The sequence below is a fragment of the Lepeophtheirus salmonis genome, chromosome 6 (genome assembly GCF_016086655.4).
Source record: "Lepeophtheirus salmonis chromosome 6, UVic_Lsal_1.4, whole genome shotgun sequence".
Classification (NCBI taxonomy): domain Eukaryota; kingdom Metazoa; phylum Arthropoda; class Copepoda; order Siphonostomatoida; family Caligidae; genus Lepeophtheirus; species Lepeophtheirus salmonis.
The window spans coordinates 39,729,642-39,866,085 of NC_052136.2; the positions used below are offsets into that span (position 1 = coordinate 39,729,642).

General features: G+C 30.8%; 10 protein-coding genes across 23 annotated transcripts; 6 read left to right on the forward strand and 4 right to left on the reverse strand.

Moving 5' to 3' along the window:
- Window positions 1-22,972: 22,972 nt before the first annotated feature.
- On the forward strand, window positions 22,973-23,598 carry LOC121120032 (histone-lysine N-methyltransferase SETMAR-like). The gene is made up of 2 exons (XM_040714882.1): window positions 22,973-23,251; window positions 23,350-23,598. Exons 1-2 carry the CDS (start codon window positions 22,973-22,975, stop codon window positions 23,596-23,598), a joined length of 528 nt encoding a protein of 175 aa, XP_040570816.1.
- Window positions 23,599-29,656: 6,058 nt separating this feature from the next.
- Window positions 29,657-34,207, forward strand: LOC121119462 (uncharacterized). Of its 4 annotated transcripts, none has more exons than XM_040714123.2 (5): window positions 29,657-29,921; window positions 29,980-30,839; window positions 30,891-31,241; window positions 31,302-31,605; window positions 33,018-34,207. In XM_040714123.2, the coding sequence occupies exons 1-5, from the start codon at window positions 29,772-29,774 to the stop codon at window positions 33,051-33,053; spliced, it is 1,701 nt and encodes a 566-aa protein (XP_040570057.1). In that variant the 5' UTR covers window positions 29,657-29,771; the 3' UTR covers window positions 33,054-34,207. The 4 variants fall into 4 exon arrangements, with proteins under 4 accessions (XP_040570057.1, XP_071745521.1, XP_040570055.1 ...); XM_071889420.1 differs by having other exon boundaries at window positions 31,113-31,241; XM_040714121.2 differs by lacking the exon at window positions 33,018-34,207 and having other exon boundaries at window positions 31,302-32,354.
- Window positions 33,543-34,207, forward strand: LOC121119470 (histone H2A). The gene has a single exon (XM_040714138.2). The coding sequence runs from the start codon at window positions 33,607-33,609 to the stop codon at window positions 33,979-33,981; it is 375 nt and encodes a 124-aa protein (XP_040570072.1). The 5' UTR covers window positions 33,543-33,606; the 3' UTR covers window positions 33,982-34,207.
- LOC121119465 (metaxin-2) lies at window positions 34,203-38,386 on the reverse strand. The gene is made up of 6 exons (XM_040714131.2): window positions 37,447-38,386; window positions 37,210-37,377; window positions 37,043-37,119; window positions 35,124-35,216; window positions 34,548-34,789; window positions 34,203-34,483 (listed from the first exon to the last, which is right to left on the reverse strand). Exons 1-6 carry the CDS (start codon window positions 37,505-37,507, stop codon window positions 34,336-34,338), a joined length of 789 nt encoding a protein of 262 aa, XP_040570065.1. The 5' UTR covers window positions 37,508-38,386; the 3' UTR covers window positions 34,203-34,335.
- LOC121119463 (serine protease 46) lies at window positions 35,380-37,219 on the forward strand. Its single transcript, XM_040714125.1, has 4 exons — window positions 35,380-35,518; window positions 35,580-35,961; window positions 36,023-36,277; window positions 36,340-37,219. The coding sequence occupies exons 1-4, from the start codon at window positions 35,495-35,497 to the stop codon at window positions 37,017-37,019; spliced, it is 1,341 nt and encodes a 446-aa protein (XP_040570059.1). The 5' UTR covers window positions 35,380-35,494; the 3' UTR covers window positions 37,020-37,219.
- A 978-nt stretch (window positions 38,387-39,364) lies between the features above and the next one.
- On the forward strand, window positions 39,365-41,688 carry Sem1 (Suppressor of exocyst mutations 1). Of its 2 annotated transcripts, XM_040714136.2 has the most exons (4): window positions 39,365-39,506; window positions 39,578-39,674; window positions 40,664-40,995; window positions 41,400-41,688. In XM_040714136.2, exons 1-3 carry the CDS (start codon window positions 39,419-39,421, stop codon window positions 40,893-40,895), a joined length of 417 nt encoding a protein of 138 aa, XP_040570070.1. In that variant the 5' UTR covers window positions 39,365-39,418; the 3' UTR covers window positions 40,896-40,995; window positions 41,400-41,688. The 2 variants fall into 2 exon arrangements, with proteins under 2 accessions (XP_040570070.1, XP_040570071.1); XM_040714137.2 differs by lacking the exon at window positions 40,664-40,995.
- p24-1 (transmembrane emp24 domain-containing protein) lies at window positions 39,729-45,259 on the reverse strand. Its single transcript, XM_040714133.2, has 4 exons — window positions 44,829-45,259; window positions 43,716-43,961; window positions 42,245-42,328; window positions 39,729-42,184 (listed from the first exon to the last, which is right to left on the reverse strand). Exons 1-4 carry the CDS (start codon window positions 44,988-44,990, stop codon window positions 42,035-42,037), a joined length of 642 nt encoding a protein of 213 aa, XP_040570067.1. The 5' UTR covers window positions 44,991-45,259; the 3' UTR covers window positions 39,729-42,034.
- A 1,069-nt stretch (window positions 45,260-46,328) lies between these two features.
- LOC121119468 (isochorismatase domain-containing protein 2) lies at window positions 46,329-47,290 on the forward strand. Its single transcript, XM_040714134.2, has one exon. The coding sequence runs from the start codon at window positions 46,463-46,465 to the stop codon at window positions 47,054-47,056; it is 594 nt and encodes a 197-aa protein (XP_040570068.1). The 5' UTR covers window positions 46,329-46,462; the 3' UTR covers window positions 47,057-47,290.
- On the reverse strand, window positions 47,191-50,105 carry LOC121119464 (transmembrane channel-like protein 5). Of its 6 annotated transcripts, none has more exons than XR_011780791.1 (12): window positions 49,944-50,105; window positions 49,636-49,897; window positions 49,276-49,372; window positions 49,059-49,204; window positions 48,979-48,996; window positions 48,782-48,920; window positions 48,558-48,719; window positions 48,155-48,486; window positions 47,943-48,096; window positions 47,757-47,899; window positions 47,564-47,698; window positions 47,191-47,498 (listed from the first exon to the last, which is right to left on the reverse strand). XR_011780791.1 is itself a non-coding variant. In XM_040714126.2 (12 exons), the coding sequence occupies exons 4-12, from the start codon at window positions 49,181-49,183 to the stop codon at window positions 47,372-47,374; spliced, it is 1,323 nt and encodes a 440-aa protein (XP_040570060.1). In that variant the 5' UTR covers window positions 49,184-49,204; window positions 49,276-49,372; window positions 49,636-49,897; window positions 49,944-50,105; the 3' UTR covers window positions 47,191-47,371. The 6 variants fall into 6 exon arrangements, 5 of the variants coding, with proteins under 5 accessions (XP_040570060.1, XP_040570063.1, XP_040570062.1 ...); XM_040714126.2 differs by having other exon boundaries at window positions 47,757-47,887; XM_040714129.2 differs by having other exon boundaries at window positions 47,757-47,887; window positions 49,059-49,191; window positions 49,864-49,897; window positions 49,944-50,074.
- Window positions 50,106-52,484: 2,379 nt separating this feature from the next.
- Window positions 52,485-115,390, reverse strand: LOC121119908 (uncharacterized). 5 transcript variants are annotated; one of them, XM_040714729.2, is made up of 8 exons: window positions 115,199-115,367; window positions 115,105-115,135; window positions 77,376-77,830; window positions 63,875-64,322; window positions 55,311-56,035; window positions 55,040-55,235; window positions 54,701-54,849; window positions 52,485-54,639 (listed from the first exon to the last, which is right to left on the reverse strand). In XM_040714729.2, the coding sequence occupies exons 3-8, from the start codon at window positions 77,683-77,685 to the stop codon at window positions 54,491-54,493; spliced, it is 1,977 nt and encodes a 658-aa protein (XP_040570663.1). In that variant the 5' UTR covers window positions 77,686-77,830; window positions 115,105-115,135; window positions 115,199-115,367; the 3' UTR covers window positions 52,485-54,490. The 5 variants fall into 5 exon arrangements, with proteins under 5 accessions (XP_040570663.1, XP_040570662.1, XP_040570664.1 ...); XM_040714728.2 differs by having other exon boundaries at window positions 115,105-115,390; XM_040714730.2 differs by lacking the exons at window positions 115,105-115,135; window positions 115,199-115,367 and adding an exon at window positions 102,054-102,286.
- Between the last annotated feature and the right edge of the window lie 21,054 nt (window positions 115,391-136,444).

Here is a 136,444-nt window from a genome sequence, read left to right on the forward strand (position 1 = left end):
TTGGATTTGATTTGTTGAGTGACTTGTCCAATGTCTCCAAATATATTTCATTAGAATCTTCTTCAAAATGGTCCCCTATCTTAAATCATTTCGTTTTCCTTGGAGCTTGCTCAAATCCTTCTCCAGGTATGAGAACTTTGGAAGGAATATCATTTTCTTTTTAAAAGTAGTCCCAGCAATTCACCTTTTAAATCCCTTTTATAAGTATTCTCACACATTCTAGGGTATTTTCCTAAGGGGTCTTTGACAAGCACTTTCCCATTTTTTCCTCCTTGAAGGATCCTTTGGGAAAAGATGATAAATTATGTTGTTCAGAGAATCACAAATGGCAACCTGCACAACTGACAGTTTCATTGCACACGAATACATTATACTTTTTCGGAATGGCGAATAGGTATTATTATCGTAAATAAGATATAATATCATACTCCAAGGATACTAAACTTATCTCTCTTGGCCACAGCAGCGTAGTCCCAGTTCTTAATTTTGGCCTTTTGTGAATTTGTATTTGGTACCCTTTCTATTCACTATGACGTCAAAAATGCTCTCTTGCCCAGCAGTCGGTACGATACATCAAATGGAAGATTCTTGCCAGTCCGATTACATGATAGTCTAACCTTGTATTTCTATTAACCTTGGTTCTTAGTACGTGACATTCAAGGAGAAGCGGGATTAAATTTTCGACCACGAATCTCTGGATTTCTCAGTGAATAGCCTATGGATTTTAATAGTTGAGGAATTTATGGAAGAGACACTCCATACACAGGATAAGAGCCCCTTTTCAAATTCATGTTTTGACTTTTTTCAGACTCTGTAACATTATTTGATTATTTGAATCAACGACTTTATATATTATAATTGCACATCAATTGCAGATTAAATCAATCATACCCACATATTATGTAGTTATAATAAATGTATACTTAGATACAATCATATTATACATACATATATAAAACAGAGTCTCATAAAAGCAGTGAAGGGCTAGGGTAATAATGCTAAAAAGACAATAAGAGCCACCATTTTCATTTAAATGTAGTATACAGAAAAACAAAACCATAGTACACAAAATACTCCAATGGCAGCGGCAGTAGCAACACAACAATAATAATAAAATACTTTTTTATTATTTATGAGCAAACTTCTTTTTCATTATAAATAAACTTGGCTCTTACTCTCGTATAGCATATAACTATATATACATACATATTATATATTGTAGAACATTGTTTTATTCCTATTATATATTTTCCTCCCACTTTTTTTAGGAGTTAAAAGAAGACTAAGTAAGTAAGTAAAAATAGAAACAAAAGCAATAATATGTAGCATGTTCTAATAGCGTAGTTAGAAGGATATTACATCTTAGGGATGGGCTTAAGATTTTTGAATTCGTTTGTATTGGAACCGGGTAATTGAACTTTGGGCTAGGAAGAACTGTGCATTTTAATACCTACAAAGTAATTTGTGGCATTAAAACCTTAGTATACATAGAATAATCAGGAATTTGAAAATGGCCAAAATTCCGCCAATTTATTGATGTATTAGTAGGGTTGTAAATCCTAGGCATTTTTAGAGTGGATTTTTTTTTTTTTTTTTTGTCGTTGGGACGGAAAGGCACTGCTGAGGAACTCCTCAGCAGTGATCAACATAATTTTGGGCTTGCTAAAAATAGAAATTGAAAATCAAAATGGTAATCCTGACAATCTGAAGTATATTTTGGAGAGTGCAGCTCAACAGTCTTTAATTTTCTTTAGATCAGCTACAAGGAGCTGTGACGAGTGTGAGGGTTAGACGGAAACATACAAGGACGGAGTAAAAAATTCACCGATTTCGTTCCTCAATTCTACTCTGAGTACAACAAGGACTTAGACTTATAGCTCCGCAACATATCCTCTGGGTTACACACAAATGTTTAATCAGGTTTTGAATATAGTTGAATGTAGTCGAAAAATTATGGATAATAAATAATTACTTTATAAAAAAAGATATTGAATTTAATTATGAAAATATCTTATTACTATCTACTACAGTAATCCTACAGTCTGATTGCCACGCATTATTTAAAAAAGGAAGTTATGTTGTCGCAATCTGTATAAGACTAGTTTTTAAATGGATGTTCCGAGTATGAGCCCACAAGAATGATGATTACCCGGACCCATCCCTACACACATAGCAATCTCCTTAAATATCTTATTACTAGTATTGAGTCGATCCTTATTTATTCGGTACAGTCCTGTCTCGGTACTTAGGACTGTCAAACCTTGTGACCGGTCCATGGGATATTTCATAAAAATATCCCATGGTTTATTAAGTCAATAATATATATGATATATATCTATATTAAGAGAAATGCACATATATAGCGAGAAAAAAAATACATTTTTTCAATGTAATACGACATTTATATTATTTTGACATATAGATATAATTTATTCTATTATAAAACAGAATAATTAAAATTATCTTCTTTAAGGACTGACTAGAAGAACGGGACTGGACCCCAGTCCTTGGTCCTAAATAAGCATGGAGCAACTAGGACTGGAACAGTACGCTAAACCCACAGTTCAGTACGAACCGTGGTACATCCTTCACTGAACATTTGAAGAATCATTATTTTTTGAATTTTTGATATTTGAGTGGGGGTTACTGCCTCTCCAGCCCATCCCTTGCAGACCCCTAAGATATGATTATTAGTAGCAGTGCAGCAGGAAGCCTCTATTTCTTGTCACGTGTTGCCAATATTCTATTTCAAAAAAGAAAGAAATAAAAACTATAAAGAAAAGAAAATAATACCCGCATATTTAATTTCACGATTTGTCATTAATGACTCAGGATTTTCAATTTTCTTTTGATCCATCATGACGAATTCACCGTGAGATAGAATAAAGAAATGTTCACACGAGAGAGCATGTGTCACCGTGAAAAAGAACAAACTCCTTTTTTCCCTTTATTCTGTTAGAAAGCTGATACTAATCCTGTTATCTTCGGTGTTAATCGCATTTTTTTTTTTGTAGATTTTTTTATTATTATTTTAGTAGTCGCATCATGATGATGAGTTTCCATCTCTACATAAATGCACATAGCAGTCAAGGAAGGGACCCTTGGTCTGAGAGAAACCCTGATTATGATCCACCATTCCATAAACCACTATTTACCAACTTTTGCATCCCCACCGAGCTCAGTGTCGTAGGAGATGATAGTTTTGTATGGGGACAACTAATTTTGGCCGATTATTTGGCACTCTGATTTTAATTTTAATTCTTTAGAAAAGCCCGATAATCAAATTATATTTTTTAGAAGAGTAAAATGGGAGAAACGTAAAAGAAAATTATATATAGAGCTCAAAGAAAAGAGAAATAATATGATTTATCCCCCAAAAAAAACCTGCGCTGTATCCAAAAGTCATGGATCTATTGATCCACCATCGTATACTGTTAATAACAGGGGTGGCGTTCACTAGATTCAAGACCCAATGCTAACCGGTTTGTTTGGTGCTCAAATCCCTAATCCATTGGGGATAAGGATAATAATTGTGGCCAGAGTCGGTTTTAGAGTGTTTTTATTTGTTGAGATATCTTTGGAAATTAAATTTTGCATCTAATGTTTCTAGAAAATAAAATGCAGGACCTTTTATAAATAAATATAATATATATATTTATTTATAAACCCCTTTTTATAGAACTTTTTTTTTTTCAATCATGTACCGGGCCAATTTCTATGAAAAATATTTAAATGTATGCTGGATTATTTCCAGGTGTTGTCATAATAAACCATTGCTATGGCTTTGGTTATTCTTTAGTTTGATGCGGACAGTATTTTTTATATGACATAATGTTGTTGTTGTTTTTTTTTTAATATGCACAACCAAAAAGTTTATTTATTATTTATGTAATCTGTCGTAGAGCCATTGACAATGCACTGTGGGGCCCTGATTGGCAACCACTATTTTAAACCAATGGCAATACATCTTGTTGCTATTTCTAGTGATGTAGTTTTATAAGGATGTTAAGAGCTTTAAAAGATTTAATTTTAATTCCATGGATTACACTAACGCAACAATATTTTATTGTCAGCTATCGATGGTCTTTTTTTTTCTTCCCCATCTACCTTTAATCCATATTCTCAGGGTTAATTGATTGAATTTGAATTAGCTTTTGTTTAGCTGTGAGCAATTCTTGTTTTTTTCTATTAAAATAAATCCGTAATATAATTTTTGTGTTTTACCGACCCCAATTTTCGTAACAAAAGTAGTGTTATCATAACAATAATACTATAGTTCAATTAATGGACCAATGATAGGCACTTTGATAATAATCCGTAATTAAACAATATCAATTATCTTATTGATATTTTTTACCTAAATCACAAAATATACATTTAAAAAAAGACATGATTTAATTCATGAGATATCTCTATTAAAGAGTGCTCAAGACTACCTTATCTAATACCAAGAAATTGCCCAGAGAAGAAATATTTATCATAATTTTTGTTTCAAGAAAAAAGAATATATTGTTCTTAAAAATCAAATTCATATCCGTTGGGTCTTAAATTATACATACTAAATCAATGTAATCAATTATCTCTCAACTTTCTTCAATAGACAAAATTAATCAAATCCATTTTTAATTTATGGTATATGCAAATAATTTAATTTAAATTTTTGACTTGTGATTCATGATAATATTTTAAACCAGTTCAAAGAATAGAAATTATTACAATATTAAGAGTAGGTAACTTTAGCACAAAAAATTAGATTTTTAAGCTTAAAATGACTGTGACAACTAATTCTCTACTTCCATAACTATTATTCTAATTTTTAAACATACCACGTAAAGTCACGACAATTTGACGTCACTTTGTAAATAAACAATAAGATCTAAATATTTTCTAAACAAGTGCTATTGATCAAAAATTTATGTGCTAACATGGAACTTTAATTAATCACCTTAAAAGTATTCTGAACGTTAATTGGTCGAACTTAAATTAATTTTTGTCAAAATATTATTAAATGAAAAATAGCTCCACAATTGGGGAGAGGGGGGGGGAGAATGGACTAACTATTAAATTATTTTATTCCTTTTTTCTTACTTTTTTCATAAATAAAGGTTGAAAGATTAAAATTAATGAGTCTAAGTAATATATTAATTCACTATTTAAATATAATAACTTCACCTGAATCAGATTTATAATGGTCCACAAAAAAAAAGCATTAAAGCGGATACCGATAAGTTTAATAACCCGCTAATGACCTATCTTTGTATACTGTAGGAGGACCTACAAAGCTTATAACAGACTGGGGCCTATAATTAGGCTAAGGGTTGGGTCACATGTAGCCTCTGTCCCTCTCCAACTATATTACAAAGAGCCCTTCCGTCATAAAAATAGTTATGTTAAAAAAAAAAGACTGAAAGGAACAAATAGTGGGGTTTAGCTTTTAACCGACCATTAGAGATCCAATACTTTTTAATATGAATGCTGAATGGACCCTTCTTAGAGGGGCATAGTACATTTGTTAATATTCATCTTGCAACGCTGACGATGAGTCCATGCCCGTCCATATTTTATTCATGACTAATTATCCGTGAATATGTATAGTCCCTCATCTGTTGATGTCTTATGTGTACATATATATTCATGGGTAAAACTAATGGCGAAAGTCTGCCTTAGTACTATGAACAATATATATGGTTTATCTATTACGTGGATATGTATAATATATTTATAAATGCGTGTTAGCCCCCTCTCTGAATGATATTTCGTAGACTGTGACCAATGTAATTTATAAGTTACGGAAGGGAAACAGAATCATTGTTTTGTATGTGAGAAATACAAGGCTAGATATGTATGTAATTTGAGCGATTCGTGTAACTATATATATCATATACATATCGGTAATTAAAAACAGAATAAGACAGTCAATAATGTATAAAAACAATAATCATATTACATAATTATATACAATTTATTTTGTAGATAGCTGTCAATTTTTCAGCTTCGGATACCTCTCAAACTCAATTTCCCAGGAAAGGAATAGCTTACTAGTAAATTGATTCACAATAGGAAGTCTGCCAGTGCATTTCATACAGACCACTAAAATGATTTAACCCTCCGTTAGTGAACATCTTTTTTGACGTAGTTAATGAACTTGGATTAAACTTTAACCCAAATATCAAGCTAATTTTAATTACTGATACACAGTCGAGATAGACCCAAAATATTGCTAATTAGTCATAACAACATTAGATTGGGACATTAAAAAGATATAAGTTGTGATTATTATAGTTGAAATATTATAATTTCATTTTCGATAAAAACTTCATAAAATATTAATTACTTTTAACGAACTTTTGGTACTAAAAATATACTCATTAACTTTGATGAGATTGAGTGTTATATATGAGATAACAGCTGAAATTATATTTGTACCAACAAGTTTATCTTAAATCAAAAAGGGAAATAGGTAAAGCAAGTGAACAAATTATTCAAAATTCACCAAACCTTGATTAAAAATTGTAAAAATTGCGAATAATTCCAGGAAAATAGATTTTGCCAACACAAAAAGAGCATATTAATGGTGCTTTTAGCATTAAAATCTATTTTAAACAGATTTAAAGCAATTTTATTAAATTCAGAGTGTAGACAATCTCAGTTCACTAACGAATAATATGACAAAATAATAAATTGAGAAAAACATTCATTAATAGCTTGAAATTATGGATTTAATGTTACTATAATTAGGTTATATTGGTTTTTTTATAGCAAGACTGACATCCAATAATCTTGGGAGAGGGTGAATCAATTGCTACTTCATTACCTTATTTTAATGAAACCTATCAATACCCTTTTTTGTTTTTTATTAACTTGATTAATTTTAGAGAGATTAAATGCATAACATATATATAAGCATTTTAATTTATAACTAAGCCTTAGAAAAAAAGTCAACTGCTTGAAATAATTATGATATTCGAGACTTATAATTATTATTAAAATACCTTGAGTAAAATTTATCTAGAGGATCGAATTTGTAGAAATTAATTAAAAAGAGAACTAAATTTTAAAATTAATTAAAAAATATTAAAAAAACAAAAACAATAAATTAAATGGATTAATTTTGAAATTTTCTAAAATTGACGTAGGAACTTTAAATTTTCATCCAAACAAGATGAATGCAATCTAATTAGATCTCAAGCATAACTCCATAAAGTTAAAGTAATATTAGAAGTTTTGATGAAAAGGATGAATATCTTGCTGCAGCTCCAATCATTATTTCTCCAAGATTTTTTACTTTGATGGGTTCTGCAATAGTTTATTATGCAGCGGGTCTTAATAATCGATTTCTAGCATGACAGCTTTTCGAAGGGAACTCAACTAAAAATAAAGGGGTGACAAACTTATCTGTGATCCTGAGAACGTTCTGTGGGATAAACTCTTTTACAATTTTGAGAGCCCGAAAGCTCACAAAATCGTGAATTGTGGAATCAAACATTTTACTTCAATCCTAACAGGGAACGTAAAAATAAATGGAGCCTGAAGAAATTTGAAATTGGGCTGTAATTTTTTTGCCAAGCTTTATTTTAAAGATTGTTACCATGTTTTTGTTTGTCTATTCACAGGGCTAGCTTCTGCTTCCCATTAGCATCACTTCATATAAACAGTGAATTAAATGTAAGCTAAAGCTACCCTGTGTATTCTATATGTAAATAAAATACTCTGGTAAATAAATCAAATGTATATATACTATATGTACAGCTATAAATTGAGTACTCGTATAACAAATTACATGAAACATTTTCATTCAAATCCATTTATGTGTAGGTATACTCGTACATATTTATGCTCTATATAAATATTTTCTTATACCATTCATAACAAACAATATATTATGTTATACTCCCACCACATGAAAAATGTATTGAAAATCTATTTTCATTTATGTCTGCACACTACATAAACAATGTAATATAATATAATATTCAGTAAATCAAATATTTATGGAAAAAACATGATTCACAAAGTGTTATTTTCTTGATTGTGTCTCAAATAAAAAGCCTTCACTTGGAACATTTTACAAAAGAATCTCTGTATAATACGATATCTATTAGAGTGAAAAGTTTGAACTTTTAAGGAAGTTACTTGTGGGAAAAAATGTCGGTCCTTCAGATAAACAAATAAAATTGGAGGTCCTTTTGAAAAAATAAATAATAGGTCGATTTTTTCGTGGAGTAACGGGTAAGTAGAACTATGCTTTATGGGCTCTTTCCTATTGTCTGATTCGTTTTTTGTGGATTATTTGGTGTAGGATTTCATAGTTATACTATACCTCTTTGACCAATATTCCACCAAAAATTCACCTAAAAAATCAACGACAAACGATACCCGGAATTGGGAAGGGTCCATAGAGGAATGAGGCATAGCTCTCCTTGGTACTTTCCTTCACCGAAATTGACCTTAAACTTTTTTAGAAAAAGGACTTTCTAGAAATAAAGAAAAATATTTATTACAAAAACCATCGTTAATAAAAAAATTAATTTAGACATAGTCTCTTAAAAGGACCACAAAAGGGCTTTTTTTTTTTTTTTTGGTTTGCTCTTGAGTTTAGACGGATATATTGGTCAAGACTAAGGTCTAAGACCATAGACTTAAATTTAATCAGTTTGACTCTATAGATCATTTTTTCCGGCATTATTCTATAGACCAATGTTCTCCTGACCCCATTTATGGAAGTTGTACACAAATGAAAGCCTTCTAAACTTCAAATGACGTTATTCAGGCCCTTGCCTTTGTGGTATAACACAGCCTTTCCTTTGAAAATTAACAGAAAAAGGTCCAAAATTAGTTGGTAGTCAGCCAATTTTGCCTAACTATAGAATTATTATTCAACAGTTGTCAAGAATTTTCACAGCTTAAAAGGGGCTCCTTCTAATTCAACCAATCAACGTTCAAAACACTGATGTGAGGAAAAAAGTAGAAACATTAACATCCTTTCTAACACAAAACACTGTTTATTTTTTGTGTTAGAAAGGAAATACCGTGCATTTTTATGATGTGCATCATTTGGAAACACACATGACGTCATCAATCATACATCTATAAAATTGGACCCATTTTAAATGATACTGATACGGAACAATTTTGTCTGTGACTCCTCCAAACCGATTTATAACACCGATCTAGGATTTTCAGGCCAGAACTCAACATTATTAATTGTATTGCTTATTACATTGCACACATTTTGAAGTAGTATATGTATAAAGGTTGAAACGTACGATATTTTATATGTAATGGGTGCATGTTTTGGCGTGGTAAATGCCATCTAAAATTTGTATTTATACTGTCAATTAAGGTATCTAGTTTCGTTCAAAAATTCTATTTAAATATGTCAATATCTATAATCCAACTATCAAATCCAATCCATGATGAAACAATTTAGTCTTGTTTAGAAATGAGTTAAATGCAAAATCTACCCTGATATATATATATATTGATTGTTAAAAATTATAGAGATGCACAAATTATTCTTAATAAAAGTATATTCTAAAAGATTTACATTTTTTTTTAAAGCCTGATATGAGGTAATCTACGTCTATAATAGCGCCATCTAACTATATTGCATGAATGAAATATATAGTCATAAATACATCATCTATTTTTTATCAATAATTGAAATGAGATATTTACACTTGTGCGAGGAATTGGAATCAAATGACATTAACATATAATTTAAAGGGAAGGGGTTTCAATACATATCCGGGCGTGGGTATAGATATAATTAATAACAAGTGTTTATCTATGTACACCTTTCAACAAGGATCGTTTTTTCAATGGGACAAACACGTATGATATATACTGAATTAGAGTACTTTCATTTATATAAATTTTGAAATACATTAAGAGGACATGGATTCTTAATACATTATTGGGAGTGGACGGTAGAGCCGAATTTTTCAAAATAAATATTCCCTTCCCCTCCCTTGAGGACGTAAGATTCTTTCAAAGAGGACAGCAAGCCAGAAGGCGTTATTGTAAGGCAACAAAAGGTGAAGAAGTGTACCTAAGCTATAACTAGAGATTGGATTTTTTGTTAGAGCACAAAAAGAGAGCGGGAGTAAGACTATATATAGTAAAGCTTTGTTAATATATGCTGCCCAAGGTATGATTTTGGGGGGAGAAAATGAATTACTCCTATAAAAAGGTGAGCATTCTACATTTAAAATAGCATTATTACAGAGAAAATATTATAATTAGATTTAAATACATCTATATTTATTTCGAACAAAAAATATAAAAGAGCACACGCATCAACTTTTTCCCTTATTTAATCTGTAAACTTAGTTGTTTCTATACAAATATCCGTTCTTTAGCTATGGAACACATTACCTCTGCTAAGGAAGTTAAACGGAGTTTCTGTTTGTTTGTTTGTAACTAGTATTACTGAAAAAGGGACAGATTGATTATGGCGAAACTTTGTAGGAAGAGTATATATGTTAACAATGAGACCCAATTAAAGTTTGAGATGGTGAGGTCAAGGCATCACAAAACGTCATTTATTTTTAAAGCAGGATTATAGATATAGTTACTAATCGATATTGGTAAAATTTTCAGAGATAAAGGTCACACAAAATGTTAAAATCGCATAATCGACCACTACTTTTGAATTAATTGAGATGCATAACTCAAATTAAATTTTTAAAGGTCAAGGTCACAGACATCTAACCAAGATATATTATTCAAATTATCAATTGAAATTAGTGTCGTTTGTTGTTAATTTTTAGAGCAAAGGGTTTGAAGGTTTGTGCCTTACTGAGTGTTCACTCTAGGTTTTACTTCCTATACGAATCAAGTCTGAAAATATACGGAAATACTACCAGAAATGGGGGTTTCCACTCTCCAATACTTAGTAGAAACCATAATACATCATTCTTATTCGGAGTCAAAATTACATAACATTAAATAGTAATGGATCCTGTATATTGAGAAGAACCGAAAACCCGGTTCCAATTCTAGAAATATATAATTGAAAATAAAAGTAGAATGACTAAACCCCTTAGTTTAGAACTGTAGTGTTGATCCTAATTACCCAATATGGACCTAAAATGGTAAAAACTGCATCGACTCAGCTTTCAAGGCGAGTCCTGAATCATAAAAGACAATCTCAATTCTGGTCTTAGCCAATTTATTGATCTTTGACACGAATCAATTTGAAAAGGGAGTTTAAAAATAGAACCGAGAATAATTATACAATCTATAATAATAATTTAAAAAAATATTATTTTCTAGGTTCTAGCACCGAGAATCGAAAAATCAACAGTAATCAGTTCCGGTACAGAGAACCTAAAAATTATATAAATTGTCCAAAAAAAATTCTCAAAAAGATCTGAAACCACGTGAATCTAAAATTAGGACCCAAATCCATAATTAACATAAAATATTTATAGTTTTTTTCAAATTCACAATGAAGATGTCTAGCTGAAAAATGTTTTCTTTTTATATCCATGTTATTGTGACACCCCTAACTAAATGAACATTAGAATCAAGAGTATATAATCCGAGGGAAGATCTATTGTATTTCTGATAATTAATTATGAATACATACATACATATTATACGGACCTATAAACTATATCAAATTACATAAAATTTAATGCTTTAACAAAGAAACTCTAATTCCGTCAACAAGCCAAGGTCAAGGAGCAACCTTCTTTCAAAATATTTGTCCAAGCATTTAAAGACTTTTGTTCCGTTTGACAAGCCCATAAAAACCAATTGATCCTAATTATTTTTCATATAATTTGATTAAAGCTGCTTAAAAGAAGAAGTGCATGATTGCAAACAAGTTTAATAGCTTTTCACATCCAGCAATTTTCAGAGGAGAGGAGGGGCAGCTGACTAATATGCATCAGGGGTTGGCTTATTGGAAAACGCGATAGGTGGTGGGAGCAAGGACGTAATTAGGAATTACTCCGACATTGATACTCAATTCTTCTCTCCATTCAATATTACACTTATAACTTCGTAATAAATCATTCTCTTCGTCTTTCACGCAGTAGTGATAACTTTATATCTAGATGGTCTCCTTTTAATAATAAAAGAATAACGATAACATCTTTGAAAAATAATCAACATTGTTATGGCTGCAACGAAAAAAAATATCTTTCTCACCTAAGTTCATATTTTTTACAACTAAAGTTATAAGTGTAAGTTCCTGTTGAGCTAAGAATCAGTAGAATTATTGAGGATCGACATCAGAGTGATTCTTATCTATATCCTTGCTAGATAAATAAAGGGATTTTTAAATATTTCCTTTCTCTCATAACAACTTGTAAGTAGTGATGGGACGATTAATCGGAATTGGGAATCGGAGAATTGGGTCTTTTGTCTGGAATCAGGATTGGCATAGGGAAAATAACGTATAATTTCCTATTCTTAGATATTATTATTTATTACTGGTATTTAACTATTTATTACTTTTCCAGCTTATGAAAAAAAAAATAGCCCCCCCAAAAAAAAAAAAGGAATTTTGGTATTTTACTAGAAAGTTTAATATTTGAATTATTTTTATTAGGTTTATTATTTGAATTATTTTTATAAGGTTTATTATTTGAATTTTCCGAAAAATTTAATTTTTTATACATAATTATGTATTTTAGTAATGTTTCTCAAAGAAATTTAATATTCAAAATTTATCTACAAAAAATTTAATTATTGAATTTTTTCTAAAATTTAAATTTTAAAATATTTTCCAATAAATTTTATCTTTTGTGAACAACTGTGGATTTTATGAATTATTTTCCTAAAAAAACCTCATTTTATGTGAATAGTCATGGGGTTTTTGAAATGTTTTTCCAAAAAAAAAAAAATTTTTGTAAATAATAATGGGGTTCTGAAAATTTTTTGAATTTAAAATTGTTTTTTGAAATTTTTTCCATAAAATGTAATTGTTCTAATTTTTATTTTTATTAACTTATAATTTCTGGATTTATTTTCAAAAAAATTATAAAAACCAAAAAATATATATATAATTCTGTGGACGACCCTGATAGGAAAATAGTATTTCTTAACTATTATTATTTAAAATATTAAAGAATCAGGATTATTATTATTTTTTTTTTTTTTTTTTGAGATCGTCCCCAGTAATCTAATGAAACGTCATGACATTTTATAAAAGTGTGATCATCAGATTAAAATGACAAAACTGTATTAAAAAATATTAAATCCTTGAGATCCTTGAGATGTTCTCCCAATACGAATCCCGTGTGGCCATTATTGTGTACCTCCGTGGGAGTTTACACCCAAGAAGATTATTTTGTTTAAGAAGCTGTACACATCAACTGTTTATGATATTGCCAAGATTATCAATGAGTTTGATGGGTTGTTCTACGTCCTTCTGATTGTTTCCAGTGAAAGTGTAGTCTTGAACCAGCACTTCTTTTCAAAGAGCAAAAACATCACCAAGGACGTCTACTTAGATGTCTGGAGGGACGTGTGGAACCCCTAAATGGACAAAGTACTGCCATCTTAACAAAATTATTGCTCAGACTATTTGAAGATATTTTGGGAAAATGATATTTGCCTTCCTAGCTCGTCAGATCTGAACCCCTTGTACTACTATGTGTGCGGCATCTTAGAAAGAGTCCAATAAACTTGGACTTAACACTGCTGACTCGTTGCGGTTTCCATTCTCGAAGCAGTGGCCGACATGGACAAGGAGCTCATCATCAAGGCTGGTACCAGTTTGGAGACTATGGTTGAAGAACAGAGGTTGTTGGTTTGAGTGATGTACTTCACTATGGAACCAGTCATGTAGTAAGAGCAAAATATTTGTTAATTGGTGAATTAATTTTGGGAAATAAATCATAATAGACCTACATTATCCATTAATCTGACGTTGTGTTAACTCTTCCTATCAATATATGTAGAGCAGTTGAAGAAATATCATTTGTTAACTATTCTGAACCAATAAACATAAATAACGAAATAAAAAATATATACATATATTTATTAGTATCATTAAATTCAACTCACATGAGAGTCTAAATATACGTATTTATATATCGACACTTTAATATTTATATATTTTCCTCACGGAAGATATGTATTAATAACTGTCAATCCAAGCTTCCACCAATGTTTGCTTATTTAATTAGGAATCATTTAATATTCAAAACGGAAGGAAATATTGGTAGGTACAGCATGAGATTAATTAATGTTTTGGTCCATGTTTTAAGGCTATTCTTGTATCCAAGAAGAACTGGCTTGTACAAACCTTAGGACAATAGGACAATGTTGAATAGAGTCTTCATTCACTCTCAGCCTATAACTAAGGATGCAATATTGTAAGGAGAAAACGAGTGTGAGGAGAAGGTGGGAGCGAGATATATGGTATTCCTGAATTAATAACCCTGTTAATATCAGCTGCATCTCATATCATTTGCTTTAAAAAGGAGAATCTTCTACATTTAAAATAGCATTAGTGCAGTGAAAATAATATATTTATATTTAAATTCATTTATATATATATATTATGCAATTTTAAATCAATTTACATCAAAGATAGGCAAGAACTGTCCTTTTAGAGGGATATGTACACAAACATACGAATTATTAAAAAAGGAAAAGAAAAAAGAATAAAGAGGAAACGCCTCAACTGTTTTTATTTTTCTAAACGGCATTCTATCGCAGGTGTTATAAGGTTAAGATTAGGACTTAAATGCGTTTGGATTGAAGTTACCAATTGTCCCATTTTGTACTGTAAAAAGTCCGTTTTTTATATACAATATAAATTCATAAAAAAAGTAACGTTAAAAACAAAAATAGACCAAAATTATTTTGTTATTATTAATTTATACACTACCCATAATATCCTATAAATATGTGATCCTTAAATTTATTAATTTCAAATTATTAGTAATTAAAGCCAACATTTAAGGGCGGTTCACTGATGGGCAGAAATAAGTATATGCCCATTTCTAATACAATGCAATGGTTAACAACTAATCTCAATCTGAATTTAGAATGAAAAAGTATCCTGAAGATTCCATAATTCCTATATAAAAATAGCAATGGATTCTGACTTTCTGTGGAGCACTGTTTGTACCTTTTCTCAGAGTCTAGAGCTCATCTCATTCATTAAACTGCCGTGCAAGGACCTCATGTCGTCCTTTTTCATTTACTAAAACCATCTAAAAATTAAAAAGGCAAAACACGAAAGTATTTCTAAAGAAAAGACACATCCTGGTTATTATGGATATGCAATGGACGAATCACATCAACTCCAGAGGTAACATTCTTCTTTGTTGAGTTAAAATGTGATTATTCTTCTCTATTCTTCCAAGTGGAATAGAATTCTAAATGTGGATATTTTATATACATTATTTGAATTCGTATTTTTAAGTTGTTGTTTCAATATAACTATGTATTGGAAGTTTTTTATTAGAATGGATTTGAATTTTATCTTCACTTATTACCAGAACAATATAAAAAACATTCATCAGGTTCAAATCTCACTCCTTCTTATGCAGTATCTCCATTTTTAGTGTCTCAAATATACACTAAAATCGATAGAGTACACAAAAGAAAAGAAAAAAAACTTATTTGCGTTCATCAGTGAACCAACCTTTACGTCTTTTTTTTTTTTTTTAATTCAAACATGGATTGAATATATCCTTAATTGAACTAAATATTTGAATGGAAAATAACAATAAAGAGGATTTCATATTGTATCCCTTTCAAAGGAGACTCAATTTTTTACCTAAGCATTAGTGATGTATAACGGGATCTCATGTGTTCATCCTATGTTCTTGTAATTTAGTGACAGGATTGGGCGTTACTAGCCTTCATCATTTTCGGGAAGGAGGTTTAGAAATAGAAACAAAGAATGAAGGCAGAAGAAAGGATACAGAGAGAGGGATGTGAAAATATACAGAGGGAGAAGAGAATAGAAAAGGAGATAGTTATAGAAAGAGAAAAGAAAAGGAGGTTTTGTTTCAGTCAAAAAAAGGCTCTGAATGAGCTTGGAGACCCAAAAAATATCATACGAACATGCTTGGCAATTTTATACTTCTACTTCCTAAATTTCAGACTGATCTGTTCGGCCATTTTGGTTTATATGGGTGATATGATGAAAAATTGGATGAGAGCTGGTGACGTCACTGGTGATAGGCCATTATACAGTTATGATAGTCTGCTGTATTTTTTAGCCCACTCGTTTTTCGGAATTAATCATCTGAAGAATTAATTTTCTTTTCCTTAGCTGTTGTCATTATTATTTAACTCCTGAATAATTAACCATGTTTGAACCATTGAACCTAGAAGGCTGAAATTTAACATCGGTCTCTCTTTTGAGCTGGGACAGGCTAAGACGGGGGTGTCGATTTTTGGGAAATTATATAAGGGGGCCTTATGTTATACCCAAAAACTGCTAAGTGATTGCGGTTTTGAAAACAACTATGAGGATTACTACGTTTTCTAAATTTATTCAAAATCAAAAAAGGTATGGGCTAAAAAATAAATCAGTGAAAATTGCGATTTCGTTTATTTCAGGTGAAAAAAAATATACTTCCAATGGAATTTGGGATTAGTAAATGGAATAAAGTTTGTAGAAATTTGTCTGGAGATTCATTTGCATATAAGTTTGCCAAATAAAAATTGATGTTTAACTGAAATATATGTCTTTTTCTGAATATTTTTTCTCTTTTTTTTATTTTTTCATTAAACGTCAATTTTCAGTTTTATAAAAAAAAAAATGACGCAAGACGATGCTTTTTGCGCATAAAAATGCCGAGGCAACATTTACATTGGAGTATTTTCAATTTTTGAAACATTTCATTACATAATTTTTGCAATGTTTGCACAAATGAACCAGTGATCGAGTGATATTTCTTCGACAACATTATTTTTCATAAATTTTTTGTTTTTTGCTAGTACAACTTTTTTTGGAAGGTTTGTGTTTCTTTTACAATTCCAATAAATCCTATTGTTTATTTCTTTGTAATTTCCTTCGCAAATTTTGATTTGAGAATTTTTTGAAGTAAATAAAAAAGTTACTTCTCATCTAAACAATTTTTTAGATGCATATATGTTGCTATGTTATTTAAAGTTTATAACGTATTATTTTTTTATATTCATAATAATACTACTAAGGTTAGAAGAAGTAATAATATGAGTCTTTTTGTAGGGGAGGGGGCGATGATGAGACTTTGACAATTACCTTACTTAACTGGATTGATATAGTCTGAAGATCCCAAGAGAAATATAATTAGAGTTATCAGGATCTTCTTCGACAGCAACGAAACATTCATATTATAATTATTAGTATATAGAAGTATTTTCTGAATATTTTTTTATTATCTCAATTAATTTGACCATTTTCGATATGATTTCCCTCTTCCTCTTTTAATTATATTCAAACCCTGATTGAACATTCGTGTATGCACCCGAAAGACGGAGAGTAACCTGCAGGATTTTTTCGTGTAAATTGTAAGTCATAGTGGGACAAAGAGTAGAATTTAGGATCGACATCGGAGTAATTCTTGCCAATACCCTTGTTTATTTCCTTCTCCTCTCTTACTTTGTCACTGTTTGCTGATTATAGCTGATCTAATGAAATATCATTACAGCCAAGCAGCTCTACTCCAAAGCATTCTTCAAATAGGCAGGGTTCACATGTTTAATTTCCGGATTTTTTATTAACATGCCCAAAATGCACACGATTGTCATCACTATCTATCCATCTTTTACATTAATATCTCTGATCTTAACCTATCCCAAGAATTTGTCATTGTGGTATTCATATTTAAGAAATAAAATATCAAAATTCTTGATTTTGGTTAATAAAACTTATTTTGTGTTGACGGACCTATTTGATTAAATGTATTTTTACATTAAACAAATATGCATAATATAATTATATCATAAAAAGTACATTTCTAATAGTACTTTTTAAGTAGTCTTAATGTCAAATATATGTATACATAATAATTGTAATTTATTTTAATGAATTTGAATTGAAATTAAAACATATGTGGATATAAGCTTTGCTCTTTTATTTTATAGGATAATAAACCTATAAATTAACAATGTATGATTAGAAAATTACGTATTTTATATACTTAAGTATATGTATACTATACATTACAACAGCTGCCTAATGTGTGAAGCAAAATGATTAACGATGACAAATAACTTTGCTAGAAAGTGTAAATAATATATATGTATAACTTGCATATTAAATATAAATCATAAAGAACACATTATTAACGTATATATACATTAAACAAAAGATATTATAGGTTAATTGGTTTTTGACTCAAAGGTTAATTATATTTTTGGAACTTTTTTTGATAGAGATATGAAAACCTATCCTTAAGGTTGGTTACCATTTCTACCTTTTACCAAGGGCCGAAAAGAAAAGCAGAATATCTACATATATTTGACCAATTATAGTTTGCAACATCATTATTTTTTTGTCCACCATAGGCATTGGGTAGACTTGAATATTACTCTATAATAAGTAGGCAGGTTACAAACATAGAGGGCGCCATAAAAAATGTCATACCCAAGGATAATATATATACAAGGTTACACCATCATGTAATGGGGATTGCTAGAATTTTCAATCTCATGTATCGTACCGACATCTGGGCAAGGCAAGCAGATTTTGTGAAAACACGGACCCACTCATAGTCTATGACGTCATTATTGCTAGAATTTTCAATTTAATGTATCGTACAGACTGCTGGGCAAGAAAAACAGATTTTGACAATACACGCAACCACTCATCTACTATGGCATCAATATTAAAAGCGGGGTGGAAGTCAAACATCAGTCGTAAACACGTTATTTACCTTGTATTTCTATCAACCTTGGGCATACCTACTTTTAGAGGTTCTTCTTGTTTTTTATAAAAAAAAATTAAGTTATACACTTTTTCTGTCGGTAATAACTCTGCGAATTATATTTTCTATTTCTTCTTTTCGGTTACTATTCTTACTAACCGATTTACAATTCTGTGTAATTTTTGTTTTGTTTTAATAGCTCTAATACATTTAAAGTTGACTTTTTAAAATTCGTCTTTTAAGAAAGGTAATTTTCATCCAATTCCTGAAATCTCCGGTAAATACGGGTATGATCCGGTAAACTTTATGACTTTGTTTATCAGATAGCAAAATTTAAAAAAAATCGATTGACTGACACAGACATTATTGAACTTGCAAAATTTTGGTCACAATGACTGATGAACAAAATATGAAATATTTAAGAGATTTCATCTATAAAAGAACCTTCAATCAAATGTGCGATGTTATACTATAAGGAAGCGTGTTCGTATGTTATATTTTTTTAATTATAATTTAAAATTGTTATGACCCTCTGTATTTTAGATATTTATCTTAAATTCTATAATATATTGTTAATTTATAATTTGAGTTATAACCTTTTGATTTAATAAAAGATTGCGTTGCAATGTCATTAGTAAAGTAAACTTAAACAGGTGTGGTTAGCTATATGATGTGGCATCTACCGATGTAAACATAAAATTAAAATGAACAAGTGACGTCATTTTTTGGGGAGTTATAAGAAGAAAATTCAATTTTCGACTTAGATAAAGTGCAATAACTCAGTTTTTATCCAACTAATAAAAGTCGTTTTAGTGTCAACGAAATTCTACTTGATATATATTGCAAGAACCTATTTAAAGTCCTTGATTCTGTTAATTTTTATTTCTTTTAACCTACTTATAATAAGCTATGTAACCTCCTTGAAGCTAGCCTTTTAGGGAAGAAATTTCAAAATCCAGAGCTAATCTCAAAAAATTATTTTTTTTTTTGGAAATTTTTTTTAAAATCCACAGCTTTTTACAAAAAAATTTTACTAAAAATTCAAAAATCAAATTTAAACTATAGCATTTTTTGAGAAAAATATGAAAAATTCATAGCTTATTACAAAAAATTAAACTTACTTTTTAGAAAAAAAAATTTTAATATTGAATTTTCTGGAAAAAAAAATAAATAATAAATGTTATATTAAAAAGCAAACTTTCCCTAATTTGGGGAGGCTACAGACCCTGGCCCTCCCCTACAGACGCCCCTGAAGAAAATTATAAAGGGTATCATAAAAAGCAAAGTCTTGTTCCTTGAAAAGATTTCACGTAGCCAATTAATCTACTCAAGCTAACATATGCGTTTCGATACTTGGTTTATTGATTTGGTTTCAGTGATCCTAATGATGATTGAGAGCGGGTGAAAAGAATAAAGATTTTTCAGGCAGGATATTACGTTATAAACAAACCTGTGAGTTTCTTCTGTAATCAATGACCACTTTACCGAAAAAAAATGAATTCATTGCAAGAATTACAATTAATGATTAAGTGATCATTCATTAATGATCGTCTCTGACTCTCTAATTCTTAAAATGTTTTTGTCATTGGACAAGAAACTTGAACTACATAAGGAGCACAAGTCCATCCAAAATCCATAACGAAAAATATTCACACAAGAATTCTAAACATCGACAACGGACAACAATATATATATATTTTGTGTGAGCAAGTTTATAATTAAGTTATGATAAATGAAAAATAATGCAAAAAAATATTAATTGACTTAAGATAAAGCATTAAACGACAATTGTGGCTTGTTTTGAGGCCTTTGTGATGTGGGTAGTGGTTGGCTAAAATTTAAAAAAATTGGGCATTTAAATCACTCATTTTGAAGTAGGTTTTTTTTTTTTGACAATATGTGAAAATATAATGTGTGGCATGAGAGTGTGATTGATTGGAAATGCGTGAATCTAACGTCAATTGCGTGAGACTTATGAGCCCTGAAATATGACGAATAAACAAATAAAAAAATAGAGGTGGATCTGGCTAGAAAATATAGGTCCTCGGGCTAAGTCGAGCTACGAGGTGTCAGGTTTCTGCCCAAAATATGAGAATCTGTACAATAAAAGTATTCCAATATATGTTCATGAGAGATTAATATATTTAAAACATCAGAATGTAATAACTAATTGATGAAGTCTTTGAAAAACAGAAATCAGATATCAAGAATAGACCTTTCTTTAGTTTCCCAAAGCATTTTCAAAAAAATTAAAAAATCATTATATCGTCCAGAAACCTTTTCTCATTACAAGATCATTCAAGTGGAATTTCAATCATGTCCTTAATAACTCTAAATGATAAAGTCAAGTATCACATGACAGAGTTGTTTGCAGGATTCTATACTTCTTCTTTTTTTTTGAGCTTTTTTCCACCTCTATTAAAAAAGGGTTATCTCCAAAAAATATAGATACGAATACTTTTTATAAATTTTATCAGCAGACTAGTTATTACTAATTACCAATAAGGTACCCGGTTTTGCAGGTAATACTTGGGTATCTTTTACATTGATGTTCTAAGAACGACTAAAACCTATCCTTACGTTATAAATACCTACTTGCGCATATTTGGCTTGAGTGTGCATGATTAAAAAAGAGTTATAAAAATGAATGAGGGGGAGTCAAGGATTAATAAAATAGTGATCATTGATTCGTTTTATATACTATAAACTATTTTATTATTTTCATTTTCATTTTATTTTCATCAATTATGATCAAAGATTTAGATAAAGTTTTTTTTTTTTTTTTTTTTTCTTCTCATTTTGTAGGGCTCTTTGCCTCACATACTTAATCTTAGTCTTATTAAAAATGATTGAAAATTAATTTGTACCCATATATAACAAATATTAAGGATTAAATCTTTTATTTTTTAACTTTGGTTTAAAAAATAAGGGATTATACGATTTATTTCTTCATTTCATTGGACTTTCACAAAGTGGATTGAAAACAGTATGGATATGATATCGATACTGTTTTATAAATCATTCATAGAATTGTTTTATAGGATTTTACATAACTTTATACTTATATGTCAATAAAGATTTCATATCAGGTTGTGGGGTGGCAGGAATAGTCCTAATTTTATGGAGGGGGTTATAAGCACTTTCCTTAGCCCCTGTAATTGATTATATAATTAAATAAGGCTCCGTAGAAAGCAAAATTCATCAAAAATACGCCTTTTATACAAAAAAAAATCCTGATAAATGTATTTCACAGAGTTCCTGACTTACACCATTTGTTCACTTTATTTTGTTGTCAGCTGTCGATGTTTCTATTATTTCCCCCTGATTAGTATTCTAAACATTGCAACAGCGCTACTTTGTTAAGAATAAGGGAAATACTTTATAAAAAGATTTAAAAATTGATTATGACTTTCGATGCAGTTTTGAAATTGGAGACAGCGACAGCAGATAATTGAAATTCCAATATTGCAACCTTTTAAGGTTAGAGGGACCTAAACTTTATCGAGATATTCGGACAACTAGCACTTTGGAGGATCATGAAAGTAAAAAGAAAGTCTCATTATGTGAAGGAGGTTGTGAGTTTGTCTCTTATGAAATATTCTGGGGGATGGTAACTCATAGTCGATCTATAGACTAAGAGATGAGTCTGGAGGAAATCACATCTCATTAGGTACAAAACTATAACTTTTTCTTCTATCTACCCTGAACCATTACAGTATAATGATTAGAAGATTAACGTAATATGTATCATGCAGAGCAATATATATATATATGCATCAAATCCATCACATCCGTGAAATTACAATAAACACACAAAAATATAAATATACAGTACAAACTCCAACGATTGTCTAATCCTACGTGGAAACTCATTGGAGCAATTGTGATCAATTGAGTCGAGATCCCTCTTCTCCAACTCCAATATTAGTACATCGGCCAATAAGTCCCAAGTCTAACTACCAGATGGTGCCACTAAAAAAAATTTGAAAGTACAAAAATTTTAAAGGTTACTGTCAAAATTTCATGACGGTTGGTTTATTATTGATCGAGATACAGTAGTTTAAGTGACGCTACTTTTGTGATTCTAAAAAAAGATGAATTCAAATTAATTTTGTGTGTTGATTTATCATTGCTTTTTGATGGGAAGAAACACCGTTCAAGCCCAAGCTTGGCTTGAAAAATGTTATCTGGACTCTGTCACATCGAAAACAACCATCAAACGATGGTTTGCTGATTTTAAAGATGGCCGTATGGACACCATTGATGCTGAACGCCCTGGTCGGCCAAATGATGCAGTTAGTCCAAAAAATCAAACATCGGCTGGAAAGGTCATGGCCTCTGTATTTTGGGATTCGGATGGAATTTTATTCATTGACTACTTGGAACATGGGAAAAAATCAACAGCGAATACTATATCGGTTTGTTGTATCTTATGAAGGCCGAAATTACACAGAAAAGCCCTCATTTGAAGGAGAAAAAGATGCTCTTTCACTAAGACAATCAAACGTGTCACAAGTCAATAAAAACAGCCGCAAAATTGGTCGAATTGGGCTTCAAATTGCTACTACACCCACCGTATTCTCCAGACGTGGCCCCCAGTGGCCACTGGCACTTCGCAGAACTCAAAAAGATGTTCCGTGGAAAGAGATTTGGCTCAGATGAGGAAGTGACTGAAGCATATTTCGAAGATCTCAATAAATCGTTCTACACCTGTGGTATCGAAATGCTTGAGAAACGATGGAATGATTGTATAGTTATAAAATAAAAATTATATTGATGAATAAAAATGAATTTTGAAAAAAAAATATTGTTTTCCTATCTAGGGCCGGAACTTATTGAGCAATGTGTTATTTGTTTCGCTTTGCAAAGTTATTTCCTTATTATCAAATTATCAAAGGTTCCAATAATTGAATTTCAACTATCCACTGTCATTCGATAGCTGAAATTATGAACTTTAATTTAAAAAAGAGCCTTCCCAAAAACGCTCTATATTGTTGTCAATTTAAGATAAGGCCACGACAATATTTCTAGTAAAAAACTCATTTTTGAATTGATATCATAATAAAAGTCAATAAGTATTCGTATGCCCCAGCTAGAAGAGATAGAAACAAAGCAAGAAAAGAAGAAAAAAGATAGAAAAAAAGAGAGAGAAAATGAAAAAGTACAAAAAGAAAAGATATATTATACAATTTGTTATAACATTAAGCCTCATGTCTCAAACTGTATAAATAAATTATTTAAGCTTCATGGACACAAGAGGACTCATTGCATACCCGTAGTGAGTAAGGGATTCCAAAAAACGGACATCCAAGGGAGTCCTCGGAGCAAATGCTTTTTCTTTTCTCTCTCTTTTCTTCTTCTCTGTGTTTGTTTCTATCTCTTCTAACTGGGGCATACGAATACTTATTAACTTTTATAATGAGATCAATTCCAAAATAAGTTTTTTCCTTTAAATATTGTCGTGGCCTTATCTTAAATTGACCACAATATAGAACGTTTTTGAGACCGTTCTTTTTTTAAATTAAAGTTCATAATTTTAGCCATCAAATTCAATACTTTAAGCTTTCTAAATCTATTCGTCTTGAAGCTAAGAGCCTCTGAACAAAAAGCACATATTTTCCACAATAAACAAAGATAACTCGAGTTAAAAGTATGATGCAGACATTTTAGAAATGATTTTAGAATTATTTAACAGTCAGCTTTAAAATATATTATCAAAAGTTATCCTCATCTTCAACACCAAGGGTTTAAAACAGCTTTGAACCTTAAAAATAGACAAAAATAACAAAAAAATGTATGGCCTTCTTCTGAAGGCCACTAGGCTATGAGAGAAAAAATAATGCCATATTGGAATCAAGGGATCTAATTCTATTAGATAGAGCATATGATGTTTTTGTACCATTTTTGTTGTTTGATAGTGTTGTTAGTGTGAAATATTGACATTTGGCTGTAATTTTTTTGTTTTTTTGCAGAATCAGAATCTCCATCTAAGGGTTATTTTTTTCCAATGCTAATGAATAGAAAATTATATGCACGCAGCTGAAATATATAAAGGAGTGTTCAATCAATTTAACTTCAAAAATATTTTCTGGAGGTCGAAGTATGTGCAGCCAGCTGTCATACCCAATTGATGCCAGGAGTTCTAAATTTTTTAAGGACAAATTGCATTGCTAAAGTATTAAGATATTTTGCTTTTTTGACTTTTAAACATATTTGTTTAAAACTTTACAATAAACATTGTCTTTTTGACAAAAAATTTAAATGATTAAGAACATTTTTTTAATGCACTTAGTTAATCTTGCATACGAGCCCTGGATTTTCAGTTACACCATTGGGAATATTTAATACAATGATAATAATCGTCCGATTTAATCTGTACTATCTTTCATATAGTGTCAAATATAGTTAAAAAGTGAGTTGTGATAATATATAGATGATCAGTGCATTAAGGGTTTTCATCAGGAAGATTGAAATATGAGAATCCCCTCTTGTCTTAAAATGTCATAATTGTAACTGGAGGATGAATTGATTATAAAACAGATAACCCATTTGTTTGTGCATCTCTTTTTGATTTATTATAGTGTATACTGTTTAGGTATTATCTAAAGCAATTATCTTGCCTTTCATTTAGAAATGACAATGAGTAATGAAATTGTTTTTAATTCTGTGTGATTGGGAGACAAGTTAGTTAAAGATTATAATCAGCATATAAAAATTGTACATAATTATTATCAAGTATGGAAGGTAATAGTTGAGTGTAGTTTGGGGGGGGGTGGAGAGAGGGAGGGGGGATCCCGAGAATTAGTCTCCATGCCTCCAGTACTTGAACTTTATTCAAGGGCCATTACTAGGATTTTTCTTATGGAGGGAGGTTAAATCCTTTACTTTTTGAATCAGCTTAAAAATGTTATATTGCACTTTCTACAAATTAAAATAAAATAATAATTAATAAATACTTTAAATATTAAAACTATTTACTCATCGTGAATGGATCTCTTCATTGATTCCATGCTGATATCTCATTTCCAAGGGTGGAGATCTCTCTACTCTCTTATGAGGTTTGGTAGTTTTTCTTGTATGAATTTTCATCCCATCGTCTCTCCTGGAATTTGGAATACAAATTCGAACTTCGCTTTAGATGGATGATCAAGTTAAAAGTATCTTCCTTCGATTGCCTCGATTTTCCTTTTGTCCTAACTCTTGGAGAATATAGAAGTCAACTTCTTACTCTACTAATGAGTGAAGAATTATTTGAGCATTACTAACTTTCAAATTAAAAGAAAATCTAAATCAAATTTATCTCTCTTAGAATGATTTAATTATTTAAATTTGTTGTTTTTTATATATTTTAGTTTTATGGTAATTATATCAAATTGTTGTAGTACCTGTTTGTAATTATTTTAACATAGGAATCTTATTATTTTATGTTTCACATCCAGAGTATAGGTGCCGGAAGTGGGGGAAGGGGGCAGCCGCCTCTCCAATCCAAATACTGGGGGGAACGAATTTTTACCCCCAAAAAGCCTCTCTCACACAAAAAATATATATATATAAGCTAAGATTTTTATTATAAATATTATTATTACTTTATTTATTTAGATGAGTTACATACAAAAATATATTTATATGATTAAACATTCTAGTTTAAAATTCATTCTCTAGTCCAAAGTCAAGAACCCTGAAGAATTGCTATATAAGATATTAGTTAATAAAAATTTTCAACAAAAAGTTCTTTTTATAAAATTCGACAGTAAATGAATAAACAAAATAAAGTCAGAAAATAACTAAAAATTTCATAAAAAAGAATGGGTAATAGTTACATAATATTTAAATAAAAGGATAAAACAATAATTATTCAGTAGATCCAGAATTACTTTTAAATTCATTATAATTGTGCATTAAACGACACAAGAATTTTAGGTCGTTATCCGACAATGACTGGTAGTAGTGTAATCTACCCCCAGCATAGTTCTATGAAGACTGATACGTCCTTGGAATCCTAACGGAGAAGGCAAAATATTGGGCTGTAGCTGCGATCAGAATAACTCTGATTTTTTCTACTCTGATAGGCTCCACTACTGCCAACTTCTCTGCAATCATGATTTTACAGCTTTATAAACAAATTCCATGGCTTTTGTTTTTGTTCGTGCCCTTTGAATTTTTATAGAGAGACCAAATAAAATTAAAGCCGTTATAAATTTTTCTCTAATTCCAACAATGTTCCGTGTGATAAAATCTCTCAAAATCTGGAGTGCAGGGAAACTCGCAAACACATGCATAACTAGGTTGAACATTTTACCATAGTCCTTACAGGGAGTATTAAAAAAATAGACAACCCGAGAATATTTGAAATTGTTCGCGCACCAAATTATACCAGTGTGTATACGACGGATGTATAGCTTGCAGAGGCCTAAGTCTAAAAGAAGTAGCATCAATATCAAAATGTTGGAAGGATTTTTTTTTAGATTTTATAGCCTATCAGTACAGAGCATGGATAAGCCCCAATGTTGTGTTTTGCCCACACAATTATGTTCCATGACAGTTCAATTAATTTTATCACTTCAGTCACCAGATGTATCAGTAGGAGAAGGAGTTAAACTTTCCAAAGTGGCTCTTGGACAACTACAGATCATGCGTAGGAATTCAACAATCATTAGACAACGCACAAAAACATGGCTAACAAGAACCAAAACAACCGAGCCAGTCTAGGGCCCCACGGCGCTTTCAGAAAGGTGAACCTACATTTTTAAGGGCCAAAAGGATATGTACAAGTCCGTTTGCTTTGATACATTAACTTTGGAGAGGATCTGAATTAATCTCGACTTGAAGCTCAGCTACGTGTTCTTCAGAATATTAGGGATATCACCGGTAGACATATTCCGGGCCAAAAAATAGCAGTAAAGCACATCATTTACTCGATCTCAGAGTTAAACTTTGTAGACATAGCGCTCTTTCAGTGCACTCAGACACCTCAAATCCTAACTGAGAGGGACAATGGCACAGTCTAAGTTGAATTCATTCTTCATTTTCCATATGTACAAGGATAGTGTAGACTTGATTGACAATGAAGATCTGGTCTATGAGTGACACGTAAAAACGCATTTGCTCTCACAAAGATTAATTATGATAAATATATTATAAAACTGATAATTAAGATATACAGATAGTTACATTATAATTTTCATTCAGTGCTGGTTATAAAATAGCCATATTGTTCGTATTTTGTTAGAGTAGGGATATATTATACAACAACACTTTTATTGTGTACATATTCAATGTAACAAACATTAATAACTTTTTCACGATTTCAGGTATTTATTTTATATAAACTTTGTTCGTGCACGTGTGTATGTGCCCATGTATGTGAATGCATGACTTGTAACTTGTTCTGAGATGAGAGTGTTTGGGCTTACCAAAACATATTTTAAGCCCCTTAGGTCTTTGCCCCCCCCCCTCAATCCAAAACTGCTTCAAGCTTCAAGCGCCTGATTCATTACAATATATAGATGGATATATTTCTACTCAAATAAGGAATCCCCTCTACTCTCGTATGAAGCATAGCTTGGTTGGGTTCTCTTCTCATGATAAAGTTCATCCTATCATCATCCACGTATATATCAGAAAACAAGAATCTCTTGTTGAGGATAAAGTAATTCGGATCTATTCTTTTGTCCTAATTCTTAAAGTACATGGATATATTAAATATTGAAGATCGATTTCAGCAGTGAAAGCATAACTAACATAAAAATTAGTCTATCAATTTACTCATTATTTTTTGTGTGTTATTTTTAATATATTTAAATTTAATGACAATAGATCATATGTAATATTCGTTCTGATATTACTTAATTTCTTACAGTACTAAATATTCACGTATACCACATAAGTCTCTTATTTTATTCAATTAGAGTAGTAGTGTCTGGAAGAGTTTGTATGACTTAACATTGATCAAATCAATATGTTTATTTTATCACTAGATAATAGATGTGACGTTTATCTTTTTGTAAATCATCTTGAGCAACTATATTTTGAGTTAATAGGTAAGAAAAATCTATCATATAAAGACAAAAATATCTCAGATAAACTATAAGCAACACAAAACATAATTTTGAAGAGAGTACAGGTATTTTAATATATATGTATATATTTTCAATATACAATATACACCTTCAAAATTTCAAATTCTGGATCATTTTTATTTGATTTTCTAGAGAATGTTAATATGTTGCTAAAGGAATTACATCAAAACCCTTTATTATCCAATTTAGACGGTCTAAAAAATAAAATTATCAGGTAGTAATAAAATATACATGTTAATTTTGTCAATGTCAAGTCATACCTCGAAATTTAAAATTACTAGAATAATTCCTTCGATATTATTTTTTTAAGTAAATTTAAGCCCTTCACACTCAATCATATTGTGTTCAACAGCCGCAGCTGTCTTGTTCCATAGATATTTTTTACATTGAACTAGTCGCAATACCCAGCATTGCTCGAATTTTGAGGGGTCTAAGAACAGACTTACTTTACTTTATTAATACAGAAGATAACTCCCTACAAATTTAGTTTAACTCTTCGTTTTTCATGAAAACTCTCACACGTAATTGCTTAATACGTAGAAGTTATCTCCTCAATCATGAAAAAATAATGATAACAACTTCAAGAAAGTAAAAAACATTGTTCAGTTGCCAACAACAACAACAAAGCTCGCACTCTAAAAAAAGCTTAGAATTTAAAACCAAATGTACTCCCCTTTTTATTATTATCTAAATAGACGGAACATTAGACTTTGTAATACTTTCACACAACCTTTCTTTTTGTTTATTTATTTATTTTAACGTGAAAATGGGAATGATATTTATTTCAGAATATAGTTAGACTTACTCTTTATTACCATTTATAATTATAATGAATTTGGAGAAGTAACTCAAATTCATCATGTATTCGAGAGTAGTTCGGTTATTTATTCGTAAGAGGGATGGTTTAATTCTGGCGAAAAAGTTTAATAGTTCCTTTAATCAAGTCAATCCCGTCGTTTTTATAGATGGAGTCAATGTTTATCGACCCTCCTTTTCGCAAGGCTTCGAGGTAACTTTTTCTTATCTTATTATATGAACCCCTAAGAAGATCCTTGTTTTTATTCCAGCATATTTCCAAATTTCGAGATCGCAAATCTGTTATAGAATCCCCAATGATTCTTAAAATAGTGCATGAATCAAATTCATTTATTGAGTCCATTCGAAAAGAAGGGATTCGTCCATGGAATTGGTTCGATGTATCTTTAGCAAAACGCTTGACAGTGTATGCGAAGTCTGGTATCTTCCCTTCAGATTCTCTTAATGTGATTTATGATTTAGAATCCTTGAAGAAGGAATTTAGTGAGGTTAATTCAATATTATGCTCTGACTTACGTGAGTTACTTCAGGAATTTAATTTTAGTCCTCCAACCCATTGCTTAACTAATAGAACTGTACTCATTCAGAATGAGTCCTCTAAAATGAACGTTGTGTCCAAAGCACGATCTTTTCCATTCTACAAGCGAATTGTATCTTCAAAATTTAATAATTCAATCCTCTTGATTACGGATTCTCCAAATAATGCAAATGAATTAAGGAACGTTTTGTCCAATTCTTATGAAAATGTACAGTGTAATTCGAACTTTTCTAATAATTCTATCCTCGAAAGAATTGAATTCGATCTATTAAACGCTGGCTACATTATGAAAGCGGATCAAATATCCAGTATTGTGAAACGAATCATTTCTATTAAAACGCCTATTGCATTAGACTTTTGCTTATTTGACGCTAACCATTCGCTATACCCAGAAGTTTCATTAAGAAGAAAGATTGCTTTGAAGATGTGCATACCGGGTTATCCAGAGCTTCGATTTCATTTAAACTCAACTTCCATCGAAAAAGGTGGCTTAGGTGACCTATTTGCCAAATCAGAAGTTGTCAAAATTTTTCAGAATACGGAGAGTCGTCAACCCACCGTCATGGGTTTAAGGTATGATTTGTACAAGTAACTGAACCATCTCGTCACTATTATCCCTTGTAGATTATTAAGAGAGCAGAGTAAAGCTATTCCAAAGGGGATTTTCAATATAAACTTTGCTATTCAAACTCTTAATCATGTATATTATGGAGATTATTTGGAAATACGGAACTCGGGTCCAACAAAATATTATTCTTATTGTAAATCTGTAAAAAACTTTGTAATGCCAATTGATTTCTGTAAAGGAGCCCTACCTCAAATGCTAGCATTGTACTTTTATTTTAGTGGATTGGTTATGAATCGTGAAATGATCAAGTTAATAGAAGAGCGCTCCGACATTGAATTGGAGTTTAGTGGTCAGCTGGAAATTGCATATAAAAGAAAAACTGACTTTTTTCATCGATATTGTTATAGGTATTTTTTATTTATTCTTATAGTTATTATAGTATTTATCTACAAATTCTTTATTTATAGGACTATTCACATTCAGGATCTCCGCTCTAATTCAACACCCACCTCACTTAATGAAAACATAGACGAATGCTTCAAAGAGTTAGAGACTCCGATTGAGAGCAAGCTTTTAAAGTCACCTTTTGGAGTTGTTCGATTGTGCAAAAATGCTGCTACACTCAACGAATCTCCATTTCTCAGTCAGGATCAATTAATAGTAGCTGAACAAAAATATCAACTCAAAATCTCTCCTATTGGAGAGAATGAAAACGTGCACAAGAAGTACACTAAGCGATTCATTCAGTATGGAGAGTTTCTCCCAAAATGGGTAAAATATGCAGAATCTTTTAAACAAAAAAAAGAGGTTATTCGATGAATTTGAAGTTTTAGACGACAAGTTATTTTAAAAATCTTGATTGTGTCCAGAATAATATCTGTATAATATTTTTTCTGCATTTTAGTTTCGATTCTCAGTAAACTTTTATAAAATTATTATTAGATAAGATAAGTTAGATTTACGATTCCATTTGTTTCAACTACATGGTATAAAAGATGCAAATTCTTTTTTCTTTCCTTTTTTTCATTTAATTATTCAGATGGAGTTTCATTGGTTAAGTATAAGTTAACACTATAGTGGTAAAATTATTCCATCTTACATAGGAGTCGTCTTTAAAGTCCATACTTATAGATGAAGAATATTTCCTTCTCTATGAGCCACCGAGTATCTTCGAGTTTAAGAGAAGAATTTCTCTTGAGTACGTTGCTCCATTTTATATTAAATTGTAAGGAATCTTTCGTATAATCATACAATCAATCCTTTTTGGATTAAAATTGAAACAAATAAGAATACTTTTTTTTATTAATATTAATTGTTTTACAAATTGAAGTAATTTCTAACTAAAGAAATAAATTCAAGGAAATTTTACTAGTTGTTAAAATCAAGTATCGTAAATAGATCAATCTGAAATAAGTATAATATAAAATTGCTTCTGAAGCTTCGTTCCGAAACTAGCAAATTCTCAATAGATCCACTACTATTAAAATAAAATATTCCTTAAATGTTGAAAACATACATTATATCTCGTCATTTGAATTTCTTTTCTTGAAAGTCAAAGGTATCAAGTTCAAATCAAGTCATAAGTTCTTCCTCTATGTTTATCGTCAGTTGTAGGATGTATTCCGAAAAATAAGTTAATGAAGTTACTCTTCACCAATTCCAGCGTCAGAACCAATATATTTCGTGTCGTACGAACATAATTAAGCATTGGCAAGGGGGGGTTTTAGCAAATGATTTATCTAAATTGCTAGCAAGTGGGATATATAATTCTCCATAGGAAGATTGATAAAGTAACAACACAAGGGTTAGATTAAGTGAACCCACACCAACAATACTATAGCCAATCAATCCTAATAAAGTATCTTTAACTCAGATTTCGTAATCTTAAATAAGTCGAAATAGAGGGTAGACAATTAGAGATGCTATTATGTGCTATTTCTCCCGAAAATGATTAAAATATGCATCAGTTATTGTGTTAAAAGTAGTCATATGATGAAGTAAATATGCTTAATTCAAAGAATGTATTTGACGATTTATCAATATCTCGAGCAGTTTAACAATTTGTTATACCAAAATTTCTATATTTAGGCAAAATATGAATGTAACTCATTAATTGAATTTTATGTTTTTCACATCTATTATATACAGTATAAACAGGGTGTAATTTCATATTTTATTTTCAGGAAGGACTGATCTCATCATATTCCTGGACTTTTTAATAGTAAACTAAAATTCTGGGTCTTTGCAGGACAAATAGTTGAAGATCAACTAATAATAAAAGTAAAATTGGAAGTTAAGAGAGACCAAAATAGGTTCCCTTCATTCATGATGTCCCAGTTACAATAAACGACATCATTCTTTAGAATTAATCTTGGTATCAATTAACTCTTTATCATTTAATGTCACTATCACTTTTATAAATCATAATTTAATGACTTGAGAAAAAGCCTAAGATTCCATATCCAATAACGTATTAGGCATATCGATATTTATGGTTTAGGATTCTAAACCATAATTAAAGTACCTTAATGATTCAAGAAATGTACTACAAAATATATTATAAACAGAAATTGAGTTTTTTAAGAAACATTATTTCCTTGCTTCCTATTGGTGGAAATTGAATCCACTTTATTTATACAGATGTGTGCTCCTTTTTTTGTTAACGCACACTCTCAATCCTCTTTTTTGAGTATAAATTCATTCGTAGCTCTCTTCTAGATAATCATTTATCTTTATAGTTGAGGATACACATTAAAGTTTCGAATATTAAATATGTCTGGTCGTGGTAAAGGAGGCAAAGTTAAGGGGAAGGCAAAGTCTCGTTCCAGCCGTGCTGGTCTTCAATTCCCTGTTGGTCGTATCCATCGTCTTTTGAGAAAGGGAAATTATGCTGAGCGTGTGGGCGCCGGCGCTCCCGTCTACTTGGCTGCTGTCATGGAATACCTCGCCGCTGAAGTCCTTGAACTGGCAGGCAATGCTGCCCGTGACAACAAGAAGACTCGTATCATCCCTCGTCATCTTCAATTGGCGATTCGTAATGACGAAGAGCTGAACAAATTATTGGCTGGTGTGACCATTGCTCAAGGTGGAGTCCTTCCTAACATCCAAGCTGTTCTCTTACCCAAGAAGACCGAGAAGTCTTCTTAAACTTGTAATTAATCAATTACACTGATCCAGTCCTAATGAGGCCACCTCTTATTCTCCGAGAGACATTAATTAGCTTCAATTGTCTCGATTTACTGTATTAGTACAGTATAAACTATAAACCTATCTTACATTATGTTAAATCATAAAGCTAATTGAAATTAAATTTCTATGATACAATTGCTCAATCATTGTAAAGTCACATACCAATAAAATAGTAAAAAGATAATTATTAATGTATTTTCTTAACATGACTAAAATATAAACTAAGCATCCTCAAATTGAACAAAGTATCTAGGATAATTAATAAACATCTGTGATTAAGGCATCATGAGATAAATCCTCCAGTAATGGACTCTATCCATAATAATGCCTATCAATCCTACTACATAGGTCCTCAAGGTTAGGATACTTTCTAACAATAGCAGAGAGTCCATCGCACGGTAGTTTAGTCGTAACAATAGTGAAAAGGTGTCCAAAAACGATGGCATCCAACTCAGTCGGACTGTAACATGATCAATAAATAGCAAGAAATTAGATATACGTACGTTATTACAAAATAAACGTACTTGTCTCCAAAAAAGAACAGTCCATCTCCAAGTCTGGAACTAAGAGATTTGCAGCAAGAATCCACTTCCTCATAGACGTCCTGTATGGTCTTGTTTCCATATCCATAGACTTTGAGTTTCTTAAGGACTTCTCTTCGCTTTAGCCAAGTGAGGATGGTGTTGAGAGGCCACGGATGAGCACAACCATATCTCCATTTTGTCACTTCATTGAAATTTAGTTCATCAGCCCATGTGATGAAGTTCTAGGGATAAAATGTATTGACGGAAGTAAATAAAGAAATGCTCTCTTGGGGAGAGTGCTACAAGTATATAACAATTAGTCTCTTAATGGCAATATATAAACAAGAGTAGTACAAGTCATATATACATATGTAAATCAAACCTTTTTTGTAAAATGAGTATTGTAATATATATATATATATTAAAGAATCCCATTAAAATGTTAATTGCTAAACGAATTACTTATTCATGAATGTAGCTCTCAAGGTGAAAACATTAAAAGACACCGACATCGTTTATAATAAGCAAAATGTATACCCTAGAATAATAAAAGTACTAATAAATGTCACTGCTTACTTCTGCGTTACCCAAAACATTTTCCACAAGTGTCATATACGCCTTCATATCCGCCTTTTGATCCATGTCCAAATGTTTGCACAATGAGATCCCCTAATAATATAAATTAAATGCAATTAATATATATTTTATGTCAAACCGTTTATAACACTACTTATAAATTTAATGTTACATTAGTAATACATGTTCGTCATCTAGCCCGTGTATAATTTGAAATATGATTTAAAGAAACTAAAGTTATAACTAAAAAAATATTTTTATAGTTATTATTTTTGAAAAAGTATGCAAATAAATTTGCACGTATAAAAACGAAATGTTTCATTTCGAAGAGAAAGAGTCACTGTGAAGCATTATATTACCAAAATAAAATAATGTTGAGTTTTTCCATTCCCATAGTAAGCAACACACTGAAATTGAACATGCTATAAAATTAATCATTATTTGTATACTTCATAGTTCATATTAATTTCCCTCTCCACTATAAAAACTGAGCCTGTACTCAACCCAGAAGCCAAAACAATTCAAGATAATGAAGAGGTTAGACAACAAGCTGCGAATATTTGTTCTTGTGGTCTGAAAATAATAATGAATGGAACGGATAGTTTCTTCTTAAAGTCTCCCAACTACACAAATAATCCGTGTTTATGGGAATTCCATGTCCTTCCTGGGGTCTCTGTGGAAATTAATTGTTTTATTCATGGAATAAAAGGAGTTCAAATGAGTCCTTCAAAATGCATGCCTAAAGGAGATAGCTTTTCGATAAGTGTACATGGAAAAACAGAGGCGCATTGCAATCCATTTCATCATTTTTCTAAATATTTTGAGGGTTCTCCCAAGGGTAAAGAGTTATCATTCTATAATGTAAGTTCCCCTAACACTAGGTTTTTTTTCTTCTTCAGATAAGGGATATACGATTTTCATGGATTTTAAACGTCATGAAGTCATCGAAATGGAAGGACAAAGCTTTGAATGCTCTATCAATGGAAATTTAATAAATCAAAAGAAATCAAAACTGATGAGGGGCTTAAATCGCTTTAAAGAAGATCTGAGCCAAAATAAATGTGGACAGATGAAAGTTCCACTTACACGAATGACAAATGGAGAGATAATTTCACCAGAGAAATATCCATGGATTGTTCCCCTGAGCATTGAAGGTAATCACTGAACTAGTAACTAATGTATATACAGATATAAAATATCATATTATCTTAATTAGGTGATAAATTGTGCGGAGGTACAATCCTAGGAGATCACTGGATCCTAACATCTGCCCATTGCGTTGCTAAAGCCCATTGGGCAAAAGTCTATTTTGGTGTTCGTGAGTATGGATTCTACGAAGAAACCCAAATTTCACAAGAATTTATCATTCACCCCGAATATGACTTCCCTCATCATGACCTCGCTCTCATCAAGCTCCCAAAGAGAATAGTATATACTCCTTTTGTGCAACCTGTATGTCTCCCTACAAAAGAATCATTGGATAAAAACTACAAGGGTTTTGGATGGAGTACTATATCTGATGATGAGACAGGAGCTTCAAGATATTTGAGAGGAACCATCCTTAAAGAAATTGAAGTAGAGGATTGTCGAAATAAATATAGAAATCCTCAAATAAGCCATAATATCATTTGCATACAATCCCCCAACACATGTCTCGAAGAACAAAATGAGGATTCAGAAACAGATTTTTCTGTATCCATTTTAGGGCAAATATATGAAAATAGATTTATAATATATGGAATAGCTTCTTTTTCATCCAATACTTGTAATGAGAGCTATCCAATAGGATTTACACGATTGTTCCCCCATACCAAATGGATAATGAAACAACTGAATCATCCGACTACATCCGTGCAGTTACTTCCCACATTTGACGTTTTAGATCACGGATTTTAAGAGTTTAACTATTATATTTTTACCTTGGAATTGGCGTGTGCAATGATGGGAGATATTTCCGCGATGACAAACTTTCCAGCCTTGATGAAAGGCACTTTACCTGAAGACAATTAAATGATGTATTAATGTAGTAACTAATTTATATTTTAAAGTATATTTAATATTTATGTATGATAAAATAAATTATTACCAGAAGGGGACATTTCTGCGGCATTGGACATCATTACAACTGTGTATTCCAGATCACACATTCTGAGGAAAGTTTGAACACTCAGGACGGAGGAATTGTCTGCTAAAAGAATTTGAACATCTTCGTAGGGTTGGTAAAGTCGCACCTCATTAGGCCAAGGCTCAGAAGCTAATTGCAAAAATTAGACAAAAGTCATTTAATAAGTAATAATATTATTCTGATCAATATAAAACTTACATCCAATTTCCATACGGATTGTCTCTGTATATGTCTTTTTCGAGATACGTGAAGACGACATTTTTGTATATCAACAATACCCAAAGTGAGGGGAATTTATTTTATTTATTATGAAAAAAATGTATTGTGACCAATGAGGACCAAGTAGGGTTCTCATCTGACGGTTTTTTATCTTATCATTATCTAGCAATTATCACTTTAAATCATTGAATTTTGGAGTGATCAAATGACTTTTATAACTATGTGAATCCACTTATAACAATCATTAAAAGATATTCTATACTATGATTAGTTATTTCATAGCCTATAAATTATAAATATATTGTCATTGATTTTGATCATGCTGCTAATTTTACAAGCTCCACCCATAATTTCCTTCTGGAAATATTTTATTTATTTTCCCATCATGAAAGAACGTAGAAATTTACAACGAAACCTATTAATGGTCTTGGATATCGGTAATATTTTTTTCAAATTAAAATAAAAAGTTGGGAAATAAGATAAATATAAATTTAATAGATGTAGAAATGTTAGCTTTTAATATAATACCAATTTGAACCTTATGAACACATTTCATATTTAAAAAGTCATGTTGTTTAATAATACTTAAAAGTGATAATACTAATTAGTAATGTCTATAATATTATCCAAATTTTATATCACTATGTCTTCCTCAAATCATAATTTAATAAGGCCCTTAATATTATAAATCTTTTTCACTGGCGCCCTAAATTGAAGGAGACACCATCTTGGGGTCTCATAGTTGATATTTTTTCTACATAATATGAACAAATTGACAAAAAAAAATCTTGATTAAACGCCACACTTGATGCCAATGATAAACTCTGATATTTGAATTAAATACATGTAACATGCTGAAAGTACCTATGAAAAGTCTAAATTTTGCACTTTTTTTCATCGAAAAGTATCTTATTTTTGTATTGTAATAGTCAATTTATTGTCTACACTATGGAAATAAGGTTGCATAACGATATAATAACATATATTAGAGTCTGATAGATAATAAAACTATACATGAAGTGATATATGTTTGATAGACAGTAACGTTGATGTCGTTTATTTGTTGGTCCCATTTTAACATCGAATAGTTAACTATTTTTCTTAATATTAATGAAATAAGGCTATTTATTCTTACAAAACTTGATTATTTAGGCCCCTAAAATAACCCACATCAAAATTGCTGCCGTCACAGGAAAATGTTCTCTATAGGTATATATTAATAAAGGAAAGTGTATCTGTATGTAAGTCTGAATGTCTGTATGCGTGGAAAAACAGTCACAGGATACACTGTACATAGTACTCCCTGATGTATATCATATACCTATACAGTACAAAGAAAAAAAGAGGGTATAATATAGCTCTGTATAAAATGAATTAAATCTCACAGGTGTTTACTCATATTAAAAAAAGAAAAAAATGATGTTTAGTAACGAACTAAAATTAAAAGTACTCCCTGGCTCATCAAATCATATTTCTAAAAAATCGAGCTGTTATTATCATTTTATTCTCGAGGAGAGAACATCTAAGTAATTAGTTCCTACGTGTGAGTGTGCAGTTAAAAAATGGAGAGTAAAACCGGGAATTTGATGGGGACTTATCTTCTATATTATTAAAGCAAAGTGTGTCTTTTCGTCGACGCCTAATAACACCGGGCAATTTTGAGTACTACGGCTAGTTATTATTACTTATTCATTTAATATTGTAACTAGTATTTGTTAATACAAAAAGCCTGTGAAATAAAAAAAGAGAAGGTTGAGTGATTAAAAGTATGGATTTCCGTATTGATTAAAAGCTGATGCTCTGCAGCTGTGGATTTTAAAGAAGGAAGGGAAAAAAAGACGCTGAATCACTTATTCTAACTATTCTGAGTGAATTCTTAGTTAGGAAAAAGTTAATTGTTGTTTATTTGAGGAGATAAATTCGAGATCCAACCCTTGTGCAAGAAAGAAAGATGTCAGACGATCAACTTCCCAAGACTAAAGGAGGAGATTTGGGCCTCCTTGAAGATGACGACGAATTCGAGGAATTTCCCCACGAGAGTGAGTTTTTGATATGATTTTGAGTTGCTCATAACCTATAAATAATAAAAAATACTACTTTTGTGTTACAGACTGGGATGAGAGTCAGGAAGACAAAGGGGACATCAATGTGTGGGAAGATAATTGGGACGACGATACCGTGGAGGATGACTTCTCCGTCCAATTGAGGTCCGAAATTCAATCCTAACTTTTTTACTACCTTTTTCTATTCAGTGTGCATCGTTCTTTTTTTTTTTTTTTTTGAATCAACTTCGCATTTCCCTCCCCTTTGATTGATGCAATGATGCAGTACCTTTCATTCATAATTCTACTCTTCCCGATTCAATAAAAACGTATTTTGTCCCTCATTTCCCTTTGTCATCTTTTATTTAATCCTTCCATGAACATTTGGCTTCATCATCATCATCCTTCATCACTCAGAGGAGCTCCAATTCTTTGTTCAAATGAGCCGGTCATTCTCTCTTATTTAATGAGTCTTGGAAACACCTCTTATAAAAATTGACACTTAGCATTCATATTCAAATATACTGACTTTATATATGTGGCCCGTTAATACAAAAGCAAGCTAGAATGGGATCCCTATTAGATTTGTATTCTTCGACGGTTATCGTAACTTTCTATAAACAAATATTCTAATTAAGGAACCTCAAAATACACTATAAATAACTAAAACTGATCGTGACATTAATATAATGAGAAATTGACAGATTTTACGTCTTTGAAAGACCATTTGGGGGCCAATATAAGTGTCAAATAAAGGTGAACTGTAGCTATAATTCTTGGACATTTTAATTTATCCCATAAATTTGAATACAAAGCCTATAATAAGCTTAAATATGTATAAGAATCATTGGCCCCTATGTATGCATATATGAAGTAAAAAATGAATTGAGATTTTCTTTATTTTTGTTTAATATTGTTTTTATCTTGACGCATCACATATATAAAATAGTCCTACTTATTATAAATAGGAATAAAAATTCGTATCAATGACTAAATGATTTAACCCTTTGTTGCATTGATTGTTCTATATTATAACAGCCCATACGGGTTTAAAATGTCTTTACTTGTCTCTCTCCTTTCACTCTGACTCGTTCCATAATATCATTTTTTCCTAATCATTATTTCTGTTATCTTCTCTCCTTTACTCTCAATAGTAAATACAGTCGCAAACGGACCCTCCCTCATTCCCCTCCGGTGCGTTCTCCTTCTCCTGCCTCTAAAAAGGTTTGCCGTGGTAGATCTCCTGCTAACGTAGAGGCATCTCCTGCAAAGCAAACCAATGGAAAATCTCGCAATTCGAGATCTTCATCAAGAAACAATGTACCACATACTCCGCCTCCTGCTACCCGCTCTAGTGCCAGGCTAAGGTCATCGAAGAAAAGTTAAAATAAGAGAGAGACTTAATATAAGATTTATATATATTTTCTTGAGACTGTGATGAAAGATGTTGAACTTGTGCTAAGACTTAAAAACTTATAACTACAAGGTTAGATTTACAATTCTTTCTTCTTATTTGTTGTTCTTAATTAAAAGGCTGTATTTTTTATAGACTAGGTGCATAACTATATATTTTGAGTTGAAAACTCGAAGACAACTAAGCAAAAGCACTGCTTTTATTGCTGCATTAATATATATTTTCACCCTTAAGTCATTTACTTGGCCTGGCACTTGAGTGGTGGATTATGATAGGGCTGTAAAACTTAAAACTAACTTGATCTGACTCTATGACTACAATTTTATCAAATTAACCTTGTTCAATGTATAATAATAATAGTAATCTCCCACTAATTTGCCTTTTAATTATCACTTTCTTCTCCTTCTATGTTCGTTTCATCAATTATTAATAATATCAAAATGTTCCTCTTATTAATTATATTCATTTTGTTTCAGGGCTGAGTTACAAAATAAAGATACGAAAATGGATCTTTAAAATTTCTCGCATTATTCGATCTCTGTTATCTGTATTTTTTTTTCTTTGATTTTTTTCCTTTGTATCTAATTCTTAAAAAATAGAATTTGTTTTTTTTATTATTATTTGAAATTACAGAAAAATACATTAATTTGTTCTTTTTTTTATGATTTCATATTCGCTTGTAAATGAACAGAAACTTATGTTATGTTAAATACATAATTTATTAATTGTGTGACTCAAAACAAATAAATATATTTTTTCTTCTAAGATCTGTAAACCTCCATGAAATGAGAAGTAAAAATTTGGTTTTATAAAAAGGATATCACTAACTCAACAAAACAAATGAAAGGACAAAATAACTACTTTAAATGAGAATAAGTCTTATGTTTACATATAAGTATTAAACCAACTCCAGTTAGTCCTTATAAGAAGTGAGTAAGGCCGATCATAGACTGAATCACTCAAAATCACGAAGAAAACTAAGTAGCATATAGGCCATATAATTGAAATCGTTAGGACTGTAGTAGATGTTATTACCAAGTCGGAGTATTAAAATATTTATAGTCTCTACTGCTTTTTTTTTTTAAATTGGCTCTTAAGGTTTTTTTTTTTTTTAATATCCATACATTTGTGAGGGCTTTTTCTCGCTAAAAAAAGATTTGAGAATCACAACTTGCAAAAATCCTATTAACAATATTGCTATTGATACAAATGAAGACCAAATCATAACCGATTCATTGAGGTCTTCCGCGCGTTTTCGTCCCTGATAAGAGAATATTACCAAAAATCAAATTAAAAAGATAAAGAACAAAAAAATCCTTACTTGTGTTTCACTAAGTCGATGATGCGTTTGGAAATCGTCAATAGAGTTCAAGTTTTTGTGGACTTCCTGGGTGGAAGTCTCCATCTGTAATAAAAATGGTAGTATACATAAAGTAGCCAAACATAATGGAATTTGGAAAGTATGAGTCAGGGCAAAACAAATAAGAGGCATATGTATATTGTGTTATTTTGGAAAACATAAACCACTATTTTCAAATTATAATTATTCAATTAATTTTTTTATCAAAAAAAAACCGTTATACGGAAGGTAATTAGTAGTGAGGAGACTTGGTCCGATACCGATTTTTTCCCGGTTTAGTCTTAATTAATTTTTTTAGACCGAAATTAAAATCGTAGACATGAATTTTCTGTTCTAAAAAAATCATTTTTTTATAAATAAAAAAAACTGGATTATAATGTCCATGATTTTCAGACCCAAAAGCCACTAATAGTAAATATGGCTGATGAGGAAATAAAAGGTTTAAGTATTTTCAAATACAAAAATGGAACAACGAACTTACCTCTGTTAGATACATCTTTAAAGAAAAATTATCCTCCTAATAGTATAACACATTGAATAAATAAATTTTGGAAAATATTTCCATCATCGATTGTTTTTGTAAAATAGATCGTAATGAGTTGTAACAAAATTTTGTACATTAGTATACGCGGAGTCAGGTTCTGTATTTTCAATCCGCTGTTTCAATAAAAATTAGCTCAATCATCTCAGTAGTTCAAAAAGTAATCAAAAGTTTTTATAACACTTTAAATGTCAATTTTTTACTAAACATGTGTCTCTCAATTCTCATACAACAATCAAATCCCCCCTTTTTATGCTTCTATGCCATACATTTTTTCAAAAATAGATAGGCAACTCTGAGTTTGATGTCATAACCTTTTTTTGAAAACTAAGATTGAACGTGAGGGTTGATTGAAAAGATTCATGCGCAATTTTGGAAATAAACATAAAATACATTAAATTTATATGTACTCCATAACTATATGGATCAAGTTTTTTCGTCAAATTTTCTATAGTAGTAAAATTATATAAAGTGTTGAAGGTTACAAAATTCCAAAGATGCGGGACCCGTGGGCTTAAAAAAGCATACCCACATATCACTATTTTATAAATTATGATTAGTGAATAAATTAATCATAACTTAATAGATACTCAAACATTTTATAAATACTCGACTCCAACAAATTGTATTATACTTAATAACTGATCCAATTACTACACTATCAAATTCAATAAATATTATACATCATTTTCTATTTATCCCCAGTTAACAAAATAATCCATCAAATTTACGTCGTACGTCAACATGGTAAATAAATGCAATCTAAATGTCATTTTAAAGAAATATCTGATGTACATTCATCGACGTGTAAGCTGATAACAATTGCCGAATGCAATAATTACACATAAATAAAAGTAAATATAAACGAAAAAGCAAAATAAATATGTTTACCTGAGTCATAGCAGTTAAGTGATCTCCAACTCCTGGAAGTGGCGCTTCTTCTCCAACTTGTAAATCAAAATACACCAACTTATGAGAGAAAGTAGAAAACTCATTGGAGAAACAAATGGAGTATTCCCCCGAAGTTAAAGCTGTAAACGTAAAGGATTCATACTGCTTCCTTTGATCTTGATATATAATTGCTTTTCGTGGATCTGTTATTACAATATCGACATCGTATTGTCCTCCTGTGACAACCTAAATAAATAAAAGAAAATATATTTACATAAAAAATACTCTCATAAAATAAAGAACTTTCAAATTTCAATAAAAAGTCCTAAAAATATAAATTCACTTATATGTAAGGGGTTCATCAAATTATAAATGCTATTGTTATTTATTGAAGACTCGAGTAGGTTGAAGTTAATACTGTTTTAGAATGGTTAAATAGGAATGCACCGATTGAGATTTTCGAACCCCATAGTTACCAAATTACATGACATATTTCGATGTTATTTTTACTCCGGTTAATATATAAGACTTCATCACATATGATTAAGTGCTAATTGAATAAAACCAATTTATTTAGGCTTAAATACGTCTTATTCGAGTTGACATTGAAGGTAACCTTAGTACACATAAATTCCCTTCTAAAAAAATAATAAAAATTGGTCACGGTCATTAGTCATAATATTTTTAGTGGAATTGTAGACAGCGAAAAGACGATGCATCCCTATGTTAAATGGAGGAAGACTCCGTCCAAATTGAAAATAATAGACCCCGCTGAAGACGGATATGCACTTATAGTTTATCAAAGTCCCAAATGAGTTATAATCTAATATATAATTAATTCGATAAGGGGGTTTCTTTATAGCGGGCACAATTTGTGGTCCCTTGAGATCCGGTTTAAGTGAGGTCTACTATATTTTAACTTTGAATTCAATAGTGCCTGTCTATAAGAGGAGGATTGTTCACTATAAGTAGAACTGTGATTCTTCCAGCGAGATTTCTTATTGCTCATTGGATATTTATCCCTGGGATGAATTCCCTCTCCCATAAGGAGGCAAAGAGTAGAAAACGGAGGTTGAGTCCCGGATCATAAGAGTAAATATAAGATGAATGTACCTGATACTCTAAGGTGACTTCTTTATCCTTTTCAATGACTTCGAAGAAACATTGTTTGGAGCTGTCTTGAAGTTCGAATGTGAATTCCACTCCTTGGGATTTGTGAAGAAGAGAGAAAAAGAAGAGAAAAATGGTAAAAGTTCTATAAAAGAAGTCTGTCATGCTGATCAAGAAGAGTAGAAGAGCAGGTGTGGAAATATCTTTTTTCCTGAGTCAAATTGAAGGATCCGTTTTCGAGACCGTGAACGGGAGGATGGATGGATGATGGATTTCCACGTCAACTTTAGAATATATACATATATATTACATTTAATATATATTAGCTGTTGTTTAAGGCACAAGGAGCGCGTGGAGTCCAATGATGATTCTTCTCACAGCTCACTACTTACTACATTAAAAACCAAAAAGAGCGCCTGCAAATTACCTACTACACACCTTCGGCTCTTCCAAGAAGAAGAATCACAGCAGCTGCAGATGAATCCAAAACCCTATATCCTTTGTCAATCTCAAGAACCATTCAAATCAAAGACACTCAACCTCTCATCAGAGTCTGATTAAATTAAGTTATGATTGGATGAGTCCCCCTTTATTTGTAAAGCATGATGGACACCAGAACCTACCATGAAGGATTGAAATTCTCATTGAAATGATAAATAAACGTTTCTTTTAATGCATTAATACATAAAATAAATATGTAAATTAAACTTGTAAATAATTCTTTAAACTTTTCTTATGGGATAAATTGCTTTGACTTACGAGCTTCGTTCAGGAACGAATGAGACACGTATGTCAAGGTATTACACTTATATTCTTTAGGTTCACTTTTAAATTAGGTATAATTGTAAGATTATAAAAAAATCTACAAAAAATATCCGTGAATAAGCACTGTGTACATATTTTAGGATACATAATTATATCTTATTTGTACAATTGTCATTTTATATAAATTATGATTATTCTACTAAATAATTTTAAGAGGAAGCTTTGCCTGCGCAAGTTTTGTGTCCTCAAAAAGTAGAAAACTAACATTGTAAATTACACGAATTAAAAGATCCTAATAATCCATAATCTATTTTTTTTAATGAAAAGGTTGCCGTTGACTTAAGAAAAAGTGGTTGTATTTTTATTAGCCATTGCGATTCCTCTTACTTTTTCATCTCCTTCATATTTTTCTCATCTTTTCTTGAATGTTTTGACGTCATATTATATTATTGCGTTAAATAAACTGAAGAGCAGCTTCGGAATAGGCGAAAAGAAGGGGAAATAAATAAGTAAAACACTACCACAGCATCATTACGATTTAAAACATTAATTAATTAAATTTAATTGCCATGCACTCATATCCGTACCTTAACAACCCCCCCCTATCAAGTCACCTTATTATACCGTTTGAATTAGCTTCCGCCTTTTGCTATTAGCGGTGTTCAAATTCATAGAAGCTACGAGTTAGAATAATCATTCGATCAGAATGATGAATTCTCTGGAGATGATTAGAAGTAGAGGGCAGCACCCTGAAACAGCTTGCTGTCAATCCTGTACAAGTTTCTTTTAGAAAAATTGTTACCCAGTATTTGTTAGATATTAATATTATATTCTAAATTGAATACTACATCACTTTCTGGATCCCTTACAAAATGTCTTCTCTTACACGAGTTTCCCGCATCTATCCGAAAAATGTGCTTCTACTCCTCTGTGATATGCAAGAAAAATTCCGTCCAACTATCTCCTATTTTCCACAAGTCATTGCTAATACTAAAAAGCTAATGGAAGTCGCTTCAATCCTTAAGATCCCCATGGTTGCTACGGAGCAGTATCCCAAAGGACTTGGACCAACCGTAGAGGAACTTGATCTCCATAAATTCGAAATCAAACCTCAAGAGAAGACACAATTTTCTATGCTCACACAAGACATTGTGAAATCTGTCGAGAAAAAAGAATCATTGATTCTATGTGGGATTGAGGCTCACGCCTGTATACTTCACACTGTATTTGATCTAGTCGAAATGCAAAAAGAAGTTTTCATTCCTGTAGATTGTGTGAGCTCAAGGTCGCTAGTAGAAAGGAAATTGGCTTTTAAAAGACTGGAATCATTCCCAAATGTTCATTTGACTACTGTAGAAACTCTAGTTTTGGAATTTCTTAAATCATCGGCACATCCTGATTTTAAAGCCTGTCAAAGGTTTATTAGCTTACCCTCTGAAGATTCTGATATAATAAATATATTATAAATTACATTTATTATGTCAACTGACACGTCTAGTCCTTCATTCTTTGCTCAAATTTTCATATTCAGTCTATTTCCTTACATATCCCGAAAAAAGTATACTTTAGTATTTTTTGTCTAAATCTATTTAATAAAAACTATTTGCTATACATATAATTCATAATTAATTGAAAGTTCTTGAAAATTCAATGAAGATACAAAATACGTAAATAACTGGAATATAATAGCTAAAAATTGATATTTTCTCATAAAATCCGAGTGTTTTATTTCCTTGAAATAATTTAATATAACGTAACCATCCTTAAGTTCAAAGTAAACATCACAAAGAAGCTAAAAGATTTTTCAAAATTCTTCGTTCTACTTTTTGACGATTGATATTTTCTTTTAATTTCTTTGTTTCTATGACATATGTCCTATTCAAGGATTGAGTATAATATATACTCACCCTAGGGCAAAAAATAAAATATTTTAATTATAATAATAAATTCGAAAGGAAAATGCGACAACTTACAAAAGTATGACAATTAATCCAATAATAAATGCTGGCTTAAAAATAAACGAATCTCTAAAGAAGCTGTCTTCACCCATGATTGTATATGAATATTTGTATTCCTTAAAAGGTCCACAGCCTATGGAGGGCTGAAGCCTAAAAAACAAACCATTTATGATATAGTTAATGTATATTAAATAAATGTTATAATTGCCTGATGACGACAAAGATGTAACCAATGACCGAAATCAGTGTGGAAAAGAAAGCATAAACCATAAAAACTGTTTGACTCCTTGCTGCTCTCCATGGAGTTTTGGATTTACTACAATTAAACCTTAGACTCAACTATAGTCGAGTCTATCAAAATAAGTTAAATTATCACACAAAGATGAGTACTTACTAATTTAACGTAGAATGTAAGCATTGATGAGAAGATCATGAATAATGAAATGCCAGGTACAAAGTAATATCCGATTAGAGCGATGGACTGTGAATATATCAAATGGGTAGAGTTACGAGAGGTATCAAAGTCAGGAGGAGGTATTTTGTTGAAGCTGAAAACATATTGTTTCATTCTTAAGACATGATAATTTATAAGACCCTTGAACTTACATTGAATTTAAGATACGATGTAGTAACTCCATTACAAATGTTCCCAAAAGAAGTATAAGAACATACGCAACTGCTAACTGATAAATCGCTTTTCCAACAAAGCTCTCCCAACAAGACTCTTCATTCATCGCTTTTTCCACACTTTTCACGAAAATGGTGATGAGCAATATTTTCTCCAAAATAACACTACGAATCAAACTCACATACATGGCTGTCCTTGGCAGTTCATACTGTTCTAATTTGGTTAAATACATAAAACTTAAGGGTAGAACGTAGAGTGCAACACTGATACCAAAGTTGAGTAGAATTTGCCTGAGACTACTACCAAAAGACTTTTCCAAGATCAAATGATTTTTGTGATTAAAAAAAATAAAATAAGAATGCTAAACTTAAGCAATTATACCAGTTTGTCCTCGATTATATCAATAGCGAAGTATGTCAAAGCTCCTGCGGAGATGAGTATCGATATAATAATTATATGGATGACAATTCTTTTTGCTAGTAGGTTTTTATCCAAATGCTTGTATAATCTATGACTATGAGACATTTTATTCTCAAAGGACTCCTGAGATATACAAATAATTATTGGAAAACATTGCCAAACTTACTTATAAAAAAGTATAATACTTTTAATAGAGACGCAATCTTTTCTTTACGGAGAGTAGAGTCAGAATTATTCTTAATTTCTCCATCCCATCCACATAAAACATGATTTGTAAAAAAATGGTGAGCATCAAGAGACACAACATAGTCGATAAAATTCTTTCTGTAAGATCAATTAAACATTAGAATTAAATGTACTAATAATTCAAGTAATTAAATACCTATAGAGTCTTGCCATACTAGAATAATTAAGAAGGATCACGATTAAACATAAACGAACATAAAATCTCTATCTTCTCACCTTATCGATATATACAGTACAGACACCAAATAGAGCGACATCGTGGAATAGAAATATACATAACTTGTACTAAATACACTCCCATTTGGAAACACAATTGACTCATTGTAATGGCCGTAGAACATGATCGTATCTGTCAAATATCCCTGATAATTATTTACGCACTTTTAGTAAAGTAAATGTTAAAAAAAAAAAAAGAAGAGTTAATTGAACTTACTCCTCCTATAATTCCATTTAATATACTAAAAGGCCTCGATGGTGCATTGTCATTTATAATATCATATGCCAATTGAGGTCCAAGAATAAGACCAAAACTGAAACAAGTAGATTAATAAGTGAACACATAACTTAGGGTGATGTCCGAAAAGAAGGGCATTTGGTCCAATCGGTTTTAGGATAGGAAGAGGTGTTAAGAATGGATTCATCTTGATTTTTGTAAAAAAGATACTTAGGATCTTAATAAAATAAACAAGATCGGACATTTCATGAATTTATAAAATATTCTCCAGGCAGAATATATAGAGAGCACGGATTGGTCACCCTAACATACATAATAGAATAGTACTATCAAATATACCTAAGAATAAAAATAAAGACATTGAGACAAAACAATCGGCGTAGAGACCGAAAATAGCTCCCAGTCCCTGAGCCAAATTTTGCTTCAACAATCTCAATATGTGAATCCCAAGGTTGAAAACCTTGAAGAAAGCTATCACTTGTATTTTTTTACATAATTTGTAGTTGTTTTCCATTTATCAAGAAATGCCAACGATGGTAGTCGATTATTATTAAGTTCACGTCTTACTTGAATGGATTCACAGATTTCACGAATTGGAGTCCTGATCTTGTTTATTATAGGTAAATATAGTTAATTAATTCGTTTACCCAGAATATTTGAGATAGCTCTCCATATTTATTCCAACTTCGTCCCCTTCCTTATTTATGGGGCTATAGTCTTGCTCCACCAACTCGATCTCCTCATTCATTTCGTAATGATTTAATATTGGACTATTATAAGATTTACAACACCGCTCCTTCTTCAGCTATTGCTGCTAGGATTTATGTATAAATTATATGATATTGACATATTGATAAGCAAACTGGAGCTAAGGAATAAAGGAATAAAAAAACGACATCTATGTATTTTCTTCGAGATTGTTTAAAATACACATTTGTACTATAATTATATTATAAACATAACTGAACTATGACTCATTAAACAATAATTATTTAGAAAAATATTGTTCGTTTTCTTCTGTGAAAGACAGGTAAAACTAATTAATGAGTTAGATGTGGGATGACTTACATCGCTCAAATTTAAATGAAAGAATAGTGTCATATTAATATCAACTCATATTTTATACAACTTTACACAACATACACTTCCTTGTCTTTTTTAATATGACAGCACGCTCAATGCTACATGCAAAACGCCTGCGAGATTTCATTAACATAACTACAGTGTTATTTCTTAGATCAAAAATGTAGTAATGACTACATACAGACTAACCTTGCTTTATTAATAGAGATTTAATATCTCTTAAAAAAAGAATACCTCATTGAGCGATTCACAAAGAATGTAAAATCCTTGGTATTTAGAAATAATCAGAGGTCAAAGTGCTTTTAAATCCTTACTGGATATGTTTTTGACACATGCACGTTGGAAAATGAATTGCTCATTAGCCAATCAACGGTTGGAACACTGATAAAGGGTAAAGAAGTTGAGTAATTTACAGCTGCAAACAGAACACATACATAAGAATAAGCATACTCTGGATCTCAAAGGACCAAAAAAAAATATCCTTTATTGTGCCTTTTCACGTAACACAGCATTCTAGCATTCGAAATATTCATTATCTATTAACGTATCTTGACTACAGTTCTTAAAAAATGTATATAATTATTTAAAAATCGGGTAATGAAGGGTCTTATTTAAAAGCTAATATTTTTGCATATTTTTTTTAATTGCTTTATAATATAGCTAAACCTTATTTTACAACATAGAAATAATTGTTTAAAAAAATCAATTTTGATTGATTTTTTCAGTCTAACTTTTAATATTCTTATAGAATATTTAATAAATAAGCAAAAAAAAGATTACGTGTAAAATCTCGAAATTAAATATAACTAAGTCATTTAGATACTTACATTTAATAAAAAAATACTGCGTGATCCATTGAAATCTTAATAATTCAATAATGAATGCAGGCTGAGTGATTGAAATTAATTCATATTTCGATTTATTAAAGCTCAAACAATTAGTTACAAAAAAAACACACATCAACTCTCTAGCTTACGTACAATTTGCGAAACTGACAGTTGAATGTGATCGATGAATTTCCATTCGTGAACTTCAAGCAGTTGGAGATCTATAGGACTACCGGAGAGGAAGAAGGGTTCTGTCAAAAATGCCAAACTGGACCGGGAGGAGTTAAAGAAAACAGCCCAGGCCAATCCCCTCAAGTCCCCATACAAGAGATCATGGGGTGTCACACAAGTCTGTACAGAGAGCTATCAAAAAAGTAGATGGAAATAACCTTGTGAGGGTGGAAAGGCCATTTTTGACACCAGCATTGAAAAGAACCCATTTTCTTTGTTACAATACTATTTTTTAACTCTTTTTTGACACTTTTGACCCTCCTACTACACCTTTTGGGTGCATGTCGAGGGGAAGGCCTGCAGTGTACGTTATCCAAAAACCTAGGCCTTCAAAGCCATTTTCAGCAAGCACTGGGACTCAATAACAGAGCACTACTTTTGCAGCGAGTTCCAGACTTACGCTGCCCGGAAGCTATAATTGCTGCTAAGGGCGGCTCCATTAATGATTAAGAGAGCTCAGACACACATCTATTTATTGTATGAACTATGTTGAAATTCTATCGTTAACTAATAAATTATATCTTGTTGAAGTTTAAAATTCAAAGTATTCAGATTTTAATGGACTACTCTGTATTATTTATAATTAGTCAAATAATCGACTTAATAATAAATAATTTCGGAACATTTTCAAGCAACCTACGTTGTTTATTTTTTAAATTATTACAAGTATATATTAGTAAAGTGATAAGTATTGATAAGTATTAGATAACATTTAGTAGCAACTGTATTCAAACTTAATAAATATTTTATTTTTCGAATTTTTGAATGTTTTTATTTCTTTTCATTTTCATCTATATAGTTATTTCACTTGGAAATATGCCTCTGAATCGAAATTACACTCTAAAAACATGATTTAAGAAAAAAATTTAGAGGGTCAAATCTACTGCAATTGAAAATTTTAAAGGGTAATTTCGTATTTTATGGCTTAAATAACAATAATAAATGTGGATTGTAGCCGGCAGACAAAAATGCCGCTGCATAGTGTTTTGACGTCAGTGAAAATACATCACTGTAAATAATTAGACAATTAAATAAATATAAGACAAATTGCGATAAATCAACTATATATTTTTTCTTACAAAAATAAGGTCATCATTAACAAACAAAAAGAATAATAAAAACTGCAGAAAAACATACACAAATAATTTAACGAATAAGAATAATACAAGAAAATGAACTAAATAAGGGTCAAACTAAATTAAACATCATCCAATAATAATAATAATGATTATCAAGAATTAATGAAAACATCTCTTCAAGAGAGAAAGAATGAAATACAAATGTTAATTATTCACCTACAATAAATTCGATTGAAGATAATGAATAAGTTATACGCCGCTTTATCAGTTATTACAAATTTGGGAATTATATATTATTGTAATTAAATATAGGTAGGGATGAAAATCATTTCTTTTCGTCAAAAATTTAAAAAAAAAACCCAAACATATGTACGTCAATTACAGTTATAAAAAGGTTAGAGGAGGAGTTTGAAATGGCGATGAATATTTGAATGGAAAGAGATAATAACTTAATGATCGATCGAAGTAGTAATTATTATTATTCGAAGTAATAATAGTAATTAATCTCTTAGTTGGTTGTTTATGATATATAGAATAACCAAAGGTAGAAAAAAAGAAGAATAAATCCGTTACCCGTCTAATCGATGTAATTCATAATAAAAGAAAGATAAATAATTCACAAGTCAACAAAATTTCAATTTTTTTTTTGGCCCCTGGATTGAAATTGTTTTTCCCTCGAGAAACATGGGAATTAAATTATAACCTTAAATCTATGTTATTGTGGCCTAGAGAGTTTTTGTGTTTTTTTTTTTTAAATAAATGTTTTAATACATCGATATGATTACAAATAGTATTATTTTTTGCCTTGTAGTATCTAAATCAAAGAAAAAAATACATCTACTATAGTTTGTAGGCACATCTTCCCAGATTCAAAAAATATTTTAATTATAATGTTTGCATCTTTTTCTGAATTGGAGAAAATGCCTTGCAAGTTGTCTTTTCTTTTGAAATCTAATAAATTTATCATTTTAAATCGCAATGATGAACATCCTAGTTTGTTATAAAGTGAAGAATTCCTTATAAAAAAATGATACCTTAAAAAATAAGCGTCATGTTCATTTTTTTTGGAGTTAATACTTATGAAATCCAGGACACACCATCTCAATTCAAGGGCAAAAACTTGTTGACTTGTGATAATTAATAAATATTAAACTATTTGGAGAGAAAGTTTGATAAATAAAAGGATTTTAGCCTCGCATATTTTTTTCTTTTTTTGTTGTTGTAAAACATAGAAATCCAAATACTGTAGTAGTCTGTTGCTTTCTTTCTTTTTTTTTTTTTTTTTTTTAATTTTATTTGAGTAAAGCTGATGTGAGAGTAAAATGACTAAAAAAATAAAATATACTTTTTGAATGAAGGAATGAATTATTCATAGGTGTGTACATACAAATGAATACAAAAGGAAAAATCCGTCCATTTACAAAATATATTGTTAACTCGTACATGGTAAAATGTACAATATTGAACATAATACTAATTGTATGTATATCAATGTGTGTATAGAAATACGCTATATTATATCAGTCAATTTAGGTAAAAAGAAGGAATAAGGAGTTGTTAAGTTGTATGATGAAGTTTGTACCTAAGTAGTTATGAAACACAATTACGAAACGAAAAGAAGGAAATTTAAAACACAGAAACTTAATACGTCATACATTTGTGTATGTAAAAATAAAGTTGATGGTTAAATCAAGGAGAATCGCATACATACATACATACAATTTAATTAATTGAATATCCATACATTCATTAATTATCATAGTAATAATAATAGTATTAATAATAAGTAATATGCTAATAATGCTCTATGTTATCTTCTTGAAAGGAAATTCAACATAAACTAAGCTCACAAATTTAAAATGTATATATAAAATAATAATAAAAGGTTCTTTGTTTCATAGAAATGAAAATGGATCATGATGACGATGCTCCAATATATTTGCTTGCAGACGTAGGGCTATAACCCCCCTCCCATTAAACAAGGACAAGACATTTTGGTATATTCTGACGCAGATACTCCACTAATTCAGTAGTAGCTCCTGGGCAATTATTAAGCTCCAGCTCTTGAAGATGACGTAGCTGTATCAAGTTGGATAGACCACTTGAGGATAAAAGTGGACAGCCTAAAATAAACAGAAATAGGAATATGTATATAATATAAGATTATATTTTAGACAGACTCACCAGCTAAAGACAGAATTTGTATGCTTCTCATCCCGCATATGTGCTGTAGTCCAAAATCTCTTATTTGAGTACACCATCTGAGGAAAAGAGTATGAAGGGCCAGCATGGTAGATATATAACCAATTCCAATGTCTGTGATATGGACACATCTGTGAATATACATTTTAAATATTATTTAGGATTGAGTAGTATTTTTAGTCATTAGATAATTTGTATATAATATAATTAATTTATTATAAATTGGTTTGCTTTGCTGCAAATAGACATATATATATATAGACAAGCACAAAATATCGCACGGTTGCTTTTCATAATATTAGACTTATTAATACTACAAACCTGTCCAAAGTTAATTCCTCTAAATGATTGAGATCGCAAGCGATATATTCTAAAGCAGCATCTGTAACACGAGGACACCACGATACATCCAGAGATCGTAATTTTCGTAAATTCTCTGCAATTAATTCAATGCCATCATCCGTTAATTTAGAACACCCAGACAGGGATAAGACAGTAATATTGGGTAACGTATGAACTAATGAGGGAAATAAAGAAAATGTTGCTATAGTACAGGATGACAAAATGTGAAAAATGTAATAAAAAATCCTACCAATATTTACGACACCATGATTGGTAATTTCCCAACATGATTGTAGTCTAAGAATACTAAGAGTGTTGGTTTGTTTGGGACTAAAATAGCTCAACGCAGAATCTGTAACATGATAAGCCTGAAGATTGAACTCATAGAGGGAGGGTAAAAGCTGAGTTACAGCACATATGCATTCATCAGCGACGTTGATGCAATCATTGATAGTCAAACTCACAAGTCGAGGATGTAGACTTGACCATAAGCCCTGTTCTGTTATCTCGTTACACCCGACTACTTCTAGTCGATAAAGTCCTTGCAAGAATTCAATGAGAGCCTCAAGTCCACGATCAGAAAGATTACAACATCTTAAGGTCAAACAGTGGATAAATTTAGCTCCATGAGGAAAATTCTGAATGAAGTCAAAAACATCTGCATCATTTGCATTCAAGAGTACAAAAGAGTCAAATCCTCGCGATTTGAGACTCCCAAAGTATCTCTTTTTAAGGCCATCCACTTCGTCCGGAAGTTCCTCTTCCTTATTCTCATTTTCTTCAGGATCCTTCCAATGGCGTATAGTACGATAGTGAAGAACAGGCTGAATGTCTCTCCAAAATGAGGGCTGATACATGACTTCCCTCCATCTACGGCAAACTTGAGCTAGTTTTAGTCGATCCGAAAAGCGGAAAAATCGAAGAAATCCCAAAAGGAATTTATAGTCCTGCCAGAGTTCCTCCCACATCATAAAGCTAGAAGAAATAGAAATAGTACTATTTATTTACATATTTCAAACATATAGGGACATTTATTTAATAAATTATTACAGCATTATTTTTAATTGGTCATATTCTAATCTCAATATACCTAAATCCTAAATCTATAAAGAAAGAAAAGCTACATATATTGAGACGACGTACTATGTAATAAATGTATAAAGCAACAAATTAATTTGAAAAAATCAACTATCACAAAAACAAAAACACACATCAAGATTCAACATGTTTTTATCATTTATGAACTCATAAATCATACATACATACTTTTAAGAGCCATAAATAAGAAATAATTTGATTTCGTTTAGATACACGGTTAGATATACGGCGATCAAACGATTGAATTTACCATCTACTACACATAAATTTCAATATTTATAACTTATTTAGAAAAATTATCTCAAAGTGGCAAGACAAGGATAGATGATTTAGTGTTTATATAGCTAAACATATATACTTTGTAGGCAACAAATCTTAAATAACTTTTAAAATATTAATTTTTGTAAGGAGCTCTTTTGTATTTATTATGAAGTTGTACGTCTTCCCTTTACGATAAATTATAATTTTTGTTATTGTGATTAAAAATGAGGAATTTATTGGACTTTCCAAGAGAGGGTCAATTTTTTGTGTATTTACAAGGTATTTTCTTAGATTCAGAAATATATACAGAAATAATTAAAATATTTTTAGAACCTGAAAACATGAATTTACAAACTATATTTTATATTTTTTCCTTCTATTTATATCTTTCAGGGGAAAAATGAAATCTTTATCATATAGATGTTGTGGAAAAATATTTTTCGAAAAGCACTTTGTGGACACAAAACAAAGAGTTTTGGGAAACAAAGGTCATTTGTATGTTTCTCGGGGTAATAACAATCAGGAACACAACATCAAAGGGTAAAAAAAGTTGAAATTTTGTTGACTAGTGTTATCATCCAAACATATTACAAGATAAATTTTTTTATTAGAATAAATAAACTTACATCATGCAATATTATTAATATGATTTAATATATCTGATTTAAGAATTGAATTTTATAAATTAAAAGTTTAGTTAAAATGGTCTCCTATAAAAATTATGTATTATTGAATTGCCACTGAAAAAATATTACTATATATTTGTTTTTAGTTAAATACTAAAAAAGAGAAAAAAACTATCATCACAGGTTGTAATTATAAATGTAGAAACAAAACATTTTTAATTATGAATATTGAATAATCTAGACTTTTTCAAAGTATGAAATGTTGATCAACTGTAAAAAAGAAATCGTTTCTGGTCTTCAACTTTAGTAATAATGTCATTAAAAATTGTAATCAAAGTAATAATTGTAAGCAATGAGATTTATTTTATTAAACAACCAGTCTAATGGATGATAGCCTCAGAATTCTTCAAAATATAAAGAACTTCGAACTTTAATTTGTATTTTGCGTAAAATTTTTTTATAGAAATATCAGTAATTTTGTATAACAAATGTAGAAATATCATCAAATAGTAACTTAAACCCCTTAATTGAAATAGTATTACTGCACTCAAACGTGAAGGGGGTTTTTCATTTTGACTTTTGTTTTAATCGGTAATTGATCATCCAAAAATGAAAATTCAATATTTACTTCATATATTAAAGGTTAAATATTTGATAGTTCCAGGAGTCCTAATTCTTAGGATCCCTGTAGCATGGAGCCCCCTTACTATGTGTCTATTTTAGAGATGCATTGAATACTCGCATTTTAGCTCCCGAAATATTTGCATCATTTTAGAAATATTCATTTCTACATTCTCAAATTTCAAATGATGATATTCGCACCCACATTTTAATATATTCGAACATCATAGAGGTAGCAGTTGCAAATAACAATCTTTGTTGTTTTACGAAACCTCTCATCCAAAAAGAAACAGAAAAAATGGCGCACAATCAGTTGGTAGTTAGCCAATTCTTCCCAACTATGGAAATATTATTTAAAAAATAATTGATGAGAATTGTTCATAGCTTAGCAAGAGATTATTTCAGCTCAACTAATCAACATTCAGAAGAATGAAAACAGGAAAAAAACAGAAAAATTAAAATCTTACAACAAAATACCTTGTAAATTTGAAATTTAATGATGAAGCGTATGTGTTAATATAAGTACACGACTAACATTTTTATCCACTCTCAACCTTGTTACCAACTGTTAATTAATATTTAAATAATAGTTATTAATTTTTATTTATATTAAATTGCTAATCTTATCAATGACTGAGTATGAAATGCCACGAATTCTAAACGAAGGTTCTTTACGAATATAAATTAGTATATAGTATATCCTAATCCTATGTAATACCTTTTTGAGTTCATGATAGCTAGAAACAGCTACGTTAAAGCATACAAGAGTCAATTCATGAAAATAAATGAAAACAACTGCTGATTTGTGTTAAAACAATCAACATTCAAAACATGAATAAGGAGCAAGATAAGTAGAAAATTGACAGTGGATGTTTTTTAGAGATACAATTTGAGGTGGATATTCCCTTATTTAATAAACAACATATTTTCTCTTCATACAAAAAACAAACACATTAATTCATATACGGATTATCCATATTTTAGAAATATTTTAGCCGTAGTACCCGACATTACCCGGAGTAATAAGGCGTCGGCTGAGCAACAAATTTTTCTTTAATAATATAGAAGATAGTTCTCCGAGAAACAATCAGCGTTCCTCTCCATTTTTCATGAACACACTCTCACGTAACTAATCAATACTTAAATCAATTCATATGACGTGTTACCTCCTCAAAAATAATAATAAGAGTATGAAAGGAAAAAAATATGATGGGATGACTGATGTGTACTTTAGTCTCTAGAGCGCTCACTAAAAAAATCCAACATACCAGCTCTTATACTTTATTATTATGTTAATATATGCTGAACACACATGCAATTTCTCATTAATATAACTACATAATTATTTCTTCTTTCTAAAATATTTATATGATTTACATCATCAAGGAGCACTATGTACAGTGCAGCATGTATACTCGTTTGATGTTATATGTACACGTCTGCATATCGAGGAGAAGTTATTATGCATCCACCCTACAGTCCAGACATGGCGCCAACTGACTACTACCTGTTCCTGTCTATGCCCAACCCGCTTCGAGGTACAAATTAGGCATAAATAGAGGCCTGTGAAAATTGGTTGTCCGAGTTTTTTTGCCAATAGGGACAAGGTATTCTACAAAAAGGGTATTATGAAGTTGGATTCTCCTTGGCAACAAGTTATCGAATATAACTTGCCTTAAATTAAATTATTATTGTAACAATTCTTATAAAGCATTGAAATATAGCAAAAAATACGGAATTACTTTTTTGACAAACCTAACATGTAATTAAATTAAACTGATATTATTAAATGGTTAAATGGGGGATTTCCTGGGAAAATAAATATTTCTTAGTAATCCTTTCTAGGTGCAAAGCCTTGAAAAATTCCCGAGAAAGAAACTTCAATAAGTATATTGCTCATATAAGGGAGGCTTATTCTACACCCACAACACCAAAATTGTTCTTTGGAGCTCACTGAGGCTTGATAGGGGTTGAATTAAAAATAAAAATGGGGCTGGCTACTCAAAAACGAAGGATGTTTACTAAATTTATTAAAATCCAAAAAAGTTATGGACAAAAAAATAAATCGGTGAAAATTGAACTTTTTTTTTCAGGAGCAAAAAAAAAAGGGGTTTCAATGGGATTTTGGATTCGTAGATAAAATAAAACAATTTTGCCTGGAGATTTGTTTGCATATAAATTTGAAATATAAAAATTTATGTTTTACTGAAATATCTGTCTTTTTTTGAAAATCTTTCACTTTTCTTCTCTCGTTTTTATCAAACGTCAATTTTCTTCTCTCGTTTTTATCAAAAGTCAATTTTCATTTTTTAAGAAGAAATGCCACTAAACAATACATTTTGGAAATAAAATTGTATACCTGAACGCAACACTGTAGTATTTTCAAAATCCAGAACATTTTATACTATAATATTTGCAATATTTGCATAAATGAATCTTATCTAGCTATATTTTTTCCACAACATTATTCTCTATTACTTTCTGTTTTTGCAAGTACGAAAAAAATCTTGAAGGTTTATGTTCCTCTTTATGGACTTCTCGTCTAGACAATTTTTTTCATATATATATGTTGACATGTAATTTGAAGTTTATAAAACAACTTTTTTTTAAACTCATAATGATACATTTCATATAATACTAGAGGAGGTTTACCCAGCGTTGCCTGGGACACTAAGAAATTAAAAATAATTCTGCATTTTTCTGCTTCATATAAAACAAAACATAAAGACTGTAAAATTTTAATAATGATTTGCACTGCATGTTGGTATGTATCTTTACCCACTTTATTAGCGGAGATTATAAGGCATGGGAAGAAAAAATATTCTAACTGTCATTCGCTCAACTTTCATATTATTCCCAAAATCCTTTGTCTTATTCTCTCTTCTCTAATCTATTTCAAAAAAGTGTGCAATGATACATACCAACACGCAGAGAGAATCATTCTTAGAATTTTACCGTCTTTATGTTTTGTTTTATATGAAGTAGTTGTTTGTTTGTCAAAACATTTGTTTTTAGAAAAATACTATTTTAAGACTGCCATGGCCTTTACTGTTAAATAATTGTTAACAGAACCATTTTTTAAGCCTTAAGAACCTACATGAAAATTTTCAGAGAAATCCATTCATTGGTTTGGCCCTGATTCCCAGACACACACCCTTAGACACAGACATTTAAACATAGATACAGAAACTATATTATAATGACCGCTCGTGCCGAAGGGGTCTTAACCATATAATCAGTGATGAAAATCCTATGTTAATGGGACGTTAAAAACACAACAATCGAAAATTAATTTGTTAACCCTGACAATTTGAAGAATGTTTTGGAGGAGATCAGCTTCAAAAAGGGAGGAGTTGGAGAGAGGAATAAACAAGGACATTGGCAAGAAATACTCCAATGTTGATCCCAATTCTACTCTGAGTCTAACAAGGCCTTACAACTATAAGTGTGCAAGAAATCCTCAAGGTTACGCCCCGCTCCGTCTTTTATAAGCAGACACGAATGTTCCATCAGGGGTTGAATATAATTCAATTAGTAGAAAAAGAAGTTCACTACTCAGGAATTAAATAATAATGACAACTACTAAGAAAAAAGAAACTTTCTTCTTTATATTACCAATTCCAAATAAACAGGACAGCTAAAAAAATGTCATATATATAGAATAACCCTATATATTTAACTTATATCATACTTATAACTATGTTAAGTAATTTTGGGCCTAAGCCCACAAAATGATGAAAACTAAACGTCCCTGCTTTTAATAGAGTAATATTATAGTAGAAAAATGCTACTAGTAGTAGTATGTTAAAGGTAAAATGGACATTATTATTATTATAAAAATATGCTAATTTGCTCAAAGTGTAATCTTTAAAGAAAAATCCTTTGAATAAGATTTTCTTTCTTTTTCTTTCACTCTCTTTCTCTTTCTACCTTCCTCCCTTTTATGTCTTACTATATTTTTTTGTTAAAAAACTTTTTAACGCTTGAATTGCTTACTTTAGATTAATATGTAATTACAATATATGTACTTGAGAAAAAAATGCTTTTTAATAGAATGAAAAGTACTCAAGAAATAATTTTTAGTGTTCAAAATCATAGAAAGAACTCTCATAAGTGACGTCTAAAGGTTTTATCTACCTACATATCATTACGAGTATAATATTAGGAAGGCAGATATATTCAAATGACATTCACAAACTGGCGTACATATATGTATAATGGAGATATTTTAATTATAATAAAAAATGAGTTAAGACATCTACATATATAATATCCGAATATATAAAGTCAAATTGTACTCTTAAAAATATTTAATATGAGTTTAAAAAATATAATTGTGTACATATGCATTCACATAATTAAATCTTCAAAGGAGGATAAAAAGTATGGTCTCCAAATTTGTATATACTGTAAATTACCTTCAGGGCTACAAATGAACAAAATCGGAGCTACGAGGTCTAATTTTTGTTCAAAAGTCATAATATTAGGTCATGACCCCAAAATGGCCCTTGTTGCCAACAAAAAAAAATTAATCTTGCGTACACCCCTGGCAAAATAAATCGGTTTGTACCAATTTCGTATCATTTTTTTATTAGATGGAAAAATGACAGGTTTTTTAGAAAATGAAATTTCGGTACGTTCTGAAACATTACTCCAGACCTGTTTGGAAAAAAATCACTTAAGACCAAACCGAAATAAAAAAAATCGGTCTCGGACCCAATCTCGACACTAAGTATAAAATCTATGTAAACTTTTTTTTAAACCGTTTTTGAAAGTAAAAATTGTATATTGTTATTAAATTATACATTTTTGGAAGGGAGATTGTTCGTCAATTATTTCACAATTCACATTTTTGTTGTTGATGGGGCATTCTCATCCACTGTTGACTAAAACTATCATTTTGAAAAAGCTTTTCAAATTTTTTTTTTAGATCTTTCTTAATAATACATAAAGGACAAACACACTCCATTTTTTTAGTAGGAAATTTTTATAAGGAAAGCTATTTGACAGATTGTTTATTTACCTAAAACAGTTTTTTTATTGTAAAATGCTTTATTTGAACCTTAGAATTTACCTTTTTTTTAGGCAAGAATTTTATTTCCCTCGTAAAATTGTGTAATTTACAACTTTTTACAGCATTGCAAAACCTCTAAAGATGGATCAATATGGCTCAAACTGCAGTCAGAAATACAAAATATGCAATGGTTTTTTAGATATACTCATTTTTGTAGGGGTATGTCTAATCTGACGGAAATAAAAAAAAATCTCTTCAGCATTTTCAAGTTCTACAAATGAATCAATTAGTCGAATACCTGTGGTTTTGAGAAACTGAAGTTGCTCTGCGACAAATTGTACCTTGATTTAGTCATATGATTGTGCAATATCACGCGTTCCAAAATATTGATATTTTGCTCAAAATTCCAGTTTCTGTTGCTTCGTAAAAAAAAATCCAGAAGTATTAAGTAGTTTGACTCAAATTGGGTATCATTTTCATAAAAAAGTATCGATTAAGTTTTCACGAATATCGCTCATTCCATTTTTTGGTTGAGGCCTCTTGTAATGCAAAATTTTGCATAAAATTTTAAATGCATAAACCGGAAATATTAGAGCTTGTAGGGAAAAAATAATCGCATCAGCCTAAAATATTGTACATTGTAGGTTCTATAGGTCTACAAATTTGGGATTTCAAAAATTTTGTCACGTAAAAACTGTCATTTTTGTGGAAAATTGGTCACAAATTCAAATTTCTTGGCTAAACAACACAAATATAGGATTGAAACTTAATAATTTACAGACATTTTTACCCTAGAAAAGACTTATTAAACAATTTTCAAAGTCTATTTTCTACTCTAAATATTATTTTTTTCACACTTTTGGCAGTGAAATCGGGTTCAAATCTTCAACCGTATCATATATACATATTACTTCATTGTTTATCAAAAGGCACATTTTTGGGCTATGTCCCTACAATATTTGAAAAATGTAAATTTAAAAAACCCTCTAATGTATTATTTTATATAATATTTTCTTTTTTTTCAAACTTTGCTTATTGAATCCTTCATTTAAAGTTAGTCATCCCATTTTTTGGTTGTAACTTGTACAATTTGCTTATACATACAAGTTACAACTTATAAAAATCTTAACTTGTATACAACACATGTATGCATTGAAATTTGCAAAAAAAGAGAAAAATAGTGATTATTCTTACCGTTTCATGTTTGAATAATATTTGGAATTGGTAATCCTGGAAGAAGTGGTAGAGGGTATATTGGGTATGGATGACGATGCAGTTGAATTTGAAGTTGTAGAAGAAGAAGAAAGTTGTGCCAGCGGAGGAGGGGTAGCGGTTGGTGCTGTTTTAATAACACTAAACTTATCAGAAGATAACTTATTGTTCTCCTCATTGGGTTTGGGGGAAGAAGATGAGTTCTCTCCAATCCCAGACTCCTCCTCTTTATTCATAGTCTGTCCAACCGACTCATTCGTTTTAAAGGATGATGATGTTGGTACTTTGGGTGATTTGACAGGTAAAATAGGAGAATGCGTCCGATTTCTTGAACCAAAAAATCTCATGGGCTTCTCAGGACTGGGTTTTATACCAACCTGGGATTGATTGTTACCTGCTTCAAACTTTGCTCTACCATTGGCCACTGCTCCTGTAAACAACAACAATAATAATAAAGTAGTATATTAACATATTCAGGGGAAGCCATAGGATTATATATATTTATATTTTTATTACGGGGGGCTTGGTTTTTTATAATTTTTCTAAAAAAAATCCAATAATTATATTTTATTTGTGATTTTTTTTTTTCAAAATCCAAAGAATTACTATGGAAGAAATTAATGTTTTTGAAAAAAAATTAAAGAATTATGTTTTTGGAAATGGGGAGGGGTTAAAACCCTTTCAGTGCACCCCTGCCCCTGATATTGTAGAGTTTGTATTTTTTTAATTCATAAATGTACTAATTTCATTTCCTTTCTCTAAATGTACCTATATATTCAATATTTATGCAGTTAATAACTCGTTAATAGGTCGGATAATGTAGGTATATTGTTTATATGTCTTTTCTCCTTCACTGAGTCCAAAGTATGAGAATAAAGTCAAATGAATAATTAATATTTCATTTACTATTCATATCTCTTGTTAATCAATAAGCTTACACTGTACAATGTCCCTTCATAGTACGTATTTTTAACTTATATGTACATTGTACACATGTGTAATGTTGACACTTATTTTTTTTCTCCCTTACACTTTAACATCCACCAGTTTAATGTTTGGTCTGCTTTTCTGAAATGATAATTTTTTCCATTTCTAGGAACATTTTTTTTTTAAATCGGTCAATTTTTTTTGGTAGAAATTAGAATTTTTTAATGTTCAAAATAATTCACGTTTTCTTTTTGAAGATGTACTTGGGTAGTTTGAAAATTCCGTGAGATGACACTTTCAACTCTCAGCCAGATCGGTTTATTTCTTTCTGTTTTGTATTCGTTTGAATCGAGGAATCGGCTGGAAATATTATGGTGACTGTCTTTTGCATTCTCAAGGAATAATCTTTATTGACCATCTGGAAAAGGGTAAAACTATTAGAAGTGCATATTATGCATCGTTATTGGACCGTTTGAAATAGAGCTCCAAGAAAAACGCCCACAATTATGCCACAAAAATTCATTTTCCATCACGACAGCTCTCACGTCATCAGTTTTCATCCCAAAATTAATGGAAATAAAGTTCCAACTCGAGATGCCCACAGCACTAGCAATCTCACGCGCCTTCATTCTTTTGTCATCCATCAACATACTATGGATTTTATCAATGATTTATGGAGTAGTAACCTCAACAGAATGTTCAGTGTCACTTATGTTCATATGACCGCTCCAAAAATTTTGAAACCACTTATAAGCTGTTCTAATTGAAGGTGCAGAGTCCCCATAATGTCTACATACTTAAAACTGGTATGAAATCGAGTGATCCTGAATTAGTTTCCAAGGAGATGTGGTATTTTTACTCCAATACTTATAATTGTATCGACTGGAAACATACATCAAAATATGTGAAATTGTGTAAAAAAATCATTTAAAAGCATTTTTAAAGCTAAACTACGTGGATTTTAGCTAAACCCACATTTAGGACTTTTGCATGTTTTTATAGTATTATCATTATATTCAAAGCTTTTTTTTTTTTTTGATGGTGTTACTGAAATAGTTAAAAAGTTTGAGCTATCTTTACAATGGGAGATACCAACTAGAGGTTGCATTAACAAAAATGTTGTCTGTACCATAAACTCCGATATTGCTGCAGATATTAACTTGGCAGATTGTATAATGCAGGGATGGGCAACTGGCGGCCCGCACAAATCCTTAGTACTCATTTGGTGCGGCCTGCAAATAGATCAATAGTAATTTGTAATAAAAAACCGAAAGAAAAACAACACTCTGTTGGCCGATAGAGGGCCCCATCTGCAAACAATAGGGGACCCCAGGAAGAAAAAAGTCAAGCGGCAAAAAGAGAAAACTTGACCGATAACATCACACTTTTCTGCCAGGAGAGGAAGAAGAATCACCAATTTCAAAGGGAAATCAAAAATATTTCTTATTGAAAATCATTGTCCGTCATATCCATTTATTTTAAATTTTAAATGCTTGGTCATGTGGACCTCCAATGATAGTGCATATTTTTTTTGCCCCTCTTTATCATGGAAGTTGTCCATCCCTGGTATTATGAATAAAATGGCTTTTGTCTTTTATTCCTCTATTTTTGGGATAGAAAAATTCAGTAAAACGTCCCCCCGTCCATTTTAGACTGAAATCATGTTATACAAGTACTTCCTACTTGAGAAAACGTATGTACACACCAACCTTAATTCAACGCATATCTGGAACGACGCTGCATTAAAAAATGTAGCCAAGAAGTTTTAAGGCAATCACCAATACGTTTTTTTCATCGAGCGAAAGATGGTTAAAAACAGAATACTATCCAGGACTCTCTCTCGAGGTTGCTGCCAAGTATTTTAATGACAAACAGGGAATTTGCTGCTTCTGTCAATATTCAAAAGAAACATCCTATCCTATTTTGTGGGTATATCAATTTGTATCTAAAATTTATGAGGACACAATAAAAATTATTAGTAAATTATTAAATAAACAACTGGGAAAATAAGATTTCCTCTCTAGTTCAAATAATGAGAGAGTTAATACAATTATTATTAAACACAATATATATTCTATAAATTACGGACAGTAAAAGAAAAGAACCTCGATGGAATTTTACATATTGTTAATCTTTATATGAATGTATTATAGAAAATTTAACTCTTTTTATTTTATTTTATCTTCCAATTAATGTTATTTATAAATATTTATTTTAAATATTTTTGATTCTGCTATATTTTATAATATTCCTTTTAAATTTTGTTTGTCTACATGTTTTAACGAATTAATTTTCCAGTATATTCTCTTATATTATAATAAGATTGTAAATGTTTAAATGCATGCCAATACAGGCCAATCAAAAAAATGTTTATCAAGCCTCGTTATAGTCTCTTGAGGCATTTTGCCTTTAATAAAGTAATGTTTAATCAACACACAAAATTCTTTTTCGTCCATTTCTTGAAAATCACTCCACTTCCTCGATTCAAACGAATCCCAAACAGAAATAAATGGACCAATCTGGCTCAAAGTTGGTTTGTGTGCTTCCAAGAGATGATTTTGATTAAAAATAACCTCAATAAGCGCCAATAGTGCCATATCTCGTACTTTCCATGGACTTTTCAAACAACCCTTGACTAACACCTCTATGATTAGATTTTTATTTTCTCAAAAAACCCGTAATTTTATAACTTTTTCGTTGAGGCAATAGGTTTGCAACACTGGAAGGTCATAAGTTATATATTCACTTTGTTTTTCTTCTACATTGATCGTATATTTGCAATTGTATCCATGGAGTTTTTGACGTAAAAAATTCTTAAACTACTCAAATGTTTTATTCCAAAACTAATGTATCAATGTTTAGTGATACATTTTTAATTGAACCCATATTTCGGTCAATTCTGAGGCCTTAAACCTGGATCGAATCGTTTCAAATTGTGGAGCGACTTTGTTGATCTTACTCTATGGACCCATTTCCCCTCTTACCCAGTCACACATTGGCTTGAGGAGATGATGGGAAGGCAGCAGGAGGGACAACTGCCCTCCCATTTAAGAAAAACCATACAATATTCGGGCAATCATATTTAAAAACGCTAGAAAATGAGGCTAATTTGAACATAAATCTATAAATTAAATGCGAATGTCTGTGTATGGGTATGTCGGGAATTTCCTGAAATTTTTCATGTAGGTTATAAGGCTTAAGAGATGCTTCTGGTAACCATTTTTGGCCTTCAAGGTCATGGCGGCCTTAATATAGCATTTTTCTAAAAATGTAAAATTCTAAGAATGATTCTCTCTACATGTTGGTATGTATCATTGTACACTTTTTGTAAATGAGATTATAAAGTTTGAAGAAAAAAAGAAGAGAGAATAAAAAATTGTGTAATTTTTTTTAGCAAAAAGCAGCAAGAATAATTCTTAAAATTTTACACTCTTTATTTTCTGTTTTAAATGAAGCAAAGGAATTCGGAATTAATTTTAATTCTTTAATGTCCCGAGCAACACCGGGAAACTATAGGGGAGAATGAAGATACATGTTACAAAAAAATCTTTTTTTGTAAACTGTCATAAGTTTCACATTTAAGATAATTCAACGCCCGGGCAGCATGGCATGGATAGTTACCAAAGACAAATAATTCCAAAGTATTTTTGGTGTAGTGCAATAATTAATAGCTATTTATTGGTGTTTTTGAAAATAACTAAAAGTAGGATACTTGATACACTGGGAGCAGGCATGATTCGTGGTAGGAGGAGACATGTTACAACAGGAGGAAACATGTAAAAACTGCCATTTGTTATATTCAATTATTTTACTTTTTATTACAGTTTGTCAGCATACTTAATAATAAAATTTAAAAAACCTTTTTTTTTTAAATTTTACTGTGATTGATTATAATTAAAGTATTAAATGAAATTACACAAAAAACAAAATATAATATATTTGTATTGGTAGTTTCCCCATTGAATCAACGATTAAGAGAAGTTATATAGTAAAATTTAATCCAAGTTGAAGTGATAGTTGTTGAACAAATAGGAGGAACATTACCTTTGAAAAAACATAGAACCCACAACTCATTGAGCACATCTTAGACCCATTAAATGATTATTAACAAACCAAATACAGGAAAAAATAAACCCTATACTTTTTCACTCATAGCATGATCACATTTGGAACGGTACAAGATAAAATATATTCTTAGAGGCCATAAATTACTTTTGGTATAACGATCTCATATCCAAAATTTGGACTTAAAATTATAAAAAGGATCTAGCAGAAAGTGGAGTAGGACTCATTTAATACTATAATGTTTCATTATAATCCAATTAATCACAACTTTGTCCCAACTCTAATTCCTCCTCCAAGTAGTTGAATATCATAGACGTTTGTATAGATAGTATTTTAAATTATTTCATTATTTTTTTTACCTTTCTTTATTTATATATTATATGAACAGAGTACCCATATAATTAAAAAAATAAAAATCTTATAATTACGTACAATGAAGTAAAAAGTGATATAATTATGCAAAAAGTGAAAAATTTCAAAACTTTAGAGCTGTTGAGCCCCCTATAAATATTTTTTAAATGGCTCAAACTTTGCATATTATATTTTTAGAGAAAATGAATCTTTTTGGATTCTACCATTTCCAAAATTTAAAAAATGAGTTCCACCTTACTGAGTAGCGACAAGGGAAAAGAAAGATTTTGTTAATATAAATTACAATTCTAATGGAATAAAGAAAATAAAAACTCGTCTCATTATTTTTTTTTAAATTCGTGTTACCATGTGTATTAATACAATATAACGTTGTCTAATATTATGTGTATATTAGAGTGATTACTATTTTTGAAAAAAATTAGTATGAAAGTGTCTATTATATAAATTATGAATGCAGCATGTCTAAGGATTACAAAAATAGTTTTGGTTTCACTCTAAGTCTTATCAAAACACGAGTTGGCCATTTTAAAGATTTCGGCTAATATTAGTATGAAATTGCGATAGTATAATGATTTTAGATATGCCCAAACACTATATCACTACAGGGTGCGTGGACAAAATCTGCCGCATATTAGAGACAACATTACTCCATCAGCTGATATCTGATCCGTCTGTTTTTGGTGTTAAAATTTTTCCCGGGTCATAGGCTTCAGTTATTGTTGTTAATTGCAGTTAATGATAGCATCATCATAAGTGCCCCAAAAAAGACATCATGTTCAATGAGAGAGATCGTAGGTGCGCTGCTATTCAGATTATGCTTAGTGATCACATGAAATTAAGCAATACTGACATCTTTGGCCTTCTGTCATTGCCAGTTAGAACGGTCAGAAGTCTCAGGAAGCAGCTGGAGGAGTCATCGGACCCGATGGACGTTGTTGACAGGAAGAAGGAGGAGAAGAGCACCAGGATTGTCTGGGACGTCACATTCCTCAACAAGGTCAGGGTCATAATCGACAGGGACCCCCAGCGTTCCATGAGAGCCATGGCGAAGGACCTGGGCGTGGCCGAGTGGACCGTGAGAGCTTGTGCGAAGGAGGACTTAAGGTACAAGTCCTACAGGCGTCAGACAGCCCAACTTCTGACTGAAAAGACTCAAGGGTTGCACCTGCTCAAAAGCTTCAGGCTGCTGAACATCTTGAAGACCCCAAAGTCGCCGAACATGCTCTGGTTCTTCTCTGATGAGAAGAATTTTGTCCAGAAACACCTTTCTCCTCTTGGCCTCCCTCATCACCGAATTTGAACCCGTTGGACAACTTTGTCTGATCCTACGTGTAGAACATGACCAACCGCTCCTCGCATAATACCAAGCAGTCTCTCATCACTCATTAGTGAGATAGAAGCAGCGCAGATCCAAAATGCCTGTTCTCGGTTTCGTAGTCGCATTGAGCGGGTTTTGGCCACAGACGACAGCTACATTGAATAGATAACTGCTCTATATCCTAATAAAGATATTCGTTTTTATATCATCAATAAATATTATAAAATAAGCTTGTAGTTGTTGTTTTTGAAGCGGCAGATTTTTTCCACGCACCCTGTATATTGATGATAGAAGATAATTTAGTTATTGTCAAATGGTTAGATAAATCACAAAATAACAAATGATATCTGAAAGTTTTGCTTCACAAATCTTGTTCCAATTTGATTTGAACCAAAAACGCTAAATGTTTTTTATTAAGAATTCAATTTTTGATAAGGTGTGAATTATTGATTTGTTTTGTAGACTGTTTGTTTATGTATGTAATACAATGGGATTTTGTTCGAAGCACTTCAAAAATTAATATATGATCATAAACTCATACTAAAATTCCCCAAAATCTAAGCTTTAAATGGTCCTGGTGAGTTTTGAGAGACTTAGAGTGAAGCCAAAACTATTCTAGTAGTCCTTAGAAATGCCGTATTCATACTTTAAATGGGCACCTTAATACATAAATTAGTGATCATTCTGATATTAGGTTAAGTAAAAAGTACTGCGTGTTTTTCACTAGATATCTTTAGTGAGCTATATCTTACGACAAATGCATTTCATCAAAAAAATCTTAAAATACGTTTAAAGGTTAAGAGTACACTTAAAAAAAGTTCATTTATAGTTTGTGTTTGGTGAAGCCAATTATCTGTTACAGCGTTCCAAAATGGAAATAAAAAAAGAGAAAATTTGATATATTTTTCAGTATCACTACGACCAAGATGAAAAGGCAGAGCATGTGGGCAAAAAAACGTGTGCCGTTTATGGACCCAATACAGTAACGAATGCAAGAGCAAAGCGGTGGTTCCAACGATTCCGTTCTTGTAATATGAACGTCGAGGAAACACTTATTCCATTGCCCAGGAATTGAAGATTAGCCAGGCAACCGTTTGGAACTATTTAAATCGGAGAATCCTAACTATGTTCATTTTATTGTCAAAATAAAGCAAAAAACCGCTCAGACCTTTTTATTTCACCTATTATATAATGTTCAAAATATTTTCTTTGCAAAAACAGGGAAAAGAAGTAAAACTATTAAATTAGAACGAACTTTTAATACTCGTAAATTTTTCTTTGACTTCATACTCCTACATAATAGAGTTTGATCAAACTAAAGAAGATATTGACGCAATTAATGCTAATGGAAAAAAGGTATTCTTCTTTTTCAAGAGTAAGTAATATTATTATTAATGTAACTCAGATAATAATAAGAAGAAAGTGCATTTATTTTTATATGACTATGTATAATAGCTAAAAAGATATTATTTTATGTAATTACTAATATTGAGACTCGGTCCAAGACCGAACTTTTTCCGTGGTTAGGTCTTGAGGGATTTTTTCTAGACCGATTTAGACCCATATAATATTCCAGACAGCAACACATTTAACTTCATATGACGTTATTGTAGGTAGATGTTCACAATTGTAAGACACGCATGACCTCATGAACAATTCATCTATAGTATCGTTCTAGACCGAACTTTTTTAAAGGGCCTAATGAGTTCCGTCCATTAAAAGTGATAAGGGTCTCAGGCCAGTCTTGGATTTTCAGACCGAACCCCAACACTAGTAATCGCATAAAAGAGAATATATTTACCATGATAAAACAAAAGCATAATACAACTAAAATTTAAGCATTAGTGTATAGTAGTTTTTGTCTGTCCTTATTTAGGACAGAGAACCGGGGTCTAGTCCAGTCCACTTGTCGCTTCTTAGAGAAGGTAAAATCGATCCCTCATAACGTCATTGAGGATGTTTTCCTTTTTTTTAATTATTCCGTTATATAATTATTATTATGTAACTTAGTAACAATATAATATTGTCTTGTAATGAAAAAAGTAAAAAATTTAGCAAGATATGTGTAATAATCATAATACATATCTCATATATCTTATTTGGCTCAATGAACCATCCATATTTGTATGAAAAATTCCACAAACCAACAGTTAAAGACCGGTCGTAAAGGTCGACGGTCTTATGGACTAATCCCAATGATCGGCATCCCTAAGGGCCGGTTCTTAGACTGGACTGGATGGCACCTAATAAATAAGGACCGACACAACACTAGTGTATAGGGAATGTTGTTTGTAGGATTCAAGATGCAATTTCCTGGTTTTATAAAATCAAATTTAATTATTAAATAATTATATCGTGTCATTTTGACCAATGATTATGAATTACTTATTTAATATGCAGGTATGCATTTACTAATTAATCACTGATTTAGAAAAGTAAATGTCCCTTCTCTAATTCAAAAGTTGAGTTCATGTATAGCTTCTCCTCAACAATACCTACCAACTTAAAAAAAAAAAAACGCTATGGCTTTTATCAATGTTATAATGACCTATCCGTCAAATCTTCAGATATATATATATCATACATTTCAGAGAACAAAAAATTTATTTTATCTCATCTAAATATTTATCAGTTGTGGGCCGTCAACACAAAAACAAGTTGGAATGATGAATGTAAAAATTGTGTCTGATTAAGTCATTTGTATTCTTTGACAAATAATTAATTATTTTCAATTTCTATCAACAAACTACTCTGTTAAGTCCTTTGGAGGTGTAACTAATAGTAATATAAGGAGGGCTACGGAGTCGGAATTAGAGTTTTTTGTGGTGGAGTTGGGAAATTTGTACCGACTCCGGCAACAAAAATGATTTAAACAAAACTTATTCATAATCTAAGGCTTACATTGAGTGTTTGTAAAGGGTTTTTCTAAATTCTTATAAATTATAGGGATTATTTGTTATGTTCTATTAATTTATTGAACTTAAATGTTGAAACTAATTTATTAGTTTACATCACAAATTTCAAATGTGTTCCCTACGTGTTCTATAGTCTATAAAATAACCATTCCCGAACAGTTCTAAAGTCTAAATTATTATGTTGCATAGAGTGTAGCCAATAGCCTTCATCACTTAGTCTTTTGAATAATCAATGAGAGGTTGGGAATATTTTACTCGTTTCTTGGTTACGAGTCCATAAATTATGTTCAGAAACTTATGAATGAACTAGCAATAGATATAAGTCCTATAACTTTTGATCCATTTCAAACGTTGTTCATCATGTTAAATAACTTCTACATCAAATATTATTTTTATACCTGGCACAATTATTTACCACATAAATTGAATCTATATGTATTGTTTTTATATAGCCTATATAATATATTATTGTAAAATTTTGTGTTGGAGTCGGAGTCGGTGACATTCAAAAACTTGGAGACGGATTGGGCCATTTTACGTTCCGACTCCGCAGCCCTTACTATAATTATCAAAAATTCATCATCACAATTAAATGAATAGATTTTATATAAAAGGGGACAAATTGAGTTTCATAAATCTAATTAAGATTCTAAACTACATTTAACACTTTTAAATAACTTATCCCAGAAATTTGAATACAATGCCTATCAAATATTAGGCTGCATGTAAATTGTAGGATATGAATATGATGTAAAAAAATAAATTGAACATTTCTCCTTCGCTGATTTTTGCTGCTGATGTAAGTAGGGATAGACCAACGTGTTGTGGAAGTGTGTTCCCTTGAATTTTCTTGCGTTAGAATTAATTTTTGAATCTGATTAATTTCAAAATATTTATTAAAAAATCATAATCAATGCCGACACTCATCCAACCATGTGTCCTCTATTCAAGATCTTAAATATAGAAATATTTACTCATCCTTAGTTATGGGGTCATATTCTTCGTCTTCAGAGAAGAAACTATCTCACCTGTCAAACCCATTCCCAATTTATCCGAAAACATTAACTATGTATACTGATGTTTTATCAGGTATCTTAACTTATGGAAGCATAAAAGGCATACATGAAGCTCACACCGTAGGATTTGGGATTTAAGTTTTCATCAACTTTTAGAAAAAATATACACATTAAAAACTCCTCATTTAAAAAAATAATCGCTGTAAAGAAACACATCGAAATAAATAAAAGTTAATGTTGTGCACAAGTGTCAACCATAAAATGAGATGAATTATTTTAAATGAAGGATTTGCATCACCTAGGATTAGGATAATGCAATAATTTAATATTCCTTGGATAGTCCTGTAGTCTATATATTAATTATGTAATTTTGACCATTTTAATACATACTCACTCAAATATAATATTTTATGGTACATTATAAAGTTCAAATGTCCACAGATATACTACTCATAAATAAATAACCATGTAGTTTTACTACATCAAAATTAAATCATTGTATCAATGTGTAGCTGGTAATTAGAATGACCAATGTTGTAATTAAATAATGCATTTTAAGATGAAGAAATGACGACTTGTACAATTGTAATATACAAGTTGCAACTTGTACCTATATTGCAACTTGTATACAACATATAGATAATTTTGACCAAAAAACAAGAAATTAATTCAAACAAACACCTATAAATAAAACTATTACTTCACGTAGTCATTTTGTTTGATATTAAAGTTATAGTAAAAAAATAAAAATTCAGAGCTTAAAAGGATTATTTACAAACTGAATAGATTTAATTTTATTAGAAAAGTAAAAAAGGAGATGGGTTTTAAGACTATTCATTGATTGCACATTTGTAATAATAATCACAATAAAAGTTTACTTAATTTGGTTTTAAAGTCAATTTCTTTATTGCAGACCCTTAACATAACATTCTCTATGTATTTGGTGGTAATAATTTAGAATAATAAAATGAATATAAATATCTTTTTAAAAAAAACTCCATTTGCAAAAGACATAAAGATACCTATTATTATTTGGGTACCCCCCCCCCCATAAGTATGTATACAATAGATCATTAAATGGAAAAATTGAAATAATTATTTCAGTAGGGGAGACCAGGAAAAATTCACTATCACAAGTCAAAGTCCTTTTCAGGACTTTACATTGACTATTATGGTTTAGTCCTTAGAAAACAAAATCTTTATTTCGAAACATACAAAATGCATATCATAAAACGTATGCAACATTTTTATGAGGAAAAGTGAGTTTTCATCTTTATCCATAACACAACATAAAAAAATAATCATAAAGAGCAATAGATATTTATAGATTTAGGCTACACATCATTTAAAAAAAATATATTAGGCTTAATATTAATAGAAAGTATAGAGTTGCTAAGTTACAATTTTGAGAATTGTATTTATGTTTGTAAGAAGTAAGAGAGCATAGAGATTATTATAATATGAATATATATTCAAAAATTCACTGATGCTTATTTATAGTTCGTACAATAGTTGTAAATTCTAAGCACCTTTGGTTACAAAAAAAAAAAAAAAAAAAAGCTCAAACAAGACAGGACCACCATGGCAATTTGAATATTGTCTTGTCTTGGCGGAGAGCAGCTTAGATGTCATGACATTTCATTAGATTAGTAACAACAACTAAAGAGACTATAAGGGATTGAGGCGTCATGTTAAGACGACAATATATAATCACTTTGCGTCATGTATATCAATCAAGAATGTTTATTCTTATCTCTACTTCTGATTCGTCCAAAATGCGCTTTTTCATGTCTTGCGCAGTTCGTTGTTATCACGTCTTTTGACTAAGGCTCATTTAAGATAGTTAAATACAAGTCAAAGTTTTGGACAGGGTTTTGTATTTTTCTTTAGAATAAGCCAGAGACATATAATATTAATTAAAACCATAGTTAATCGTATCTGAATAATAATTATACTCCAAAAAATTATAAAACAAAAATGCATAACTCGAACCATCTACGAAGGGTATTTATTTTCTATATTTTTTTATCGAGGTTATGTGAATCCTGAACATAATTCATATATATAGTTTTTTTTACCTTTTATTCCAACCATTTCGCCTTCTCTTTCCTTTTTAGTATCTTTAGCTACAATCAGCCAATGAGTAAAGATGATAATACTTTTTTAATTGATTTGAGCGTAAAAAAAAAACACACCTGTCATAAAAAATATGCTAACTTTTAGAAACTACATAGTTGTTGACAGATTTCACACTATAATTTATAAGTTATAGTCGATAACAATAGTGTTTTTTGCTCGTTGATACGTTACAATCCCCCCCCGCCCAAAAAAAAAAAAAATAATAATGAAGGAATACTTAATAGGAGAAACGAGGTATCTGAGGTGGCACCAGCTCTAATTGCGCAAACTCATTAGTCATTGGTGGGATAACATTTGAAGAAAAAAATAAAATGACAGATACTAAGTCGAAATGTACAATTTATTTTATTCTTTGATACATCCTTGCTTATCCTTTATTTATAAGTCGCGTAGTATAATGTGTATCTCCACCGAATCATTAAAAATATTAAACAAAAATAATTATATTTTTACAAATAAAATAGACAATAAGAGTGATTGTTTTGACCTATGCAAGATATTACTGAGTAAATTTGACTCTGTATGTCGATCCTCATTCTCCTATGAGTACAACAAGGACTTACACAACAAATCATCAATGTTTATCAGTCTTTCATAAGTCATGAGAAGAATTCACATTGTCAACTGTAAAAAATCTGGCACATTAGGAAATGCTTAGATTTAAAAACTCGAATCATAGTGCACACTTTTAGAAATAAAAGTACCCTTCAATAATTTGTTAAAAATCGAACCTTTCGGAATATTAATTCCAGAGGAATCCTTTTCTTTATTGTTTGCATTTCCCATTTCGTAATTACTCGAAAAAACGTGATTCACTTTATCCATAACGCTTCCTTTGGCAATAGCTGCTGTAGAATCCTCTGTTGATGATCCTCCTTCGCCAAGGTGTTCCGACGACGAACCGTCATTACCATTTAAAACGTCGTCGGATGAAGAAGTTGACTTAGACCTTTTTGAATTAAAACCTAGACTTTGTATCCGACGAGAAATCTCCCTTGATGCTCGCTCAACAACTCCAGGACTCACATTACTATTGTTCATTGTTTACGGGAAGGTCCTTTGTTGGGAGTACAAGGGATGGATACCGTAATGAAAATTGTCTCTGGTTTTGAACATTGAGAGTAGGAGAAGCCATTCAATAACTTCTTGAGCACTTAATTTCTCGATGAAATAATACCATGGAACACTGCAAAGTAAGGGAGGGATGTGATTAAAAAAACAATGATTTTTAAATGCGTGATCATTATATGAATAATTAATTACTGTTATACACCTTTATCACTATACAAATATAATTAATACGTAGAATTTAGAAAAAATCACAAACAATTTATATTAAACTGAAACATTTCCTTCCCGAATAATGAATTTATTTTAATGTAACAAAACAAGTCAACATCTACAACAATCAGCCCAACAAATCATAAAATTACAGTATATATGCAAAAAAGCCATTAAGTCAATATGGTAATCTTCAAATAGAATATATTATGATCTCGTATAAACCCATTCATAATACTTTATTTATGAAGCTATATACTCATTCATTAACATTATTACAATGTACATTCATTATATATTCTTGCATAAATGTGTTATTTACATCAAGAGCTTTAATTTCATACAAAACATGAATATGTAACTAGGAAAAAGTAAGACATTTCAGGATGCTTATGTTAAGGTTCCAAGTAAATCTATGTATGTACTTGGAGGCCACTCAGTACCCCCTTCGATTTCATTGATTTTTTTGGATACATTTCAGTATTCGTGCGTGTACATTTTCACAAAACCTTATTCCCGAAAAAAATTATAAATATAATTGATGACGATTCATGCTGCAATACTATGTAATTACCGATTGGTCCATCAAAATCAGAACACTGCTCATCCCTCGGCGAAGGCCGTACATTTTGACCCTGTTACTCTCTTTATTGATCTTAATGAAGTTAAACTTTGTCTAGATTTAATTGTTAGACCTTGTAAATGACAAAAGTTGGACTAATAATATCTTTTATGGCATAAAAACTCGATTTTTTTCCTCGAATTGTTGTATAATTTACCTTCAATTATGTAGGTATTACAGCAATTAAAATATAACAATAATATTTATACTAAACATATTTAAATCACTGATCAGTTTTACATATTGGAGTTATTCACTCTCATAAACAAACCTCCTTAAGGACTTACCCCTGACATAGAACGTAAATATATACAATGCAGGGATAATTGCAATACCTGTTAAAAATGACCCCTGTATAACGAACCTTACAATATCTCAAATTTATCCTTAATAAACGAGTTTTGAATTTTGATAAATGATTTCTACTGATAAGAAAATAATCAAACATTCATATAAGATACAGCAAAAACGATGAATAACTCTTTATATTATTAAAAAAATATCGGTTCCTAAAAAAATTACTTTTACCCCTCAAAAATAGATTTTATCCAATACCGGAAGAAAAGTTGAGAAACATTTTGAATGTTAAACTGCAACTGCTTCCACTTACCCCTATACATACATTTGTGAACAACAGTAGAATATATATTAAGTAATTATTCTAATGAAACTTTTGTACTCTCCAAAACGAATTTTGTTCTTTTTGCAAGGGTACGATTTGTCCTTCCATAAGTAGTGGCTGCTGTTCAAAATAATTAAAGAATACTCAGGACCAACAATTTCTTCTTGGAAATAACAAAATATATGTTGTATATGTACACAAACAGTAATCGATGAAATTATACTTAAGACGAGTGATTTATGATCGTAGTTATTTTATAGGCATTTTTGAAAAGAGGCCCAGTCGAATCCACTTATAGAAAGCGTATGATTAATTAATCCATTGTTATAACCAGTGATGAAAATTTTGCGTATAAGGGGCAAGTAAAATAAAAAGCCAAATATCAACAAGGTAACCCTGACAATTTGGGGAATGTTCTTGGAGGAGATCAGCTACAATCAGATGTGACAAGGAAGGCGGGGGAGAAGGAACTAAACAAGGACATTTGCAAGTTCAACAAGGACTTACATTTATAACCCAACAACAAATCCTCAGGTATTTCATGAACACAAAAGAATGTTCAATCAGTGTACATATATTATTAGAGCAAAGTATAAATACGATGTAGGCTGTTACATTGGTTATTTCTTTTTAAATGAGCGTAAAGTCGATGTTTAACAGCCATAGAACAGGCAATAAAAATGTTGAGTCTCATGAATTTATTTTTTATTATTTCCTTGAAAAATAAATGTAAAATCAAAGAAAGATATCCAACTCTTAAAATAACGTAATGCAATTTTTCAGAAATGCAGAAACGTTCAAAGAAAAAAATATTCATGCAAGTTAGGAAAGTTAATGTTTTTACTGTAAATATGATCCAGAAAACAGTGTTCTACATATTTATGATTGATGGGAATCGAAAACTAGCAGTAGCATTTGATTACGATTTTATCCCTTTTATTTCTAATTACGAGGTTTTATTACGCAACCAAACAAAAATAAAAATATTATGTTTGTATCCCATGTCTCTAACTGAAAATATGTCGGAACAACAACGAAAAAAACAATGCATGTGCAATCTCCTCCATGATAATGGCATTGCCAATAAGGCAGGAAAGACATTTAGCATATCCATCTGGACTGCCTAGAACATCAAGCAGTCTAATGAAGGCCCACACAGCCAAGAAGAACAAAAAGTTAAAGAGCATCAATATGGTTGACTTCTGTTCTGCCTTAATGTGATTCTCCTCCATCCCTGATCTCAACTCCTGGACTTTGTTGTTTAAAACGTCTTGAAAAAAAAAAAAAAAAAATGTCATCTCTCATCCAAACTTGGATTCACTTCAGTTGATATCATGGCAGCGTGATATGCAATGGACACGGCCTTCATCGTAGAGACACAGTTAATCTATTCGCCGATGATTTCTTGAGCCTGTTATTGCTTGTGAAGAAGGGCATATTGAATAACCAAATATAGCTAAATATAGTATTGAAAAGTATCACGAATTGGTTTTGAAGTGTATTTTATTGATTCCATAAAAATCACGTTTTTCTTAATTTGGTAATGCTACTGCATGTTTAGGACCCTTACTAAGAGGTGTTAAACCTCGGTCCACGCTCAATTCCCTTCTTCGGTTTGGCTTTAACTTATATGGCGACTTCTAGACCAATATTTTGATCGAGATAATGGTCTCGATTCATGGATCGAAATTGAATCGTTATCAAATCGTGCACTGATTTTTTGGTGTACAACTTACTCTGGGCCGATTTTTTCCTCATTCTAACTATACGAGGTTTGCTTATACGGAATCATTTAAATTTCATATTAAGTCATTATAATTATGTTCATAATCGAAAGCATAAAACGTAATGTCATCCACAAAATTGGCCTAGAACAAATTTAAAATGAGACCGATCAAGGCCAGATATTTTCTGGGAGGAGGTCCAGATATAATTTATGAATGAGACCCGTTCAATCTGATTTTTTTTTTTTTGAAGGACGTAATTAGTTCCTTCTCAAGAAAAATTATAACGGTCTCAGAACAATCTTTATTTTCAGTCGTTACTCCAACACTAATAATGATTTCTTTTAAGAATAATACAAGAACTAGTGTTGGATGGGTCATAGGACTGATTCTCTAATCAGTCTTTTTTTAGGGATGCAATCTTTTTTACCATTCAACGGTCCTAAAGATCGATACGTTTGTCAATCAGTCCAAGGTTCTAGCTTCTTTTGATTTTCTTCACTCCTAGGTAAGATTGAATAATATTAAACGAAGAAAATAATGAATCATAGCTAGATGGTTTTAGCGACATACTTCCTACTTTAAACTTTAAAGTATCTTGTTTATTTGAAAGAAGTTATGTTGAACATCTGAAAGGACTTTGTAACTACGTCATTTCAGCTGCTTTACTTACCCTAAAAGGCCGGTTCTAGAACAGACAAATTTTATTAGGAACAACCTATAGGGACTGCAATATTTTTAAATATTTTAGTCCGATCCAACACTAACGGGAACAGAACAGTTAGATGATAAATTCATGCATAATTTCCTCATTATTTATGCACGATTTACATTATACCTAAATGCATTTTTAAAAATGCTAATGCAACGAGTTTATTTGAAATATAAAAGATTATCCGCTCTATACTAAAAAAACATGTAGGAACAAATAAGCATAAACCGTTTTTCTTTTTCTAATCGCTACATTTAGTTTTTTCTTTACATATATCCCTTCTTTAGTGATGGATCATGGTATGAAAATCTTAGATATATCTCATCCACTAGTTATTAATAATAAGTAATAAAGGAATTGGTGAAACCAAGTCATATGACTCCTATCATAATATTAATGCTTCTAATTTGGCAAACATTATTTTTGAAAAAACACTAAAAAAATATAATTAATTTATGCCACAAAGTGGAAAAATACAGCAAATCAGAAAAAATAGGTATATGTAGATTGTACACCTATTAACCTATTAGGGATTGGTGGAATGGTATTTGTGTAAGAGAGCGCGAGGCGGGAGCGCAACATATGGTATTAAGGAATTAAGACCATTGATAATATCAGCTGCCTGTTATATGATTGCAGGGGATAGGGGAGAAAATGAATTCCTGCAAAAAAAAAAAAAAAAAAAAAAAAAAAAAAAAAATCTTCTAGATTTTAAATAGCATTTGTACATGGAAAATATTATAATTATATTTTAATTCATTTATATCTATTTAATTATGCATTTTTATACCAATTGACGTCAATTATAGGCAAGAATTCTTCTTTTAGAGGGAGATGTTAACACATTATTTGTTATTAAATAACGGGCGGTTGTACCCGTGAATCCTTGGTGTTACCCTCCATTTTTCAAGAGCTACTCACTCAATACTTGGGACATTCTCTCCTCAAGAAAAACCAAATAATAATAAGAGATTGCGGGGAAAAAATTTAATATGATTTGTTGAGCCAGAGAGTACTTTAGCTCGCTGCTAATGTAATATTTATTTTTTCTATCTTATAAATAGTACTCCCCACTTTTTTATAAGCTGTACTGAGGCCTGCAAGATTTCATTCATTTTACCCTATATATTATACTACCTTTCTTCAGTGCACACGGTAACTTGTTTTTATGTATACATGAATATTTTTTTACTCATTAGATGGATCTTAAATTGAATCAATGTTACTTTTTAAATACTTTTTCACAACGATTAGCAAGATTTTATGTAAAAGAAGTATGTTTCTCTCAATTCAATCACTGAATACTCAAATAATAGCTCATGTTTACATAATGTAATGTCCTAATTTCCTTCATGGAACACTCTTTTAGATTGAAGGAAGCAAAAGTTGATGCAATTATACATACCCAGGAGTGCAATTTTGTTTGATTAACAGAGATAAACAAAAGATGACGAAGAGCTCACACATCAACAGGTTTTTCTTTCTTTTCTTTACACTGATTCTTTCTTTTGTGATTTTTGAAAATCTTAGATATATTTCATATATAAGGTTGATAATTTTGGTAAGAATAGAAAAGCGTGCGAGGAGAAGGGAAGAAATACTTATGGCATCATTGATTAAATAATATACATCTTCTTCTATCAAGAACATTATCATTCCCGCCTTTATTATTCAATATTAATATAATATTAGAGGCTGAATGTCGATAGAAAACTGAATAAAATGCCTAAAATAACGTTGCCTTCTGTCTGGATTTCTGAAAATGGAGGCCCAGGAATTTGGAAAATACTTACCGGATGAGAAACAGATGGTTGTGGGATTTGTCGATATAAATGTTTTCTTTAGTCCCCTGTCTAAAATTTTAAACTGATATAATATATATCACCAATAAAATATATATGCCTAAGTCAATTATAGGTAGTATGTCTTCATTAAACATTTTGCTAATAAATACTTTCGTTATACCCTCAAAAATCATAATAAAGCAGACAGATGATAATCACATCAGTATTTTAAACAATGATACCATAAGTCTTTCTCCCCCTCCCCCCCCCCTTCTCCTTGCACGCGTTTTTCTCTATAGAATTATCAACTTTACTCATATCACAATTATTTATAGTATAAGGCCTTAAAATGCTTAGCGTCACGACGCCTCTTCTTCCCTTGTATTGTAAACCCACTTTTACACTTCATTTTTCATGAATGCACTCACACGTAGTTACTAAATACTTAGACTCTCTCCTCAAAAATAAAATAATAACAATAACAGCCTGACAATATTTTGTTCACCTAGGGAGATTTAATTCACTTTTACAACCGTTTTTATACAACTCTATACATATACACACTTTTTTTAATATGACGCGCACACTCGATTCTATTGTTATTTCTTAGGTCAAGTATATATACTCAAAAATGACTTATCGGAATGTATACATTCAAATACACAGACATACTTTCCTTTATTAATATATATATATAGATTTCTTTTTTGTGTTCGGTTGGAGTGATATTTTATTGAACAAGTTCGATCTGTCCACAGCACAATTTTAGACCGTAGATTCTAATTGAATTGTTTCCAAATCTAAGATCTTTTTTTTTTCTCAATCTAGGGACCGATCTTCTACCCTATTTTGATCTCTAAGTTGTATACCAATATGAATTATGCAAATAATTTTACTTCATATGGCGTTATTGTGCCAATGTCCATATCTTTGAAAAATATATGACGTCATTACAAAACACATATTTTACCGAATTTTAAGCAAGACCTATCCAGACCAAACTTCTTGAAAAAACGGAATTAGTCCAGTCCATAAAAAATCATAACGGTCTAGGATTTTGAGACTGAAACCCATCACTAGTTGTTGATATTATAAGAAATTATATCATATCAACTTTCTCCACTTGTCATTTCTTAGATGTCGTATTTTCTCTACAATATTGTCAAATAAAATTATATCATGCATGTAGATGAAACATAAAGATTACATTGAAAAAAAAAAAGGCAAATTAAAAATTTTACACCTCTTCCGAACTTACCTATAATTTACATAGATAAGTAATAAATAAGTCAATGTATGCAACTATTTCGAGTAAAACTTTAACTTGTAAAAACAGATTGGGCTTTATTTTTTTTAATTTTTTTAATTTTTTTAGAAAGTCATCAACAACTCGATTCGACTCAAGTTGACATAAAAATATTTCAAATAATCAGAGGCGTCCCCAGAATTAAACTTTGTGGAAAAAAATTCAAAGATCCTTAGTTATTCACAAAAATTTCCAAAAATCCATAGGTATTAACAAAATATTTGGAGAAAAAAAAATCAAAAAACCACAGCTGTTCACAATTTTCCCCCGATCTTTAGCGTGTATTTACTGAATATTCATATCAATATTTTGTTTATTTCCCAATAACTCGATAAAGGCTTAGAATAATAAATTTTTATATTATTATTATGGGATAATTTTTCATTTTGCATTCATTGCCATCAATGAGATTTTTTTTTATTGATTCCTATTCTAGCTAATCATTTTTTTAAATATATTCTACTCCTAATCTTGAATTGATCTATAATATCATAAATTTGCCAACGAATACTTACACAATAGTTGCTAAGATACATTGACTTATGACGTAAATTAAAATATTAATTTGGTTAGTCAGTTGGATTAAGCAATGAGGCAAGCCGTTATTAATATTCTTCAAAGCTTTATTCGAGTCCACCTTGCCAGAGTCCAAATAAAGTCCGAATCCCCATTCTTCGATTCCATATGGCTCCAAGACCAATTCAAGTAGAAGTGCACCTGAGTTCTGAGTCCAGACTCAAATTACTGTAGTATTAAGTAGATCCAATATTAAATGCAAATGTCTACAGTATTTAGTTTTTATTGAAACCGAGTTCCTCATGGTACCCATTTTTCCGAATATGATACCATTTAAAATTACTCAAGTCTACTTCCAGACTTGAGTACTACCACTCTTCCTCCGCGTACTTATGATTGATCAAAATATTTAGTATAGTAGTTTGTGTCAGGAATAACGTAGCAATTTGCAATTCCGGTATTATTGAACCGTTTAACTGGACTCTGTGGCGTTTATTTTTCTAAACATTAAAAAGGAACCCCGTAATAAATGTCTCTATCTTCATGTCTTTGTCAGCTCCAGGAGACATCAAAAAAAGGAAAGAAATGTAAACAATTAAATTTCAAAGTTTGGTTTTTTTGGAAACAGTATTAAATTTTCTAGTAAAAAGCGAACATTCCTTAATTTCAGGGGATGCGACATCCCATCCCTTGCAGACACCCCTAATAATCCATCTCATTTTTTGACTGGAGCCTCTAAGATTTGCTCATACAAGTTTCAGCCTGTACACGATATAAATATTAGCTCATGGATGGAAGGAACGACGTAGCTCAGTGGACAACACACTTGAGATAACTTATTATCTTGAATTCAATATGCAGAGGTTCAATTCACAGTCGCTCTTTCAGAAGGAAATATACAAAGACCATACCTAGGTAGGATGGAGTATCTGTTTACTTGTACTATGGGCCGGGCCAAATGTATAAATAATTTTTTTAACGTTAAAAATTAAATAACGGTTGGTGCTCTTGTTCTTTTTTGTCATTCTGTCAAAGATCCTCGAAATGAAACATTTTGCTTTGAAAGAAAAAATCACGTAATAAATTCACTATTTATTTTCTTTAAAATATGTACTATGTACAAACTAAAAATAGAACAACAACATCTTTGACGTTATGTACGTGAACATTCAAACGTCAACATCCTCATACTATGACATTTTAAGTAAAAAAAATAATTGAATGTTAACTATTATCTATGTAAAGCGTTCAATTTTGTGCATGTATAATCTCAAAAAGGAAAAAAAATAATAATATCCAATTTGCAAATATTTTGTTCATATCACGTTTGTAGATTGTATGTATTCTGTTCCGCAATATATATTTATTAATTAAAAAATATTTAATACATATTAGGGATTGAGGGTTCGGGAACTTTTTTCTAGAACAGAGTAGACACGAAAGTTGAACTTTGGACTCGTGTAAAACTAGGTATTTTCAAGGTTAATAGAAATACAAGGTTATACCATTATGTAATCGGGCTTGTTAGAATTTTCAATTTGATATATCGTGCCGACTCCGAAACTATACAGGCAGATTTTGACAAAACGCGCAACCAAACATAGTCTATGACGTCACTATTGCTAAAATTTTCAATTTGATGTATCGTACCGACTGCTGGGCAAAAAAATAGATTTTGAAAAAAACGTAACTACTCATACACTATGACGTCAATATCAAAGAGGGTGGTGGAAATCAAACATCAGTTGTACTTGCGATATGATATAACCTTGTATTTATATTAACCTTGGAGGAGATTTTAATACTGTGATGAGTAATTTGTCACAAATTACTATTGTTGAGACTCGGTTTGGTCTTAATATATTTTTTCTAGACCAATCTGGCCGATATTTCAGTCCAGGGAGCAGTTTGAAACAGTAGACCGAAATTTTATTTTCTAAAGAAAAAGATCAAACTCTAGACATACAGATAGGAAGAAATCAATATTTTTGAATTCTCACAGGTCTTCTTTTTCTCTCTTCATTTTAATATCGCCTTTATTTCTATTTTTATTTAGAAAGCAAAATATTTGAGCGATCCTCCTTTACAAAATCAAACAGAGATAAATAAATGAGTCTAGGAGTGTATGTAATGAATGTATTTAGTATATACGCAACTTTTTGGCATTTTGTTGCCTTCTTGTGTTCGTATTTGGTACACATTTCCCCAAATAAATAAGGTACACTATAAATTATTTTCCTAATTTCAAAACCCCTTCTATCTGCTTACGTACTTCGTACATAGCCAAAATTGCGTAAAAAATTAATAGAAAATTGTCTTATTTGGTTCTACAGGTTACTAATACAGGGGACCCAGGGGCGTCTGCAGGATTAAATTTGGGAGGAAAGAGGCTTGGTTTTTGCAATTTTTTAGAAAAAATCCAAAAACTTCTAGTTTATATAATACATAACCGAGTGAGTCGATCACGTAATCGACTCATTCGGTCGGTCAAAAAAAATGAAGCAGTAAGAAAATAGTAACGTGACTCGGTCCTGCATTGGTATAGGAATGTCCAATTTGGAAATAATCATATTTGTTATATATTTCTAAAAGGTGTATGACGTAACATTGTTTTCTTTTTCTAATTTTTGTCGATTCAGACGGTGGTCACTCAACTCACTAAGTTTATACCGATGGATAGTCGGTCCAGTTCATTCAGTCCAGACCGACCCAAAACTAGTTACATTACATGTCATATAATAGATTATAACAAGAAAAATGAAGTAAGAACACTTTTAAAAAACAAAGACTCCTGCATTGAGTACTAGCTGATCCAATGATATACACTGTTATTTCAATATAATAAAAGTTATATTATCTAAAAATGACTAGATTTGTATTATTTTTTGGATCAATTAGGGAGGTGAAAACTAGGAGAATCTGAGAAAAATATGTTATTGGTTAAAAGTTAATTTTTATCTTCATACAATAAGATTCTATAACGACGAACTAGCATAGTTTTAATGCATTTTGGGAAAGTTATATAATAAAACTAAGCAATAGAGTGATACATTATTTTTGATTTTAAGTAAGGGTCAAGTCCTTTTATTTGTTGGTCCCATTTTGACTTCCAATAGAAAGTGGTTTTTATTGTGATATTACTTGGTTGTTGAACCCCCAAAATGGTCGATACAAACAGTAGTTACGTCACGTAAAACGCTAAAAAATAATTATTATTAAAACATTTGATTGTTTTTATGTTTTAGTAATTTAATCTTCTTCTTTTTTAATATATTTTTTCCGGATTTAGGTCCTATATCTTTGTACGAGTAATTTTACTTGACTTCAAATAAATCTTTAATTATTTGTTCCGCAAACCATTAAAACATTTCATGAGTTCGAATGGCCATTTGATCATCCCAATATAGGATTTAAAGATAGTTGGATATCAGCAGTTATAATCAGAATTTAAAAATAATTGTATATGATTATTTAACAAAAATTACTTTTATTTGATATAAATCCTTAGATTTCATTTCATGTATTACATATATATATATATATATATAATAATATAAGTTTGTAAATATATCTTCCTTTGTTTTTTTAAGTATTGTAGATACATTTCAATATTATGTTTCTATGAATGATGGGTCAATTAATTAGGAGTCAAATCAAAGTAAGTAAACTGAGAATGAATGCTGTTTATATGAATTATTGATAAATATCAAATATACATAATTAACTTTAGTATCCCGGTACTTAAAACCCTCAAATAAAATTGAATCAATTGGTGCATAGAATGTCTTCAATCTCATTATAAAGCAATAAATGTCTAATAGAATCACATAAAGTTGAGAAATCTGATCCATCACATGGATTTTGACAATTTCTTATTTATTTTAAAAATTTTCCACATGTTGGAGTTTTAGTATCTAAAAATGTTTTTTTTTTTGTCTTAAGTTCTATTTACAAATTTTGAGCAGTTCCGAAAAATATTTACAGGTAGTTCAACAGCTTTAAATTTTGGAAAATTTACACCTTTTCAGGAAGATACCGCATTTTTGTTTAAATATCATACTACATATTATAGCTTTTTGATTAAAATAACAAATTTAGATAAATAAAATTGATATTTCCCTGCTGAAAAGAACGGTAATTGTAGTGGGTTGAGTTATTTATCAAAATGTGATTGGTTGGAAAAGAAATAGCTGATAATTGCAATTTAGTTTTTTTCAGGTGAAAAAAAAAAAAAAAAAAAAAAGTCATTTATGGCCAAATGTTTAAAAACTAATTTATAAAATCCAGGGATTAATAAAATATAACTTAACCCACAATTTAAAAACTACCCTGGATAAAAAGGTAAAAATTAATTTTAGCATTATAATTTTCATTAGTGAAGACACATGTTATTACCAAAAAAATCATATTGGTCGGGTCCAAATTTGAAGGTCCTCTTAGAAATAATATTGGCATGATTAACAACTACTACAGAGAGTGAATGATTAATTATTTATACGTTTTACTTGTCAGAAAAAAAAAAAAAAAAATTAGAGGTACTCTCAAGAGATGTAACAAAAATAGAATGAAAAAAAACTTTCTTAATTGTCAAAATACATGGTACACCATAACAGGAACTAATCTTCTACTCCTTCGATAATTCTTTACCTATAAAAAAATCCAAATCCAAATTCTGCTCTAAGGTAACCCAAAGCTATAACACCAAGTCATGAATCGGGCCTATTAGTAGCACTTTTCCTACGCAAGATGTCCCTTTTTATGTTACTTCAGACAGGTCTGTTATCGTTCATCTTTTTTTTATAGTTTACTTCATTTTAATTGTTCATTAAATTTGATTAGTTCACAGCCAATACCATTTGATAGGAAAGGAGTGGGGTTGTGCATATTTCCTTTATTAGATAGCTGCTTGCAGCGAACTTAAGGAAAGGCATTACAACTAAGCTGATTTCCTCGCTATAATTCTTCAAATTGACAGGATGACCACTTTTATTTTCGGTTTCTTTTTTTAACATACCGGTGGATAGTATTATTTTAATGTCTATTAATCATTTTCTGCCATTTTCCTTCATGACGTATGCAACTTATTCTTCCCTACGCAAAAGTCACTTTGTTAAGTCAGTTAAAAGGGGGAATTCATGGAGTTTAGTTAAAAAGTAATTTTCAAGTCCAATAAAATTGAAGCACATGTTTTTGTGCTTCATTATTATTTAAACCTCTTCTTTCTCTTTTCCTCTTTCGTAAGGCCATCAAGCTATCAATAGATGGCGAGTGGCATTTAATTTGACAAATAATAACTATTTATAATATGTATGTTTAAAGCATCGCGTCCTTTTGACAACATCGGATGTCATTCTTGATAACATCATACAAACTGAAAAATTATGGGGAATCACATTTGACTATGTCCATTTAGAAAGAAGAAAAAATGTCAATGTCTATTACCAAATAAGTCTAAGGGAATGCATATAAATATCTTGAGCAAACGGGTTGTAACTTGTAAAAACATACAAGGAAACCGAATAATGAAATGTTAAATGAAGAATTTAGAATATTTTTGATAAGGATAATGAAATAATTGAATATTTTATGGATGTATTAAGGATCTCATTTTTGACTGTTTTGATGGAAATTACCTAGGTTAATAGAAATACAAGGTTAGACCATCATGTAATGAGGCTTGCTAGAATTTTTAATCTGATGTACTGTACCGACTGCTGGGTAAGATAGACAGATTTTGACAAAACACGTAACCACTCATAGTCTATGACGTCACTATTGCTAGAATTTTCAATTTGATATATAGCAGCGACTACTAGGGAAGAAAAACAGATTTAGACAAAACACACAACCACTCATCTACTATGACATCAATATTAAAAGCGTGGTGGTAAGTCAAACATAAGTCGTACATGCGTTATGGTATAACCTTGTATTTCTATTAACCTTGGAAATTACGAATTAATTAAATATGAGTATTTTGTGGCCATTATAGAGTTCGAATGCCCACAGTTATATATATTACTCATTAATAGATATTAAATATATTATTTTAATGGATCAAAATGTAATGTTAGTATTAATTAATAGTTTGTAATTGAAATAATTGATTATATGATGATTAAATATGGCATCATGAGACAAACAAATGCTAACTTGTTCAATTTGTTAATACAATTTACAACTTAGGTAAATATATTTTACCATTAACTATGGTCCAATGAAATTGGTGCCAAAAGTTGCATATTACTTTGAAATTAACAAAAAAAAAAATATATATATATATTCACATCTCAATATAATTTCTACAAGCTGATTAATAAAAAAGTCAAAAAGTGAAGTTCGTATCAACTAGCCCCTCTAACAAATAATTACATCAGATAAAAAAAGTCTATGAAAGATAGAAAGCAGATAATAAAAAGAAACATGTTTTACTTGTTTCAGGACACTTCAAAGAATAATAATAGGTGTAGGAAAAATAAATCCATTATTTTTGAATGGATTTAAAAAAAATAAATCTTTATTAAACTTTATTTCCATCACAGTCAAAACAGTGCTTTCATGATGTTGTGACTCGACGATTTCCTTTATTTTATCCATATTTTCAACAATTGGTCTTCCGGAGTGTGGTGAATCTTTGACATCTAAATTACCAGAACTGAATCAAGGAAACCAAAATTGCGCGTGATTGGCTGTTACAATATCAGAAGAATAAACATAATTCATATTTTCAGAAAATCGTAAAATATGGAGTATTTTCTCTTTGCTGGTGACCATTTATGAGAACCACCCGAACAATACAGAGCCAAACAATAAAAAAACTGTAAAAAGATAGTTTTAGTACAAAATTTTATCTTTCTAACATCATCTAGCGTAAATCGATCGCACTTATACAACACGAGATGTTCATTTCTTGCAATGTTCAATTTATGCAAATAAGATTTATTTGCATTTTCCCCGCCATTTTCAAGTAAAAAATATTCAGTTATTAGGAATAAAGGGAGCATTGAGTGCGAGTATTAGAGGAGGAAGAGATGAATAAGAAGATTAGCACCATAAAATATTAATGGAAAAGTACTCGGATAAAAAATATATTAAATCCATCTTCCTACCATAATTATTTAGATTTTTTGCAATCCATTTTTATCTATAAATATAGAGAGGTATCCAGTAAAATTTATTTCCAATATATTTACATTCATTCAAAGTGAAAGAACGTCTTTTAAATTGACAATGCCTAAGATGGTGGACTCCTCAGTGCTCCTTAAGGAGTTCGGTGGCACCAAGATTTGAACTTATGTGCCTGAAATAAAGTATTTGCTATGCACGATTTGCAGCTTTAGCACTAAAGCCAACAGGAATTGTGTCCTAGAACAGCAAGGGCTGTTCGCTAGGTACAAAAAGAATGTAAATTTAAACAACAAGGGAGACAAAACTACCAAAAAGGTGCTCAACGTCATCCCTTTCAACGATAACAGCGATGGTGTCTTCAATACTGACCTAGCGAAGACCTTCAAAGACTTCTTGGAGAAGTATTACAAGAATAGGATCCCTAGCCGCACCCCCATGGCAAGGACAATAGAGAAAATAAGCAAGGAGGTATTGGCCAAAATCAGGAAGAAACTGAATGATAAGTTATTGTTTATCTCCATTGATTAAACTACAGACTGCCTGTGTATGCCCATGTATGTAATGCTGGGAGGACCTTTCGACAGTGCATACCTGGAGAAGCCACACTTGATCGACGTGGTCAATCTAGGCACCACTAACAACGGCACTGTACAGGAGTGCATCAACTCTTCTCTGTTTGAGCTCCTTGGAACCGACTTAAACTACAATAAGGTACTCTTGCTTCTCACAGATAGTGCTCTCCACTCTGTCAAGGATAGCAAAGGTCTGAAACATATGTACATCAACCTCATTCACTGTCTTTGTCTCACAGACGACCTCAACCATGTTGCAAAATTAGTTAGGTACAGTTTTCCAAATGTGGACAAACTCATTGCCAAAGTAAAGAAGATTTTAATTAAGTTTGCTCACCGTAAGTTAAGAGTTTGCTTCCTCCTACAATGTTCTCCTCCCTCCAGATCCAGTTATTACAAGGTAGGAAACATGGCTCGAGGCAGCCTTCTACTACTGCAAAAAATTTAGTGTGATTAAAGATTTTGTCCAGCGAATGCCTGACGACGAGAGCAGGGCTGTCGATGAGTTTAAGAAGCTATTCGGAGATTCCTCTCTTGCCAATATTTTAATCAATGCAAATATAAAGGTACCAAAATATAGAATCACTCAGCTGGAAGAAAGGCCACCTCTTATACATGCCTTGTCCAACATCAAAAATGTCCAGGAGAGCCTGATTATACCCAATTTCGCCACGGAAACTTGAGGGGATACTGAAAAAATAATCTAGCATATGAGAAGATGAGTCTTATTGGCTCAGTGCTCTCTGTCGAAAATATGCCTGGCATAAAGGAGGATACCAACATCATAGCAAGCTTCAACTGGGCGCCCATGATATCCGTGGACTGTGAGAGAGCCTTCAGTGTTTTTAAGATATCCTAACTAACAAGAGGAATAGGATAACATAGGACCATCTGAGGGACCAGATGATAATTCAATGGAACAAGAGCCTAGTTGATTGATAAGTTTTAATTATAAATTTGTTTTTCATAAGAATACATTCTATTTTACCAGATTTATTTGCACTTTAATTAGCATTTTCGTACTTTTTCTGCACTTTATTTGTATTTTCGGTCTTTTGAGTTTTTCATTAGCATTTTAATTTGCATATTTAGCTCCATTGATATGCATTATTTGTACATCACTATTAATTACTCAAGACATCTTTGGAAAAAGAATGAATTTATTTTTACAATGGACTCTAAAAATATAAAGTCAATAATTATTTCCATAACTTGAAGTCATTGATTTACCAGGCCAACCGTTATTATTTAATCATCTCTATTATGCAATTTTGGAGAGGTTAAGAGTAATTTTTTTTTACAATGTTACGAGGAACAATGTTGTAGATTACTAAGAAAAGCATTGTCCTAGTCGCCACCATGAGCAAACAGTAAGAGAATAGGATTGACATTGCAGCGCTCCTCCGTGTGGGATTGTCCTAGAAGGCCATCTGGGAGGAAATTGCTGGCCTTGAGGAAAGGATTTACAATGTATCCATGCGTTTGAAGCTCGAGAGTACCTTAAAGACCCTTCAGGAGCAGACAAGAAACCCTCTTTGTCCGTCAACTACCTGAAGTCGGCCTTTAAAAAAACGAATTCCTCAATTGCTGACATGGACAGGAAGATGAACAAGATCCCATCAGCGGCGTCCAGGGCTCTAAAAAAAGAGGGAGGAAAGTCTCTGCGGCCTCTGTTGATAGAACAACAGAGAAAAGTCTCTTCTGATGGGAAGACTTATCCGAATAACTACGTCTTCAACAGGCAAAATGATCGAGTAGTAACATTTGGTGATGTAGCAGAGGAGCACCTATATGTTTCAACTACCAAGCACCCTGCTTTATTGATGATGTTAGGCTTGGTTGAATCCAAGTGGAAGGCCATGAATCCCGTGTAGTTCACTAAAGAATCATGCTAAGGGTGATGAGTACGTCAAAATTCTAGACACTAAATTTCTCCCATGGATCAAATCCATCTTGGTCATTCTCCCTGGGTGTTCCAATAAGATGGAGCACCTTCCCATACCCCAAAGAAATCCCAAGTGTAGCTACAGTCCAATACGCACTTCTGAGCAAAGGACTTTTGGCCTCCGCAGAACCAAGACCTCAAGCCCCTAGGCTATTCCATCTAAGTACATGTGAATTCGAGGTCCTTAAGGAGACTCCACAATAGCACCCTGAACACCTTCGTCAACAAGGCATGGCATCTTATGAGCACCAGGTACATCCAGAGGGTCTGTAGGAGATTCCGCCAGCGTCAGGAGTGCATCATCAATTCTGAGAGGGGATACATTGAGTAAAACATGTTCTTGGGGTTTCAATTAATAGTTATTAAAACTTGTTTCCTATTTCCCCAGAATCCTTCCATGGACTTCAATACTTTGGGTCTTAAAGATTGGCCCCGTATATCAAATAACAAAAGAAATATGTATTAGTGTTTATCCACCGGAGATTTAGATCTATGGGAAATATTTTTTCAAGAGAAATTCCGCGTTTTATTGTATATTATCGACCAAAAACTAGTTCGTTCATAACTTATCATTTAAGTTTTTTGCTGATTGGGATACAGAGTATTTAAAAGAAGAACACAAAATCTCCTCAAAAACACCAATCCGTGCAGTATTGGTGATAATGCAAAATAAAAAAATGAGAATATAATGGTTGGACTAGCTTGTAATGTGTTATTTCGTCTTAAAATATAAAAAGGAAATACATAAATTTCACTATATTTTTTATTTACTAACGGGATACCGCTCAAAGACAATTTCCCGGGGAAAAAAATGTATGTAGTAACGTGCATTTTATAATAATGGACGGAAATACAAAAAAAAAAAAAAATAATAATAATTCAATACGTTCGTTCCTATGCGGATGAAGTAAACTCATACATACACAAAAGAGATTCACTCCATGTCTCTAGAGGTTACATTGAACATCAATACAACAATAAAATGTACTTTAACCTATACATATATATGTAATTCGTTCCGTTCCATCTTTCAAACGTACAATCTATAGTCATTTTATATACATATTATACGATCTACGAGTGTATCAGAGAGTGGTCTGAAAAGTTTCAGACCAAACAGAGATACAAGAAATTTTATTTTTCAATATAGTCTCCTTTTACCTCTACAAACTTCACCCAGCGATAAATACTGCCATCTCTGTAAACCCGTTCAAATAGTACTCTGGATTTTTCTCACAAAATAATTGCTCAAGAGATTCTTTTTGTTTTTGGCTACATTAATCCGAGTTTGATTGACTTGGACGCGCAAATTTTATTATAACAAGCTTTTATATGGCTGCTATTGTTTGAATCTATTTAAAAGTTACACTTTCAAAAACAAATATTTAATATAATAATTTTTTTGGGACATTGAGGAGGGGGAGATACAGCCCCCGCAGCCCATCTTGCAGATGCTCCTGCTACATAATTAATAGAACACACCGCAGTTGTATTAGTTTAAAACAATTTCATGAACATGTAGATAATTAAAATGTAATTATAATTATATACACACAAAACAGAAGTTAATGACAATAATTGTGGCCTATCATATCATTCATCTATATCGAAGTTGTATTATCAAATGAGTCAAATATATAACTATATACATAAATACCTATAGAGAATAATAACTTAATTACTTAGGGGAGACGGTGAAACATTGCAAAGTTATTTTGATCTCCTCTAATATAAATAATGCTGCAGTTACAAAATTGACATTATAATTGTATAATATAATGCAGATTATTGTGCAAATAATCAATCATTTTTTATATCAACTTTTCCCCCAGGTACTGGATAAAAACGGATTTCGAGGTGTAAAGTAACTTTTATGAGAAATAATATTTTGTAATCTAATGGAGTATCTATTTATTTTGTACCTCCGCCAACAAAGATGGGCGAAGATTATGCACTCGACCGAGTGTCTATTCTAGTTATTAGACTGTGATTGATATCATTTGAAGAATTTTGCTATCAGTTGATAGAATTTTATAAGAATTCAAAATTCATTTATTGCAGAAAAATTTGAGACATTGTGGAAAGGGAACAGTTGCAACAAGTGCTGCAATTTTCCTATCAGTGTTTATTAACTTCGCCAACAAAGTTGAAGGAGGTTATGCAGCTTTTCATCTGTTTGTTTGTTAGTCACCGAGATTATTGCAAAAGTTAGAGATCGATTTTGATCAAACTTGGTACAAAGATTATAAATGGTCCAAGTAAGAGGCCATTACATTTTGACATATATAACACAAAAAGTAAAAAATGCCTAATTGACCATAGCTTTTGAATAAATTGAGATACATAACTCCATTTGATGTTAGACCAATGGATTGTTCTCTAATGAGCGCTCATTCTAGTTCTTTGATATATTTGCACTTTACAGTAACAATATTTGTTAGCCAGGTGTGTGAGAGATTTCTATCTTTAACACTAATTAGTGATCAATTTATAATATAAATCACATTATGTCCAACTCAGCTATTATACATAATTTTTATCATTTGAACTATTGTTTCTTTTGAAATGAGTTGATTTAACTTATCAAAATTAAAATCTCATTCATACAGGATGAATTTGAGATGTTTTAAATGCTTCTAAAGAAAGGTATTATTTATTTTTCTTTTACTAGTGGTACTACCCAGCATTATCCGGAGTTACTAAGCATTGAAAAACAGACAAAATTGGTTTTATTAATACAGAAGATAACTCCCCAAGAAATTATCAGTGTTACTCTACGTTTTTCAACAGTACATTCACACGTTATTAATCCATATTTAGATATTCTCTTCTCAACAATGAAATAATAAAGATAACAGATTGAGAAAAAAAAAAAGTCCTCAACTCTATACTAAAGATAGCTAGGCTCCCCTTTTTAATACTACGGTACCGCTCGATGCTACATGCAAAACGCCTATGAGATTTCAAATTAACATGACTACACTGTTATTTCTTAGATCAAAAATGTATGTACGGATTACATACAAACATGTTTTGTCTTGTCTTATTAATATAGATAGACAGATTTATGCTTCACATGAAGCATTTTTTTAGTTAAACAAAAGGGGTATAAGGGGGGTGTTAATAATTCAACACCTTATTAAAAGATTTAGAAAATGTATTCCTTCAAATTAATTTTCTTAACTTCTATCTCAAACTCTAATTTTCAATGGTTGTAACTATCCTAGGCATAAATATCGGTCGCATCCAAATTCAATTTTTGCAAAAATTACTGAATAGTGAATACTATAATCTAACACTATCCTAAATTTAAAAAATAGCAAACATATATTTTATTATATCCTGTTAAATTTTGCAATGACAATGTCAAATCAGCTCCAAGTAATTGAGTCATAAAAAAAGTAATGTTGTAACCAGAGGTAGGGACTCGGCACTTGACATGGACTCACAACTCCACTTGGATTCGAAAGACATTTCAATCTTTTTTACTTGTAATATACTTTCTAACAAGGCCAGACTTAGGTATTGAGGGGCCCGATGCATAACAAATCTTAATCTTGTTAAGGATAAAGATAATAGTTAATAGGTGAACAAAAGGCGGGTTTTAGGTTGAGTGGGGCCTGGAGCAAAGATAAATGTGCGGGATTCTTTTCTTTGAAAATTTGAATTAATTTTTTTGTAGAAAAACAAATTTCAAATTTATATTTTCGCTCAAAGACAAAACCTATTGAAAGTGAAGGGCCCACTGCAACCGCAGTTACCTAAGAATGTCCTTTCCTATATAAGTTTGTTTTACTTCCTGAGGACTTCTACTTTTTTTGTTCCTTTAATTAGTCGGATGGGGTTGTACTGATTAAGTTAAGATTAAAATAATTAAACAATTTAGTATTGCCATGACTACATCCGACTTAGGAATTGTCTTTGAAGTCCTCATACATAACATATATAGACTTCCCTAGAAGAGACCGTGATTTGACACATTGAGTTCGAGACAATACTTTCTCCCGAGCTCGTTATACATTGAGCTCCATCAGAGGACTCGATGGAAATATTCAAGAACTTGAACTTGAGTTGGACTAGTGCATGGCGTTAGTTCGCTGACATTTTGTAGTCAGCTGTGTCTACTTCTTTTCTCCTAATCTGTATTCAGAACGTTGAAGGGTTGAATTAGCTCTTATTAAGCAGCCATGAACAATTCCCAAAAATTATTGAATAATAATACCACATTTGGGAAAAATCACTTTTTTCTGTTTCTTCCATAGGAAATGCTGGGAGATACTGTAAAAGTAACTACGTAAGTGGACAACGACTTAAGACGCAACTAGGAATTGTAGTATAAGGACTTTCCCCCACCTTTGGTTGCAACTGTCCTCAGTCTCGCCTAGTACTAGTACACATTTCACAAGCAGATATAACAACAGATATAGAACAACTTTCATAAATAAAACATGGGATCCACGGAAAAGGAATTTTTTTTTACATAGTAGCCCCTAATATATAGAAAGAGAAAAAGTCATATATATGGTATGTCAAAAACACAGCACAAAGCAAATCTAGTACAAAGGGGATATTAAAATGTTATGACTATGTACAATAAAATCCTCTATTCAGATATTAATATTATATTTTCATTTTTGTATAGATTTTAGTGATGTATCGAATTAGTGTTGCGTTCGTCCCAATTTATTTGATCCAGTTCATTCCTATGACCAGTCATATCTAGAGTTGCATAAAATATGATCTATAAAGAGCACAGGACTTAACCTGAACAGTTATTTTAATTTTCTAAAGCTGTTATCATAATTATTTCATTCTTGGAGAGAGAACATCTAAGTATAAAGTAAACCCTACTGAATGTGTTGATACTAGACTGAGTCTTAGATGGAGAGTTGTAAGTGTAAAGACCTTGTTGGACTCAGAGCAGAATTGACGATAGACATTGGAGTCATTCCTGTCTATTTTCTAACTAGATATTGAGTGCAATTTGTAGTTACTTCCTGTGACTAATATAATAAAACGTTATGTAACCTAAGCTGCTCTTCTTTAAAACATTCTTCAAATTCCCAGGATTACTAAGTTAATGTTTGGTTTCATTTATATTTACCCATCGGCACGTCATGTTTTATACAACTCTAGTTGTATCGGTCCTTACAACTGTCGATTATTGAATATTCCTTAAAATTGTCAATGTCTTATTAAGCCAAAGAAGATAAATTGGAAATGTTTTAAGAGCATTGTTTCAATTATGACACAATATAATACGAATAGATTATATGTGTACTGAATTACAGTCAAACATGGCCTAATTACCACATACTTTATGCAAACGTGTCACCACATAAAGAGGATAAATCCTGTTTCCAAATTTAGAATGGTTAGAAAATAGGAAATCGGGTTTTATGAGGTAACTTGCACTAAGCAGTCGCTTTTTCAGTTTCAACTTGCCTCATCGCTCAATACATGTTTTACTGTATATAGTTTATTCGATCTATTATATGAAACTGAACAATTAAAAAAGAAAAACATTCTCATTGACGTCATGGGGGACAGATTTTATCTTCTGTAAAGACTGACAAGTTGGTCTGGAGCGGGCAACGGTCCCAGAATAGGACCGACTCAACAGTATGTCGAATATAGCTGCAGTTGGTCATTTAGAGCGAGCACTTGAACCAAGCCTGACTTTAACGTAAGAAAAGGGGTCATTGCACATTGCGGAATATATTTTTTTTGATCGACATTCGAAAATCCTTTGCCAAACAACGTCAAAAAGTGATATTGCACAACATTCTGTATTAAAACAAAAATACAAAGACATTTTTTCCTACATGTTAATATATATAATTCACCTTATTAAAATAAAATCTGAGCCAGAGTTTTGTTGCCATTTTGTGTCAAACTCCGAATATGTCAAGTACTCAAGTAGTGGAATTCATAAATATTACTGAATATTTATGAACTATACTGTATAACATTATAACTTTTTCTGAAGCATTTTGATAAACTAAAATTACTTGTATAATATAGTGTATTTAGAAGCATCATAACTAAGGTGTAAAATTTATTATGAGGCACAGGCTATTTATCAATTAATTAAGTCCAAAATTACACACCATTAATAAATCAATTATAATCTAAGGAAATATTCATTCAATTTAAAATGTAAATTTTTCATTTAAAATCAATCATATCATAAATTTATTGTGCATTTTGTTTCGGAACTTAGACCGAAATTTAATTTTTTTCTTTAAATCGTGGACCGATTTATTCGGTTTCAATCTATGGAAACCAATTTACTCTCCTATCTTGATTCATGAGCTATACAAATATGATGCATGCAACATATTTAACTTCATATGGTGTTATTGTTTGTCAATGTTCAGCATTTTAATACACACATGACATCATGAACCATTCATCTGTTGAATTTTAAAAGAGACCAATCCAGACTGAATTTTTCTTTGAGACCATTTTAGACCGAATTTCTTTAGTTGACTTTACTAATTCGGTCCACTAAAAGTAATAAGGGTCTCAGACCGGTCCAAGATTTCCGCCCCCCCCTCCCCCAATACTAAATATGGGCCCGATTACAACTTGTACACCATATATATATGATTCTAGGTAATTTTGCCGCATACCTTTTTTGCATCATATATTTCCGCCCTGAAACATTACTTCATTTATATCCATAGTGTTTCTTACACTTCTCAAGCATCAATATAAATCATGACTTTGAGTAAGGTGCCAATTGTCAACTAGCCCTTTCGGAATTGACTCATGATCCCGGATCTGTAACTCCTTTGTCCTTACTTTTTTCCTCAATATTTTCGATGTGTTTTCTTCCTCTTATCTATAACTGAGCTGATACAACAGTAAAGTTAAACTTAAAGTTGAACTTAAAGTTCGAAAGGATAAAAAGATGGTGAATGTGCCATGCGACAAAAATGTTGACAACAAAATTACTGGTCACCCATAAAATTAAGTATTAATAAACTCAAAACACCAAAGCCATTCTTGCAAACTGATTGAAAATTATTTTTTCATTCTGTGTGACAAGGAGCTCATTTTAATGAGTGCATTTCGGGGGGTTGATTATATAAATGTATCAGCAGTTCCTATGCATATAATATATTATATATGCCATAAATTAGAATAAAAAATAATTCAACATTCAAAACAAATTTACACTTTTTGTTTTACCTTCTTCTTCTATAGACGGAAATAACAAAAACATCAAAACAATAATTATTATTTAGAGAGAGATTTATTATGGAAAAAACTTTTTTCACTTCACCACATTCACATATTATATATATATATATATATATACTGTACTTGTATAAAACACCTTATTTAAACAACTACTTTTCTCGAACATGCACTCTACCACTGACAGACTTAGTACTGATGATGATAAGCAAGATATTAAAAGATAACTGACTAATATATCTATGTACACATGTATAGTACAGTACTATGCGTGTTTTTGGAAGTTAAATCCTATGGTAGTACTGCTACTACAACAGACGCAGTTAGATTGCTGTAAATGCCAAACGCAGAAGGAGTGCGATTTCACTCCCATCCTCCTCTTGCTACTATTATTTAACGCTCGTTGGAGAAGAGGAGATCATCATCATCGTCAAATGAATCAATACAGAGAAAAGGAGGTTGAAATGATGCTAGTAGATACAGCCTACCTACAAATCCGATTCCTCTATTCATACCCATCTCTGTATACTAATAAAAAGATCCATGTTACTCTTGTGAGTAGTGAGGAAAATCGGGTGCTTTATGTAGCCATCCGTTTTATTGGACTTTTGGACAAACTGAGGATTGAATTTTCATTTTCTAAGCTGCTTTCAATATTAATTAATTCCTGAGGAATGAACTTCCTTTTCTGCTACATACAGAATATCATCGAATATATGCGCTAACGGATTAAAATTTTTGAGTGTGCTCATAAAAGCCCTGATGGGCAGCAGAGTTATCATTGTAAATCCTGCTTGGACTCATAGTAGAATTGAAGATCGATATCAGGGGAGTAATTTCTAACTTTTTCCTTTTCTTCTCCCTCTCGGATTATATCTTTTTTTTTTTTCGGGGGGAAATTTCATTTCAAATATTAAATTTTTTGGAAAAAAATTCAAAAATCCATAGCTATTTCCTAAAAATTAAATTTTTTGGAAATAAATTCTAAAATTAAATTTTAGGGGGAAAAGTTTAAAAATTCCTTAATTTGGGGGGAAGGGGGCTACTGCCCTCCCCCTGTGGACGTCTCTCCTATATCATTTGTAGATAAAGAGAGGGGTTGGTGCTTATTTGAAAACTAAAATGCTCTCTTCCAATACATTCTTAAAATTGTCGGGATGATCACGTTACTTATATGTTGTTTTTTTATATACCGGTGTTTCAAATTATTTCAATCTATGATGATAAACTATTTGTGTTGTGGAATTTAGTAATTGTTTTATTACATACTAGTTTAATGAATTAATTAAACTTAGTGGTCAATTTTTGAGGAGATTTAAGGCTTCAAATTAAATATTTACAGGCACAAATGCTGCTTTAAATCTTTATAGTTTAATTTTTAATATTAAAAAATTGGTGACTATTACAGTCTAAAGTATTTTGGCCTCTAACAACCTCTTTATAATTATTAAGGCCTAGAAAGGGCGGTTTATTAGATTTACAACTATCCACTTAATCTCATAAATATTTAGTTCACTTGTCAAAAAATATTATGAAGGTCAAAAACAAATATAAATTGATATTATAAGGGTTTATTACAAAAAAAAATAGCAAATTTTCTTTTATTGGGTTACCAAAAATATTGTTAAGTATTCACTTGCCAAATTTCAGGATAATTGCTTCTTTGGTTGGTTTTTTTACCACAAAGAACCTAACAGCGGTACAAATATCCACTGGTTGTACATATTAATATGGAGATAAAGAAAACTCTTTCTGAGCATAATAATTCTCTGTTTAGTCCTAATTCATTCAGTCAGGAAATCATAAAACATAATTCATAATAGAATGGGGGACGTCAACTACCTGAACTGTTTATAAAATGTTTAAAACAAAACCTTGAATGTGTTCTATCAAAATGAAAAAAAAAAAAAAATCCACTTGTCTGACTTATAAAACCTGTTTTATCGTCTTTCGTAGAAAGGGCGTTATGCTACCGCACCCTGTATATTTCAAACTTTAGGTATGAGCTAACGGGTATTGAACCTATGAAAATTTATTTCTAAAGGATCGTTTTATCCGAGCACGTTGTTCTCTGAGCTACGCAGCTCCATAATGAAATTGCAGTCACGATTGATCAAAAAACATAAGATCGAACCAAAAATAAATTTGTTTTCAGACCGCTTCTTAACACTAATATATACCAAATAGAGAGACATATTATACAGGTGTATTTGATATGAAAAATGCATTTAATAAAAGTTATACATACCTAAGTACTATTTCAGGAAGTAAGAACATTTATTAAAGGTTTGTGACGGCTAAAATAAGATATTTACTTATTATTTTGTATAATTATATAGTCAAATATTATAACCAATAACCACTGTGGTTTCTCTCTTGCTTTTTTTTCTTTCTCTCTCTCATTCAGTAAATATAAATTCATAATTTATACTATTATCACACTGAAAAATATTTCTTGCCAAGAGTGATTTGCAGGAAAGGAGTTCCTCATATCTTATGTATATGTAAGCTCTAAGCGTTTCACCTTTGTGAACATAATATCTACATATGTTATATGGTTGTATGATGTTAACATTACATACATTTATAATTAGTGTTGTGACGGCTCGAACTATGATTGCCCCGTATCTACGTATATTTTTATTGAAGCTGTTACATTTTTTTTATTTTTTCTATTGCTGAAAGGCACAGAATCGCCAAGGCAATTCGGCGTCTGGAAATTTTTTACATACACTTATAGAGACGGGATTATACAGCGTGTCCCAGTGAATCATGAATGAAACTTTGGAAAGGTATCATTGACTTAATAAATATTTTGTTGATTTTTTTCGTAATATTAACTGACAAAGGAATACTTAGAGGGAGGCCTAAAGAAATTGTATGTCGGCAAATTCTTGAGAAGATCTCACGCGTTATCCCTGTTCCAAGGGTCTTATTACCAAGATTAAAGAGCTGAAGGATGACAAAAATAGCATTGAGAGGGAGCCATAAGACCAGAAAAATCAAAAGTGGTGTAAAGACAATTTGACAAATTTCTGCCCCTGGTCAATGTGGAATCCGTCCTCAGCAAATCACAACTTATAGTTTAAAATTTCTTCACCAGATTAAGGCTTAGAAATATGAAATAATCATATACACTCTTGACTATGGGATATAGGACTCCATTGAGAGGAAGGCCGGTACCCACACCTCCCATGCTAATGTTAATGCCTGATGGGGATGCCATGGAGAAGGAGTGGGCTTATATGTCGGAGAAATATGTGAAGAAGACTTGCAATGCCTTAAGGTCTAGGATTGAGGACATGGTGGGGGCCAAGAATGACCACTTCCAAGTTTTGTTTTTTTTTAAATAAAGTTAAATAAATATATAAAGTCTCATTCTTTTACTATTTGTACTTTTTAAGAATCTTGATAAAGTTTAGCTTTGGAATATTTTCTATGATTCGCATAACTGTATACCCGATAGTTATCCTCTAAAAAATATGAAACCACAAAACAAATTTTAACAAGGATAATAAAAAATGTTTTTTTTTTTTTTATTAGAAAATACCATTTCCAGTCATCTCCTTGCACTTTACAGAATACCAATTACCACTGATGATTCGAATAATTATTTATAGTGTACTTTTGTGTCGCAGTTATAATCTGGCATTTTTTTATATGCGTAGAAATTGGAAAGCATAATTTTAATTAATTGTACATTTAATTGTATTTATGACACTTAAAACATTTCTTAAATTATTTTATGAGTTATATAATTACAGAATATTTTTGTTCACTATTAGACATAAACCTTATTTCAAATCATTGCATACAATATTTTTGATTTATACACTTACATATAACTGTTAAGATAGCTACTTTTTTTTAACAACGATTTTCAGCACTAACTGTTGCCATCACTAAATTTCATCAAATAATAGTTTGAGTTTATTTCCAGTACTAACTGAAAGTGAAAAAAAATTAAACTATCATTCTTACGGCATAAGATGTAATTTCGAAATATATGGAAGAGATTTTGTGATTTTTCCCTGAGTTAAGACATATATTCAATACCCTTAACTAATCTTAAAGCAGGAATTCTCAACCTTTTTTCAGTGATAAATCCCAAGTACTCACTTGAGTACCTCCAAGACCATATTTATTCGGTCATTTCCATTCTAGTTTTAGAACCGGTCTTTCGGACTGTCAGTGCTAAACTGATTTATGAAAGAAGAAATAAAGCTGAGTGACGTCATCTTATCAGGACCTAACTTAATCAGCTTTAGGACTGAGATACAACACTGAACTGGACGGAACTGCAGTATTCAATCGCAAATAAGGACCGACATAACACTAGGTACTCGTACCCCAATTTGAGAACCACTGCCTTAAGGAATTAACGTCTAAAAAGAGTAAGATGTACAAAACATAAATTATCTATCAATTATTTGTAAGTTGTTTTTTTTTAAATACCAGCTCTCTGTCTATTAATGAAAACCTTTTGGATCAATGAAAAGCTACGTAAAAGAACTTTGATATGATGCAACAGTCAATATATAACTGAAAAATATTAGAAATTAACAAATAGATAGTGGAAAATACGTTAAACTTCTTAATTTATTATCTTTCTTTTTGTCTTTTCCAATTTCTCGATTATGGTCCATCCTTAACTACTTGGTTCGACTTAAGTGTACTCAACACTATTTATGACACCATCGTCACGATAGAAGAAATAAGAGCAACAAATTGGAAAAGAAATATAGACACCTTTGATTTTTCTCAAAACACTTACGCAATAGTAACAATTAAGTTAAATATGTACGTAATATTGGAAATTTTTTCACCTAAAAAAGATACAAGACATTTTTATTGTAACTCTACACAATACTCGAAGGAGTACTAAGGCGGTTGCGTAAGAAAATGCGTCAAAAACGACCAAAATTATGAAATAACAACTCGCTGATTTTACATAACGATAACGTGCCATCGCACAGAGCCACAATTGTGAGCGAATTCAAAGTCAAACACGCAATAAATACCATCGAGCAACCACCATATTCACCTGATTTAGCTTCGTGTGACTTTTTTTGTTCCCAAAACTTAAATGGTCACTCCGTTGAATGCGTTTTGAGTTTATTGTTTCCATAAAAAATCGAGCTAAAGGCCATGTCAAAAAGTGCATATAAAAATGTTTCGAAGACTGAAAAAAACGTTGGCAAATGTGTATTGCATCCAATGGAGATTACTTGGAAGGTAAAAAAATAATTTTTCAATAATAAATGTGAAATTTGTGTTATATTTAACAATTCCGGGTATTTATTGACAGAATGTATAAATGAAGTAATTTATCTTACAGAATGATTAATATACATATACGAGTTAGAGGTATTATTGGCAGGTTTTATATAACAAAAACATAGCAAATTATTATGTTGACACTCAAGGTACTCAAAAAATATGACCTTAGACGAGCGCAATACTCTTTGTAGTTGTACCTAGAATAGTTTTATTTGATTTTTCTATGCTATTATCATTATTCTTTCATTCTCGAGTAGGGAACATTAAATTATAAAGTGGCTCTGCTCCTGAACGACGGAGAGTAGCACTGAGGATTTATTGGGGGATTATATGTATAAGAGTAAGTCAGATTGAATTTCCAGCTAATCGAATAAAACGTCATGACAGATGTGCTATTATCCTTCAAAACATTCATAAATTTCTCAGGGATACCGCGATAATTGGAACATGAAACATACTTTTGGTCCGCAGGCAGAAACCCACATTTATTATTGTTATTTAAGCCGTCAAATACGAATTTGAGCATTAAAACTTTCAACCGATATCGGTTTGGCCTTTAAAGCCTTTTTAAAAAAATCTAGTTTTTAGAGTATAACTTCGATTTAGTCCCATATTTCGACATTAAAGAACTATAAAGATGAAAATAACAATAAAAATAAATTGATACAAGCATTTCAGCATTTGAAAATGAATCCTTCATTACTTTATCTTGATTACAATTAATAAAAAATGTATACAACCACCAAAATATCGAGTAAAATGAAGGAACTTACTTATAAGCTAATATCTTATTTTTCTTGCATTGTATATCCGATGTTATGTTACAGAATAGATCTTAATTTTCAATTTAAAAAAAAATTGTTTCTAAATATGGGTGATTTTGATTGATTTTTGGTCAAATTGTTTTTAATATTTATTAAAAAAATTAATTTTAATAAGCTGGTTAGGTTGAATGAATCTCTTATGAGTTTAATATATCAATTATTTTGAATATAAAATATCTATAAACTTGCATTAGTCCCATTACATCTAAATTATTATTAATTATTTTAGTAAAAATAATAACAAACGATTCAATTTTATTCTTCGGAATATTATTGTAATCTATATTAACGCAACCTGAGCAGCCTCTTTTATTTAAATATCTTTATGAGTATTAAAAACTATATTGACCAAAAATCAATCAAAATCGACTTTTCTTTCAGGTATTTAGAAAAAATTGAAATATAAAGTCTATTCTATAACTTCACCTAGGATATAAAGAACTTAAAGAAGAAATAAAAACGATATGTGCTTTGGAAGTATGATACTTTATATGTATTCGTGTACAAACAATTTTGAGACATTTTGTACAGAGTTGTCCACACACTTTTGTTTTCACTCAAAAAAAGTTCAATGTGTTAGAAAGGTATGAAAGCCATAAACTCCCAAAATATTATGTGAGTTATTATATCCTTTAATAATGTACAATATATGTATATATGTTGGTTTTTCATTAACGTATGATAGGAAGTCTTTTGTGAGTCATATATATTCAAGTATGTAATAAATGAGATAGGAATGAAGCCTCAGAATATTAATCGCCACTATTAAAAGTAAAGGAAGACGTCAAAAATATTTACGCAAGGTCAAAGAAAAACACATGCATTTTCTTTTATTTATGAACTTTTATTACATAGTCATCCCCTTAAGCCTAGGATATGTTTTTCTAGGCGAATCAGTGATGAAGATAGCACGTTTATGTTGCATCAACTACCTTGAAATGTTCTGCAAAATTAACCAGATACAAGTTAAAATATTATTTGATACAATTTGTGTTGGATTCAGTCGCATGGTTAAACTTCGAAGTAAACTTGTGTTATTATAAAAGATGCAATACCCAAAATAGATTCGAGTACTCAAAATTGACGGATCACAAAAAAGAGTATGATTGGCTCTTTTCAGCAAATCAGTGAATCCATTCACATCTAAAAAAATATTTATAAAACAGAATAACTAAGCATTTCATCCTGATTATCATCATAGTGAACATGAATTCAGCGACTCAGATGGAGCAAAGAGGAAGGAGTTGAGCCCTTTCTCGCGGAAGCTAGACCTTGACAGAAATCAGGCGTAACCTATGTGACGGGACTTCTAAGGCTCCTGAAAGAGTTAAGACCAGATGAGACTGTGGACGCTATTACAAATTTAATTGAGAAGAAAGAAGGGAAGGGCACAATCAAGACACTCACGCGAGTTTGACTTGGACTAGAGCACCATGAGGAGACATGCTCAGGAGATCTTGAACTTAAGAGTTACAAAAGGACACCAAGATATGTCTGGAAGCAAATCGATTGCGATAAGAGGGTTACATTAGGAAAAAAGTGCTTGTATCGTGTGAAGAAAACGCCATCTTGAGTTTTCATGCTGCATTTTTCCCTAGGTGAGATGGTATCATCTGAGACAGGGGATTCCCTCCACGCAACACTACGGTAAGTAAAGGATATTTGTCAACCTGCACGTGATTGCAGTGGTTGGATCGGATAGACTAAAGTGCGGCATTGTCTTCCTTGAACCTGATAAGAGGTTGGATTCAGATACATACATTAATGATTTGAGAAAGGAGAACTTCGCCTGGAGTAATGTGCAAAATCCCATCATAAAGTAGATTTACCCACAATGCTTTGGTTTTTAGAAGTGCAGGGATAAATAAATAATACCAAGGAAAAATAAAAATAAATCTTATTTACATAGTCCATTTATATAAAAGGAGTTTCAGATACTTTCTAAAAATGGAAGCAATGATTGTCCTCCCCTAAATCTTCATACTTAATTAACAGGTACGGGCATCATAATTTAATCATTAATAGGCATTGCACATCAAGATAAGTCGCAATTTGCAACATGTTTATGCAAGAATAGCATTAATTATTAAGAAATAATTTTTATAAATATATAGATAAAAATTTATTACTATTGTTGTATAAAGTATGATATCCCGACATGATAAAAAAAAATAATCGAAAAATTACCTATAACAATTTGATGAATATTTCCAGAAGAGCAATTTAGCTGTTCCGGCGTTTTACTATATATCAAATATGACATTCTCCAATAATAGTTATAAATTAAGTGGATCATATTGATATACCATAGGTTATGAGCACGTTCATGTTCTCACGAAAAATGTCAAAATAAAACATGCTGCTTTTATTAGAGAGCCATTTTAAATATTTCCCAATAATGTTTGCATTGTATCTTTTGCCTAAATGCCATTTTTTCATAAAATCGAAATTAATGTAAATTATTAATAGATCCAGGTAACCAAAAGAGCTATGAATTCAATCACGTACGACAAAAATTATTAAAAGCTTTGCACAAAGCATGAAAAATTTAAACTTAAGGTTTATTTTACTTATCCAAATCTTATGATAATCACTTAAATCCCACAGTGACTTAATGTCTATATGGCAACATTTTTTTAAATGTCCCGTTCATATATAGCAACTATAGTGACCATTACTCTAGTTCAAGATCCCGCTAATAGCCTAAACCTTAATACAATTATTAGGCTATCATCAACACGAATTAATGAATAAACTCCAGTAGTTACTAAAGTTGAGGAATGAACTAACAACCAAAATGTACTACCTAAGTAGTCGAAAAAAAACGTAAAAATTGTAAATTTAAAAATAGGATATCTCTTAATTATTTTGTTACATTGGTTTTATGTCCTATTGAACTTCGAGGATCCTTAAAAGTGGGTCAAAATAATAAATCCACATACAAGTTACATAAAAAAAAATTGGCTAACTAATTAATTATGGACCAATTCTTTCTTTTCGGATATAAGGTTATATGATAGAAAAAAGATAAGGGCCTGCACCATTATTCCGGTCCAAACCCGTGGTTTGAAATCTTGGACCGAAAAAATTCATAGACCAAAATTGCTATTTCTAAGAAAAAAGATGACAATTTATCCGCCTTTTCTTTTGTGGGAATGAATCAAGACCGATTTTTTTAGGTATACTAAATTTTAGTACAAGAAAGGTCCAATACGGATTTGTTAAAATTATAAAAAGTGACAGACTGGTTTAGGATTTCAAGATCAAAAACCCAACATTTATAAAAATATAACTATGTCCCTATCTCTTGAAAAGTTGCACTATACTAATTATTTTGTCATCAATATAAAACTCCTCATCAAAATTTTTGAATTGGTTCCGTTGCTCCTGAACTCCAATCCACAATTTCAACATTTCCTTCTTTTTATCTAAATGGTATTTCTTATGGTTAGGTGCCCCCTTCAATAAATTTGATAATTATAGTAAGAAATAATTATCTCAGTAGTCCAAATCAGATACTCAAAAACCTTCTGAATTCCTTTGATCTCAAATCTAACCATAAATGTAATTATTATTGGTAGAGTTATGAATTCGAAGAGTTTACGGGCGTGAAAATTTGAATGCACTTGGCAATTCAAAAAGTGGTTTTATTATACAAAGCTTTCATTATTATTTAATTATTGAGGAGATAAAATAATTATAAGTCCTTGTTGAACTCAGAGTAGAATTGAGGATCGACATTGATGTCATTCCTACCTATATCCTTACTAAATACAGAGTGAGATTTGTGTTAAGTTTCGGTCAAGAAATCTTCGACCAGTCTGAGACAATTATAATTGTTATAAGTCTGGATTAATTCGGGTTTGGATCGATATTGTAGTAAAATTCGGTCCAACAATGTTAGGTACACGATTTTAATTTCAATTACTTCAGGAAAAGTCACTTAACACCGAACTGAAAAACAAAGAAAAAAAAAACGATCTCCGTCCGAGTTTCAGTACTAGCAGGGTAGGTGGTAGTCTGTGGCCCCTCCCAAATGAAGAAATATTTGTTTTGGAGTAGAAAAAGTTATCGTTTGGAAAGAAAAAAATTAATGAAAAAACAAAGGTTTAAATTTTTCTAAAGATTTCACTTCTAAAAAAATAAAAGGTTCAACCTAATTATGGAACGTAGGAAAAATGTTAATTTTGAAAAAAATTTCAAAAAGTTAAAAAAAAAAAAAAAACCTCAGAGAAAATATGTATGTATAATCCTGCGGACGCCCCTAAATAGTGTTTATTTCCTTACACTCCTCCCATAGGTGCATGGAAGTTATTGAAACAAACCTCCATGACAGCCCGCTCTCCTTCACAGACATTATTCACATTGTCAGGGTTAGCATGTCCCTTCTAGTTGTATTTTTATTAATATAGGCGTAGTACTTAGAATTTACAACTCCAATAAGTAATAACTACTAGTAAATATTCAACTCAAAAATAAATTACTCTCCTTTCAATAGTTTTTTATTAATTCTATTGTGAACGAACTTAAATCTATTAACAAAATATTTTTTTTTGTAGATAATTGCACCCATTATATTAGCTATTAAATAAAAAAATGTATAGGAGTTTGATGATATTAAGGAATTTGGGTACTAAATATATCCAAATAAGACTAACTTCCTTGTCTTTTGTTTGTCTACGTCAATTATCTTGTCATCATCATCATATTCACTTCTCTCCTTCACTGATTTCGATCATTACTTTTTTGCTGACATATCCAATATTATGTCAAAGGTAGATAACATGGTTAAGTTTGCCTTATTGGTAGTAGAAATCTTCATTATAAAAATTATTGAGGAAATATGATGATAAATCATTTTTTCCCTTCCTTATGATCAAATTAAGAAAATCAATGAATAAAAGATTTAAGCGTTACATAAAGATAAAATATGTTCAACTTTTACTCCTTAAAAAAATATTTCTATAAACAACCTTCCTTTTTAAAATAATTATTAGAGAAGAGATTCTTAGTTGAACATAAGTTATGTTTTATTGCCTATTTATTTTTTTATTTTTTTTGGTATCTCACCAGGAATACAGCAAAAGTTATTGAGCGAATTTGAGCAAACTAGGTACAAGGATTACATATAGTCACAGCAAAAGGACATAGAATTATGAGAACTCGAGGTCAAAGATCAAGGTCAAGTTCACACAAAAAAAAAATGTATAATCGACTTTAACTTTGAAAAAAGTTGATATTCATAACTCAATTTTATTTTTTTGGCGAGATTTTGCGCTCTAACGAGTGTCCATTCTATTTTGTAGCTGCTTTATTTATATTTTTACTTCCGCCAACAAAGGTTATGTTTTTGCCCATGTTTGTTTGTTAGTCATCAGGATTATAACAGAAGTTACAGATTGATTTTGAGCAAACTTGGTACATAGATTACATATGGTCACAGTAAGAGGCCATTAAATTCTGAGAGGTCAAGGTAAAGATATCACAAAATGTGAAAAATGTATAATCGACCATAGCTTTTGAGAAAGTTGAGATAAATAACTCTATTTGATTTTAAGAGGAAGTTTTGCACTCTACAGAGTGATCATTCTATTTCAATGAGGTTATCATTATTCCTTAATTCTTGAGAAGAGAACATCTAAGTATAAAGCTATTGTGTTCATAAATGCCAGAGAGTGACACTGACGACTTGTTAGGAGTTATTAGTGTAAGACTCTGTTAGAATCAAGAGTACAACTGAGAATCGTTATCGGATAAATTCTAGCATATAGGCAGAGTTCGATTTGTGTGAATTTCCCTGCTTTCACAGCTGCTTGTAGCGCATCAAATAAAATGGCATGGAAACTAAGCTGCTCTCCTCCCAAATATGCTTCGAAATGTTAGGATTACCATGTTAATTTTTGGGTTATTTTCTTTTTTAACATTCGGAATGTCATATTTAACACTACTCTAAGCATTACCACAATTCAACAGAAATACAAAGAACTTAAAATATACTTTGAATGTGCAAAAATTAAGTAGGATAATATTCATTTCATATTCAAGTTCTTTCGAGAGTCCAAAAAATTTAATTGTTAGCAAAAGCAACAGGTTATCCATAAATCTACCCTAAATTTTGATGAAATTTCACTCATTCTCCAAAGGATATTTTCATTAAATTTATATAGATATATCCATTTATAAACCTTCTATACCAGTTGTTCTTAAACTCTAGTCTGTGAGCCTCAGTTTTTAGTTGGGTCATAATTATATATAAGGTAGGGTACAGACTGTAAACAGTTTGAGAATCACTCCTCTAATATTCTAATAAGATCTAAATTACATACACTTTTCTTTTATGAGTATCAATTATTTTTTTAAAATTAAATTCACAAACAATTATTCAAATTGGATGATGGACTTTATAGCAAACAAATATATAGCGCCTAATTCCTCCTTTCAGGGAAAAAGAAAGAGTACTTCCTGATCGTAATCAAAAGTAATACGCTGCTGAGAATGCACCAGAGGGTGTAAAACTGAATTATTGGGAATTAATGGTTGTCCAATCCTAGTTACTTTACGACTCAGGTATATGAATGAAGTTTGAACGATTGAGAAAGATTTTTGGTATATGTACATTTGAAAATCATGAAAGCAGTCTTAAATAATAAAGATATTGTTATGTTAAGTGTAAGATAACGACAGCATTACTGAATTTAGTACCTTTCTATTCCCCACCTGAATTAATTAACCATCTACATATATATATAAGACAAAAGTTCAGCATAGCATAGCTCCTTCAAAATCCCATTTGAAGTTGTTTTTCCTCTATGCACATTCCAAAGACGATTCATAATATTATATTCTTCAATGATAATTATATTGAAAAATCGTTTAATTAATAGATTATTCTCCAAAACTATGTTAGAATTTTTAGTAAAGTAAGTATGTTATTTTACCTGATACCGATGGATCGTTTCTTGGATCGGCCTATAATAAATAGGGAAGAAGTAAGACTGTACAAATAATTAAACTAATGAAAATTCAAATTACTGTAGTATTTGAAGAAAATGGTTTTCTTTTGGAGATATAATTTACATCAAAATAAGTAAAAGTTACAAAACACACCACCAACAAACAATATTTAGCATTCAAAGCCTAAAATGGAAGTTAAACCAAATATCACATAAAATACGTTCCAACCTGTGAGGAAGGTGTAAGTCAACTGATGAAAGGAGTCTTACATACACAAGTTGGTTACAAATATATATATATATATTCACACTCATACATCCACACACGAGACGCGTTTGTTGGAAGAAGGAAGAGAGAGAGAGAAAGAGGGGAAAATGGCGGCTGTCTCTCTCTATTCGTACTAGTACTACTATGCACTTCTCCTCTTCTCTTGTTCTTCTTCCTTTGTAGAAACCAAAAGAGAGGGATCGTAATAATAGAAGAGCTGAGAGAGAAAGGTCCCTTTTTTCTTTGCTTTGCTAGGAAACAACAGTGCGCCATCTATATGTTTGATGAAGCTCTTCATACTATTTTTTTCTTGTTGTTACCCTCTTACTTATACTATTGATTATGAATGAGAACTTGAGTAAATAAGTGCATATTATTATTCTGACGAGTATTTCTTTCGAGGAAAGAGATATTATTATTTTCTAAATTTTTTAAATAAATGTATACGAGACACAGAATTTATGTCAAAATGTATCGATATTTTGATAAGAGGTCGCTCATGTAATAAGTATCATTGCTTCCTTTTTTGGTTTTTTTTAATATTGATTTAAATCTGAATAAATTTGCTATCATCATGCATTGGTAAATTTGTATGTATATATTTGTGGTCTGTCCACAATAGCAGGACAGAATTGTATTTCTCAAAATAGAATGAGAATTACATTTGTATTCCTTAACGAATTATCTTCAAATATTTATATATAAAATATTTTTGAAAACCCTTTGGAACTGCCGCAAAGTACACTTAAAGTAGTTAAAATTTGTTGTCATATAAAATAATGAGAAATTAATAGATTTTATTTGAAGAACCATATGTGGGCCAATAAAAGTCTTTTAAATCAAATAAATGTTCGAAACTATAGTTCAAATTCTGTGGTATTTTAAGTCATCCTACGATTTTGAAAACAATGGCTATAATACTGGCCTTTGTATACATTAAGTGAAAGTATATATTGTGATTTCCTCCTTTACTTGATTTTTATTCACGATTGATTTTATGGTGACGCATCATATACATATATATACAATATACATAAATCCTATTATAGGCATATATTTCAGCAATAAATGTCCCATTAGAAAAAAAAGTGGTTTGATTCCGTAATTCAATGTAACGTGTTGCCTAATGAATGAAAGAGATATGTGATTTTTTTTAAAACTATATCTATGTATAAAGCGTTTTCCTGTGACGTCAGCATTGTTGATTTCAGGAATCTTGGGAAATATAAAGTTTAATAGGAATCAAACCCTTATTTTATAAAAAGAAAAGAAAATTGAGAACTACTTCCATGTATGTAATATAATATCAAAATGGGACACACGAGTAAAAGGGCTTTACTGGCAATCAAAAAATTATGTATCTAAGGTCTGGTGTTGTTATACACCTATCAGATTATAGTATATTATTTAGAATATAGGTCCTTTTTTTACATAGTCTAGACAACAAACTAACTATTACATTTGCAAGGATCATATATTTTTCTCTAATTATCCTAATTTCCTCGTATTGTAATCAATCCTATACAAAATATTTGTAAAAATTGGTCTAACTACTCATCTGTAACATGAAGCAAAGAGTATTGGCTCCGTATACATCTAAAATTTTCTTGGTCGCTGTGGACGGGTTTTTTTCTTTCATGTAGTAAAAATGTAAAATATGGCGAATTTATACCATTGAGACTTATATACTCGACGCATGTTAATTCATAATTGGACCGTCCAAGCGCAGTTCTGTCCAAACAAGGAAATATCAATTAAAAAAAAAAGAAAATTATGTAATATACACTCACACCTTTACAACGCTTTATCCTATGATCTGATGTCCCCAATAATGAAAAAAGTTAAAACTTTGAACTTAATTAAAAAAAGGGCAGGAAAAACGAATAAAAAACTAATATATTTTACCTAGTTATAGCTGATGAAATTAGCACTGGTCGAGTCTAGCTCGTGATACGTAAATATACCAATTTTTAAGCTCGGTCGAGTTTTTGAGGATTATCACATATTTTAACCCATCTATCATTTTTTTAATAGGAAAGGAGCGTTTTTAGTTTTTGACTGTCCATACTGATACTAGAAATTTGAATAATCAAATCTCAAATGCTTGTAATTTGGATTATTCCACTACAATTAAAATTTTCCAAACAAAAATAAGTAGAATGAGTTATTGGGATTTTCTAAAAATGATGTACTTTTGTAAATTATTAAAAATAGCTAAGCTTTTTAAAGGATATAACTATAATTAAGCATAAAAGTTCTAAAATTTGAAGTCAATCCATTTCTTGATTCTAAAAGTATGAACATTTATAGTAAGCAAAAAAAAAAATTGATTAAAAAAAAGTCATATAGAAAGTGTTTTTAAAGTTTTTTTCTAAAGTTGTTCTGTGTAACAAAAAAAAAAGTGAGAAATAAGTTAAGAAAGTTTGATTATCCGCATATAGCGCACATCCTTTTATTTACATTTTCAGAAAGAAAAGAAACAAGATATGTACCGATACCAAAATTTAAGCCGATGTCTGTCCCGATTCCGATATTATCGGTATTGACGATTCCGTATAAAGGAATTACATTAACAAAAAACAAAATAATCTACTTTTTAATGTTTAAATTTCTACTAATACGGGCTAGGCGGGAAAACACATAAATTATAATTATGATTATAATTAGTTGAAAATAATTTTATATTGAAATGTAAAAAAATTGATTCCTCTCTGTGCTCAGGATTCAATTTATTCGTAGTTGGCCAATATATATTACTAGCATTTCCGAATAGTTTTTTCACTTTCAATGGATGAAGGTTGGCATGGTAAGTATTTATGAGCAATTTTCCAGCACCCATTTTTTTTTTGTGAAATATGTATTATATAGATCAAAATTATCAACTCAAGGTCTATTGAATAATAAATACTGATCTGTATTAATTTAACTGAAATTAAATAGTATGCTACAATTTGTGATTTTAAATCACTACTATAAAATAATAGAGGATATGTTTTTTATCTGTGTGGATATAAAAAAGTTCCTGCCTCGGGTAATTGACGATTTGTTCTTGCTCAGAGTATGTAAAATCAGATTATGATGCAGGGTTCTTAAATTTTGAATTTGCGTGAGAAATGTGGATTTTATATCCATTTACTCCACAAGAAACAAAAACAAAATCGTTTTCAGAGAGAAAAATTAATGGAATAATGCGTGAGACATGACAGCCCTGATGTTGGAACTACCGGAGTTAGGGCCCATTCATAATTAATTTGGTTCTTTTTCCACATACTTCTGACCCCCTTAGGGACTCAGTCTTAGAGGGACACATCAAATACATTGAGAAACGTATTTAAAGGGATTTCAAGTTATATGTATGTCTGCCAACAGTTTGTACATACAGTTTTTTTTCAGGAAATACTGTATTGTTACTGATCAATTGTTATTTACTATGGTTGCTGTCTATAAGGCTCTTTCACGCCTGAATATGGCTCTGAATCATAAAAATATCCTAGAAAAATAAAATTTTGCGTAGGTTATTCAAATATCAAAATATTCGAATAATGGTCTTTCTAAATTTGTTATATTCCATCTACAGATATGGAATTTAATATTTTGATCTACTGAGCATTTGAAAAAAAATTAGAAATCCTTTTTCCAAAAAATAAAGGCGCTTAAAAGAAAAGAAGGCGCTACAGTCAAACCTGTATTAAGTGTTCAGGCAAGGGAATCTGAAAAAGTGACAACTTATTACAAGTAACCTCTTATACCAGGTTTGGTATTTTGGATAAAATTAAAAATAGTGGATAAACGAATACAATAAAGGATAATATTTAGGTCTGGAGGTAATTCTCATTTAGAGAGAGAGGGAAATTCAGAAATGTGGGGAAAACATTCATTTACAGGGATGTGAAGGTAAATAGGGACATTTTTAATGGGCTATAACTCCTGAAATTTTAATTTTACAGATTTTGTTTTGTGCAAATTTTTTCATCCATCGATGGAGAGAGGATTATTCGATGTACTCGCCGTTGGCGGTGATGATCTCATCGGGCGGGTCCGGAAGAAGGCGCAGGCCGAGACAACGTGTGCAGGATTTACCTTGGCCCAGTACTTCACAACAATTTCTTGACGTTGGCCAAACTGTTGTGGGGCCTCGAGTAGAATTGCTCCTCTGACTCCCCCTAAAAGAAGTAGTCCATAGGGTTCATTTAGGAGAGTTAGAGGGCAAAATATGCAGGCACCAGATGTCGACATGTTCCTCCTTGAGCAAGTCGAGAGTCTTCTTGGCCTTGTGAGCCGAGGATGAGTCCTGCTGGAAGGTGAACCTGTTGTTCCTATCGTTGAATTTCATCCACGTAATGACTTTGTCCTGCAGCCCATCGGAGTACTTGTCCGCACCGACATTCTCGTTTTAGTTGAAGAAAATTGGTAGCATCACCGTCTTGTTGGGCCTGAGGATCTCCGATGTCATGACCAAGACCGAAAACTTAGTTGTGTAGACCATGAGAACCTTTTCTTTCTTGTCAGCTGAGAAACAGTCATGGTTTTTGAATACCATGTTAAAGGTCCACTTCTTCTCGCTACTGAAGAAAGTTACAGGACGACGCTTATCCTTGAGGCTGTTCAATAATTTACGGCTCCTGGGGAACCGGACTTACTTCATTACTTTGATTCCAAGTTGTGCCTCTTGAGTGCTTGTAGGAAGTCAACTTCAGGTTGGTTTTCCGCTGGACTGTCCTTGTGCTGACTCCACGCTTTTTTGCGGGCACAATCATTGACATTGTCGGGTTCGCTTCAATTAATCGTTTGAGGTCTACCAGAAATATGGAATTGCTCTTTTTGTCGCTCCTTGCCTTGTGGGACTTCTGTTCGGACAGGCAGATTAGCTTCCACTTGTTTTAAATCCTTTAGATCGTCGACCTGGGGTGTGGTAGCGTCTTGGTAATCGCATGAGGCTTGTGCCCCATGCGAATAATTTCGATAAAGGCCAACCTTTGTCCTTGGTCTAAATTTTTTGTTTTTTTGAACAAAACTTTTTACGCTTAAACTGGACACCCAACCTCATATTTCTTGTTCATAAAAAATCCTGTATCATTAAAATTTCCTAAGTTTTAACACTTTAAAAAGTGTCCCAAATTATCTGCATATCGCATTCTTATATATTTTATTGATTAACTTTTCAAAAGAGGGTATATAAGTTGTGAAAGTGTTGTCCTCAAAAGTCCATGTAAATTTTCGAAAGTGATTGTTAAAAGGAGGTTCATCTACGAACCTATAATATAGCTATGTAATAATTTGTTAGTTTGAAACAGTTTTTCATCTTATGAAACTCTTGTGTGGGAACTGTATATGGCCGCTTGGTGCCATGACATGCTTAAATCAGGTGAACGTTATACGAAGTTTGATTGTATACAGTATTTTAAAAACAAAATATTATGATTAAAAATAATGCCTCGCTTTTATTCGAAATTACTCGATTATCGTTCTACAATGCAAAACACCTTACAGTATTTGTTTCGGATAGTCCAATATCCATATGTATAATTTCTTTTTTTAATTATAAAACACTGCTATTTTAATAACCAACTTTAGGTACAATGATGTTACTAGATCCTAATCTAATGTGCCATATAGTACTCATCAATTAATAAATTTAATTAGTCAAGTAAAAAATGACAACTTTAACGTATTGAATACGCATTTCAATTATATTATTTACATAAATAAGACGTAATTAGAATTTGAATTTTATTACATAGTCAATTTAATTAACCAATATAGAGAAGCGATTTGGTTTTCATAAATGTTCTGTAATTAAAAGTAGTATATTAAAAAAGTTTGTAGTTTTGTATATAATAGGTGAAAAAAAAGGCATTATTTTTAATGGATTTTCTCCTTCCCCCCCCCCCCTTTAATGTTTATCTCTTTGGCAATCTAAGAAGCAGTGCTTACACAACGGTGGGACTCAACGATTTCCACTATTTTTTCTAGATTTTGCAGAAATGGGCTTCAAAGTGTATCTGTCATTCAAACACCGAGGTCATCAAAGCAACTATCAGCCAGCACTTGGACGCCACTTATATGTTTTAGAACATAATTATTTTGTTTAATTCTATTTTTAAACTGAATTTTTTTATCGTTATTGTTATCGCTTTTTTAAGAGTGTTTTATCCATTCAAGTATTTCTTTCTGTATCTAAAATGACTTTTTTAAGAAAATGCTATCTTGTCATATAATTCACAAGGCCTAGGCAACAGAAAATAAAAAAGAAAATAAGTGACGTCATTGAAATACAAAATAGATTTGGGTGGAACCAATATTTACTTAAAAATCAAAGTTAAAGTTAATCGAAGTCAATTTAGAGTATGTTTGAAGGCAATTTTTGAAATAGTTCAAAATTACTTTGAATAACATTAATCCAGAATTAGGCATGGTAAGGAAATGACATCATCAAGAAATTCTCCATTTCTTTCAATTTAAAATGTTATAATCCACAATTTCTGCGAACACAAAGCGTCCAAGTGAAACTCATGTATGTGCAATCGCAATTTTTTTAATCCTGTATTATATTGCTTCTTCAAGGATCCCATCCTACGAAAATAATAGTGCTGAAGATGTAAAGGGGAATATCCAGTCAATCAAAATACAGTACAGATTTGTGAGAATTATTTTTCTCCGGATGATTATCATAGAGATCTCAAAAATGGGCTACTGGATCTTCCACTTTTTAAAAGACTTAAAAAGGGCGTTAGTCCTTTCATTCCTAGCCATACTTTAAACATAGACTCTGCATCAAATCTTATTTTGAAATCTAGATTAAGCCCTCGTTATTATCATCTCCCTGTTATTTGATTTTAGGAAGAAGAAAAGGAATTACTGCTATAAAGAAGAAACCTTCCAACTTATTTACATTTAAGATAGATTTAGTGGAGGAAAAATAATATACTAATTATATTTAAATTCATTTATATCTATTTCATTATGTATTTTTAAAGCAATTTACACCAAAGATAAGCGACAATTCTTCTTTCATGGGGAGATGCTAACACCACGACAATCTATAATTTTTTTTTCAAAACCTACCCTTCAAATCTACTTATACTTATAAGTTATTCTTAAAAAAGGTAATTTTGGCAAATTATGCAGTAGAGCAAAAAAATTTAATATTTAATTTTTTTTTGTTAAAAGATGTATTTTCAAAAATTGTAATATTTGAATATTTTTTCCAAAAAAATTTAAGTATTTGTGAATATCTTTGGTTTCCGAAAAATTGAATATTTGACATTTTATTCCAAAAAATTTAATTTTTTGTGAATATCTGTCGTTTTAGAGAAATTAAATTATTGAAATTTTTTTCCAATTTATATATAAATATTTTTATTAATTGCACGCTCTTGAAAATTGTAACTGTAAATTATGTTAAACAAATATATATATGTTTTTTTAGAATAAAAACAGCAAAATATAATTAAGACATTACCAATATTCCATTTTTTCGTGGGAGTTGCCTTTATGATACTCATAATTAGGATCATAATATAATATTTTCTGTTAATTAGGTAAGTCATTATTATTTGACCCAGTTAAGTCACTACACTAAATCACCACATATTTAGACGATTCACTCATAAAATCAACACCACTTATTTCTTTATCGTAAAATATATAATTAATATTTGTAGCTAATCAACTCAAAAACAATCTCTAACAAAAATCAAGAATATGAGTAGTTCCCAATTTATTGTTTTACATTGTATAGGCCCATTAATGCATTGAATTGGTTCGATCTATTATGAGCTTCATATTCAAAAAATTTAAGATGGAATGAGATACATAAAAAAAAATTGTATCAGTCCTTTATGTAAGACTTAAAATTGGTCCAGTCTAACGTCCGGTTCGGACTGGTTTTGATCATTAATAACTGTCCAAAATTTTAAAGTGATCTCTATAATGATGATTTTCACCAATATTATATTAATGTAATTCAGTTTATCAATTGAATTAGTTTATGAAAACTTCAAGTATTTTTAATGCACTAGAATAGTTCGACATTATTCTTAAGTTAGGCCTAATTGAAGAATTTATTATTACCTCTGCATCGAGTGCCCAGTTTTGACACCCAATCATGTTCCTTCTATGATCAAACAACTTACGGCTTATATAGTAGTTTTATTGAATAACTCCGAAGAGGGTTCCCTACTATTTGGCAGTTTTAAATTACCTTTTTTAAAATATTTTTAAATCCATGAGTTAAGGGAGGCGGGCTCCATGGGATTCTGTTGCAGTCGAGATAATGCGGTGCAGCGCACAAGAGGGTTGCACTATCCTTCAGCCCTAGTTACTAAGTCCCTGCATATGTACTATATCCACTTAGGCCTAGGTTTTATAATTTGGCTGTGTTTCCAAGATTTTATTAATTTATAAAAGGAAAAAATCTTGGGATATTCTGTTTCACCCTGCTAAATCCCAGCTTCTTCCGTGATATGTATATAGAGTGTTTTCACTGACGTCATAAATTGCCTCATAATAAGGCATGCACAAACTAAAAAATGTTTATTCTGCTCAAGGTGGTGTGACAGTCTGTAGCTTATTATTCAAGATAGTTATTTTTTTTAAATGGCGCATGCTGAGTAGAATTTCTACAGCGCTTTCTATCTCAGTAAAATATACTTCTATTTTATATTAAATAACATTATTATTCAGGGAGTTGTATTATTTTGCCACAAGACGACCTCACTTTCTGTCGCTTTGTTTACAAAGTATTAGGTACTGTAAATTCCACTTAAATGTATACATTTGTAAAATTTCTTTTTTGACCTATTAAGAACGAGAAAAGTAGGATAATTAGAGAAAAATATTTTATTATTTCCATTACGAAATAGTTAATTTATTATCTATAGTCTACAATATGTAAAAAAGATTATATAACGATGTAATAACATACTTTTAATATATTTTAAGGTCAAATATATAATAAAATTAGGCGACAAGGGATATATTTTTGGTAGTTTATCATTTTCCTTTATAATTATGAAAAAAGTTTCTATTGCTATAACGTTTGGTTCAATTAGGCTCCCAAAATAACAGACATTATCAATATTACAGACACATGAAAACGCACTATACAAAATAAAAGTAACAAAAAGTCATATATTAACTACTTTTTCTTACTGTTCTGAACGTTTTTCAATGCTAACACTTTTTCATTTAAATTTAAGCCCTATATCTGGAAGGGGACCCCCTTGACTAACATTTTGTTCTTAACTTTGAAATATCTTGTCGATTTTTTTTTGTCAAGTTTTATAAATTAACTTAGATAAGTGACGTCCTCCATTGCCACTACACAAAAATAAACCAAATTGGAGTATTTTAATAGACGTTATTTTTATCATTTTTTTATTTCTCTTTAAATAACTTTTCATTGAGAGTTTTTAGAGGCATTATTATTTGATATAAGATTCTACATATCTTATATAATAGTTCTGGATGATGAGTTGTTCAAGTAGTTAGTTATTGATGATGCTGCAAAGATCTTAAAAGTTTTTTTCCCCCCAAAATAAATCCTGCACCAATTTAGAATCCTTGCATAAAACAAGATCTTATGGCACAAAGCTCTCTAAAATTATTATTTGTGGATTAATTAGCATTCAAATAATTTGGCAAATTTCAAGTAATAAAAATGGATTGAAAAAGTCGTTTTTATTTATTTATAAGAAATTAAAGCAATACACTGATTTTCCTAAAGCGCATCTATAAAAACTCATGAGCTTAAATTGCAATTACTTTAGTTTTTATAAAATATTATGTTGTTAGGCATTTATAAAAATTATAGTAAGTAATAATTCCATGTGTTGGAAGGATTTGCTAACAACAAACTTATTTAGGGCCTTTTCATTTGGTGAGAAAGGTTGCAAGATACATTAAAAGTAATAATGTGATATAGAGCATATTTAAGGGACGTCAGCATGGTTGATGTTTGAAGCTGTGTAACATTAAAACCCCTTTTTTCATTCATATTAAGGAAAATGGAGAATAGTCAAGATAATTTAATGGGAGCAACAAATAAAAAGACTCCAACTTTGCTGTCTATAATTATGTTATATCTATTTTGTCTAGTTTTATTATATATCGGACCCTAAAAATGTATTAGAATATGTTATACAAACTTATTTCCGTGCTTTAAATAAAAATTAAACATTAAAATAAGATATTTTTCACTAATTATCTACTTTTCTCATCCCTAACCGATTAAAAAAAAATATATATATACCAATTTTTGTATGTAATAGCTACTTTGATTTAATTTTAACAACAGGGCTTATTATTGGTATAAAATAATACAGATGAAGTCTTTTGTTTTAATGTTCCTTTAATGTGCCGTAGCTCATGGACAACACCCTCGGGAGAAATTATTCTCTTGAACTCAATGTGCGAAAGTTCGTCCACAGGGGATGATTCTTAGAGAAAGAAATATACTTTATGTATATGAACTTCACATTTTTACTTATTCAGTGAAACTCCATCTAAGTAATTAAAGGAACATTAAAAAGGAAAAAAAAGTCTTTTTTATTCTTAAAGTCATCTGATGAAGTTAAATCAAGATCAATTAGAAATAAAAATATGAACTTTGAACACCCAAGATGGCGTCTCTTTCAATTATGATTCAATTTATCACGTCAATGAGCATATTCTATACGAAAGGCCTACGCCACTAGCAGGTAAATATTTTTATGACGGAATGGCACTGCAAGGTCAATTCTAATACAAATGTAGAATACTACCTTTTAAGTTCATCAGTACACCGTACCACGTTCAGTACCAATACACCGAACAACAGTATATGTGAGGACGAATTTTGGAAAATTTATTTAATTGTAATCAAAATATATGTAAGACCTTCTTATGTTAAAATATATAATTATTATCTGATAAACTTCAACGTGTTTCTCATACCACAAATATATCTCCATATCATTGATTACCTTGTTATTTTGTTGTTACCCAGATATTATAAGACAATAACAAAAAAATATTATTATTTTTTTAATGAAATCTGAGCATATCCCAGCAAGATCCTGGTATCCTAGGAAAACAACCAATATTTTCTTCAAAATAGATGGATCCAAAAAATTGTATAATATGAGACCAATTTCAATTTGACGTCATAAACTCGACTAGATTTAGTGGAAAATATTACTAAATAAAACAGAATGAGTTATGTGGAGACTAGGGTTCTGCCCAGATACAACCCGTACTCCTGCACTTGTAACCCGCCCTTAAATGAAAAAATGTTATTCTTAATGGGTTTCCACTAGGGGTGGGTTTCGGTTATATTAATAAAGTTATTGTAACTTTTATCTAAATAGCTTTAACTGCAAAGAAATTTCAAAAGTACAGAATAATGCATTAATGCAACTAAGCTACAGATAAGTCATGAATTTAGGCCCCAGAATGGGGGGGGACTACAATAATTTTTGATAGACAATAAAAATGAAAAGCTATTTATTATGTTGCCATCAATATCATGTCCTTTCCTAAAACTACCCCCTCCCCCCTTATTTTTTGATTGACTACGGAGAACCTGCACATGAATGAGAGAACGGGAAGTTCAGAAACAATGACTATATAAACTGTATATATTGGTAGCAGCAAAATACCTTCCTTTTTTTATAATGTGTGGCAATCTGCTTGTATAAGTAATAGCGCAGCGAGTGTAATTTCCTTCTCATTAATCTAGACATTATGGATACAATATACTTTTTAAAATTTTAAATATTAATATTTCTCCCAAAATTTTACATACAAATGTTCCGACTTATGTAAAAACAAACAAAAACCAAAAAATAGGGCGACTTTGATCGGTGTCAGGAAAAAATGGCAGAGGAAAAAATGTCAAAAAAAAGTGAGACAGTGCAAAAAATGGCAAGATTCTTTTAAACTGATATAATACGGATCACCAATATAATATATTTTAAGATAAACTAAAAATAAAAAAAAACACAACTGTGGTTCGAATGGAAGAAATGCTAATCACTTAATTCTCTGTTATCAATAGACATGATTCATTATTCATATTGTACTCATGGAATATACATAAACATAAAATATTAAGAAATACAAGGCATCTAAAATTTTCAAGGCCTGAAACCATTCCATAGAGTTGGCACTAACCATACGTACCAAGATCAACCAATTTAGATAAATAATACATTTTTTAGAGCCGTTTCTGTCGTCAATAAATATTTATTTACATTTATTCAATAAATAAATAAATTGAAGGAATTAAACATTGATAAAGGAATTTACATGAATATTTGTTTTACAAGATAATGAAATTGGTTTCTCATTCTAAATTGAAATGAATAAATATAAAGAGTTTTAATATTCATATTATTTGATAAATATCACTAAACACCATTACTTCACACACACGTAGTAACATATTTAAATATGATTGTATCTTACATGAAAATACACACTCTTATAAAGAGCCTATAAGTCACTTGTTATGGTTCTCATATCTTGGCTTGATTTCCATTTGAAGTATTAATTCACAATCATTGATATACAACTATATTGAGTTTCTACGTAATGCAGCCTGTTTCCGTCTATTTGAAGAAGAAATAAGGTTTATGAAGAGATTAAGACTATCAAGACTACAAGTGATGCTGTACGTTCTGGACGCCCTGTTGAGATTACTACTCCAGAAATAGTTGCAAATCCAAAAGACAGTTCCCATAAACTTTCCAGCCGATTCCTTGATCCAAACGAATACTAGACAGAAAGAAATAGACGGATCTGTTTAGAAAGTTGGTGTGTTTTCTTCCAAGAGAGGCTACTTACTAAACATAACCTTGATACGTGCTAGTAGTGTCATCCCTTGAACTTTTTATGGACTTTTCAAACGACCCTCGTATTTCTGATTACATTTTTTAAAATCTAGTGCAATTATGTTGCTAAGCTCTATCTTCAAATGGAAGTATGGTCCCTAGACAACATCTTTTTGGCTAATTGTTGTATCTAAACTTTATATGTAATAAAAAAATTTCTTAAAATAGAATCTACTATTATTAAAACTTACTTGAAAATATTGTACCGAATACTTTTGCCCACCCCAGAGATAAGTAGATGTAATTCCCTTTCCTTTTTTTTTTTTAAATATGAAGGGACGGGACTTTTGCTACAGACACTTGTTATGAAACCTTATGTAAAATCAAATTCGTTATCTTTCATTTTATATATCCTCCCCTTTTCTTTTTTAATATGACAGGATGAGCTATAGCTACACACACACGATGTTAAAAATGAGTCCTTTAATTTGGATTATTAATACAGATAAAACATTTGGAGATGTTTTGTAGACTCCATTACTTTTATAATTTGCTTGAACTATTATTCTTTGTCAATAAATATCAAAGTTACTTTAAAATATCTTATACAGAAAAAAGTTTATGTATGGATTATTTAGTTTTTATTTTTTAATTAAAATATTTACTTGGTGCTATGTGGGCAATTCCAGGAGCACCAGGTACTTTTTTTTTTAAACAATTTTTTTTTTTTTTTTTTTTTTTTGAGAAATTACCTTGATCTTAGAATTTTTTTGCTGACGTAAAAATTTTGATAAAAAAGATAGGTCTTTCGACAAATTTGACAACAAAATCTTAGTCCAGGAGAGTACCATTCACGAATAACTTCATGACCAGAGCTTAGATTCAGAGATTCTTAGATTCGATTTTTTTTCTTCCGCTTGGCCTGTTATTATTATTTTTACAGATACCGATATTTTGGTCAAGAACATGAAACAAAATTTAATTGCTTTTCCACCTGGTTACCTTTAGTGTATCTTGCAATCTTATCTCCGTAAAAAACAGAAAAAGGCACAAATCAAATATTAGTTAGACAATTCTTCCTCACTATGGAATGATTATTAAATAATTATTGCTAAGTATTCACAGCTGAGCAAGAGCTAATTCAAATTCAACCAATTAACGTTCAAAGTATTGATTAGGGGAAAAGAAGTAGAAACAAAATAAATACAATAACAACAATAATTGTATATATACACTCATCAGATATTACTAGAATAAACATATAGTATTTTTTATCTCGTAAATAATGAATTTTCATAAATTAAGAATTTACATGAATGAAATTGGAAATTGATACAAAAATTTTCCTATTTTATTATATTTGATCTTTCGACCAGAGTTTTTACCAGAGTGGCAACAAGGAACCATGCAAGCTGAAGGCATATTTCAGGTCTCGGAAGAATATTCACTTTTTATACAAAAAATATATATATTTATAACTAAATGACAATCAAATAATATATTTATTGAATCAAAACAGTAATAACTATAATGCAGATGTTGTTCTTAAAGGGAATCTACTATATTATATAATAATTACATTTAATAAGAAAATAAAAATAAACATTGTAGTTTAAAATTAGTCCCCAGAGACGAAAACATTATTTTACTAAAGTACATTAAAAATCTATCAAATAAAGAAACAGTAAAAAATAAGAAAAAAACACAAAAGTCAGAAATCTAAAAGTGAGTTCCTTGAATTAACATATATTTAAATTTTCTTCTATAGAAAAGTCCTCTAATTTCTTAACTGGTCCCGTTCAAAAGAAAAATCTTACGGGTGGGGCTGGGTAGGTGCCCATAACGACAGTTTTGTTATATATTTTCAGCGAAAAAATATTGAAAACTACCAAAATACACATGTGCAGACAATAATTATTATGTGTAGATTAATTTAATGCTGATTCATTTCGTTATAAGGATACTTCAACAGTAGGCTCAAACCGCTACTACAGCAACAATCATTATTAATGTCCAATAATTAATTAAAAAAATAAATTAGAAAGATAATAAATATGTAAAGAAGAAAAGAAGTCAATAAGTCAATCAATGGTTGAGATTCAAATGACAATGCAAATGAATCAATCTTTTATATCGAATCTATTAAAGCTCCTATGAATCTTGATTCCTATGTCCTGATTGATACTTATCTATCCCGAGGTTTCTTTCACCTTATAATTATGTAACAATTGGTGTTTCTCATTGGATTAGTCTAATATGTAATTTGAACATAGTATTGGAACATGATTCATTATGAAAGATATTTTTTTTTTCCATTAAAGTGTCCGTTCGGCAAAGCCCAAAATACCGATACCTATTTTGGTTCCGGATTATTTGTATCGTTGGATTCATGATTTAAATTACCATCTTATTTTCCCCCTGGACCTACTCCAATATTAAATTGAATATGGAAGAGCACCATTGAAAAAGTATTATTTTCTTATTTAATAGATAATAAAAATATAATAAATACCTTTTAATTTTATTGTTTATTATTTTCTCAATTCTCTCTTAAAGAGAAATAAATAATATAGGAATAGGTAGTATACTATATAAATATATACACTACAGCGATGCGGTTAAGCTCCTAATAAATTGAATTAGCTTTGCGGCTGTGTATATAGAGATATAGCAATCTATTATGCTGATAAAATACTTTTCTTTAGGAATACATAGACGGTTTTATTTACCGGCATTATATTTTTCCAGGATGTCTCGGGATTTTACACCTACGTGAAATCCCATATTTTAACACTAAATAGATACAGGGCCTTATTAGTTCTTCAAATATAAAAATAAATACTTAAATTTCACAGTATTTATTACTAGCGGTAGTACCCCGCATTACATGGAATAATTAGGTGGCGGCTAAATGGAAAATTTACCTCTAATACTATAAAAGATAACTCCAAAGAAATCCTCAGTGTTTCTCTCCGTCATTCACGAGCACGCTCATACATCATTTAACTACTTATCAATATAGATCTCTCTTCAAATGACGTGTTCTGTCCTCAAGAATAAAAGAAGAATAATAACAATTTGTGAATACAAAATTAATATGTTGGAATGACGAATGAGTACTTTAGTCTTTAAAGTGTTCCCTAATAAAAACAAACAAAATTCATTTTAACATACCCAGGTTTATATCTAATTCAAATCTTAGCATAGGCATACTAAAAATACACTTGAATTACGATATATATTAGAGATCTTTAACAAAAACAAATAGAAACAATGCTCTTGTTATATAATGCACACGCCTGCAATATTTCATTAATACGACTATATTATTATTTCTTATAACAAAAACATTTTTATGATTGAAATGAGGGAGCACTATATAAGTATAATGCCCCCTGTATACACGTTTCATGCTAAATGCACATGCCTGTAATATTTCATTAATCCAACTATATTGTTATTTCTTAGATCAAAATTTGTTTATGACATACATCAGAGAGCACAGTATACAGTGCACCCAGTGACTCTTTTTCCTATATTCATAAATTCAGACAGACAGAGAGAAAAACTTTGCTTTACTAATGTAGATTTACTAAAGAGATCCTGATATTTCCCAGGATCTCGCTAAAAGAGAATTTACCGGGAACTATACGTACATACACAATATGTATGATTAAACACATCACATCAGAATTCATGATATCAATAGAACCTTGTCACGTTCATTTCTCTCATTACTATGGAATGCTAAATTAAAATTTGAAAAATATAGAAATCATAAATGGTGCGTATTAAACATCTGCCGTATGCATTATAATTTATACGACTAAGGGTTATGCTAAGCTGGTTTTTATTTGACTGATTTTATGTTCATACTTAGATTGCATTCATAAATACATACTTCATAGAAGAGATGGGTTAGACTAATACCACAAGACTCGTACTCAATGTAAAAATGTCCCCATATTAAAATGGGTACTCGGAGATAAATTGCTAGTCGGCGCGTAAAATTAAAAAAAATATCAGGTCTTTATTCTGATTTATTTCCGAGTGCCCGGTTACCCCCAGATATTTATTACTATTTATAGGTAAGTTCGAGTCTTACCCTTTCTGTATAGTACTTATCTAAGAAGGATGATTGAGGAACCGAAGTAGTTCATAGTTTTTTGTCGCGACATCATCTGTCTCGAATATTCAGCAAGAAATACTTCCAATTACGTCATATATAATTAGAAATTGCTTTATCTCACAATTTCAAACATCGCTGCCATAATTGTATCACACAACCTCTTATCCATAAAGAAACAGAAAAAAAGCACAAAACAATCTGGTAGTCAATTATACCACTACTATTTATCTCTTAAGTCCTCTCAGACTATAAATCTCATATTGTTTATCCATAATTTTTAATATGAATTATATAAAGTAAATAGTGTATCAGTCCATACTCTTTTATAATATTACTTAGTAATATTATTAGAAAAGAGTAGCTATATATTTGTATATTATAGGCAAAATTTATACTTAAAAATAATAAGATGGCTAATATATATATATACGATGATAAATTAACAAGAAATTATATTCATGTCCTTTCAGAAACCGACCATAAGTATGAAACAACTCAATAATTCGTTTGTTTTTCAAAAGGAATAAATTATGACATAGCCATGACGTATAAAGTGGAATGAGTTAATCGACATCTGACAACAAACTACATTCAGTATTTTTGAATCAGTGAGGTAACGCCGTATTCAGTCATCAATAGGGTCAGTGGAACCCATTCAAACGGGCAGAGCAATTTAACAAAATTTATTTATGCCAAAAATAATCACGCAACTTTTCATTGTTATTGTCATTCAATAAACGAAACTTTACTTAGTTGCATTATTCTGTAGTTTTAAAGGTTTTTCGTAATTAAGAGAATATGTCTACAAAGTACATGCAGGTATTAAAATATTTCCATTAACTATTCAATAACAAAGTTTCATTCAACTAACCGGTTACAAAAAAAAAAAATATCCAAAACTCATCCCTACTCACTTATCAGTTAAAGGATGGAAATGGTGTCATCCAAAAAACAATCCATGATATTCGTAATAGTATCAGTACATTGGTTAACTATTGTACATATATTTTCATAGAGATGTATAAAATATTATCTAGAACACGTGCGAGACAATTTGCAGATGCAAAACCTGAATAGGTTTTATATTTACTTAAGCTGTTATCATTATTAGTTCATTATTGAAGAGAGTACATCTAAGAGTAAAATATTAAATTGTCGTTGTAGTAATAGAAATGGAAGAGTAACAATAAGGGGGTTTTCGGTAGTTATCAGTGTAAATCCTTGTTGGAATCGGAGAAGAATTGAGAATCGATATTGTAGTCATTCCAGCTTTATGTCCTTGCTAAATAAAAAGTTTAATTTGTCTTTATTTGCATCCACTCATGCCTGCATGCAGGTGATCTAAATTGAACATCATGCAAGCTAAGCTGCTCTACTCTGAAATATTTTTTAAAGTTTCAGGATTACCATGCAATTTTTTGATTTATTTCATGCAGCAGATAATATTTTATACAACTCTATATATATTTAATTTAACTTCAACATTTTTGCAAATCTCTCTAGGAACTTATGTCTGAAATTAGAACACATATCATAATACCATGATGCAATTTTATTTAATATTGTTTACCGTATAAATACATGTATAATTTTGAAAGTAATGACTATTCTTTATGATAATAATGCTTTTTAAAGGGTACAAAAGACTGGCTCCGAAAATGTTTCTTTTTTCGAAATGTTGTCGTGGCATAGTCTAAAAATGTTCAAATTGGTAAAAAGAAATATTTATGTTGAGTCATTTTTATAAGTAAAAATAATATGCAAACAACTATTGAGATAAGGGAAATAAAAATAAATCCCTCTCTGTATCTAGCAACGATATGGCCAGGAATTACTACGATATCGATTCTCAATTCTAGTAAGAGTCCAATTAGAGTTTGCACTAATAATTCCACAACAAATCTCATCTTAACACTTCATACAATATTTATTGCTGTTCATTTTTTTTAAATACATAGTAGATTATGACTTTTAAAATACTACCCACTCCCCCAAAATAAATATAACGGCACAGACGGGTCTGATTTGAAGTGCAATATTAAAGAACGATACAACCCTACTTTTTTTCTTATTAGGTAACTAAATTGTGTTTGTCGAATTAATATCTAATATAATTATATCATTACTCAACCACGTTGTCTTTAATTAATGAAATGCAATTGCATATTAAACTTGTAAATGTTTTTTTTTGTTTTTGTCATATATCATTTGGTACAATATCACATATTATATCCATTTATAGAACACATAGCGCATAGACTGACAGTTTATATTCAAGACATTGACAAATTGAAATAATTAGTGATGTTTTCTACTCTTCTTCATATATCAATTGCATTTTATGTTCAAGTCCTTGGAATTTTTATTTGTACATTCAATATAAAATATTTATTTTTTAGTTTAGTTAAAAAAAGAAATTATAAGTGAATTACATGTAAGCGGTAATATATTACGTCGGCTACAAGACAAATTTTGTATATATAATAAGGAAAAAATTTCTCGAGAAATCATCATTGTTACCCTCTGTTTTTCATGAGCAAACCCATACGTAACTACTCAATACTTTTTGAGTTAAGATATGTTATCTCCTCAAAAATGAAAGAATTATAATAGGAGTTTGAAAAAACAAATTTAATATGATGGGACGACTGTTGACTACTTTAGCCTGTAGATCACTCACCTACAAAAACAAACAAACTGATTATCCCCGTACGCTACATACGTAGCGTATGGGCTGGTTCATTCACTTTTTTATACCAACATTCATATTTTATAGTAGTACTAGCATATACTGAAAACGCAAATGAATTATGATTGGAGGTGATTTTTTTTTTGTAAGACTGCGAGGAGTAGGCGGGAGCAAGATATATGGTAACCTTGAATTAAGACCCTTGTTAATGTCACCTATCTATTATATGATTTTGGTGAAAAAAATGAATTAGGGGAAAGTGGGGCAAGTCACTACCCCCGGGTATGTTGATACACCACTGAATATGAGAGAACTATAGAAAATTCAGAGATTTTTACTTTTAACACATTGATGGGGACACTTATTTTATAGGAAGATTCAGTAAAATAAGATTTAAGGATCAAAATTTATATAATTTGCATATTTGATGTCACTACAGTTTTTGGTTCATATCTATGTTTTAAATGGTTATCCTATTAATTTTCACCTGTTGGAATTGTTCATTAGACATTAGGGAATGATCTGAATAATTAAATTCGAGCATATTTTTTAACGTTGACTTCTTAATGACCATTGAACTGAATGGCAAAGGGTTGTGGCAAGGTGAGACACTTTGTAAGGGGTAAGTTGATACATGTATCAATATTTAACATGCTCCTCTTCAGCATGCAGGGACAACAGGGGAAGGTGAGGTCACATAACATTTGAATATATGCAAGTTGGTCGATGGGAAAATTTTGAATTCTTGTAGTTCAATATAAAATGGCAAATTATCAACAATAAGTTATGTATTCCTAAAGTATTATGACCACTATCAATAGCCCAACAAAGACCATATCCAAAAATAGACGTTGCAAAGTGTCATGCTCTATTTTCTCAAAAATACCACCTAAATGTGAACAAAAAGTATTATTTATTATTTAAATTATGATCATTATCTATGAGCTAAGTGAAATATTTGTGTATTTGGAAAATAATATGAATGCAATTATTATTGTCTTCATAAAACCATCACAGTGTATTTATTGACAAGGGTGTGATGTATACCACCTAATTATGGAATAAATTTGAATAGACTTGATCATTTTCATATCATCAATATGTGGATTTTTCTTAATTGTTTCTTATCTTAATCATTCATTCAATTACATGTATCAACTTGCCCCATGACCTGTATCAACTTACCCCTACCCTGAGGTAAGTTGATACATTTGCCAATTTTTATATTATTGAAAAAATAAGAAAGAATATCATATATAAGCATAATTACATCTTGTTAAGTACCACTTTTTACTGCCTAATATATTAGCCAAAATATATGGTTCTGAACTTTTTGAGGACGTAAAAACCAAAACGTGTTTCAACTAACCTCACCTTCCCCTATTGCTAAAAAGAGGAGATCCTTCTACATTTATATATAAATTCAA

Excerpts from the sequence above, each read along its gene's own strand:
- LOC121120032 (XM_040714882.1), top strand. The coding sequence starts at position 22,973 with ATGGGAAGAAACACCGTTCAAGCCCAAGCTTGGCTTGAAAAATGTTAT. Across the intron at positions 23,252-23,349 it reads CAACAGCGAATACTATATCG|TCAATAAAAACAGCCGCAAA; the intron begins GTTTGTTGTATC and ends ACGTGTCACAAG.
- LOC121119468 (XM_040714134.2), top strand. The coding sequence starts at position 46,463 with ATGTCTTCTCTTACACGAGTTTCCCGCATCTATCCGAAAAATGTGCTT.
- LOC121119462 (XM_040714121.2), top strand. The coding sequence starts at position 29,772 with ATGTATTCGAGAGTAGTTCGGTTATTTATTCGTAAGAGGGATGGTTTA. Across the intron at positions 29,922-29,979 it reads CCTTTTCGCAAGGCTTCGAG|CATATTTCCAAATTTCGAGA; the intron begins GTAACTTTTTCT and ends TTTTTATTCCAG. Across the intron at positions 31,242-31,301 it reads TTTCATCGATATTGTTATAG|GACTATTCACATTCAGGATC; the intron begins GTATTTTTTATT and ends CTTTATTTATAG.
- p24-1 (XM_040714133.2), bottom strand. The coding sequence starts at position 44,990 with ATGACAGACTTCTTTTATAGAACTTTTACCATTTTTCTCTTCTTTTTC. Across the intron at positions 42,329-43,715 it reads ACTTAACTGCTATGACTCAG|ATGGAGACTTCCACCCAGGA; the intron begins GTAAACATATTT and ends TTTTTATTACAG. Across the intron at positions 42,185-42,244 it reads ATCGACTTAGTGAAACACAA|GGACGAAAACGCGCGGAAGA; the intron begins GTAAGGATTTTT and ends TTCTCTTATCAG.
- LOC121119463 (XM_040714125.1), top strand. The coding sequence starts at position 35,495 with ATGTTGAGTTTTTCCATTCCCATA. Across the intron at positions 35,962-36,022 it reads TTTTGAGGGTTCTCCCAAGG|ATAAGGGATATACGATTTTC; the intron begins GTAAAGAGTTAT and ends TTTCTTCTTCAG. Across the intron at positions 36,278-36,339 it reads TGTTCCCCTGAGCATTGAAG|GTGATAAATTGTGCGGAGGT; the intron begins GTAATCACTGAA and ends TATCTTAATTAG.
- Sem1 (XM_040714136.2), top strand. The coding sequence starts at position 39,419 with ATGTCAGACGATCAACTTCCCAAGACTAAAGGAGGAGATTTGGGCCTC. Across the intron at positions 39,507-39,577 it reads CGAGGAATTTCCCCACGAGA|ACTGGGATGAGAGTCAGGAA; the intron begins GTGAGTTTTTGA and ends TTTGTGTTACAG. Across the intron at positions 39,675-40,663 it reads GACTTCTCCGTCCAATTGAG|TAAATACAGTCGCAAACGGA; the intron begins GTCCGAAATTCA and ends TACTCTCAATAG.
- LOC121119465 (XM_040714131.2), bottom strand. The coding sequence starts at position 37,507 with ATGTCGTCTTCACGTATCTCGAAAAAGACATATACAGAGACAATCCGT. Across the intron at positions 35,217-37,042 it reads TTGCACACGCCAATTCCAAG|GGGATCTCATTGTGCAAACA; the intron begins GTAAAAATATAA and ends TTATATTATTAG. Across the intron at positions 34,790-35,123 it reads ATGTTTTGGGTAACGCAGAA|AACTTCATCACATGGGCTGA; the intron begins GTAAGCAGTGAC and ends TTTTATCCCTAG.
- LOC121119470 (XM_040714138.2), top strand. The coding sequence starts at position 33,607 with ATGTCTGGTCGTGGTAAAGGAGGCAAAGTTAAGGGGAAGGCAAAGTCT.
- LOC121119908 (XM_040714728.2), bottom strand. The coding sequence starts at position 77,685 with ATGAACAATAGTAATGTGAGTCCTGGAGTTGTTGAGCGAGCATCAAGG. Across the intron at positions 64,323-77,375 it reads TGGAATTAATATTCCGAAAG|GAGCAGTGGCCAATGGTAGA; the intron begins GTTCGATTTTTA and ends TGTTGTTTACAG. Across the intron at positions 54,850-55,039 it reads GAGGAATTAACTTTGGACAG|ATGTGTCCATATCACAGACA; the intron begins GTTTGTAGTATT and ends GTATATTCACAG.
- LOC121119464 (XM_040714126.2), bottom strand. The coding sequence starts at position 49,183 with ATGTTCTACGGCCATTACAATGAGTCAATTGTGTTTCCAAATGGGAGT. Across the intron at positions 48,487-48,557 it reads ATATAATCGAGGACAAACTG|TCTTTTGGTAGTAGTCTCAG; the intron begins GTATAATTGCTT and ends ATCTTGGAAAAG. Across the intron at positions 47,699-47,756 it reads TACATCTTTGTCGTCATCAG|GCTTCAGCCCTCCATAGGCT; the intron begins GCAATTATAACA and ends TTTGTTTTTTAG.